The sequence below is a fragment of the Dipteris shenzhenensis genome, chromosome 6 (assembly GCF_047967505.1).
Source record: "Dipteris shenzhenensis isolate YYH24624 ecotype China chromosome 6, Dip_SZ_1.0, whole genome shotgun sequence".
Lineage (NCBI taxonomy): Eukaryota > Viridiplantae > Streptophyta > Polypodiopsida > Gleicheniales > Dipteridaceae > Dipteris > Dipteris shenzhenensis.
Window position 1 is genome coordinate 41,253,359 of NC_141601.1, and position 144,179 is coordinate 41,397,537.

Genomic DNA, 144,179 nt, shown 5'->3' on the forward strand with positions numbered 1-144,179 from the left:
CTTACCTGTCACTGAGAGGGAAACCTTACCAATGTCTTCTCAGATGGCATCTCGATGGCATGATGTGGACTTGTCTCTCCTGTGTGTTCTAGTGGATGAGTTTTACAGATGGGTTGTGGCACAGCTCCTCTTATGCATTCTTGTCAAGCTATTGGTAAGCCATGTTTTCATTTGATTTAGATAGTAGTATTTTGGCTAACATTGTTGAGCCAGTTGCAGCAGACCATTCTAGTGAATGGGTCAAGTCAGAGCATGATGGAGATGGGGATGAAGATATAGTGGAGCCTATCACAAATCCACTTGAAATGTTGTTATGATTGATTTTCATAATCTACTTCAATGCCTATATATTTTGGATGAATGTAAACTTTAATGGGTATCTTTGAAGCATAGAACTCAAATTTGTGCTACTTTTCTTCATTTTAATCAAATTTAAACATTGTATTAAAAAATTTGGACTTGTCTAAAGTCCAATTTCAAAACTAGACTAAAGAAAAGTCCAAAAATATTGAATGCACTCCTAATGTAGTTTTTAAAGCAAACTTTAAAAACCAAAGTTTAATCAAAATACCAACTACTTAATGAGATTACCAACTACTTGAACATTAATAGATTGACCAATTCTCTTGCAAAGGTGGCATACATATATACCATCTTGGTGTAGAAATACACCCTTAAGTATAAAGTCAAATTAATAAACAATGGATGTCACATTATAGATCCATAAGAGCCACACATGCTGAGAATTTGCCACTCAAAAATAAACTATACTAGAAATTCTAACATGATCTTCTCAACCCCACCAAGCTTGTTGCAGAGAATACAAAATAAGATTATCAACTATGTTATTACAAACCACACAGGCCACGACCGTAACAAAGGTTGAGATATAATGCCACACAAGACAATACGACACAAGTTGAGATATCCCACATAGGTCGAGACCACAAAGGTCGAGATATATTGCCACACACGCCGAAACCAAACAGGTCGAGATATAGTGCCACACAGGCCAAGACCACACGGGCCATGATGGACTACATAAAATAATATGCTTATCACATAGATGAGCTATGAATTTCTAAGGTGAATCTGCAACACCCGCAGTAGCTGATACAAGAATATCTATCAAGAGATGGTGACACACTCCTATATGATAGCATGTCACGAGCTCAACAACTCACTCTTCCACTAACTCCATGTCTGTATCCTCAATATAATTACAATGAAGGAAGAAATTCAAGCACTCAGAGATTGTTTGTTGATAATTTATTTGTGAGGCCCTTATTGTTTCTTCAGCTTTCACATCAAATCGCTCATACCGATGAGTGTTGCAATAACAAAGGTACACCTCGTGAACTATGACCAGTGGAGGCAAATTAATTCTAAAAGCTATACCCTATCAACTAATTGCAAGCTAGCTATACAATATTGGAAATGATTAGATACTCAAAAGATGTGTTATGCCACATGAAATCATGCCAATCATAAGAGAAGTTCATGAAGGCATATCAGGAAGACACTTTGCAGGGGAAGTAACAACAAGAAAAATCCTCTTAGTAGGATATTGGTGGCCAACCCTTTGGGCAAATACTTATGACTATGTCAAAGGCTTTGATGTATGCCAAAGAACAATCAAACCCCAACACAAGGATTTCAATCCCCGAACAACATTTACTACTTAGAAACCATTTGAAAAATAGGGGATTGATTTTGTGGGACCCATACATCTAGCTGCAAAGGGAACACAAGCACGCTACATCATTGTGGCCACTGACTACTTTACAAAGTGGGTTGAATCTAAAGTAGTTAGAAAAGCAGATGCCAAAAGCATAGCACCGTTCGGGATGCGTCAATTTTACGAGCAAAAACCTATGAGCAGGTTTATCCGAGCGTGTTTTTCAAGAGATTTTTAAAAATGTTTTTCTTTAGGAAACATGGTTTTTACACTTTTATTTTCACTAGAACTAGATCCCTTTATCATAAAAATATACAGACTAGTCACTCATTCATTTTTACACAACATAATTTTCTTATTTAGAGACATCCCTTTGTACCCCTGTTATTACCTTAAAAAAGTGTTGATTCCTTTAAGAAACATTCCTCATAATCACTCTCAATGTAATAATACTATGCATATATAATTACTTATTAACACATTTATATCATATGGCAATATCTTTTTAGTGTTTTTATAGCATATTTATGGACATGTTTCTAAAGAAGTTTAAATTACTATAAATAAGTATTAACTTAGGCTTATATATCACTCTCATAAAATACATGTAATATTTAATCCTATATATGAAAGATTTTCCAAAATATAACTCCATAGATGTGCTCAAATGGGGTGTTCCGATCAATTTGAGTGGTTGAATGACTATATTTGGACATTGGATATGAAAGTTATGTCACTTTTAAAAGTGCTGTCCAAGGTAGTTTCGCCAGCGAAACTACCTTGGGAGACTTGCTTCAAAGGGGTTTCGCTGGCGAAACTACCTGGATGGCTTGCTTCAATGAGTTTTTTTTGAAGAAACTCTTTCATGAAGATAGGTTGAGAGAGGGTTTTCAATGTCACCCCCTATTAAGTAAAAGTTGTAAGAAGGATCATAAGGGAATTTTCATAGAGAAGTCTACTCTACATGTGGGTTTCTTCAAAAGCCATCCCATTATGCTCTCACCATTCCTACAGATTCACCTAAAGATTTTTGTATAACATAGGCATTGCTATAATACTTTGCATATTTCTAAGTGAAACTATGTTTTCTTCTGATCGATTTTTGCCATATTTATGCATAGTTGGAAGCTTTTTTTTTCCTTCGCTCGGATGCTCGAAAGATTTCGCTCAGAAAATGCTCGTCCCCGCACCGTTCTTATATGAATATGATTACACAATTTGGATGCCCCATTGAAATTGTGTCAGATAGAGGCACTCATTTCTTCAATGAGGTAATCCAAGAACTTTTGTCCAACTTTATGGTTATCCACAAAAAAAGCACACCCTACTATCCCCAAGGCACTAGACAAGCTGAGTCCACCAACAAGGTACTATGCATTGTTTTCACCAAAATAGTGGAGCCCAAGAGATTTGACTGGTGGAAAAGCTTAATGCAGCCTTATGGGCTTATAGAACTACAATAAAGGTCAGTATAGGATTTACTCCTTTTTAAATTGGTGTACAGCCTTGAAGTAGTGGTCCCATTGGAATTTGTAATACCAAGTCTATGCATTGCAGTGCAAGAGAACATGGGTTCATACTAGGACTTGTGTGATGTTAGGGTGAAGATATTCTACTAAGATGGGGAAAAGGCCTACAAAACCATCGACAAAGTGACACCATGCCAAATCACCCAAACCTCAACCTCAACAGCCCTCCCCAATTAACCAACCTGATGAAGGATAGGATTCAAGACCACTAACCTAGAGGTCAACACTCAAACAACCACGACTAATGGTCTAGACAATGATAGTGATGAGAAAATAAATGCAACATGCCAAAGAGATATGCCACAAAACTCGAGAACCCTAGAGGCAGAGCAATCGATTGCCAATGTAGAATTCTTGATGTCCAAGCCAACAAATAGCTAACAACAGATGGAACAATATAGCTTGTATTGCCACAAGTCTCAACGTTTGCCATGTTAGCCGATGCATACAACTTCTTGCAGTCAAAGGGTCTACTAGGAAATCTTTTTAAGAAGCTACAATCCTTCTTACCAACACCTCCTATGACAAAATAAAATTTTCAATTCATAACATCATATAAAAGCAGAGAGTTAGAGAAGGATAAACTGTACAACACAATAATGTATAATGAAAAGCCCTTATAGATCTACCTCAATAGATTCACAATGCAGGAAGCTTTCTTATTCCTAGATTCAGCCATGATATGATTCTAGACCCCATGTGCAAAGAGGTAGCCAAGTTTTTGGCTGAAATTTTCAATCATTCAGGAATGAGAAAAAATTACATGTCAATAAAAACTCTTACACTCCTTGGCTAGGAAAAACTACAAGACTAGGCTCAATACATATCCTTGCTGCTGCTGCTAACCAATTATGTATCCACTACACATAGTGGCAAAAGCCATATTGCCTATCTATTGGCCATTATAATTGGGTTTCCAATACAACAAGAGGAAGCCTCTACACCCATCTCAACACAAGATATAGAAGACTTTGAAAAAATTATATTATCATCAGAATGGGAACTAGAGCCTCCATCTACTCTCAATGAGGATGACATGGATGGCTGACAATTTGAACAGATTCCAGAGAATGACATAGATGGACAACAATTCAAACAGATTCCAGACAATGATAACGTGGAACTCTACCAAAGAATCCTGCAAGTCAGTTTAGTATTGCTACCCAACAGAAGGACTCAAGGGAATAAATCCAATAGGATGCCATGCCACCCAATAACTTTACAAGTGAGCCAAATAGTATGTCTCTTCAGGAATCACAAGTCAACAATGTTGATGATTCCACGGATCTAGGGTCACAACCCCAAAATGTCTCTAATGACACCCTACAACAAACTAGTGTTCAGGAAAGAGATAAGAATTCCACATGCATGCATGGGAGTCGATTGTATGACCAATACAAGCAAGGAAATAGCACATTCCAGATCATACAACATCACAGTCAGCAATTAAAACAATGGTCATTATTTGCTACCATGGCATCAGATGAGCAAGAAAGAGAAATGGAAAGACAGATAATTTCATCAATCCAAACCAAGTTGCAAAGTGCCAAGACTAAAATTCATAAGCTCAAGGAAAGCATGGCAGAGCAAATGCAGCAATAGCTCCTTGTAAAAAATACTCTAGCAGAAAGTAGGAAGGATGCCTTACAATCCACGGTTTTTCTCCAAGAAAAACACCTACATGTATTTGATTCCTTGGGCAAAAAGGAAGAGGTCGCTTTATCCCTCTCCCAAGCACAAGTCTTTCATGATGATCTAAAAATAATAATGGTGCACTCAAACAAAAGCCTGCTACTTAAAGAGGATCAAATCCATGCCACAATAGACATAAACAATGAGTTGCCACATAGCCTCAAAGAAGGTAAGCATCAAATTCAAGCACTAAAGAAGGAATGCATAGACTCAAGGGAGACACTTGTGTGAATGCCAAAGTAGGACTGGATGATCAACAACAAGGGATAATCCAACTCTTTGTGCTTAATGATCAATTGGCAGGGCACCCAAAAGCATCTCAACAATTCAATAGTTGGGATTGCACATTCACGTAGTCACATGAATTTTCTTGTAATTACGTGTCATGATGATGTATTTCATGAAATCATAGGCACAATCACGCCTTTGTGCTATCAGGTGGCCTGAACTTGGAAACTAGACATATATTGGTAGTAGTATCAATACTACCAGCAGTAGTACTAATACTACCACCGGTAGTTTAACACAATACTACCAATGGTAGTATGCAGTATGCACAATACCGCCAGTAATATTATTACCGCTAGAAGTGGTAGTATTCGTGCCAGGAATCGTGTTGCTACTGGTGGTAGTTGACATACTACCATTGTTAGTACTACTATTACCAGTGGTAATAGACAAATTACTACCAATAATACTACCGGCCCAAGATATATGCCAACTATTGGGATCATTTTCACCAAAAGTGGATTGAGAAGAGTTTAAACTCCTCCTTTCTCCAAGTCTTGGCCGAGGGGCTTGGTCCAAGATGTGGTTCCTAGTCCCACGTCCTGAACATGATGAGGGGCTAGTTGGAACCACAACCTAGATCTAGGATTCCTTGGATCTCCACATAAAGGGGGGATGGTTTTGTCAAATTTTTTAAGTAAATCTTCAAACTTTTACATCAATGCATGATAATTCATTGCATTTCATGTAATTAAAAAAATAAAGAATGCATACGAGAGAGTTATTGTCAGATGCTTGCCTGCTCACTATTGTGTGGCAAATGCAACTCTTTGCTAGTCAAGCGATAAAGCTTTCTGCACACACAATAAGATATGGTCGCAAGCATGGACTCAATAATTGGCACTAATCAAAAAGTAAGGGAAGAGCTAAGTAACGGTGAGAGCAAGAGAGTGATGAGAAGGATTATAGATTCCTTTTTTGTATGGTGTGCAACATGGAGGAGAGTGAGATGGAATCAACCATTTCTAGTCTAGAGGGAGTCAGCACTATGAAGTGGAGGATTCTTGATGATGCTAAGAGCAGTTTGCAGTTTGAAGCTAGGTGCAATGGGAGACAAATGCCATGCTTTGGGCATAGTCTCTAAGAGCTAAGACAAGAAGGATGCAGTAGCTTATGGGTGAGCTACGTCCCTGGACATAGGTGAAGAGCAGCTAGCCTCTATACCCTCTCAACCATTGAATGTTAAAAGGGCATAACACATTGCTAGTAACATAGACAGAGTGTCACATCTGGCATATATCATAGAGAGGGGATACAAGTTGGCAAGAAAATAAGCTCAAGAACCTATGGCACTGTATTTAAAGTGCGGTTGGTAGGGGGTATAGGGTTTCCATATCACATGGGATATGCTGGAACAAAGTATAAGGGCAATATTGGGACACATACATGAGAAGCAAGGAGAGAACAACTCATGCATATTTTACACCAAGTCCTTGCACGTGTGATTGCAGCAACCTGAGAAGAGCCACTGTGGACCATCATGCCATACTTTCATGGTGTTTGCTTGTTGTAGTTCCTTCACATTCTTCCAATGGACTAGGGCAAGTTCACACGCTACTTCCACCATGTCCTAAGGGGAGGAGTGGATCTGATGGACACAGCAACAACCAAGGGAGTCCAAGCTACATTAGAGAAGAAAGATATTGCCCAAATCAATGTCTTTTGTGAGAATCTCCTCTATATCATCCATGCACTTGTGGATGGTTTAGCAAGGCTACTCGCTGGAAGGTGGATGCACACAAACCTACACCCAAGAAATATCTTATTGGATTTTTTTGGAAAATCTAGATGTCGAGTAGGCATCATAGACTAGGGGATGGCCATGGACTTCTCAAAGAGTCGAAAGGCATTCAAGCATCTGAAGAAGTAGTCTTTGGAGACAGATGCTGACTTTGTTGAGCGAGTTCACAGGAAAGAGGAAGAGAATTGGTGGAAAAAATGGCTTGCACTCGAGCTACAAGAAGTAGTGTTAAGAGGAAAATATACATGCCATGCAGATACATATCCATTGGGATGGATCATTGTTGAGATGATTCAATTTTTTGAAGACACTTGGGGTTATCTTGAGGATGATCAGAAAATGCCTCCTTCTCATGTCATTAATGCTATTAAGCATCATGCAAAAGAACAAATGATGCATCACTTTGCCGATCATAAAAAGCCACCTAAAGAGACCAATGATATCTTAAAGAGATTAGAATGTGAGGGAGAATTGGCTATGATGCCTGTGGAAGAGATGAGCCTTGACCTTACTCTTGCAACATAAGCCACATGTTTTGTCTTGTAATATTTTTGGACCCCATGTGTCAAACTTATTGTAATTAAATTCTTGTTCAAAAATAAAATTTAATTTGTACCATTCGATGTAAATAAATATTGCAACATGTACATTTTGTAAAATTAAAGTAATTTTGTTATAACTTATTATGCATAGCTTATGTGACAATTTGCATCAGATTCTTGCATGGGATATGTAACATCTTTGTCTTGCATCAAGCATATTGCATGTGACATTTGCAACTTGCATCCTACATCACACATTGGCGCCTCAAAATTATTGTACGCACACTTCATAAAGGGTATCTAGGTGGACTTATCATCTTATAAGGACAAGCGTACATGTGGTCATACTAAAGTGACAATCACCCAGTCATAATTGTCTAGGGCATTGGAGGATGCACGTGGACCACTGGAGCAACAAGTGGCATAGCTCTGTGAAGAGAATATAACCTGGTTCAAGCAAGTCCAACACCTAGAAACCAAAAAACTGCAAATCAATCTGGAGCTATAGAATGAGATTATAGCTGTACATGCCCATCTGAAGAGCTTGGAGGACCTCAACACACGATTGCAACAAGAGGCCCACAATGCATGTGCAACATTGATTAGAGATGCGAGCATAGAGGCATGGCTAGCTGTTTGTTGGCATCCATCTTCTCAATTATATGCCATGCAACCCCTTCCCTTTGAGATCCCAAACAATTGTTTGTGCCTAATATGCAATGTTTGTTTGCTAACTCAATTGGCTATTATGCTTTGCCTTGTGACCACAAATTTCATATTTATTGTCTAGTAGATTACTTGCCGACTAGATCTATTTGTCCACTTTGTAAAGCCCAACTATCAATGGCATTGTACATGGTGTTGGGCTTAGGATAGTTATATCTAGGACCATGACTTTCACCTCTTTACAATGTATACATTCTCTATGATGGAAATGCATGACTTTGTTTCAGGTTATATGTTCTTTCAAGTTCATATGGTTGCAATTATGAATGAGTAAAGTAACTAAATTTTATAGAATAAAGTAGGTTGTAATTCTAAATCAAAATGCACAACTAAATGGAAAATAGATTAGCATTTGCAATTAAAGTTTATTGAGCTAAATGGAAAATCAATTAGCATTTGCAATTAAAGTTTATTGAATTTACATGTGCATTCCATCCGAATTGGCAAACTCACAATCTGGAAACAATATGTAGGTTTCTATCTTGCATTAAAATGCTAAAACCTAAATGAAAAAACATTTTCTATTTGCCATTGAAATATAAATTTAAGACTAAAGAATAAAGTATTTTTTATAAAAATTGCCATAAAAGTTAAAGAACTGATCCAGTCATGGATAATTATATGCACTTTTATAGCAAGCTCTCTCTCTCTCTCTCTCTCTCTCTCTCTCTCTCTCTCTATATATATATATATATATATATATATAAACTTATCTCAAAAGTCATCCAAAAACAATGTTACCAAAGACAAGAAATATCACTTTGCGTATGCTTCTTCCGCATGTCATTGCATGGGATTCTATTGCATTTGATGGTGAGTGGTATGCCACTTTGCATGCTCTCGAGCAAATGAGATTAGTCAAGAGAATTACAATTGGAATTACCACCCAACGGCCTATTCGCTGGTGACACGAAAGAATTAAATCTTCAAATTCCAAACCCTAAACACAATACATTTACAATGCATGATAAGACAATACCATACTACCACCCATCGACAACATGTGATGAGACAATACCATAAAGAGAAAAAATTGTATCCCACCTTAAACCTATGACCTGCAATCAAAAAACAAGAACACATGTAGAATACAATGAGACATTCAAAACTCACTATCATCGTCAGTGCCATCATTGCCACAATTCACGAGTCACTATCCTCATCATGTTTGTCATCAATGTCCTCATCTTCGAACCCATGTGGAAGGCAAATGTTATTTCCTTCATCTTCATATGATTCATCCTCCTCATTGCTATCCTCCTTAGATATTGCACCATCAATCCCTTCCTCATCCTCTTCTTCGGGTTCTAGGATTTGCAATGATGGGACTACTTTAGGTTGGATAGCATCAGGTGGAATATTATAGGTCCATTTTGGAACTTTCTCGTCATATCCCACATCTCCTAATGTTTCCAGCATTTTATGATTGGCATAGATGTACACTAGATTCTCAACCCGATCCTCTAGAAGTATATTTCATAAAGTACTATGAATGTACTTGTAATGACTCCAGTTTCTTAGCCATGCCCGAGTTTATGCCCGAGTTTAAGCATGTCTGAGAAAGAGCCCTCATTGCAATCAAGCGTAGAAGCTCACACGTGCCACCATTCATCATCCACCATTTATAAGCAGATGTAGTTTTTGCCAATGCTTGAACATTGCTCAATGCAAACAACCCCTCCTTGCATCGACACTTGGATAACTCGTTACAACACTTTGCATAATAATGGTTTTGGGGATAATATTGTCACACGACCTTATGAAAGTCATGCATAACGATTGGGATCTCTCCAGGATTCATATTCCACCACTTGGGGTCTAAAAGGTACCCAACACTATGCAAGGGATTGTGAGATTGCTCCCATCAAGGCCTAAACAATTGCCACAATTCCTTTCATTTTGTAGCACTAAATGGTCTTCTCTCATTCTCTTGTCCTAGGTGTATATGGGGATTCCTCGCAATAAGAGCTTGCTCAATACTTCAAAGGTGCATCCATGCTTTTTGGATTGTTGGAGACTTTGAGTCCAAAGCCCTAAGTGCATATAATATAGGTTTCATAACATTAGCATCATTCTCAAACTATTCCATAATATTTCAAGTCATGCATTTTCTCCTTCGTTGCCCTATCGATCAGCTCTAACATCCATCATTCAAATGCATCACAATGAAATGTATCTATAAGAAAACTCCTATTCTTCACCAAGGATTACAAAGTATAGAAATACATAGCAAATCTTGTGGTTGTTGGCAATTGCAACATGGTAGAACCATCATGAGACATAAATATTGCTTTGAGACGTTGCTTCGATCGTATTAACTTCACGATGTCTCGAGCCTCACAAACAATCTCTTTGAACCATGGCAATTTTTTATACCAATTTTTCAATGCAAGATTTAAAGTATGCATACAACATATAGATGCATATAGATTGATAAACTCCCTTTGTAATATTCTACTCGCCTTTTTACAACTCTTGGCATTATCCATGACAACTTGCACATCCTTTTCAGGGCCTAACTCTCTTATAACCTTTGATAATATACTAGTTATATATGTCCCCAACTTCTTTACATGTGAGGAATCAATTGACGTGTGGAAGGCCTCCCCATGCAGTGATATAACCATCACATTTAATAAAGCATGGCATTTTATGCTTGTCCACATCTAGATGCTCTCGACTATTGTGAGTTGCCTGAAGTTAGGAGTAGCAGTTGCCAATCTAGCTTCATGAGCCATAGATGGAGATGTATCTTGCATGCTAGTATCCACAAAAAGGAGTTTTGGCATGGGAGCCTGTAACATTTGTACTTCCATCACTATGTGTGCTTACAGACTCTACTCCACTTATGCCTTGAATTTTCCCCTAATCTTCTTTGTATTTTTCTAGAAGATTGCAACTTCTCTGTCAAGGTGTGAGCTGCTACATAGCTCTAGGGGCCGTACGAATTCTCTTTTAGGCTTGTTTAGGACAATCACAATTTCAACTATCGAGCTAGTTTAGCCTAACGGTTTCAACTTCACATATTAGACAACAAAAAGTATATTGCTTCTCATTTCTAAATTTCACAATTAGATTTAATAATAATATATTGCTTTTCATTTCTAAATTTCACAATTAGATAATACGAATATATTGATTTTCATTTCTTTATTTCTGTTCAACCATAATTTTAATTAGTAAACTGAGCACCAGGTTAGTTTAGGACAATCACATTAAGTCCAAGCCATCTTGGTCTAGAAATTAAGTGGTATATAACCTGAATAGTAGTAAATTAAATTTAACTAATTTAAGCACTAAGAAACAAGGTAATTTCAACCACCATGCTAGTCAACAACTTATGTCTGTTCAATCAGGCTGGTTCACAAGACAATCAGGCTGGTTCAGGACAATCACATAACAAGTATTTGAGTTGAACCACCCACGGTTGCATGATTTCCTAACCACTAGACTGGTTTAGGAAAATAACAATATATTGCCTTTCTGTTTTGAAATATATTGATGTTAATTTATGTTCAACCATACTAGTATAGGACAATCATATAATTGGTGTTTGAGCTAAAACATCCATGGTTGCATGATGTTCCAACCATTAGGCTGGTTAGGACAATCATATAAAGTCCAAGCTAGCCTAGCTTAGAAATGAAACAAGTAAGCTATCCCAAATCTCAGTCACAAACAATCATTGGACTAGTTTAGGCAACCATTGACCTGCGTTGTATCAAGCATGTGTATGATGTGCTCATCAAACACCTTGCATCCCATTTGCTTTTTACAGATGTCCTTTCTATTTGGGGAAACTCTTGTATTTTTGTGCCAAAACATCGTCACTCTAGCAATGTCTTCCGCACTTAGATTGTCCCTCCTTTTCTTGCATTCTATTGAAGCCCTTCTCAAATCGGGATGATTGTGCATTGCTTCTACTCTATGTTCAACCACTAGAGCCACGTTGGTCCTTCTGATTGACATCATCTTTAACATTGTGCGCCCAAGACATTTTTCCTTTGTTTCAGGGGACACCAACATAGCTAATGTTGCCCTCTTTGTAGCTAGTTGATCTAAGCTGTGCACACCTTTAATTTTTTGTAGGCCATTTCTTAGGTTAGAAAGCATTGCCTCTTGGGCATGCATCTCCTGAGGTGTTAGTAAGGTTGTTACTCTATGAACTTTAGGGTGCACGTTAAAGATTATGAAGACTCAAGACTAGTATTCACTTGAATGGCTTGATGTTGCTGCCTCAAATGCTCCCACCAATCATGACACCACAACTCCTATTCTTTGCTCTAGTGGCAATGATCCAATGCATGCATCGGCAACTTCTTTCTGTTACTCCTCTACAAGGAGCCTTCTTTCTTCTTGTTTCTCCCTTCGTAAATGTTGCAAAAGTGTCTTTCGCTCCTATTTCGATATCGTGCCATTGCTTTCCTCGACTTGCAATCTGTTCCTTGTACCTTGACCAAGATTTTTAGCTTTCCTTTCTTGTAGCCTCTGTCTGCTGCAAGCCATGGTGAGATGCATGTTGTCATTGATGCCATGGCAATGATCAATCCAAAATAGACCCTCCAGAATCGAGAGAAGCTAGTTTGTGAGGCGAGCAAAGAATATTAAGACAACTTAACCAAAAGACGACAATATCAAACCAAAGTTTGCGCAAGGTCACATCGAGGTGTGTGTGGCTACAGGGCATTTACAGGGTGGGGGTAGGTTGCAAGTACTTAATATTCCAAGATTTGATGGGCGGGAGGTGTGAAATTTTGAAATTCATGAGAGTAGAAAATTTTCAACTGTAGGGTCTCCCCCCTCTGATGATAAACGTCAGCAGAATCGGATATCCCAGACAAGTGCAATGCGGCCTAAAATGCTTCAAAACACAAATAGGTCAAAGGGCATGCTATTGGGTTTGATGTTGTGTATTATGAAATGTAATGACCTTTGGCATGCTTATGAGCCATATAGCAACCGAGTGCATGGAAAAATAGTGTTTGATTTATTAAAAGATCTTTGCATATGCACAAATTGCACATTTTCAACTTCTTTCATTTTAGGGTAAATCTATATACATTGCAATATCAATAAGTATCAATGTTTTAACATCGCCATGCAGTAGTCCCAGTAGTTTGGAGTCCAAATTTTCAATCCGTTTTGGTTTTCAACAACAAATCAAAAAAAAGTTATGAAGCATGCCCTCAAATGGGTGGGCATCACTTTAGCACAACATTACCTGTTAACCCAAACCTAATGTCCTCATTTAGGTGTGTCCTTGGGATGAGGAGAAGCTCATGTAGTGGACTTTTGAAGGGTAGAGCTACCTTTGGAAAAATTCTTAATGTTTCCACTATTCTTGATAATACATGTAGCTTGGTGCAAAGCCATATCTGATTTGGGTTTGAATTGGATAAGTCCCATGACTGCATCCATTGGGATTCTATTAACGCTATACTAGTGCATTTTGGTTTTGGGTCCACGTTTGTTTGGATGGTCAAATCTTTATTTGGTAACAATTCTACGATTGTTTTGTCTTAATGGAGGTGTTGTTGGCAGTGGTGGAAGGCCAAGTGCAGGGAATGATGGAGGGCTCATATGCCATGGACAAATTTTTTTGTTTTGTTGTGGAAGACTTTTCATATATGGCTCCCTGTTCATGGGATACTATCCAAGTGGATGAATGTTAATCTGATTTATGCTCCCTGTCATAGATCTATGGAGCATGTCAACCATAGTTTATGGAAATACCATGTTGTGAAAGAGTCCTAGATTTGCCTTGGAAGGCTAGGTTTGATGGCTTTGCTTCTGCATTAATTGGAGATCGTCCTTGTCAGGGATGCAGAATAGTTCCCCTTGACTCTTTCTTGTGTTTGGACCTATTTAAGGGCATCCATGCTACTAGCTATTTGGACTACTAGGAACAAATAAGTATTTTATAAGAATGTAGGGTGGGGATTTAGAGCCCAAGAAATTATACTCGGGATGAAAGAGTTGCTGCTACTTGACTTGGGCACACATGGGCATGATTTTTGCTGAAAGATACTCCTTGGTGGGATATTGCATGTTCAAGGTCCAATCCTTTTTGCAAGTTCATATCCTACTATTTTTCAATGTGGGTTGCATGCAGTGTGCCCTTTTACTCATCCAAATTTTGTATCAAGGCCTTTTCTTTAGGGACTGGGCCTCCCCTTAATATGAGTCGTCAGTTTATTACTTTTTAAAAGATTGCTTAGCCCTATCATAGGACATCAAAAGGAGGAATCATATGAAACAAAACAAGTAAAATCATGTTATACAACTTATTGATCATGAAAATTATAGTAGCAATTATGCAATTACTTTTTTGGATCATAGATAGTTTAATCAACCATTTACATTTCAAATATGAGTCTTCTAACTTTGGAATGATGGAATAGTTTCAAGGTTGAAAATGTCTCTTCCCTTCACTAAGTAATCCTACTAAGATGCCATAAGATGTAGGATGCCAAATGTTTTCTATCTAGGGAAGCGTGTGTTTTATGGATTTGACAAACAAAGCATAGCCCTTTTATGCCCACACCTTTTGTGCTTATACTTAAGTATATCTAGATATAATAAAAAATATATAAAAATAAAGATTTACGTATGTCTAATATAGTCTAGTTATACTTATGTAAAACTAGATAGATTAGATATAGATATACATACGTATATCTAGATGTATTTGATATATCTAATATTAGTCTAGATATACTTATTACTTATGTATATCTAGATATAATAAATAAATAAATAATAAAATTTACAGATATCTAATATAGTCTAGCTAAAATAACATTTTATTCATGTTTGTTGAGCAAAGTAGCACCCTTTTCTAATACAAGTTTTAGCATGAAGGAGAGAGAAAAAGTTACAACAGTTGAGCTTGTAATCCAATGGCATAATTGTTAGGCTCTTGCTCCCTAGCCATTCTACAATGAGAAAATTGTGCATCCTATTATGTATATACATGAAGCTACATTATGTTACAATCTATTGTACTAGCCATCTCGCATTATTATAGTCCAAAAGACATGACATTTAACCTCAATCAAATGATGCCTTAGTTGTGTATTGCAGTTCCAACATTTGGCCTTGATTAGCTTGGTAATAAGAACAATACCCTATACTTTTACATGGGAGATTAGGTCTTAATGAACCTTGTGTCATGTATAATATTGATGGTTACGTTTCATCCTTCCTTTCCATGTCATCAACTAGTGCTATGAAAATGCCTTTGTAAAAGTCAAGAACCATTATATGAAGACAAAATACCCATTCCAATGCTTCAAAATCTCCTCAAAATAGTTTCTATGTTTGTCTAATTTGCAAAAGAATTGGAACAAGTTGGGAAAAGAACATTAATATAATTGGTATAGTCACTACAGTTGTAATGGTGGCTAAACAATATTCATACCATTGGAAGATTCTACAAGCCAGCTTAACACTATTCACATGACCATTGCACATGCACATGTTTGGCATACTCTTATAAAGGGATGAAAGAAGGAAACAAGGGGATAATAGTTTGTGTGGGACTTTAGAATCAAAGCAAAATATGTCAGTCAAAAATTACAAAGTGACGTATATATGATGGACATAAAAAGGCACACATGGAAGTAGCTAAAGACCTTCTTCTTGGTGTTCAAATATGCATGGAAGTGTAAAGATTTTATCTCCATCACATGTTTGGCACACTCTCATAAGGGGATGAAAGAAGGAAGGAAGAGTCTATGGAATTTAGAATCAAAGCAAAATGTGTGCGTCAAATATTTAAAAGAAGATATATATGATGGCCATAAAAAGACAAACATGGAAGTAGCTATAATAGCTTCTTGTTGGTGTCCAAATATGCATGGAAGTTTAAAGAATTTATCTCGATCATTCTTCATGGTAAAGGGAGTAAACTTGTGAGTGTGGTGGAACTAGAGGGAGGCAAAAGGAATTATGTATATAGTTTTGAACCCTAATGACATGGTGGAGAAATTATTTTATGGGTGGAACTAATTTTCCATGTTAAATATCATAATGTTTCATGAAAATGTAAACTCTATGTGATTTTCAACCCTCAAATGGTTCATAAAATGTTTTTTCCCACCAAACCATTGACCTCAAGAGGTTAGTGGCTCTAATGGGAAACATTTGGGAAAGAAAATGCAGGGCACCACATGGACCTTGCCCATTAGAGTTATCATTTCACACAAAACTACCATTATCTCATAAGTCCTCTAGGGCTGGGTTTTATCATGAAAATTAGCACGTGTGAGAACATTTGTCAATGTGTGAGCTTGTGTGTGTGTGTGTGTGTGTGTGTGTGCATACGAGCATGCATGTGCGTGAGTGCATCCATGTGTGTGTGTGTGTGTGTGAGAGAGAGAGAGAGAGAGAGAGAGAGAGAGAAAGGGTGGGAGGGATGGAGGGACGGGGGAGGGAGGGAGCCAGTGAGTGAGCGACATGCGACACACACACACACACAGAGAAGGGGGGGATGGAGGGAGGGAGAGAGAGAGAGAGAGAGGGCGAGGGAGAGAGGGAGAGCGAGAGGGAGGGAGAGGAGAGGACGATGGAGGGAGAGAGAGGGAGAGAGAGAGAGAGAGAGAGAGAGAGAGAGAGAGAGAGAGAGAGAGAGAGAGAGAGAGAGAGAGAGAGAGGGAGAGCGATAGGGAGAGGCAAAGGGAGAGGGAGGGAGCGAGAGGGAGAGGGAGAGGGGGAGGGGGAGATAGAGAGAGAGGAGGGAGAAGAGAGAGAGAGGGAGAGAGAGAGAGAGAGAGAGAGAGAGAGAGAGAGAGAGAGAGAGGGGGCGAGGGAGAGAGGGCGAGGGAGAGAGGGAGAGCGAGAGGGAGGGAGAGGGAGAGGAAGAGGGAGAGAAAGAGAGAGAGAGAGAGAGAGAGAGAGAGAGAGAGAGAGAGGGAGAGGGAGAGAGAGAGGGCAAGAGGGCGAGAGGGAGAGGGAGAGGGAGGGAGAGGGAGAGGGAGAGAGAGAGGGAGCGAGATGGAGAGAGAGAGAGAGAGAGAGAGAGAGAGAGAGAGAGAGAGGGTGCAAGGGAGAGGGAGAGGGGGATGGAGAGGGGGGGAGAGAGAGAGAGAGAGAGAGAGAGAGAGAGAGAGAGAGAGAGGGAGAGAGAGAGAGAGAGAGAAGAGGGAGGGAGGGAGGGAGGGATGGAGGGAGGGGGAGAGAGAGAGAGAGAGAGAGAGAGAGAGAGAGAGAGAGAGAGAGAGAGGATTTTTCTATATGCATGTGCACGTGCACACGTGTGTGTGTGTGTGTGTGTGTGTGTGTGTGAGGGAGGGAGGGAGAGAGAGAGAGAGAGAGAGAGAGAGAGAGAGAGAGAGAGGAGAGAGAGAGAGAGAGAGAGGATTTTTCTATATGCATGCGCATGTGTGCATGCGCGCGCGCGTGTGTGTGTGTGTGTTGGGAAGGGTGATTTCCCTTTGATATTTTTGGCATTGGTTCCTATACATATACATCATCCTTGTACAGCCTCTTGGCTACTCCTGACATGCAGTTATCATCTTCATTTTACATGCTTGATCCTTGGCACACATACATCCTCACATGACTTGGTTTTGACTGTTTAGCGTAAACCCCGGTGGCAGCTCTCACACACCGTTCTCATGGGTAGACACTCTCGCCGATACATGGGTAAGCCTCTTGCATAGAGCACCAGAGCACCTCTAGCATGGAGTTCTTCACATCACCAAGTTGATGATACACCAGTCTCATGACTCCAAACGAGATTCATGAGTGGAGAGAGAACCTTGTTTGACCATTCATTGCCACAAGATATGTACCAGTGTATGATGTTGACTCGAGCCTCATTGGTCTTAAGCGATTGGACGCAGATTCTCCACATGTTAGCATGGATCAGCCTACGATTTTTTATTATGCACACTTCTTGGTAAGCCTTCAGCACGAGGCACATTCAGCAGTAAGCCCTCAACACGAGGCATATTTGATGAAAAGTTGTAAGTACAAGGCAGTCTCATTTACATTTGATCCCAGTGATGTACAGCCATCACCACTCTCATGCATAGATCTGACTCTATCTATTGTCACATTAAATGCAGATATTGAGCAAGAGTTCACTTATGATTATGTAGTTATTCAACATTCACATCTTCTGCCGCATGCAGAGATTTATGCCACTGTGCATTCAGCTCCTTAGGTGATTCCATTCTAGCATCCATCATTGATGCTTTCAGCTCGATACGGAGCATGGCATCCCCTTGGATACAGTTTCCATGAGCATCACAGATAAGTCGATCAGTCTATAGGACATTCCAACATCGGCTCAGTCATGCCACATTGCACCACCATTGGATCCAGATCACCACCTCTTTCAATCAACAAATCATTTTTTAGCACAAGGATACCTATACATCAGTGTGTTCATGCCCTAGTGAAGTAGACATCATCAAGTTCAGCCATAGTGCAACCTGGGGAGAATCTATGTTTCGTATACTGTCTATACTTGATGCAGAGTAGTGGTTGAATCCACAATTTCATCCTAGTCCCTACATCAATATTCAACACCTCATATGCCTCAGGGACATATCATGTTTTCACAGTTGTATTTCAGGCTTCTAGGCCTTTATACTGTCTTCTCTTTCTCAACGAGCCTATGATAGATGCTACATCCCCCATGCTGATGGATGTTTAGCTATTCACACATCAGATGACCTTCAGCTCACAACAGTTGAGCATACAGGTTTGATAGGGTTGCTATACCTTGTCATATGTATGGGCCTCTTCATTAGCAGAGTAGCATATCATACCTGCACCTTCGGGCCCAAATTTTCAGCCCCTCGATCACTCTATCCGCATCGACTATGTGGTCTTCTTCGACCCCGCATCATTCGATAGAGATTACACTATTGCAGCATACATTCGACATTCTTGTCAGTTCTTTTGGGTTTTTGATAGCCTTGTATAGGCAAATGCTGCAGATAAGCAGTAAAATTAGAAGAAGAGGAAAGATCATCAACAAAGACATGAAGTGTTGGGAGTTTTTACAGTTCTTGAAAAGTAAAATAAAGCACTTTATCAAATACAACTACATAGCCAAATGGAAGGGGCTTCAATTCAAGGAGTGTATTCTCAAATTCCCTGATAATGTGATTGTCTCAGTTGTTGACTTCACAAAAAATTATACTTTCAAAAAGCAGAATGAGATGCAATCCATGCAATGGCATTCCATACATGATTTTGTGCATATAACTTACTACTTGTAAGGTAGGTAATTAAAACAGTTCACTTCTTCATTTCAGATTATAGGCAGCATGACACATTATTTGTACAACATTGTTTCATGTTACACGAGTCATGGTTGAAAGAACAAGGAGTTGCAGTATTGGGTTTGGTCTGATGGGGATGCCTCCCAGTTCAAGGCTTGCAGGCCCTTCTATTTTTTTGCTAGGTAATCAGCAAGAATGAGGGCTTAAAAGGCTACCAAACAGCTTGAGAAAGCTGTCAATGGCTGAGGGAATGGATTCCCAACCTGCTCTGATACCACTGTTGGGTGTTGGAAGCAGTGGAAGCTCAAAAATGGAAGCAAGAAGGAGAAAAACGAGATGCTGTAATAGATTGCTGCAAAACTAGTGTAGAGGCTCAAGGGAGACTCAACATAACAAAACCCTAGGGCTAAGTGCCCTAACTGGACTAAGTGTCCTAACTGACCTAGATGGTACATAAACTAATTGTACCAATAGCCCTAACTGACTATAACTAGGCCTACAAGGCACATACCAAGGTATAAGTGGCATCTATGGATGGCCCATGAGATGGCCTATAAGAGAGAGAGAGAGAGAGAGAGAGAGATAGAGAGAGAGAGAGGGTGCAAGGTGGGGAAATAGGGGGAGGATGTAGAGAGAGGTGAAGTTGGTGTAGAGAGAGGGTGGAATGTAAGAGAGAGGTGAGGGGGAGTGGAGAGAGAGGGTGGAATGTAAGAGAGAGGTGAGGGGGAGTGCAAAGAGAAGGGAGAATGTAAGAGAGGGGTGACATGGAGTGGAGAGAGGGGGTGGAATGTAAGAGAGAGAGGAGGGGGAGTGGAGAGAGAAGGGAGAATGTAAGAGGGACTGGAGAGAGAAGGTGGATATAAGAGAAATGTGAGGGGGAGTGGAGAGAGAGGGTTGAATGTATAAGAAAGGTAATGGGGTGGAGAGACAGAGAGAGAGAGAGAGAAAGAAATAAATATTAACGTCCACAGGAGACCTCATGGGCCTATGGGACAAAGTGCACAGAAAAGCAAACTCATACAAGCCTCAGTGGGCTAAAGCGAAGGGTACGCTAGGACCCTTGCACTAGTCTATGCTAACATAATCATAATCATACACATAGACAAAAAAAAAAGTCAACTACGATTGCAAAGTGGGCCATATCAATCAATCTATCCAGGCACTAGGATGAAACCGAAGCCTGGTACAATGATGGCTCTCTAGTGGGCTGTGAAGATGTCCTATATCTGAGTCTACCGAGCCATCTTGCACTATGGTGGGGGGCGCGGTCTCCTCGCTCTCTGGACTCTCTGGGCTATGTCTAGAGTGACCCCTCATCTCTGTTGATCTCCCCAGAGGAAAGCTGTGATAGGTCAGACCTCAATAGAGTGTACTCTGGGGGCTCCCTATCGCACATGTGGCCTCTGCGCCCCTCTCTCAGTGATGCTTTGCCGGCTGCTCATCCAAGCTACTCTCATATCGGCTAGCTCCTCTTCCTCCACGCCACTGTGCCCGAGGGCTGACTCAAATGTTTAGAAGTCTATGATGTGCCACCCTGTTACCCTCTGTGTCCTGTAGTGGTCTGACCATCCCCTACTACTCTTTGATCTGAAGTGTCTCCCTGTGTCGCCGCATCTCCATCAGATAAAGCCCGATATAGACCTAGTCATGGAAATGGATCAGTCGTTGTGATAAAGGACCGAAGCCACTCCCCTCTAGGTAGAGACAGTGGTAGCATACCTGAATCTCGTAGTAGGCTTGGCAAACACAAAGAAAATGCTCCTTTGTCTCAATTGCCCCCAGTGTACATAGCGTGCAGACCCGCTGCTCTCTAGGTATACCCATTGCTCTCCCTGTCTCAATCCTCAGCTGATGGGACGAAACTCGCATCTGACCAATGGCAATCCTCAGTGCATGAGAGACTCCTCTATCCTCAAGATACTGGGGTCCCTCCTCTATCCTTGAGATACTGGGGTCTAATAATGATTAAACATTACAAATGAGGTGTACATGTTCCAATTTTGCAAAAAAGGTCTACAAAGTGGCAAAAGTAGTGTCGAAGTTGAGATTGAGAATGGCAAATCTATCGAAGTAATGCACTACAAAATGGCAAAAGTGCCAATCTCCCAAAAAGGTCTACAAAGTGGCAAAAGTAGTGTTGAAGTTGAGAATGGCAAATCTGTCGAAGTAATGCGCTACAAAATGGCAAAAGTGCCAAACTCCAAAATGGCAAATTGAAGTAATGCGCTACAAAAGGGCAAAAGTTCCAAAATACTAAATGACTAAATGTTCTCTCCTACTATTTCTCCTCCTCATCCTCCTTGCCCTCCTCACTCTTGGTCTCTCTACATGTGATTGATCCCTCGCCCTCCTCTTGTGCGAGCCTAACTGCTTCTTCTTCAAATCTAGTCTCTAAGTCCGAATTTCTAGATGGGTCGAACGTGCCTCCCTAAAAATGAAACAAGCTAGAAAAACTAAGAATGTTGATTGTAAGACAACGGTGATAGTCAAATGATAACGATGAGGATTAAGATATACTCACATTATGCACCACCACAAGGTGCCAATTGATGATGTATCCCTCGCCCTCCTTCTCCTTAAACCAAGCATGGGCTCCAATCCTGAATGCCCTTCAGTAATCCTCATCGGTTGGAGGCCGCCTACCAATCACTAATTCCTATGGATCCAAATTCAAGGAGTTAGATATGAATGACAAAACATTTGAATGACTGAACATATTAGATATTCAGTAGAAGATAAATATATACTTACCACCCATGCCTCGTTGCCTAGTTTGCCACCCCTCCCAAGGTGCGAAGGATCTTTTCCACTCTTCAAAATAGCCCCTCCCCCTCTCCCAACTCCCCTTCTACGAGCAGCCCCTCTTCCCCCCTAAAAAACCCCTCCACAACCACCTGGTTCCCCTCCCTCTACTCTTGACTATCTCTCTTGTCTCCCTCTCCACAAGCAGCCCCCGTCCCTCTCCACAAGCAGCCCCTACCCCTCTCTTGACTTCATCTCCAAAAAAAGCCCCTCCCTCTCCCTCCTCCTCTACTCCATAGCAGCCCCTCCCCCTCAATACACTTCCTACACCCCCAAAAATGCCATAACATCCCCTCCACCTCCCTCTCCACTTCCTACTTCCCATAACACCCCCCCTTCCCCTTTCCCACCCCAAAGGAGCCCCCCCAACTCCCCCTCCACTCCAAAGCAGCCCCCCCTTCCAAAACTTGCCCCTGCCCCCCCTCTCCCTCACACGACCTACACTCAACTCCCCCCTCTCTCTCACTCAACTTCCCTCCACTCCCCCCCACTTCCCCTCCACTCTTTTCCCTCCTTACCCTCCCTCCCTTCACTCAACTGCCATCCCTCCCTCCCCACCCTCCCATCCTCCCCTCCCTTCCCTCGACTCCCACCCTCCCTCGCTTAATTACTCTCACTCCCCACCCCCCCACCCTTCCCTCGACTCCCACCCTCCTAACCCACATATAGGGTTCTCCTATTTCTTTGTACTAGAGTTCTTTTGGCTTTCACAACTAAGAAGAGGAAAATAGTTTTTAGCCTCCACCTTTGTGTGTATTCCCCCATTGTGTATGTGAGAAAGTCGCAAGTGAGTCTCCTTCCCTCTCTCCCATTATCTTCACAGATGGGAGGTTCCATGATTTCATTTCGCAATGTTTAGTTGAAAAGTTAGGGCTCGCAACCATCAAAACAAAATATAAATTCAAATCAGCTTTTCAAGGATCGAATTATAATTGTTTGCAAATGGTTAAGGATCTTAAGGTGACTTTAGGGCCATTAGTTGAGAGCCATGATTTCTTAGTCACTCCTTTGCATGAGCAAGATCTCATTCTAGGGATGCCCTGGCGCGTCGATCATAATGCCAAACCTTATTATCTTGAATGCACCATTACTCTGACTCAAGGCACCAAGACTATGACTCTAGAATGCGACAAGAATCTTCCCTCTTGGCCGATATTGTCACATACCCAGAGAAGACATATCTGTTTATGGTTCAATAAGATCGAAACTAGTCTTGAGACTAAGAAAACTAAGCAAGAGCCTTTGGATCCTTTTCTAGCTACCTATGACGACTACTTTATGGAAGACTTACCCCCTGGCCTACCTCAATCTAGACCTGAGGATCATAAGATTGACCTTATTTCAGGAAGCGCACCACCGTGTAAATCACCATATAGACACAATCCTACTGAGCAACAAGAGATTCAATTCCAAATAGAAGATTTTTTGGCTAGAGGCCTAACTTGACCTAGTAGCTCACCATTTGGGGCACCCGTTCTTCTTGTCAAGAAGAAAAATGGAACTTTTCGAATGTGCATCGATTATCGTGCCTTAAATAAAATCATAGTGAAAAATCGATACCCCATGCTAAGAGTTGATGATCTACTCGATAAGTTAAAAGGATCCACAATCTTTAGCAAGATTGATCTTAAGTCAGGATATCATCAAGTGAGAGTGATCGAGCCTGATATTTTCAAGACTGCTTTTAGGACCCAAACTGGTCACTATGAATTTCTTGTTATGCCTTTTGGATTGACCAATGCACTGCCACATTTAGTTAGATGATGAATTGTATCTTCCTACCCTATCAAGACTTTGTGGTAGTTTTCTTTGATGATATCATGATTTATAGCAAGAGTCAAGAGGAACATCAGAAACACTTGAATCTTGTTTTCTCTCTCTTACGTGAGAACCAACTGTATGCCAACCCGGAGAAAAGTTCTTTTTTCCAACCTAAAATTGAATATCTTGGACACATTTTTTCAGCTCAAGGCATTCGAGTAGATCCCAAGAAGGTAGAAGTGATAGTAAACTGGCCACAGCCTAAAGATATCCATGAGTTACGATCTTTTCTAGGTATGTGCAGTTTTTATTGTAGATTTGTTAGAAATTTTGCACACAAGGCACATCCATTGACCAAACTAATGCGTAAGACTTGTGCTTTCTCTTGGGGTGAGCAGCACACTTTAGCTTTTCAATGACTTAAGGGTGCAATGACGCACACACCAGTTTTGACCATGCCGGACTTTACGAGACCCTTCTTTGTCATGGTTTACTTATGCTAGTGGACAGGGTTTCGGGGCTATGCTCATGCAAGATAACCATCAAATTGCATTCGAGTCACGTAAATGAAAAGCAACAGAGCTAAACTATTCCATGTATGATGAAGAATTAGCCGCTGTGGTGCATGCCCTTAGACTCTGGAAACACTATCTTATGGGTTAGGAGTTACTCATTAAGACTGAACACTAGAGTGTTAGACATCTCCTTACTCAGTCGGTGATCTCGGATCAGCACATTAAATGGGCTGCCTTTATTGACAGCTTTAAACCGATGATCCAATATCAACCACGCAAAGACAATGTAGTTGCCGATCCACTGAGCCGTCGACCTAGCATAAATAATATCTCAATCATTGAGGGAGACCCTTTCAAGCCTATGAAGGCACACTATCCTACTGATCGAGACTTTTTAGAAATTTGGCATAAGATTAAGCAAGCTAATAGCACCCCTATGGCCTCGTATTCCATTCATAATGACTATCTATTCTATGAAAAGTGCTTGTGTGTCACTGCACCATTTCGATGCTTAGTACTAGAAGAGGTACATCAGCCACCCTACATGGGACATAGAGGCATCGATGCAACGTATCAAACTATAATTCAAGATTTTTCCTGGCCTAAGCTTAAAGTTGATGTTGCAACTTTTGTTGCACAATGTCTTATTTGTCAAAAAGTCAAGAGCTACAAGGACAAATATCAAGGTTTACTTATGCTTTTACCAATTCTTGATTGCCCATGAGAGTAGATTTCTATGGACTTTATTACTGGATTTCCTATAAGTAGCTTAGGTTTTGATATGATTTGGACTATCATTGATAGATTTAGCAAGCAGGCTTACTTTATTCCTTGTAAGAAGACCTTGACCATAGTTCAGGCTACTCATTTGTTCATCAAGCACATCTTTATACACCATGGCCTTCCAAAAGTAATCGTGTCAGACTGGGATAGTAAATTTTGTAGTAACTTTTGGACCACACTCTTTAACAATCTTGGTACAAAGATTTTTCCATTGCTTTTCATCCTGAGTCTAATGGCCAAACCGAGGTCACACAAAATACTATTTGTGACATGTTACGTGCTTACGTGTCTGGTCAGCAAGGCAAATGGGACAAATTTATACACATATTACAATTTGCCTACAACAACACTAAGCACTCTGTTACAGACAAATCTCCATTCCAAATTATCTATGGAAAGACCATTCCTACTCCATTGACCCGCCTTAAGCACCAAGTAGAGGCTGCTAATCAATTTATGAAGATTTCTCTAGCATTTTGGCTATTATAAAAAAGAATATCGAGCATGCTCAAGTTATGTATACTGCACGTGCAAACAAGGGTAGAAAGAAAGTTGTATTTGCTCAAGGTGACCTAGACATGTTACGTATTGAGAAGCGCACACTTAAGAGTATTGAGACACACCTTGTAGTTAAGTTTACCCCTAAATCCTATGGTCCCTTTAAAGTTGTGGAGTGCATTAATGACAATGCCTATCGGCTCAAATTACCATTTGATTGAAAAATTCATAATTCTTTTCATGTGCACCTCCTGAAACCTTTCCATGGAGACCCATCAATTCGACCTATTTTAAACAATGCCCCGTTGCTTCAAGGAGAGACCCAGCTCTTAGAGCCAGACCAGATCATTGATTAACAAATCACTCAAACGAGACGTGGAAACTCGTATCCTATTTATCTTCTTACATTTAAGAACCACCCCATTGAGGATGCTAAGTGGATGCTCGAGCGATATTTTTGCCACTACCCTAATTTATTGACTACTTTTTTGTCGTGCAATTGAGGGCAATTGCGATTTCAAGCAAGAGGGATGTTACGAGAATTGGAATTATCCCATTAATTTAATCCTTCAATATTTCGTTTAGTGAGATCCAGCATTTTTATTGCACAGCTGATGCATGTATGCTCGCTGTTCCGTAATGATGCATGTGTAGCATGTGTGCACCATCCGTACAATTTTATTCATGTGTAGCATTAGGTGCACCATGAGATGGTATGTGTCGCATGTGTGCACCATTCATCTGTGATTTATTGATTTCACGTTGCTATAATACTGAAAGGTTGATTGATTGTGGTGATTAATTCCAAGGTTATCTTATGCTTAAAATATTTATTACTATTGATCATGTGAATCCAGGGGAAGAGTAATTGATCGGGTGATGGCATCTGGCAAGCATGATCCGCCATATTTTGGGCATGTAGGCATAACTCCAGTGATGCGGGGATGAATAAGGCTTATGCCTAATTTTGTATTTCACAAAAGCTTATGTACATAATTGAATCTTGGAATATTAGTGGCTTGGCTAAGTGTATAAACTAAAGTTAGAAAAAGCCAGCTATTCTAGAAGGTGGATGGGCTTTTTGTAAAAGGGGTATGGAGGAAAGCACAAAGGCTTTTGTATGATTTTTGCTCAAAAGCTTTTTGGGGAATATAGATAAATGATAGTGGAAGTGAGAGAGGGAGAGCTACCTGTACACTAAGTGTATTGACAATGAACATAAAGATATACATGTGAACCTTTTAGGGTTAGGGTTAGGGTTTGCCCCTATGCCCTATGTGAATAGTGCAATTTACACTATCTTTAACACCCCCTCTTAAATTGCACTAGGTAAGTAGAGGGTGCATGTACAAGACCTTTTTGTGGATTTTGTTTGGTGCATATGCTAGCATCCAAAACTGAAAAGAAACCAAAGTAGTGTGTGCATATGTGAGCACAGTGACTACGAAGCAGAAGCATGTACAATGAGTACAACTTATGATCCTATACATATCGTGGATTTCCCCCTCTTAAGTTGTGGGTCATCCTTCGCCTTTGGAAATAAAACCCAGAAGATAGGCCGAAAGGAAGAGGAATGAAATATGGAGAAAGTCAAGTCCACCTGGATCAAAGACTGGTCAATCAAAAGATGACTGCATGAACGTCTGCATGTATGGCTACGTACTCAACATGTCAAAGCTGAACATGTCATGAGTCATCATGGACTATGCAGTTGCTCTGAAGAAGAGGCATCCAAATATGAGGCTAGTCAATGTAGCTATGGAGAAACAATCCGGTGGGTTGTGACATATGAGGTTGTCACCAACCCAAAAGAACTGACAACAATGTGTGAGGTATGCTGCAGTAGAAGTATAATCTCTATCGAATGATGCGGGGTCAAAGAAGATTGCATAGTCGATGTGGACAGAGTGATCCAGGGGCTGAAAATCTAGGGCCAAAGGTGCAGGTATGATACTCTGCTCTGCTGAATAAGAGGCCTGCACAAATGACAAGGTATAGGAACCTGTCCAACCTGTATGCTCAACTATCATGAGTTGGAGGTCGTCTACTGTGTGAATGGCTAAACATCCATCGGCATGGGATGTAGCATCTATCATAGGCTCATCGAGAAGGAGCTGACAGTGTAAAGGCCTAAAAGCCTGGAATAGAACAGAGAATTCATAAAATGTCCCAATGTATCTTGAGACTTGAAGATGTTGTAGAGAAACCAGTATAATCCCTCTGCCTTGTGGATGATCTCAGGTCCCAAGACTTCAAAGGCTTTCCTCTCAACTCGGGGAAACCTCTTCACAAGTGTTCTATGAAAGATTTCAAATTGCATATGCCTTGCTGGGGTAACCTGAAATTTTAGGATTCAAAGAGTTTACAAGGCGACACCCTCCTTTAAGTTGAATCTTATGCTCTAGAAGGTGGTGTCATTCAAGTTGCCAATCAGACAAAGACTTGAAAAATGGCATTCAAGGATCTCCCCTCTATGCCTGTAGTGCCGATCCAAAAAGGAAACCCACATGCATCTATTTTGGGACTGTGTGGAGGTGAAGAATATCGGGTGGAATATTTGCAAAGAGTTGGAATAATTGTTGTTTTTATAACACCATCGTGGAAGATGGCTCTATCGGGGGATAATGGTTACCTCAATGATCTTCTTTATTCAGTTTGGAAAACTGTGAGAGCTTTAGTCATATGGCATATTTGGAAGCTGAGGAACCAAACAGCTTTCATGAAAGCCAAGAGATCGAGGTCCCTCCATGAAGAAATTTTGCGCGATCTTACCGAAACTATCAATTTTCTGGCCAAGGCACGTGAGTCACATGCAACTTGCAGCCCTTGTGAGTCAATAAAGGTGTCTCTGTCATTTCTAACTTCCTGGTTTAAGAGGCTACTTATACTTTGTATTTTCATCCTTTTTGTGCCTAATATACATATATTTTCTTTTCCACACACAAAAAAGAAAACAATCTCATTTCCCCATTCTTTCAATAAGAACCTTTGCGACAAGAAAAGTCCCATTAATGTGCCTTTCCAATTCAAGAGTCATGGACACAATTTAATGGAATATGAACCCCAATTTAATTATAATTGATATGGACCCCAATTTCAATAGTCATGGACCCCACTTCAATTATAATTGATAGAATCCCAAGTTTTTATCTCAAAGACACTTTCCCTAATAAGAACCATGATTGTAAAATAGGGTGGTACGATCCTATTAACCAATAGTAAATTTGAGCTAATTTTTAGACTAAATTCCTAGATACTTTATTCCACTAAGCACTTTCATACAAAAGCCCATAAATACCACTAGAATAAGCTTAAGATTTTATAAAATCATGATTGTTACAAAAACATAAATTATCACCACAGTAGTTGAAGCCTATGATTCTACAACAACATGATTTTTTATAACATTTCAGATGCTTTCCATGGCTCTCAACAAATATGTATCCCACATTTGCCTTTAGAGATGAGCTAAATATAGTCAGGATCACGAGGCACTGCGCTATTGGTACTATCTGATGAAGCTTCCATGACCATAGGCTCCTTTCTTGGCCTCCTACCAAACATCTCACTCTCTTGAACTTCACATGGTACATCAATGGGGCCATCAATCTTCACAATTAGAGGAGAACCCTCTTCAACAATCTCAAAGTTTCTTAGAGCACTCTCCAAGACTCCCTTTATTTGTTTTTTGTTGTGCGATTGTGTGCATCGAGAATCCACAGTGAAGAATATGGAGCTTACATAGTTTGTCATAATAGATTAGGGAGCAATCATGCTTTTCCACAAACATTGGGCCCGTGCCATATCTATACCACGATTCTTGGAAGTCATCAAGATTCTACTTGTTGGCCAAGCATCCTTAATTTTTCAAATAAGTTTCCTTCTACGAGAAAGATCGAATTGAGCAACAAGGGCATCAACAAACATCCAATCATATATCCTCGAGTCCCAGACGCTATTGAAGGTACTAACCCCTTTCCTGTGACAAGCTTTTTGACCATTCACTGGTGGCTAAGCACAAGGGCAGGTCCATCCACAAAATACCAATCAAAAAGCCACAATGATCTAGCTAGAGGTCCATCACCATAAAGTGAACTCAGACCTATCCATTGACAACCATGTGTCTTATTTTTCATATTAACAACAGTATGGCAAAAAAGACATTTCCTTCTACGAGAAAGATTGAATTGAGCAACAACGGCATCAACAAACATCCAATCATATATCCTCGAGTCCCAAACGCTATTGAAGGTACTAACCCCTTTCCTGTGACAAGCTTTTTGACCATTCACTGGTGGCTAAGCACAAGGGCAGGTCCATCCACAAAATACCAATCAAAAAGCCACAATGATCCGGCTAGAGGTCCATCACCATAAAGTGAACTCAAACCTATCCATTGACAACCACTTGTCTTATTTTTCGTATTAACAACAATATGGCAAAAATTTTGATTGATGGATCTTAATAAGACATCAGATAGTAGAAAATTTTGCCATGGCTGAATTATGCCACAAGGTCCATTAGCACGAATAAAGTGTTAAGCAAGTATCAACTACAATTGGTCGCTTCCCATCTTCAGGATCCATTTAGAGTACAATGAGTCACACTTGAACTTCATGCTCTCAACACCAAGACCGCCACTTTGTTTGGGGGTAGTGACAAGTTCCCACGCAAAGGCATACCACTCATCTTTCCATAAGAAATCCCTCAACAGTTGATCCATTATTTAGAGAGCATTGGCTGTAAAGGGGAAAACAAAGACTACGTAAACCAGAAATGACAACATAATATGCTTGATCACAATTAATCTGCTAGTAAACGACACTTTCTTCCCTCTCCATTTGTTATATCTTCTCCTTAAATTTGACTAGAAACCAATCGAACTTGTTTTTAAGCGACACTCCAAGACCAATAGGGCATCCCAAATACCTTACAATCTGACCAGGCATAATCCAATGAAAGTAAAACTTAATACTCGAGCTAGGGAGAGAATCATGTGAGCAATGGAACTGTCATCTTAGAGGTATTGATCCTTGAGTCAAATACCATAGAAAAGTCCTCAAAAACATTCAAGAAATTATTGACATTCTCTTCAAAGCTAACAAGAGACTGGTATTGTTGTTAGCAAAGAAATGAGAACACAATTGAACCATCCAACAGAGATAAACCTTTGATATTTCCCATCCTCTAGTGATAGTCCAGCTGACATAGAAGAGGTTCAATGACCACTGCACATAGCAATGGAGCTAAGGGGCAACCTTGGCATATAGAATGCTTTAGGGCAAAGTCCTAGTACAAGTAGCCATTAATAGACACATTCGCATGAGCATTGGAAAAGAGCATCCTAGTCATTCGACAGGAGCCCTCCCCAAATCTGAGTGTCTACATGGTCAACTGAATAAACTCCCAACGAATCCTATTATAAGCTTTTCAAGATCAAGATTGACGAGATTAAAATTCTCATTGCGAGTCACCACATAGTCAGTTTCTAGTAGGACATTCAAAATGGTATCCTGTATAAATCTACCATGAATAAATCCATACCATCTCTTATGGATAATTTTGCCTAACAAGAACTTAATCCTATTAGCCACCATGGCTTTTGCCAAAACCTTGTAAACACAATTCAACATGGGCAGAGGTCTCCAATAGCTAGGGATTAGCATGTTTTCATTCTTTGGAATACAAATTTAATAATTCCAGTGTTTACATATTCTAGAAGCTCACCAACCCACATACATCCCAAATGTATTGGGTCCACAATAAATCCATCAATAGCTAGAACTTTTTCCTTCACCATGGAGAAAATTGTACATTCGATTTTTAACGATGAGAAAGTTCGTTGAAGAAGGAGAGCTTCATGAGGCGGAACAATCCTCTGAACATTGGCTAGGAATCCACTAATGTGACTCTTGAAATCAGATTTGTTCGTGCAATAATTGTTAGATGATTAGCAAAAAACTCAACAATGTTGGCATCGCTGAAGACCTACTTACTATCATTATCCATCACCATAGTAATGCATTCTTGTAATTTCTTCTCATGGATAGCTTTTCCTCAGGCCATTTAAGGCTCAACTAGACACGAGCTACAACCAACTTAATGTGCTCTTGGAGCTTCCCCACGTTACTCCCAACGTTGAAGTCCCAGCTGCCCAATGCCCAATTAGATTTGAAAATCTCAGCCCCATGAAAGCTTGCCTTTTGACAAAGTAGAATTTAATGAGGGTGACTGCAGGTGTTTGTAGGTTGTCACCCCCAATCACACACACATACACACACACACACACACACACACACACATATATATATATAGAGAGAGAGAGAGAGAGAGAGAGAGGGGGGGGGAGAGAGAAATAAACATATAATATATTCTTTTATAATAAATATTACATAATTAATACTATGTAATATATAATATAATATAATATTATATATATATATATTAAATACTATATAATATAAAGTATATTTTATATTTATACAAACATATATAAATATAAATAAATAAATCAATACACACACACACACACACACACACACACACACACACACACACTCACACACATACATACATACATATATTTATATTTATATCTATACATTATATTACACACACACACACATAGAGAGAGAGAGTATGTGTGTGTGTGTGTGTGTATGCTACACACACACACACACACACACACACACAGAGAAAGAGAGAGAGAGAATATTATATTTCGTATATATTATAACTGTTAGAAAACGTGGATCAAAGTGAGTGGGGGAGAGAGAGAGAGAGAGAGAGAGAGAGAGAGAGAGCTCAGGGTGGATGGAAAGGAACGAATAGCATGTTGAAAGGAGAGTATTTTCTTATTCAATGACGTTCAAGTACATGCCTTTTATAGGCAAAGTGAAACCATTCAGAGCTAACCCTTAAATCTCTCCCTAAATAAGTCAATCACACCAACCACTCACACTTACCTCATTGCTTAGGTCACTAACTCACATCACTCTTATTCCTATGCATCCACATGACTCTAGGCCATTGCCTTCACATGAGTTTTGATTCTCAACACCCCTCTTCAAACTCATGATGTACAAAGGAGTTTAGGCATGACTTGGCTTGGTTCATCCATGACTAATGCAGGGACTTGTCCACCTTGACATAGCTCAGAGGCTCATTGGCTTGTCTACTCAAGATAGGAGAGGCAATCTTTGTTTCACTATTTGAGGTGTGGAAAGCTTAGGAGACTTGGGCTCAAAGGTTTAGCCATAACCCATACAACTGAGCTTCTTTTTTTGGGAGTTGATTCCATCATGATTAGGCTATGCCTAGGAGACACATCTAGGAGGCATTAAGACAAACCAATACATTCATTTTTAGGAGGACTATCCATGGTAGAGAACCATTATTTGACACATAAACACCTCTAATATGTTTTGTAGATGTGGAGTTGATGCCCCCCCTTTGATGACAACAATCCTTTTAAGGCAGTGTTTCCATGCCACCATGATGTCGGTTCCACATATGGATAATATATGCGATGTAGGACATGTGGATTTGCTTGGTGAAGTCGATTGTGCCCACATCAATGTAGAAGTAGATCCTGATGCAGATATCCAGAACGTGAGTGGCCAAGAATTTGACCCAATAGTGTGCTTGAAGAAGCCTCCCAAAGAATATGAAGAAATGCCTTGGAATACCACAATATAGTGTATTTCATTCTCTTCAAATAACAACTAAAGAACTTTGGCATATTGGTAAGGCACTCGGGCTTTGGTAGAAGAGGTTACGGGATCCATACTCCATAGCGGCAACATCAATTATTTTGGCAATCAAAAATTTGAAGTGACATTGGAAAAATGATGGACTTGAAAACTCGCCAAAAAATGAAACTTTATACTCGAGTTTGCATCCGTGGGAGTAGAACCTGTGCCGCTTCGTTTGTAGTCAAGTCCTCTTATCAAGTCTCCAAGGTACACTTGTTGATACAGAAATCGACGTACGTAAATTCGACGACGCCACGCAGGGGAAGCGACGAACAAGCAACGATCAAAATGGAGATTACAGAGAAAGGTGCCTGCCAGAGAAGCCTAACCAACTCATGTACCTTCAAAGTGTGCAATCCAGAATCCCTTTCCACAGACAGCACTCCGATTTTAAGAATCAGCTTAGAAGACGATGGATCTACAGCAAGGGCGGCAACTTCTAGCAAGCAACAATGTTGTTGTAGTACAAGCGGGGCTGTGGCATGAATTGCAGCAACTTTAGATGGACAAAGATGTATAGAGGAAGCGGGTTTGTAGAGCAGGGATGTAGCTTCAGTCTTTAGTAGCAACATGGAAGACTGGAACAACAACCGTTAGATGCAACAATCTTTGGCAACACGGAAGAAGTCGGAAGCACAATAGCGGAACAATAGTTTTGAGTTGGGCAGTTGTGTTGAAGCTCAAGTAGCGCATTGTAGCTTACGGACATTGCGAGTAGAAGCAGCTTGTTCAAGAGGCGACCTTTGGTACATATACTGCAATTCACGGATAACTTCACGGCCTCTCCCGTAGCCTGGGAAAGTAGAGGATGAAGGCAGAAGATAGGGATGGAGAGGAAGGCTATGGGTGAGGGTAGGCTAGATGAGAGGATAGGTTTGGTGAGAGGGGAAGAGCCATTGGCTTTGATACCATGTTAGAAAACATGGATTAGAGTGAGTGGGGGAGAGAGAGAGAGAGAGAGAGAGAGAGAGAGAGAGAGCTCAGGGTGGATGGAAAGGAACGAACAGCATGTTGAAAGGAGAGTATTTTCTTAGTCAATGACGTTCAAGTACATGCCTTTTATAGGCAAAGTGAAACCATTCAGAGCTAACCCTTAAATCTCTCCCTAAATCAGTCAATCACACCAACCACTCACACTTACCTCATTGCTTAGGTCACTAACTCACATCACTCTTATTCCTATGCATACACGTGACTCTAGGCCATTGCCTTCACATGAGTTTGGATTCTCAACAATAACATTATATGTATATATATATATATATATATATAGATAGGTAGGTAGGTAGGTAGATAGAGAGAGAGAGAGAGAGAGAGAGAGAGAGAGAGAGAGAGAGAGCTTTTGTGTGTGTGTGTACATATATATATATATATATATATATATAATCCTTTTGTAAATGAGTGTGAAATACTTATTAACTAATTTTGATTTGAGAGAGAGAGAGCGAGAGCTTTTGTGTGTGTGTGTGTGTACACACACACACACACACACACACACACACACACACATAATCCTTTTGTAAATGAATGTGAAATACTTATTAGTTAATTTTGATTTTAGAGAGAGAGAGAGAGAGAGAGAGAGTAACGCACAAGATGGTGTTATTTTACATGTCTATGGGTGGAGAGAGAGAGAGAGAGAGAGAGAGAGAGAGAGATGCAAAATATTTTTCAACTAAAAGCAATGCTAAAGATCAAATTTGAAAATTTTGTAAAAACCATTCAAACACTAAGATTTGTAAATTCAACTTGAAATTTTATTCCTTGAACTTAAAGGAACGCAAGGATCCCAACCTTTAGATCGAGCTAACCCATCTCAGACGAGTCATGCTTCTCTTTCTCTTCAATCTCATGGTCCATCGCCCTTGCAAGTGGAGCAAAAATGTAATTAAAGATCGGCCCCTATGAGCCTTCCCTTTAGCCAACCTTGAGTGAGTTTTAGAAGAGCTTGATTTGTCCAGTAGTTTCTACATGGCTGCCACCTCGGATTTACGGCTACACGTCTCAGCGCCTCATGATCTGTTGATGCCAGCCTCCGTTGCTTTGGAAACGACTTGGTAAACTTGTTCACTTTTAAGATCAGCTGAAGGAATGATTGTATGAGTTTGAATGCTTGGCTTCCTGTTCTTCTCAACAGCCGCCTCCTTATGTTGCTATAGGCACAAGTAATTTCTTCTAGCATATCCACTTCACTGTTACCAAACCGATCTTTCGACATCGGTTGCCACCAAATCTCCTATTGTTGCATTTTTTGTCGAACAATCTCTGGCAAAGTGACCGCATGCCTTGCAAGAGAAATGACGTCGTTTGTGGCACAAGGACAATTTAAGAGAGAAAAGATGGGCCCAATGTGTTGGTGTCCAACATGTACATCTGGAGACACAAATGCTCATGAGGATGCATTTAATCCTTGACCATCAAGAGACCACTCACTCGAAATTTAAACCTCGACCATCGAGAGACCATCCAGTACAAATGCTCATGGAGTTGGTTGGTTCGTGCACACTCTCATGTGATCGAGTTGTCGGCTCAAGCCGATGAGAGTTGCAAGGAGCAAATAGATCAAGCAAATGCTCGTCGGAAGATAGCAATCTGTTAGCCAGGCCGCCTATTTGATGCTATTGGACTTACTTGCACATGGCTACCAGAGCTTGGTCGAAACTTAGCGAAATTATGGGCTCATGGAATCCGACAAGTAAGCAGTTCATTGTAGTGCGGGATGGGGCGAGCAGAAGCTATGTGATTGGATAATGGATGACTTGCTGGCTTGATTTGACTATGCATGAGGTTTGCACCGATTGCCACATGAGCCTTAGCCAGTCGGAAAAGCCTAGGAAATTTCCTTCATGTGCTGAGAGAGAGAGAATCGAGTTTGAGTGTGGCATGCCAAGTCTGCAGTGGGAAAGGAAGGCATTGCCACCGAAGCAAAGGTGCCACGTAGGCATTGCCACCTCTAGCAAGGCAGGGTGCCAAGGGCATTGCCACCTCAGCCAGGCAGGGTGCCAAGTCGTCTTCTTCTTCTTCTTCACCTTCGTCTTTGTGTTTGTCTATGGCGGACGAGCTTCTCTGCTATCCGCTGCCTCCATAGCTATGGCGCATAGATTCCTCCTTATCCTTCGCCCCCCCATCGGCCTTTGTCCCTTCATCTTCTTTGCCCCCTACCCTTTTGCCTTCCGCCACCTCCACACCTCCCCCTCTCGCCTCCTCTGCCAGCCTCGCAACTCATTGCCTTCCTTCTCCCCTCGCACCCGTCGAGGAACGGACCCCGGTGACTGGCGGTTCTCGCCCGAATGGTGGGGCACTCAGGGCCGTGGCTGGGGCCACAACGAGGGCACTACTGTGTTTCGTCATCCGTCCGACAAGGGCAATGGCCTGGTGGCCGTCACCGCTCATCCTGCGTCCAATTCAGTGAGTTCTTGGTCTCAAATGTTTGCACAACTTAGACTTTCTAATTTGTTATTAGACTGTGGAAGTTTTCTTGCGTATCGGAAAAAGGCTTCTGATGATCTAAGGATTTATGTTGGCAGTAGGGTGTAGAGGACTGGCCTGAAATTGAGAGAATCTTGGAGGAAAGGCATGCGAGATATGGCTGCCGCGTGGAAGTTTTGGGAAGCGAATGGCGGGTGCTTAGATTCAATAATGAGACCCGTCAAAGCGTCGCCAAAGTGCTTTTGGTCCAGGAACATGATGACGAAGAAGTGTTTCTACTACAAATACCGAACTGCTTAGCTTTTGAGTGTGAGTACTCTCGTTGGAATGAAACATTTGAGTAAATTGATTATTTTATCGTCTTTGTCGTTGTATATCAATACTGGGCTAACGCACAATTTTGTGTGAAACAGTAAAACGACGCATTTGCTTAATTGTAACATTTGTGGCAATGCGTTAAAAAATTTCGAATGCGCTAGTGTATACAAATCGTGACTTAATGGCTCTACAAAGCACTTGTGCTACAGTGTTATTCTACCGTATTATGCATGTCTTGTTTTCCCTGATGCCATTTGGTGATTATTGCAAGCCCATTCACGTAATATTCGCAACTATGTCCTCTCTAGTCATTGTGGCCATAGAGAGAGCCCACTGTTATTGTACTAATGCAGTAGTGATGCATCATGGATTGTGTGGGGCTCCTAAGGATGTGTCAACCCGGAGCAATCGAGACTCTTGAAACAATTGAAGAGTCGTTGTGGCACAATGGTCATGGAGCTTGGCAGTGGCTAACAAGATCACAGCCGTGACTGGATAGGTTGTAGGTGGCTTGGGTAGATGTGTGTGTCAATTTAGGGTGGTGGCTCTTGATGGGTGTTTGTATGCTCGGTTTTAGGACTATGAATTGTTAAGCATATCCATCATGGTTGAGGACACCTGCAAATGCAGACGGTTAGTGGCTAAGTTGAAAATAGAAAATTGATGACACGGCTCAACATACAGGCAGTGCATGATGACATGGATCAAGGGGACTAGTAGTCCAGGATTGAGGCCTCGACAATTCATGGTTATTTGGAACATAGGCGGATTACTCTGGGAACCTCCAACCATCTACTTTTTTAGTTCATCTTCTTTTGCTTTTGGTTTTTTTGATGCATACACCAGAGCCCTGCTTGATGCTACTAGCTTCCAATAATGTAAAGAATTAAATGGGACTTTGAAAGCTGCATAGATTAGGGTAGATGCCTGCTAGAGTTGGGGTGAAGTGAGGATGAGTATGGTTAGTTAGATGTGGGTTAGGTCTGAGGTATAATTAATTCTCTATTTTGATTTTAATGCTTTTAGGAAATTTCCTTTATGAGAACACTGGCATAGATTAGGGTAGATGCCTGCTAGAGTTGGGGTGAAATGAGGATGAGTATGGCTAGTTAGATGTGGGTTAGGTCTGAGGTATAATTAATTCTCTATTTTTTTTAATATGCTTTTAGGCATTTTCCTTTATCAGAACACTTGATAAGCCTATCTTAAGGCTAGAACTAAAATGAATTGGTTCTGTTGAAATACATTTCTGAGGTTCAGATATTAATAATATTAGTAAATCCAATTAATTTTAGCAATGTGAACTGCACGTGATAGAGCCATTGTTTACCTGATTGCAAATAATATATTTAGTATTACCTGCTGGTATTGTGATAATTCTTTCTATCTTAAATGGTGCGTTGCCCTATCAGCTAGATTTAGATTTAGATGCTCGTTGGGGAGAGACTAAAATGAAATTGTTTGGACTTTACAAGCAGTTGTAGCTTGAATGAAGAGATTTTGGACTACCTTTTGATTAGCCTTCTCCTTTAGTGCTAGCCTTCATCATGGCTGAGTCTGCCCTTCACCTCCGGAGTGCCGACAGAAACTCAGTATGAATACTTTGTATAAATGGATGCTCAAGTATGTGTGGGAGTGTGGATTTGTATGTGTGAGAGCATATTTTTATATTATGGTCTACACCCACTGTTGGGCGCTGATGACGTCAGTGGGGATGTCATAGTAGCTAGTCCCTGCTATGCATGATGGAGTTTATGGTTTTCAACCTTGTGAGTGACTATCATGAGATTGAAACTGCACTATGTTGTGTTTTTAGAGGATGAGTTTGGGACTGTTCCTGGATTCATCTAGGTATATATATTTAGTATTACCTTAGGTGAAATAACCCACCTAGAGTTATAGCTTTGTTGAACTTACTAGGATTGTTGAGAGTGTCCTAAAGGTATGATTTTCTTCTTAAGTCCACATGTTGCTCCTAAAAGAGTCCTAAGTGATAAGAAAAACCTAATTCAACAGATGTTTCTGTTAGAGGTCATCTCCTGATGTCACTGTAGAGAGAGAGGGCCTTGCTTGTGGATGTGCCCGCCCCCCGTGAGTATAGGTGTTCACCCTGTGTTGGTCCGTATTCATGCCATAGTGGCTGGCCATGTGGAGGCTGTTTAGGTCCTCCGTGAGGCCTGATGTGCTGCCACGTGGCAGCCCCTTTGAGGCGCCTAGGGAGTCAGCTCCTTTGTGAGCAGGTCTGCTGGAGGGCAGAGGGCTGTGCGGATGCAGTCGGCTCCTGAGCCTGGGTGGCCGGCTGGCAGGCCCATGCCTTAGGGCCTTGTACAGCCCTTTATAGGCTGCTGATGGGTTGGCCATGCAGGCCTGTTGGGTCGGCCACCTAGCAGGCTGGTCGGCCAGCCTGCCCTACCCGACTAGGGAGGGGCTGGGGGCTATATATAGGCCCCCCCTCAGCCCTCTTTGCAGCATTGTGTGGAGCAGAAGATTATCTCTTGTAGGGCCTGGCAGAGGAGGTTAGTGGAGCAGTTCATCCACTCCCTTGTGCTCCCTTCCACTTGGTTGTTGAGCTGTGTGTTCCGAGCTCTCGAGCAGCCCTTTGTTTCCGTGGTTTTCCCCCAGTTGTAGCGGGGTTTTCTCCAGAGATCACTTGCAGTTCTCCTGTGACTCTCTCTCCTTTCTCTCCTTCTCAGTGTGTGTGTGTGTGTGTGTGAGGCGTGCTCTCTCTCTCTCTCTCTCTCTCTCTCTCTCTCTCTCTCTCTCTCTCTCCTCTGTTCATTTCCGTTGCACTTCTCACATTGTATCAGAGCCACGGTTGGCTTGAGACCCGAGGAGTAGAGGGAGTGTTGAGCCAACACACAGAGAGGAGGATTAGGGTGCTGTCCGGAGGTGTCTTGCAGGAGGAGGTGTTTTGAGGATTGGACTGTTCGGGTGACCAGCAAAGGGGTGACTTTGAAGGGTGTTTTCAGATCAGAGAGGTGGTGTTTCCAAGGGACGGAAAGCGAGGTGTGAAGGTACATTGGGCTGTCAGCCCCTTCATCCTCTTCTTTCGCCTTCTTCTTTCTTCAACCCTCAGTTCCCTTCTATCCGATCCATCTTCTCTTTCAGCTCATCATCCTCTTCACTCCGACATGGCGACTTTGTCTGAGATGGCAGAGAACAAGACTAGAATTCTAGTGTTGCCCATGTTCCCAGTTGACCCGTAGGTGGATGGGCTCAATTATGGCATTTGGTGGGCAGTGATGGAATTTGTGTTACAGTCATAGGACATGGCAGATTTTGTCTTGATAGGTGTTGCCCGACCAAATCTTCTGGCTTGGAAGGAGGCCGAGACTCTGTCCTAGCTGTGGGACCGTAACTGTACTCCTTAGGTGATTAATTATGTGAAGCACTATATGGGAGCATTTGGTGTCCATGTATAACTGAACCTCTCCCATGAAGAGGGTTTCATTGGAGGTCCAGATCAGGTTGTTGGATCCCAAGAAGTCTTCATCGATGCGGGACCACATCAACAAATTACAGGAACTTCAGTAGGAGATCCTCCTTGCGGGAAGCAGATTTCATCAGAGGGCCATAACTCTCCTATCCCAGTTATCCTCTCAGTATGGGGCCTTCTATTCATCCCTGATCACTAGTGGTAGGGTGAATGAGTTGACCTGGGAGGAATTGGTTCCCATGGTGCTTGATCAGGAGGAGCGCTTCGTCGATCGTACCTATGACAGTCTGCCTGAGGCTTTGACAGCTGATAAAAAAGGAAGAAAGTAGTTGAAAGCTGAGGAACGAGAAGATAAAAAGGAAGAAAGCAGTTGACAGCTGAGGAACAAGAAGCTCTCAAGGCATCCCGTACGTGTGACCGATGTGGCCAGAAAGGTCATTTTTGGCGTTAGTGTCCCCAAAGGAACGCATAGGGGTCCAGTAACAAGGTAGCGAATAGTGTGACTGTCACGACCACAGTTACTCCAGCCTTTTAGTAGCACTTGGCAGGAGCTGCCAATAGGCTTTCTGAAGGCTTTCAGGCGGACCTCGAGCCAAGAGGAGTTGTTACCGCTGAATCATGTGGCAGTATGCTACTAGTTTGTCTTTTGTTTGGACATTATGACCTGGCAGATCCAGAGGGGGTCTCCTAGTGTTTTGCTGCAGCTATTGTCTGATGCTGCTGGAGATCCGGAGGGGTTAGTAGATTGCCAGTGCGGGAACCCAGACACCATTGATTAATCCTTGTGAGCTGTTATATGCCCGTTGCCATTTGGAGCATTGAAGTTCATTGATTTGGCGATAGTATACCAGTTTGGACTTGAGAGGGGGCTATCTAGCTCTACGATACAGGTGCCCATGTAGGCTTGCACTGGAGGCAGTATCAGTTGGATTATTGTACCAGGATCCTCTGTTGGAGTCATGTACCAGTACCAGTACCAGCAGTTGGATTGTTGTACCAGATGACCTAGTGTACCATTACCAGAGTAGAAGAGTGTACCTATCACCTGTGGCCTGGGAGCAACAGTTCCATGTTGGGGTAAAGGCTCTATGGCCACCCAAGTACAGTTAGTACACTTAGTACTTTATTTGTTAAGTACACTAAGTACACCGTACTTAGTGTTGTAACCTTATCCTTTCATATAAAAGCTTCACTGTGTGCTAGGGGAGGTACACACATACATTTTATCCCCACACTTCTTGTGTCTTATCCTGCTTGTGTGTGTGGGTGTGCTCCCTTTCTCTCCCTTCCACAACTGGTATCAGAGCCTATTCGTGGGTGTGCCCAAACGTGGGTCTTACCAGCAGCCAAGGAGCACCAACAGCCATCGCTAGGCAGCACAAACAGCCATCGCTAGGCAGCGGCGACAGTAGCGACAGCTTGCAAGAAAGCGCCCGTACTAGCCTCGATAGCTGCTTCCTCGTCGATAGTTGCTCCTACTCTCCTCGCCCGTACCAGCCTCGACAGCTGCTCCTGCTCTCCTCGCCATTGTGTTAAGCAGCGCTAGCAGCCTTCAAGGCCGCGGCACCAGCCAGGGCCAAGGCCACCAGCCACCGACGCCGGCCAGCGGCCAGCGGCCACCAGCGACGCCAGCGTCGCCACGAGCGCCATAGGCGCCAGCAGCGGCGCTACCAGCGCCCCAGGCGGCGCCAGCAAATTCGCCATAAGCGAAACAAGTGGCCACAGGTGCAGGTCCTTGCCATCGCCATCGCCGGAGAGCTCGGAGATGTTCACGATCATATAGCAGCCTGCTTCACCCGTTTTTTTGGTTCCTTCTATTGTCAGTGAGGTAGATCTGCAGATCTATGTCTCCTATGTGAGAGAAATTCTCATTTCTGAATTGTGGAATCAAAGGGCTTTTGTAGCCACAGCCAAGCATTGGCTTATACACTCACTTATTTGCGTATATCCTCTTGATTGGAGTTGATTTGTGCAAGGATTTGATGCATTTTATGACTTACGGGACAGTGGCAGATGCATATGAATTGGGGCTTTTGACATTGTTATGCATATCAGTGTTGGGGGGAAACACCTAGATGCTTTATGTGATCAGTGGAGCTTTGGGAAAGCTGTGTATGCACTAAAATCTTCAAAATTGGCTTCTAGTCAAGGGGCTTTTGCCTCATTCTGCTGTACTGTACTACAGAGCCTCAATTAATGCATTAAGTATTGCTTTTCTGGATCTGCAGCCGGCAGGAAACAGACAGTATTTACTGTTAAGTGGGAGAAAATTGCAGGAATTAACTCTTGAGCACAACTACAAGTGCATCTGTGCACTTAGTTTGCAGGGAGTCAGGCACCCAAGTGTGGGTTATATTTCTTGCTGATTGTAATGGCTTCATCCTCGGAATCTTCTCTTCTCAATATTAAAAAGTTGCAGGGTGCTGCTAACTACCCAATGTGGGAAAAGATGGTCCTGAATGTGCTAATTCTCAGGCAGTTTCATGCTCCTATTATACACAAAGGTGTGAAGCCCACTGGCACATCTGATGATGCTTGGGCACTAGCTGATCTGTCAGCAAAGTCCATAATTGAATTGTCACTCCATGAGAGTGTTGTTTGGAATGTGGATGGTGAAAAAACAGCCTGGGGTGTGTGGAAAAAGCTACAGGACACATATGAGCAGCAGAGTGTAGCCACAAAGATATATTGGCTGCGCAAGTTCTTCAATCTGAAGATGAAGGAAGGGACCTCCATGGACGCACATCTCAATGAGTTTAATTCAATTGTCACTCAACTTGCAAATCAAAAATATGTGGTGGATGAGGAAACCAAGGGTATGGCACTCTTGATTTCTCTTCGTGAAAGTTGGGATACATTCACCGCAGCTGTAACAAATGCAAACACTTTCATAAGTTTTTCAGATATCACAGGGCTGATTTTGCAAGAAGAGCAGAAGCTGAAAGCTCAAGATGCAGTAAAGCCTAACAATGCCTTAAATGCAAGGGGGAGAAGTCAGCAAAGAGGCAAATCTCAGGAAAGGGGAAAAGGGAGGAGCAAGTCCCGCTCCAACAAAGATGTTGAGTGCTACTACTGTGGCAAAAAGGGACATACTAAAAAGCAGTGCTTTAAACTGAAAAATGATAAGAGAGACAAAGCCAAAAACACTGATGCGTCAGATGCAAAAGCAATTGTACCAGTATGCAATGGCAAGAGCAGTGTGAAGATTGAAGAGCTTCATTCTACACACGGTTATGACAGTGAGGGAGAGGTTCTATTTCTCTCTACTTTGGATGCTCATTCTCTCCATGCAGGAGATCTTGCAGACATGCACTCTTGGATCATTGACTCAGGTGCCTCATTCCATGTTACACCTTACAAAGAATTGTTTGTAAGATATGCAGCAGGTAGTAATGGAGTCGTTTTTCTAGGGGATAATCATGCATGCAGTATTGTTGGTATTGGAGATGTCAGGCTTGTATTTGCTGATGGTACTCAGCTTATGCTTCACAATGTTAGGCATGTACCCGAAGTCAAGAAAAATCTGATTTCTACTGGCATGTTGGATGACGAAGGTTTTGTGACCAGCTTTGGTCATGGTTTCTGGAAGGTCACCAAAGGTGCCCTGGTTGTTGCCAGAGGCTCTAAGGTTGACACAATGTATACTCTTCATGCTAAAGTATGTAATCATGCTGATATTCATGCCACCGAGCTGCCGAATATTTCTATGTGGCATAGCCAGATGGGACATATGAGCATAAGTGGAATGGAGCAATTGGCTCGCCTTGGCTACTTACCGTCTCTTAAATTTTCTGATTTAAAGTTTTGTGAGCACTGCATATATGGTAGACAGTTACAGTGTCCTCATAAAAGGAGATTAGGACATAAAGATGCTCAACTTGAGCTTGTGCATACAAATGTGTGTGAGATGCCTAGTCCTTCACTTGGAGGTGCACGGTACTTTGTCACATTTATAGATGATTCCACAAGGAAGGTGTGGTTGTATCCTCTTCGATTAAAGAGTGATGTCTTTCCAGCAGTGTTCCCGAAATGGCTTGCTATGGTTGAGAACCAAACAGGCAGAACATTGAAGGCTTTGCGGTCAGATAACGGTGGGGAGTATATGTCTAATGCATTCAATGCATTTTGTGATGCTAGAGGTATTAAAAGAGAACTCACTGCTCCTTACAGTCTAGCGCAAAATGGCAGTGCAGAGCATATGAATAGAACCATACAGGAAAAGTCTCGCTCTATGATGTCACATGCTGCTTTACCTCATGGATTTTGGGCTGAAGCTGTAAAAACAGCAGTACACCTCATCAATAGGTCACCAAATAAAAGACTAGATGGCAGAGTGCCAGAGGAGCTTTGGACAGGAAAACCTCCTTGCTATAAGCACTTGAGAGAAAATCGCAGCAAGCTTGATCCTAAGTCTCTTAAATGCATTTTTCTTGGATATGGTGACAGTGGTGAGATGGGTTACCGCCTATGGGATCCTGTGAATAAGAAGCTAATACGCAGCAATGATGTCTTATTTGATGAGTCATGTATGTTTAAGGCAGCAGATAAGCCTTCTGATGCTTCAGAGGTTGACATTGATGACTCGGGACATCCTGTACAATTCAGGCAGGCTGCAAATCAGCCACAACAGCAGCGTAATCAGCCAATGCATGATGCTGCAGCAGGTCCAAATGGACAGCACACAGTGGCGGAAGATGTCCTACGGGACATGCCACCTTTGGAAGACCTCCCAGGCATAATTCTGCAGCCTGATCTACTAGAACAGCAACCTGTTTTAGGTGAGCAGCAAGTTGGACAGCAAGACAAATGGGTCCGAAGGTCCACTACACAAATGAAACCGCCAGACAGATTTGTTCCAGGAGCAGATTTTATTATGCTTACAGATTGTGGAGAACCTTCCTGTTACAAGGAAGCCGTGCAAATGCATGATAAAAGGCTATGGGAAAAGTCTGAAATGGACAGTCTCCATAAAAATGGTACTTGGGAATTGGTGCAGTTGCCTAAGGGCATGAAAGTACTGCCATGCAAGTGGGTGTATAGATTGAAAGTCACACTTGGAGCTAAGCCAAGGTATAAAGCCAGGTTGGTTGCCAAGAGCTTTAAGCAGGAGTATGGTGTTGATTTTGATGAGATCTTTTCTCCAGTGGTTAAGATGACCACACTCAGGATTGTACTTGCTTTGGTTGCATGTGAGAATTTGGAATTATGCCAAATGGATGTAAAGACAGCCTTTCTTCACGGTGATCTTCATGAGGAGATCTTCATGCAGCAGCCAGAAGGATTTGCAGTCAAGGGCAAGGAGTCACTTGTATGCAAGCTTAAAAAGAGCCTTTACGGGCTGAAACAGGCACCAAGGGAATGGTATAAGAAATTTGATACCTTCATGAAGTCTCAAGGTTTCAGGAGAAGTGATGACGATCACTGCTTATATAACCAAAGGGCTGCCAATGGCAGCTTAATCATTCTCATTTTATATGTGGATGACATGCTTATTGCTGGTAGAGCTCGTAAGGAGCTTGATGACCTTAAGAAAAGATTGCATGAGGCCTTTGATATGAAGGACCTTGGTGATGCAAATCACATACTGGGAATGCGGATACGGAGAGACAGGGGACAGCATTTGTTGTATTTGTCTCAGACCGAATATATTGGCAAAGTACTGCACAGGTTTCATATGGAGGGGGGGAAAACCCTTAGTTCTCCATTGCCTCCGTATGTGAAACTCAGTGCAATGGACAGCCCACACTCAGATGCTGATAGGGCTGAAATGGCCAAGATTCCGTATGCTTCAGCTTGTGGCAGTCTCATGTATGCCATGGTTGCTACCAGACCTGATATTGCGTTTGCAGTGGGAGTGGTTAGCAGGTATATGGCAAATCTAGGCAAGAAGCATTGGAATGCAGTGAAAGGTATCATGAGATACCTGAAGGGCACACAGGAGTTGTGCATATGCTTTGGCAAGCGAGATGCAAAGGTGCATGGTTATGTGGATTCAGATTTTGCTGGTCATCCCGATAACTGGAAGTCTACTACCGGTTATGTTTATACATTCACTGGAGGTGCAGTGTCATGGATGTCAAGGATGCAGCAGTGCATAGCCTTGTCTACTACGGAAGCTGAATATATTGCAGCCACATAGGCATGCAAAGAGGCCTTATGGTTATCTCGGCTAGTGGGAGATTTGAGCATTACAGGTGATATTCCATTGTTGCATTGTGACAGTCAGAGTGCTATTCAGTTGGCACACAATCCTGTCTTTCATGCAAAGACAAAGCACATTGATGTGAAGTATCACTTCATCAGGGAGGTGATAGATGATAAGCTGATTCAGCTTGTCAAGATTCACACAGATGATAATCCAGCAGATCTGTTGACAAAAGGCTTGCCTGCAGAGCGGTTTGCACATTGCCGACAGTTGATGGGTATAGGTTGAGCCTCATTTATTTTTACTTGAGGGCATATTGCCTTTAAGTGGGAGGTTGTTGGGGTAAAGGCTCTATGGCCACCCAAGTACAGTTAGTACACTTAGTACTTTATTTGTTAAGTACACTAAGTACACCGTACTTAGTGTTGTAACCTTATCCTTTCATATAAAAGCTTCACTGTGTGCTAGGGGAGGTACACACATACATTTTATCCCCACACTTCTTGTGTCTTATCCTGCTTGTGTGTGTGGGTGTGCTCCCTTTCTCTCCCTTCCACATTCCAGGTTTCCAGTGATCGTGCTGAGGCAGTTCATGCCTTGAGGGGGGCTTTTTTGATAGTACCTGTGGCGGTGTTCCGTGGTGGAGCATCACATGATGGATTCCTTCAGTTGTTTCAGCAGCACACCCAGCTCCCTGACGTCTCTGTTCCATCCAGGATCTGAGAGGGGGTGCTAGAGGTCATCTCCTGATGTGACTGTAGAGAGAGAGGGCCTTGCTTGTGGGTGTGCCCGCCCGGTGAGAGCCTAACGTAGATAGCGAGGGCCTGTGCTGTAGGTGTGCCCGCCCCCTGTGAGGATAGGTGTTCACCCTGTGTTGGCCCGTATTCATGTCATAATGGATGGCCATGTGGAGGCTGTTCAGGTCCTCCTTGAGGCCTGATGTGCTGCTGTGTGGCAGCCCCTTTGAGGCACCTAGGTAGTCGGCTCCCTTGTGAGTAGGTTGGCATGAGGGCAGAGGCTGTGCAGATCCCAGTGGAGGGCTAGGAGCAGTCGCGGCTCCTGAGCCTGGGTGGCCGGCTGGCAGCCCATGCCTTAGGGCCTTGTACAGCCCTTTATAGGCTGCTGATGGGTCGGCCATGGAAGCCTGTTGGGTCGGCCACCTAGCAGGCTGGTCGGCCAGCCTGCCCTACCCGACTAGGAGGGGTTGGGGGGCTATATATAGGCCTCCCCTCAGCCCTTTTTGCAGCATTGTGTGGAGCAGAAGATCATCTCTTGTAGAGCAGAAGATCATCTCTTGTAGGGCCTAGCAGAGGAGCAGAGCCAGCCCTGTTGTGCACTTGTGGACGTAGTCAAAATGAAATGCGTTTCATTGGTTTCGAAACGTTTCGAACTTGCAACACGTTTCGAAACGTTTCATTACTAATAAAACGTGGAGTACCTATACCTGAACTAACCTAAATCAAAGATATTAATATTTCAGTAACTTCAGTTAAACTTTACTTAGTGTTTCAGTAAACTTCAGTTAAAAGTTTTGAAATTTAAACTTTGTAATCTAATTCTAGTGTCTAAATTACTAATTTTTAAAGTTCAAAGCTCACACTCTCATTTAAGTTATCTCTAGTCCTCTGTAACAACTAGCTAGTAACAACTTACAGACTAGAGTACTTTCAAAATCATTGGGCATTATAGGCATAGTATGAAGGCATTTTGTGATTTTTAAGCTTCGTTTGAATAGTTTCAGCATATTATATGTATGTAGGGCATAAAATTTGCATTTATTAAGACCCAAATAATTGTTGAAATGCCCCCTATTTTTTTGAAACGTTTCACGTTTCTAAGTATTGAAACGTTTCTTTGAACTATGGTTGTGGAGCAGGGTAGTGGAGCAGTTCATCCACTCCCTCGTGCTCCCTTCCACTTGGTTGTTGAGGTGTGTGTTTCGAGCTTTCAAGCAGCTCATGGTTTTCCCCCACTTGTAACGGGGTTTTCTTGAGAGATCACTTGCGTTCTCCTATGCCTCTCCCTCCTTTATCTCCTTCTCAGTGTGTGTGTGTGAGGCGTGCTATCTCTCTCTCTCTTCCGTTCATTTCCGCTGCACTTCACAGTTTCCTTCATCTATGATTGTTGATCAAGTTTAAGAGAGAGTGTAGTGGGAGATAGGTTATCCTCACTCTCTCTCCTACTCAATACTAACTGCAACTGCAAGATGATGCTCTCAATACACAAAGTGATGCTGTGGACATGAGTAAGAGAATTAGAGGGAGAGAATGGAGTGAACCTCCAAAGAGGAAATAGATACAATTGAATAATGAATGCCCAATGGGCTGAATACAACTATATGAAGGGGCTGAAACCCTCACTGCAAAACTGGAAAGATTAGACTACCTAGAGGAGGTGAAGCCTCACTAAATCCCTGAAGAGGGTGAGGCTACCCTACTGGTCTGCTGTGGGGAGGCCTTGTTGTTGCTATTCTGGGGGCTGAAGTGCCCAAGGGATGAAGAATGAAGGCCAAAGGCTTGCCCTTTTATACGCTGTTAGGTTAGCCTGGTCAACACTGACCGTTGACCCTGAAGTGCCCAAGGGATGAAGAATGAGGGCTAAAGGCTGCCCTTTAATACGCTGTTAGGTTAGCCTGGTCAACACCGACTGTTGACCTTGGTCGGCGGTTGGTCAACGCTGCTGCTCTGCTGTAATAGCAATACCCACTTGGCATCCGATGTCACGAGAACGTGAAATTATCGAACTTTTGATTTGTGACTCCCGTAATTTGTGCATGACTGTCTTGAGCCTCTAGGGCGCGAGGGTCCGGCCATGGGGCAGGACTTACGGAATTAAAACTCCCTAGTGGGCCCTTGGGAATTTTGAATGTGTGCCTAATTACTAGGCAATTAATTCCTAGGGCCAAAGTGTGCAACAGGGGGGTCAAAAGAGTGGTGCAATTAAAAATTGCTAATTTTAGCACAGGATTCCAAAAAGAGTAGAGAGCCCTGTTTTTGGGTGCAGAAGCCCAAAATCAGTTGCGAGGGAGCCAGATCATCAGTTGCGAGCTGCTAGAGCCTGCCAGGTGCTGCCAGAGCCAAATTGCCATCTGTCAGGAGCATCCAGAGCGTGCCAGGGGAAATCGCCATCAGCTAGGGCCAGTTCCAGTGCATCCAAAGCCTGCCAGGAGATTGCGATTTCTATCAGGGTGTCTATTACAGATTGCGATCTGATTTTCAGGCCTTGCAGGCTGTTCCAGGTCTTGCGGGCTGTTCCAGGTGGCTGCGACCTGTTCTAGGGTGCTTCCAGGTGATTGTGACCTGTCTAGGATGCTGTTGGAGATTGCGATTTGCTTTCCAGGCTGTCTAGGCTGTGCAGGGAACTTGCAATTTGATTCTGAGGAGCTTTTGGGTGTTGCTGCTGATTTTGGTAGCTTTCCAGGCGTGGGTGTTCTCTTTTAAGCTGCTATTGGGGCTGTGCCAAAGAAGAATCAGCTTTCCTCTGCAGGATCTAGGGATTTCCAGCCCAGGTGACCTCTCTTCTATGGATACTAGGTTTTTGCGTGCTTTTTCCGTTTCCTGATTGGTTGCTGGCTAGTTTGGGTTTCTTTCCTCGCGAAGAAAGGTTGATTTATGCTGCTGGGCGGTTGGCCAGAGAGGCTATAGATTGAGGCAACCTGTTTGGAAGTGGTTTGTTGATTGATTGCACCATAGTGGGATGCCAATTCACCATTTGGAGTTGAGCAGGGAATTACAAGATGGGCTGAACGGGGAGTCCACGGGCATTGGTTTGCCTGTGGTGCAGCTTCCCAGAGACCTTTGTAATCAGCCGCTTGGCTTCAAATGAATGTTAAATAAATACTGCAAGGGGCGCCAATGTTTGGGGCCAATCGGTGTCCTTGTATCTGAGCAAGAGCGCTCTAGCTCCCTTGTGATTTAATCTGTGGTGCATAATTATTTGTCAATTTATTGTATATGCTATAATTAAGTGGATCCTACCACCCTTTACATTGTTAAGGCTGGTTTCATCTGAGGTATCTCTCTGTCTGGCACCGCGGTATCCAGCGGAAGCCAAAGTGACTCCCCCACTCTTGAATCTCCTGTGTCTCCTCAGAGCCAATGGATTTGTGTCCAGTTGATCCGCGCACCTGAGGCCTCAAAGTAGATAGCCAAGGCTCCCCTGACTCTCTCCAAGCTTGCTGTGGTGCCCTCTACGTACAAGGATGTGTCATCTGTAAAGTCAGAGTCTAGCAGCTCCTCCTCCTGTCTGATTGGGAGTCTCAACCCTGTGAGGCCTGCCACCTGCGATCTCAAGTAGTAGCCCATAGCCTTCGCCACAAACAAGAAGAGAAAGGGAGCGAGGGGACAGCCGTGATGGATTGAGCGAGAGAGGAAAGGCCTCGCCTGTGTTTCCACTGACAAGCATGTGATTAGAGCTCCCCGTATAAAGCGCAGAAACGCCTCTAATCCATCTGTCAAAAAAACCCAACCTCTGCATAGTACCCTCCAGGAAAGACCACTCCACCGTGTTGAATCCAAGAGAAAGACTGTCAAAGGCTGTGACTCCTTCTTGGCCTAATCCACTGCCTCCCAGAACGTGAAAATGTTGTCAGGATGCTGCGCTCCTGAAGAAACCCGGTCCACGTGTCATGATGATATCGGTGAGATGAGGCTGTAACTGCAACCTCAAGCCCTTGTCGAGGATCTCATACGCGGTGTCAAGCAAGGTGATCGGTCTCCTCTAACTACCTCATCCCAATGTTAGTCCAAGCTGGAGGCATGTGCGATGCTCAGCTGGTTTTCAACAAGTTGGTTGATCGGAATGTGCACTCTTGGACTTCACTCATCTTGGGTTTTGTTGAATGTGGGGAATCACAGCATGCCCTCAAACTCTACTAGAAAATGCAAGAGGATTATGTACTTCCTAGGTCCTCCCCAAACTCCAGGTTGTTGAAGTCTCCTCCAATGATCCAGGAGTCAACATCTGGAAGATACTCTGTCAGCCTCCACCAAAAGGCCGGACGGTGCTGTTTGCACGCTAGGGCATACACGTTCAGGATCCCAATCCTGAACTCTCCCATCGTGACTCCCATCCAAACTGCCCGTCCTGAGTTAAGTTTGCCCTGATCATAGACCTTTGGGGCCACCGTTTGTGAGATCGAGATGCAGACCCCTCTGCTCTGTCCTATGGCAAGGGACCATACCTTCGGGTCTCTCCCCAGAAGGAGATGGTGTCGCCGTCTGATGTATGATGCTGAGAACATATGCTCTTGTATCAAAAGGATGTCCATTGCCCGTCCTACCATTGCCTCTGCAACTCTTGGCGAAGGCTCAGGTACTGTGGCTGACTACGAGCACGGTCGTGAAGCCCGTGCACGTTCCAACACACTATGGTCCAGCTCATGAGGACGAGGAAGAAGAAAACAAGGCTCTCCTGTGAGTGGGTGCCTGTTCTAGAAAAAGTGCCTTTTGTGACTTTGTTGGCGTTTGGAGGGTGAGTAGTCCATGTCCATACGTTGGCGTATTAGGGTGGACACCGGCTCAATGCCAATCTTCCGTGCCCACTTCATCATGAAGGAGACTTCCACCTTGAACAAATCAGCACACTTCTAGAGTGGCCAGTAGTACTGATCAATCTTTGCCTCAGGCGGCAATCGGATAGCCCCTACGGCCGAACCACACATCGGCTTCTCCTGCGTGAAGCTCAACTGAAAATTCACTTAAGCACCATGGGCATGCCAAAGGTCCAGTCCCTGCTGCCCCATCCACTCGTCCATCATGTGTGGAATTTGATCCCCTAACATAGCATCAAATACCACCGGGGACCACTTCTCCAACCTTGTGGAGGCGAACTAGAATCTCCAAACTGGGTGTGTCTGTGAGCTCACTATGCTGATCGACCCCTTTCCGGGACTGCAAGATCACAAGCGTTACCTCCAGGGGTAGAGGGTAAGAGGCCGGAATCTCTAGGTAGTTCCAGGGCCCCAATCTCCAAAAGTCCCACGGTAGAGGATGCCCAAGCTGAAGTTTGGGAGCTGCTGACCGGGAGGATGAGCCCCCTTCTCTCTAGATCCCCCCTTGAATGGAGGGAGGGGACGGGATGCTGTGACAAGTGCATCATGGGGATGCCCACAAGGGACTAGGATTAATATAAGAACTAGAATGCATGCATTAGCTAACCTTTAATGGGTTAAAGTGTGTTGGATATTGGTAGGACATTGGAGTTTTAAGGAAAAAGCATAAAAAGCAGCTCCCACAAGAGAAAAGCAGATTTAATTTTGGAGAAAGCACACGGCAAGGGAGTGAGCATCCTAAAAGAGGGCCCACAAGGCTAAAAGTAAGGAAATCACCTATTTGGATAAGATGTTGCTTTCTAGGGAAAGCCGGCCTATTTTGGCTAAAAGAAGGCCCCAGCTTTTTGGGAAAGCCTAGCTTTTGGGCAGCATGACAAGTTTATAAATTAGAGAGCAATCTTGCTCTTTGTATGGATGAGAATCCAAGTTGCATTGGCTTCATGCTCCTTTGCAAAAGAGTTTTCTATTGTAATAAAGACCCTTTTGGGGGGGGGGGGGCAGCCATTACTTTTGGTCCCTATCGTGGCACCCTGTTCTCTCTCTCCCTCTATAGCGATTCACGTTCCAGCTCCATCGTTGAGTTCTTCTTGCTGTACTGAGTTTCCAGCTAGTATTCGATTTTGTTTTTGAAGTGCTATGTTCTTAGATTTGCTGCGAATTCAATATTACAAGACATCGAGGGGACACACAGATCACTCTGGGGGACCTACCGTCATTGTTTAGACTCGAGATACGTCCCACGGTAGTCACGGTGGCTCTGGTCTTGCGTTGAGCCTCGTCCAAGAGACTGAGACGCACGGCACCCCTTGACAGGGGCCAGCGTCCCATCACCGGCTATGCATCAACCAGGGCGACATGACATACGGAGGATTTCGCTTCGCTCCAGTCTTTTTCTTTTCATTGTTACATCCAGATGTATTCGATTATGTATGATCAGACTTAGGATTCAGCACGGGTAATGATGCTCGTTTCAGTAGCTCCACCCTTACTATGATTTGTATCAGGTTTTCTTTCAGTCTCATAGACCCATCGGTCTTCCGAAGACTCTAATAAATTTTCTTTCTTTCTCATATCAGAGTGGCAGAGCAGAAGCATGGTGGGCCCATAACCCACAGGTTCAAGGATGATTAACACTGAAACCTTTTTCGAACCCGGTGCTTTCTATCAATTCAAACAACGGATTTTGCAGAGGCATTTGAATGAGATGATTGCGAGTTGCCAAACACATATACTTGAACTTAAGAGTTTGCAATTAAGCTGGAATTAAGACTTATACAGCTTAAACACAATATGACATCATTGGAGGATGCAATATGATTGAGGGGCCAAGACGGGGCCCCCCCCTTATCCAGGCTCACTTTATTCTTGAAAATGGAGATACAAGACCAAGGTGCAATGCACCTTCCAAACTGATGAACTCAGTGAAAACCTAGGACCTAGATACAAGACTCAAGAGCATATGTACAAGGTAGATAACAAAAAGGAGGACTCCAAGCTCAGGTTTCAGCTCTTGGCTTGCCCAATCCACAAGGAAGAAGCCTGCAACAATCACCACTTACATCCAACATTAGAGACAAGCACTAGTTTCTAGAAGATAGTAGAAACAACATGAAATAGTGCTGTGAATGAGATAAACTTGACAATACAGGCTCCCTTCGTGACTTGACCCTTTTGTAGATGAAATCCTTGATGCCTCTGAAGCTACCTTGGGTGAGGAGAGTGTGGAAATGGGGCTGGAATGAGAACAGCTTAGAAAAACAGCCTGTAGGCTAGAGAGAGAAAGCTTTTATGGAGTGATAGCTGTAGAGAGAGAGTGCCAATGCTGATCCCAAGGGAGGAGATGTAAGAGAGGAGTTGCTGCTGTTCCAGAGGTGCACAGAAAGGCAGATTTCTGCAAGGGAAATGGGCTGGAACAGTAGAGAGAGAAATTCTGCAGTAGAGAGAGAAAGACTGCAGCAGGAGAGAGAAAGGGGCTGTGGCTGCTCCAGGCTAGGTGAAGGAGAGAGGATGCTGCTGCTGTTCCAGAAGAGCTGAGAGGGGGCAGATTTCTGGAGAGGAGGGGCTGGAACTGTAGAGAGAGAATGTGCTGTTGTAGAGAGAGAAAGTGCTGCTGAGGTGAGAGAATGGCCTGGGGAGAAGCTGGCTGCACCCAAGGAGCTGGAGAGGTTCTGCTGCATCATTTAAAAGGAGGGAGAAGAAAAGTGACGAAATTTTCATGTGTGGAATGAAGGGGAGAGGCCTTCTTTTATAGGCTCAGCCCCCCTCCTAGGCCTAGAGTGGAAGGTGGACACTTGTCCCAGATTTTTGGTGGGCTGCAGTCCCAAAGAGGACAGCCCACAACCTGCCCCAAATCTACCAGATTTGGGGCCAAACACTTGGCCTACATGCCCTGCCACTTGCCATGCATGTTGCCACATGTGTGGGACAGGTGGACTGACCTGCCAGCTCAGATTCCATGTGGCAGTCTGCCACGTGTCAGCTGCCACGTCACTCCCAAAAACCCTAAAATTTCAAAGTTGTCAGAATTTAATTTTGATCGCACCCACGGGTTCCTAACAGCTTAGACTATCTATTGACGTACTCTAAGGTCATAATTGAGCTCATTTGTTTGTCGTCTTATCTTGTATCTCCATTACTCTTGGCATGCTGCCAGGCCCACACCCAAAGCTCAGGGAACATTCTCTTGAATGGTTCCTAGGTCGGTATGCAATCTGTGCATTTGATTGGTCCCATGTTTGGGTACTCAGGTGGGGTGTGGTTTCTAGATGTCTCTCTCAAAGAGAGGCCATCACTCTTATGGGTCACTAATGCCCATAACCCCAAGCAAGGGGGTCCACCCTCAAATGCTAGACCTAGTCCCCATTGTCCGTAACTGAACAGAAGGAAAACATTTCATTTCTTAATAAGCATACGATTGAAAAACAAAAAGAAATAGTACCAAGCAAGTGGATACATGTTGAAGCAGGATGACATTCCCTCCGTCTTTCATTCGGTTGTCAGCAACTGAAATGCTTCCTCATAAGCATCCAGGATTTCAGGACACTCCTGAAATGTAGCTCTGTCCACCCATTGGGCATCGGTGGATGGGAGCCCTCTGAACTTCAAAAGGTACATTTTGCGAGTCGTGCCTCGACGTCCCGTAGTGAAGTTATGCAAAATAATTTGCTCTGGGATCAACAAGATCTCAGTATCCTCTACTTCAGGTGCATCGTCCAGTGTGGGCTCTTGAGGTGGTTCCCCAATGAAGGGTTTCACCAAGCTTACGTGGAAGACATTGTGGATCTTCCAATGCTCTGGAAGTCTCAATCGGACCGAGACATCATTTATTACCTGCAACACCTGAAAAGGACCATAATATTGAAAGGATAGCTTGAAGTAGATGCGCTTTTTGCCCACTTTGGTTTTTAACCGGGCTTTCTCAAATTTCAATAAGACCCATTGGCCTTCTTTCACTGCAAACGCCCTCCGTCTTTTATTTGCAGCTGCTCTTTGTTTCTCCTGTGCCTTTTGAATGGCTGCTCGAACCGTGGCATAATCAGAGTCATAATCCTCCACGAATTGATCAGCGGCAAAGATTTTCTCTTTTGTTTGCATGAGTGGAGTTGGTAAAGATCTACCATATACAATTTCGAAAGGAGCTTTTCCAGTGGAGGAATGAATTGTGTTGTTATAAGCAAACTCCACAAGAGGAAGGAATTTCTCCCAAAAGGTTTGCTGGTCATGCACATAAAATTTCAGCAAATCCAAGAGTGTACTATTCGTAACTTCAGTTTGGCCATCCGTTTGAGGATGAAAAGCTGAGGAGAAACTTAGAAGAGTTCCAAGGTTCTCAAACAAAGCCTGCCAGAAGTTACTAGTGAACTTTGAGTCTCTATCTGATACTATAGACTTGGGCATGCCGTGGTGTCTAAAGATGTGTCTGATAAATAAATGGGCAGCTTCAGGTGCCTTGAGATTCTTTCTGCAAGGAATGAAGTGGGCTTGCTTGCTGAATCGATCTACTATCACCCAAATCATGTCATGATTTTGATTAGTCCTGGGAATTCCTGTAATGAAGTCCATGGTGATGTGTTCCCATGGTCTCTCAGGAATGGGTAGGGGCTGAAGTAAACCCTTGGGTTTTCCTCTCTCATACTTAGCTTTTTGACATGCGAGACAAGCTGAAATGTAGGCAGCAGTGTCCTTTTTCATGTTAGGCCAGTAGAAAAATTTATCCATGGCTGAAAAGGTGGCCACAATACCCCTATGACCAGCATAGGGTGGGTTATGGCTTTCCTCCATCACTTTAGATCTAAGCTGCTTTGTGATACATAGTTTGTTCTCCATGAATAAACAGCCATCCCTGATGTGGTAGGCATGATGGGTGCCTCCATCTTTCAAATGTGCCCATGGCTGAGCAAAATCAGCATCTCCCTCATAGAATTCTTTGAGGGCTGTTAGCTCATCATGATAGGGAACTGAAATATGGTGAAGCCGTGGTCTACGAGAAAGGGCATCAGCCACTACATTCTCTTTTCCAGGAGTATATTGTATCTGTAAATGAAATGATTGCAGAAAGGTAGACCATTTCATATGTCTCTCTCTGATCAGAGGTTGAGTTAGAAAATATTTAAGACTTTCATGATCAGTTTTTACAAGAAAATCTATCCCTAAAAGATAATGTTTCCAAAGTTTGAGAGCATGAATTACAGCTAAGAGTTCTTTTTCATAGATATCATAATGAATTTCAGCATCTCTTAGCCGTCGGCTTTCAAAGGCCACAGCATGACCATCCTGGGTAAGAGAAACCCCAAGGCAATCGCCACTGGCATCAGCTGCTACTAGGAATGGTTTCCTTAAGTCAGGAATGATAAGTACAGGAGCTGTAGTCAGGGCATGCTTTAGAGCATTAAAAGAGTCCTTTTCTTTTTGGGTCCATCTGAACTTCAGATTTTTCTTAGTGAGATCATGTAGAGGGGCTGCAAGTTCAGCAAAATGCCAAATAAACCTTCGGTAATATGAGCATAGGCCTAGAAAAGACCTTACCTCATGGGCATTCTTCAAGTCAGGCCACTCTACAATTGTCTGTATCTTGGCTGGGTCCATACGGACACCTTCTCGTGAGATAATGTGACCAAGATAGTGAATCTCAGGAAGAAAGAACTCACTTTTCTTCTCATTGATGTAAAGAGCATTTTCAGCTAAGATTTGAAATACAATCTTTAGATGTTCCTTATGCTCTTCCTCATTCTTGCTGAAAATGAGGATGTCATCAAAGAAGACGGCAGTGAACTGTCTATAGTTCCTGAACAACCGTTCCATCAGTCGATTGAACGTGGCTGGGGCATTAGTAAGGCCAAATGGCATTACCATATATTCATACAGCCCAAATGTGGTTCGGAAGGCTGTTTTATGAATGTCCTCAGGTACAACTGGTACCTGATGGTAGCCACTCTTAAGATCTATGCGGCTGAAAATTTCAAATCCTCCTAAACGATCAAAGATATCGTCTATACGAGGAATTGGGAAACGATTCTTAACCGTCTGTTTGTTTAAGGCTCTATAGTCTATGCACATCAGTCTATGCACATCCTGAAGGTTTTATCCTTCTTTTGGACTAGTAAGACAGGAGAGCAAAAAGAAGAACTACTGGGTTGGATCAATCCCTTGTCCAAGAGTTCTTGGACTTGCTTGAAGATTTCATCTTGTTGAGATTGACTAACTCTATATGGGGGTCTATTTGGAGGTGAAGACCCTGGAACTATGTCAATTTTGTGATCCTCTGGTCTCTCAGGAGGGAGGTGACTAGGAAGTTCCTGAGAGAAGCAACTAGAGAATTCCTGAAGGAAATCTAATCTTTCTTTTGTGAGAGGATCTGACTTCTCTTCACTTGGTTGCGTATCGCGTACAAACACTAGAAAAGAACATACTCCTTTCTTAAGCAAATTGGGAGATCGTGCATGACTTACCATAGGAATGGTGTTTCCTGAAACTCCTGCTGTAATGCTCACATCTCTACCCTTATGTTGGAGGGTTAGAATATTCTTCACATAATCGATTCGGGGGTTGACTTGCTTATGCCAGGGCATGCCGAGAATTACATCTGATCCTTGAAGTGGTGCCACCATGAAGGGTAGATGATCCAAGTACCCCTGGATGTGTACCCGAAGCTTGCCGATGATGGGGTACACCTTCTCTTCTTGGTTCTTGAAGGCTGCAGTTGCCTCCAAGGCTTCTCCTTTATCCTCTGGGGCTATCCCGAGGTTCTGTGCCATCTCATGAGAAATAAAGTTGTGAGTAGCTCCACTATCGAACAAAAACAAAGCGGATTGATCCTTTACCTGACCCCATGTTTTCAACAAACTATGGGTGTCGTTTACAGCTCCCTTTTCTGGAGGTGCTTCCACCTTGTTGACTACCAAAACTGGTTTTTTGAGGGCTGCTTCTTTGTTGCTGTTGTTTTTGGCAGCTTGAGGGCATTCGTAGAAGTTGTGGCCTCGATCGCCACACTTGAAACACCGCCCTTCGGAGTAATACTTTTGCTTCTGTTGTGGAGACAATGAGCTGAAAGTGCGGGCTGCTTTCTTCGAAGGAGGCTGGCTGGCTGACTTTTGCTCTTTTGGTGCGTCCTTTGCTGTCTCCTTACCCTTTTGTTCCTTGGAAGAGGTTCCCTGGGACTTCCGCTTGTTGTTGTTGCCATTCCGCTTGTTGGAGAAAGATTGTTTCTTCTCCACCTTCAAGGCGATGTTGATGGTGTCTTCGAGAGAAGTAGGAGTGGCAATGTCCACCTCATGCTGAACGATATACCGTAGGCCAGCAAAGAACTTCCTTTGCTGCTCTTTTTTATCCTTCCTACTGAATGCTTGAACTTTTAACAAAGTATCCCAAAAACGATCAACATACTCACTGACTTTCTCTTCTTGGCGTTGGCGGAGGATGTCCCACTGCACCATTGTATCTCTCTTAAACTCCTTAGGCAGGAAGTGCCTCATCAAGTTCTTCTTGAAGTGCTTCCAGGTGTGGGCTTGCTGTCCAGTGTTGACCATAGCTGCCCACCAGAGTGAAGCACGGTCTTGCATGTGCAGGACGGCAAACCGGATCTTCGCCCTGTCTTCGTACTCGTCCCCCTCAAAGAAATACTCGAGGTCTCGGATCCAGGCCAGCAAGACCTCGGGCTTGTCCTCTCCCTTGTACTTGGTAAACTTGAAGAGCTTATCTCCAAGAGGTACCTTATGCTTTGCATACCTTCGTCTCCGTGGACGTCTCGAAGGAGATGGACTCCGATGACGCCGTCTACCTCGAGGAGGGGAAGAAGAGGATGATCTTCCCTCCTTGTTGGAGTTGGTGTTGTCCGCACGGCCTCTTCCTTGGGATTGGGGCCCTATGTCATGAGTTCCTGCTTGGCTGCTTTCCAGCACTTGAACCTGTTGAGCAATGTTTGCCAAGAGAGCACTCAACTCATGCAGGTTAGGAGGAGGGTCAGGTCCATTGGCTGCCATGATGACAAGATAACTCAATGAAGGAGAGACTCAACAAGAGAAAGCACAGAGTACAGGACCACTGCCTAAGCTCTGATACCAATGTAAACTACTCGGTGCTTTCTATCAATTCAAACAACGGATTTTGCAAAGGCATTTGAATGAGATGATTGCGAGTTGCCAAACACATATACTTGAACTTAAGAGTTTGCAATTAAGCTGGAATTAAGACTTATACAGCTTAAACACAATATGACATCATTGGAGGATGCAATATGATTGAGGGGCCAAGACGGGGCCCCCCCCTTATCCAGGCTCACTTTATTCTTGAAAATGGAGATACAAGACCAAGGTGCAATGCACCTTCCAAACTGATGAACTCAGTGAAAACCTAGGACCTAGATACAAGACTCAAGAGCATATGTACAAGGTAGATAACAAAAAGGAGGACTCCAAGCTCAGGTTTCAGCTCTTGGCTTGCCCAATCCACAAGGAAGAAGCCTGCAACAATCACCACTTACATCCAACATTAGAGACAAGCACTAGTTTCTAGAAGATAGTAGAAACAACATGAAATAGTGCTGTGAATGAGATAAACTCGACAATACAGGCTCCCTTCGTGACTTGACCCTTTTGTAGATGAAATCCTTGATGCCTCTGAAGCTACCTTGGGTGAGGAGAGTGTGGAAATGGGGCTGGAATGAGAACAGCTTAGAAAAACAGCCTGTAGGCTAGAGAGAGAAAGCTTTTATGGAGTGATAGCTGTAGAGAGAGAGTGCCAATGCTGATCCCAAGGGAGGAGATGTAAGAGAGGAGTTGCTGCTGTTCCAGAGGTGCACAGAAAGGCAGATTTCTGCAAGGGAAATGGGCTGGAACAGTAGAGAGAGAAATTCTGCAGTAGAGAGAGAAAGACTGCAGCAGGAGAGAGAAAGGGGCTGTGGCTGCTCTAGGCTAGGTGAAGGAGAGAGGATGCTGCTGCTGTTCCAGAAGAGCTGAGAGGGGGCAGATTTCTGGAGAGGAGGGGCTGGAACTGTAGAGAGAGAATGTGCTGTTGTAGAGAGAGAAGGTGCTGCTGAGGTGAGAGAATGGCCTGGGGAGAAGCTGGCTGCACCCAAGGAGCTGGAGAGGTTCTGCTGCATCATCTAAAAGGAGGGAGAAGAAAAGTGACGAAATTTTCATGTGTGGAATGAAGGGGAGAGGCCTTCTTTTATAGGCTCAGCCCCCCTCCTAGGCCTAGAGTGGAAGGTGGACACTTGTCCCAGATTTTTGGTGGGCTGCAGTCCCAAAGAGGACAGCCCACAACCTGCCCCAAATCTACCAGATTTGGGGCCAAACACTTGGCCTACATGCCCTACCACTTGCCATGCATGTTGCCACATGTGTGGGACAGGTGGACTGACCTGCCAGCTCAGATTCCATGTGGCAGTCTGCCACGTGTCAGCTGCCACGTCACTCCCAAAAACCCTAAAATTTCAAAGTTGTCAGAATTTAATTTTGATCGCACCCACGGGTTCCTAACAGCTTAGACTATCTATTGACGTACTCTAAGGTCATAATTGAGCTCATTTGTTTGTCGTCTTATCTTGTATCTCCATTACTCTTGGCATGCTGCCAGGCCCACACCCAAAGCTCAGGGAACATTCTCTTGAATGGTTCCTAGGTCGGTATGCAATCTGTGCATTTGATTGGTCCCATGTTTGGGTACTCAGGTGGGGTGTGGTTTCTAGATGTCCCTCTCAAAGAGAGGCCATCACTCTTATGGGTCACTAATGCCCATAACCCCAAGCAAGGGGGTCCACCCTCAAATGCTAGACCTAGTCCCCATTGTCCGTAACTGAACAGAAGGAAAACATTTCATTTCTTAATAAGCATACGATTGAAAAACAAAAAGAAATAGTACCAAGCAAGTGGATACATGTTGAAGCAGGATGACATGTCTTGTGTGTCGTGTTGCGGTCGTCGGGTCAGGGTCTCTGTCACGTCTGCGGCTAGAGACTGGACGATCAATGTCACTCGATGGGAAGAACTCTATGATCCTACTCTGAGAGGTATTTGATGATGTGGCCAAAAGCCCCGTCGACTCTCTGTGTCGGACCCCCTCGTGAATGAAGGCCGTGAGGCATCTCTGATCTGGGTAGGCGAGGAATTTGGAAAGGAGCCTGGAGCCGTCTCTGAAGAGACAGTGGTAGCGACCTCGGATCTCGTAGTACACTGGGCACCTGAAAATAAAATGCTCCTCTGACTCAACCTCCTGACAGTCGCACAATATGCATAAGCGATGCTCCCTAGGGATCCCCTCTGCTCTGCCGCTCTCTATGCAGAGGCGGTGTGATGATACTCGAAACTGTCCAATGGAGATCCGTAGTGAGTGAGGCATATGAAGCTGAGTGTACCCCGGTGGTGTGATGAATCCCTCCTCCGAAATACGAAGACGGTAATCTCTGTAGAAACTCAGCTTCACTGGAAGCTCCCTCGGCTCCAACCAGGTCCTAAAGGTGTGTAGCTGCAGGAGATTCTCTCGAATGACCTGGTTGGTGTGTGGCCCGATCGGTATGGTGGGTGGGAGTACCGGAGGGGCATCTAAACTGTACTGAAAAGGAGGTATCCTATCGATGTGAAACCCTAGTCTCACAAACCATCTGTGAGTCCGTGCATACCAGCATCGCTCGTCTCCCTCTGTTGCCAACCTCATGGAGGAATCGAGAGCCAACCATGGCAACCTCTGTCTCCCTAATGTGCAGTCCCCATATGATCTAACCCGGTGTAGATATGTGATGGTCTGAAAGGCTGCATCTAGCTGGAGTGGAGAATCACCAAACTCGGCTTGAATGATGTGATGTGGTACAAACGGTTTCCCCCGGATCATCCGTGAGAGCATGAGGTTCTGCAGGCGCTCCACGTGTGTCCACTCTATCTCTGACATGTCATGTCTCCAATAAGGGCTGCCATACATACAGTTGGTCGGACCAAGGAGTCAAAGAGAAGAGCCTTGGTTCGAGGGTCTTGGAAGTGGGAGTGGAAGCATTGTCTCTCTAGCCGAGCCAGTGAGGCGTATCCCCTACTCAGTCTGGCTTGCATTGTTGGTCTCATCGTGAAGATGGGGCCGGAGAAGATGACCCCCAAGTAAGTGTATGAGGATACGATCTCAACTAGTGACCCACCGAAAGTGAACTGCTTCTGTTGTATGTTTGCTCGAGAGGTGTTAAAGATCATGACCTTGGTCTTGCCAAGGTTGACCTCCAAATCATGGGATAAACAAAAGCCTGCAATGCATCTAGGTGTCGTTGGAGCCCCTTAGGTGTGGACGACAAGAGTGCCACGTCATCTGCATAAAGAAGAATCTTGATGATGATCCCGGCAAGCGAGCAACCGGTCCCTCCGAACACCCCCATGAAAGTCTCAAGCTCATCGATGTAGAGGCCAAATAGGGTTGGTGATAAGGGACAACCCTGTTTGATCCCTATGGTACTCAAGATCTCATCTGTCCAACCTGCGCTGTCCGAACTCGGCGTGAGACTCTCTCATAAAGTGCCATGACTGCCCAGATGATCTCTTGATCAAATCCCAGTGTCTATAGGCGTGTGATGAGACGAGCTCGAGGTACTGTGTCAAAGGCTTTGCGGAAATCCACAAAGCAGCAACATACCCTCTCCTTCCATGATTTGGCCTCCTCTGAGTGTGAGTATGTGATCCATAGTCCCATGGTCTCACCTGAAACCGGCTTGACCCTCTGCTCTAAGCCCTCTCATCTCTGCGAACAGGCTGACCGACGCATCCAATACAGCTGCATAGATCTTGGACACCACATGTGCAATCATGATAGTCCTGTAGTTACTTGGGTCCATGGGATCCCCTACCTTGTGGATGGGGGTGATGGTGTTGAGTGTCCAAGTGCGGGGGAAGCCAAGGCAAACACCACTTTCCTTGGTGGCGATGCAAGGAATTATCACAAGGAGGGCTCCTTGATTAAGGAGGTTGCATCTTGTGGTTCCTCCACCAGTACAGGCCGTCAGCAAGGAGAAAAAGCAGCGTGCAAAGAAAGTGATTGAAGCTGTGCTCGCGGATCTTACGTGGCTGAATTACTTGCCTGCAGGAAGTCCAGCCAGTCCACAGCTGAAAAAGCCATATTTCAATCTTGCAGGTAGGGCGCATCTATTAGTCAAGGGGGAGGACAGGTTTAATGCTGGTTGCACAGCAGCCCGCTTGCCTAAGTTATTGAGAGAACTCAGCAACAAAAGGCTTGATGTAGCAGCCCAGCGTGGATCGACTTTCTTATTTTCTTTGTTACTGTGGGACGAATACACACATCCAGATGATCAGTACATTGTTTTTTTTTCTGAGGTATATGCAGCCGGGACCAAAGATACGTTTAGAAAGGACAGCCACATCCTTGTCTGATTTCTTTGGGAACGGCAACCCATATTCTTTCCTGCTCTTGAATATGGCTTCTTCTTCTCAAAGTCAAGGTGATTCCCGGTGTTCTCATGATCGGGAAACTCGCCATGAGAGAACCATGGAGTGTAGAAGATTCAAAGATGAAGACTCTTATCAAGATTTGTTGGCTCAGCTGGCTAAAGCAAGGGAGGATCCTCTGTTTCGAAGACTTGAGAATGCTTCAGGAAGAGCAGATTTAGAAAGGCACCTTGCCTCTTCTATTCCAGTATAATCAAGCGGGAGGCGTACCTTGAGACTTGTTATATCTCTGTCGGAGGAACCAGTCCAGAAGCGTCAAAGAATATAGGAGAAGGAAAAGAATCGTGTAGTTTTCTTGATTGTTTCTGGAATATGGAATGTGTGTGTGTGTGAATAGGATTCAACCATGGTGTAATGAAGGTGGGAAAAAGAAGGATTTTAAGGGGGGAAATAGATGGGAGAATAGTAGGGGAAATGTGGGAACTGTGGGGGACTATATAAGTCAACCCAAAAGGATTGTAAGGGACTTTTTGATGTGACATCTAATCCTATCTACTCTCCCTCCTGCTACCTGCTGCCTACGCTCACACTCTCTCTCTCTCCCTCTCTCTATTCCCTCAGCCTTCTCTCTCTTCCTTTCTCCTTCCCCTTCTCCTCTCTTCTCCTCCCTTCCTTTTGCTATTCTCTCCCCATCTCCAAATCTGCCCCTTCCCCCTTCTCTACATTGGTATCAGAGCTCCGATCTCTGGCACCTTCGCTTCCCCTTCAACCCCTTATCTACATTGTTGGATGCCAGCATCACCAAGGGCTTCAGAATCATCAAGCTGTGGCAGGAGAGAGCATTTGCAAAGCCACTCTACAACTGGGTCTCTTGAAAACAACATCAAAATACACATTTTCGTGAGCTCAAAAAAAGGGCTTCTTGTTCCCAAGATAGTACGTGACTGCCAGACAAATCGATTGTGAGCAGCCCGTCTGTTCAAGAGCTGCGCTATAAGGGTGTACCCAACGGTCTCGATCTGCAGCCCATCCTTGCTTAGGCCCTCAGTTCATCAGCCGCCATAACCTGCCATGCACGGGTTTACCCAATGATCTCGATCTGCAGCCCATCCGTCGCTCAAGCCCTTAGCCCGTCAGCCGCCATAGCCTGCATCTCTGGCGTTGTTGCCCATCCGTCGCTCAGGCCCTCAGCCCGTCAGCCGCCAAAGCCCATCACCATCCTGGCGTCGTGCCTGCAACCCGTCACCATCTTGGCGCCCACGTCGCGCTCGTGCCGTTGACGTCTCCTTTCGTCGGCGCTGCGTTGCTGGAGACCTTAGCAGTTGCTAAGGTTCAGCTAGTTGGGGTTTAGGTTGGGTTGGTTAGCTACTTGGGTTTGGTTGGTTAGGTTAGTTTAGGTCTGGTTAGGTCTAGTTAGGTTAGTGATTGGATAAGGTTGGGTTTAGTCAGTTTGGTTTAGTTGAGACTACCCTAGGTGTCTTAGTTGTCCTAAGCTCCAAAAAAAAAAAAAAGCCCTCTTTGGCACATTTTTGCCAATGGCGAGCATGCCTGGATTGGGTGTTGGGTTTCAGGGCAGTTGGGAGAGGGGCCAGTCCTCTTCTCAACCTTTTTCTATGCCACCCACCCACCGAGATGTTTATGGCAGGCAGACTCAGCAGGGATTGCATGCTTCGATGACACCTCCTGTTAATACATTCAGTCAGACTCAGCCTGCGTATCAGGGAGGTAATGCTTTCAGTTAGACGCACTTTATGCATCAGGGGAGTGGTTCTCCTAACCAGCATGATGTTGGAAGTGGGCAGCATGCAAACATGGATGATATGCTTTCAGATGCCTTACGTTCATATAGGGCTTTGCCTGAGGATGTTCGTAATGAGATGCCCTTTTCACAGTATGTGAGCTTCAAGCGTGAGTATGCTGGTAGTCACTACAGGAATAACGCAGCCAAAGATGTGAAAGATAAAATCTCTGTGCATAAGTTTAAGGGTGACACTCGCACTCCCAATGAGTTGGAGGAGTGGCTCACGAAGCTTGAAGATTATTTCCGCTTCTACCCTAAGAATAATGAGGAGAGGATCATTTTTGCTGGCATGCATTTACAGGATTATGCACATACATGGTGGCGTTACATGCGAGAGTCACCTCAGAAGCCTACCACCTGGAAACAGTTCAAGGAGCTTATGGTCACGACCTTTGCCTCGGCCTTGATCCTTGAACAGTACCTTGCTGAATTCTATGCACTGTCACAAACAGGTACGGTCCAGGAGTACTTGCAGCGTTTTTGGAGACTTTCTTTGTTTGTACAGGATATTTCTGAGAAAGGGAAGTTGCTGCGTTTTATACAAGGCTTAGATCCCTCTCTAGCTGCTGATGTGAGAGCTCACAATCCTCTAACCATTGAGCGAGCAGCCCAGCTTGCTGAGGTGTTTGAGCCAAAATATGCTGGCAAGTACAAGCATGTGTCACATAGCTTCTATGGTACTGCTTATGATGCTGACAGGAAGACAAATTCTGCTGATTGGATTGATAAGAAACCAGCAGCTGCTTCCTTCCCACGATATCCAACGGTTTCTGGAAGTAAGATGCCATATGCAAAGCCATACAGGCCCATGGATGCAAAGACAGGTGTCAAACCCAGCGCTGGTTTTGGCAAATCAGAAGTTAAACAACATTCTAGAGCCATAATGGACAGTAGGAAGAAGGCAAATTTATGCTTTAGGTGTGGAGAGAAATGGACACCTGAGCACCGAGATGTGTGCAAAATGAAGAATGTCAGCTCAGCCAAACTCAGCATGATAATTGAATTATCTGATGATGATGAAGTGGCTGATGTAGCAGACCCCCATGATGTCTCTCATGAGGAATTGACAGGAGTTCATGATGTAGATGAGTCTCCTGACACAGATGCCACAAAGGGGACTGTTTTTCCTTTTGATCCGGGTGGGGCTATTGAGCAAACCACTCATGTGATGCATGAGATTGATATTCAGCCTACATGTAGCAGGAAAGGCCGTAAGCCAACACTCTCTGTGTTGGAGCATCAACCTACAATGCCTTTTCCTGTCAGGGGTGATGCTAATGGTAATGTTCCTGTGGATGATGACCAGATTTATTGGGATGCCCAGTCTACACTGTATACCATCTCACTACATGCCTTGATGGGTGCCAAAAGTGCTGACACAATCAGGTTGAAGGGAATGATTAATGGCAGATCTGTCCATGTATTGGTAGACAGTGGTAGCACTCACAGTTTCATTAATTGTAGAACATTGCAAAGATTGGGATTAGTTGCTACAGAGATAGACCATGGTCTGAAAGTGGAGATCGCGAATGGACAGCACATGATCAGCAGACATTGTTGCCAGGATGACAGGATCAAGTTTTCTGATCATTATGAGTTTGCAGGTGATCTTTTGGCATTGGATATGGGACCCATAGATGCTGTCCTGGGTTGTGATTGGCTGAAATCCCTGGGGAAAATCAGTATAGATTTGAATGCTTTATCTCTTGAGTTTTGCCACAAGGGTAGAACTGTTACATTGCAGGGCATTGTGAATCAGAAATTGCAGGTCATTTCAGCAAGGCAGCTAGCTAGGGAGCTCAAGAACGAAAGTGCCATTTATGCATTGAATGTCTCTGTACCTCAGGAGTATTCCCCATGTGGATAATTGTGAAATGCAGAAATTGCTCTTAGAATTTGGGGATGTGTTTGCTGATATGCCATCTCAGTTGCCCCCAAAAAGAGATGTTGATCATGCCATAGTCCTGGAACATGGTAGTAAACCAATAAACAAGGCCCCGTACCGACTCTCTAAGGTTGAACGGGAAGAAGTGGCAACACAGGTGCGAGATTTGCTTGAGAAAAACTTCATTGCTCATAGCACCTCGCCATTTGCATCTCCAGTACTCCTGGTGAAAAAGCTTTCTCTTTTCCTTCTTCCCCAAAAAAAAATCTGTGCCTCCTGTACCTGCTGTACCTGCGCAAGGTACGTGCTGTACCCTGTACCTGCGAGGGCACAAATCCCAAAAAAAATTTCTGACCTGTACCTCCCTGACGCAGCGTCCGTACGGTACGGCTGCCTGTACGACGTCCGTACGGTCGGTACGGATGGCCGTACCTGACCGTACGAAGGGCTGCACGCAGCCTGTGTTGCGCGCTGGTCGCGCTGGCTGCGCGCGGTCGATGTTGTGCGGTGCGCGAACTGGCTGCGCTCGCGCAGCTAGCAGCAGCTAGCTGCTGCTGCAGCTAAGGCTGCGTGAGCAGCCGCTCCTGCACTGGCCGCTTGCCCTGCAAGCTTGCGCTGCCCCGATCTGCTCGCGCTGCTGCCCTGCTAGCCGCTGAGGGCACTAGGCCCGAGGGGAGAGGAAGGGGTAGAGGGATAGACCTGAAAGAGGGGGAGAGGTAGAAGCTCTGATACCAGTTGAGAGGGAAAGGTAGAGGGAGTGGAACGATGAAGACAGAGAGAGAGAGGGGGAGACACAAAAGTGTGGGTGTGAAGTGTTGAGCCACACCACAAACTCATAGGTTTTATTAGGATTAGGCTTTCACCCTATGACTGTTAAGACAGTCATAGGTGTCATAACTCTAACAAAAGGGTGGCAATGTGCCTTTACCCCAACACATAATACCTGTGGGCAAGCTTTGTGTTGGTATTACCTTTTAGCGAGGAATATCGATTCTTATGGAGACGTAAATGCACATAATCCCCTTCTTCAAAAGATAAGTACCTCCTTTGTTCATCCGCATACTTCTTCTGCTTGGCTTGGGCATCCTGCATATTCCTCTTAGCCAACTGCAGAAGGGCATTCATACTCTCCAAATCATTCCTTGCTTGCTGATTTTTCACAGCCAAGTCTACAACCCTGGAAGGCATTCCCACTTTGCATCCATACATAGCCTCGAATGGACTCATGCCAATAGAGAGGTGTTTGGTGCTGTTGTAGCAAAATTCAGCCAATGCTAACCATTTGTCCCAAGACTTCTGCGTGTCATGACAGTAATGCCTTAGATACTCCTCCAACCACTTGTTCACCCTCTCTGATTGTCCATCCGTCTGTGGATGATAAGCAGTACTAGGCGCAAGGGAAGTACCAACTGCAGTGAATAACTCCTGCCAAAAGTGACCCATAAATTTAGCATCCCTGTCACTGACAATCTCCTGAGGAAAACCATGGTGCTTGAACACATACTCAATGAATTGCAGGGCAACCTGTGAAGCGGAGTACCGAGTCCTAGTCGGTATGAAATGGGCCTGCTTACCCTCCCTGAGAGTTGGGACACTTTCAAGACCACCCTGTCTAACTCAAATGTCACTCTTATGTATGCTGATGTGGAGAGCTCTCTCCTTATGGAGGAGATGAGCAGGAAGAATAATATGGGCAGCAAGTCTTCCAATGCTTTGCAGGTACAGGAAAGAGGTAGGACTCAGCAGAAGGGGAGATCTGTTGGAAAGTCCAAATCCCGCAGTCAGTCCTGTGGCAAAAAGGATATTGAATGCTTTTACTGTGGCAAGAAGGGACATGTGAAGTCTAAGTGCTTCAAGTTTATACGGGATCAGAAAGCCAAGAAGGCTGAGACAAAGGATGCATGCAGTGGAAGCAAAAGCAAAGGCAAAGGCAAGGCCAAGGCAGATGACTTGGATGCAGTGAATGTTGCAGCAGAGGACAGTGAAAGTGACAGACATGATGTTTTATGCTCTTCTGCTGTAATTGCACATACATTGGTTATTGATGGTCATGACATGCACACCTGGCTCTTGGATTCAGGTGCTTCTTTTCATGTTACTCCTCATAGGGAGTGGTTTACTTCCTACACAGGTACTCATGGAGTTGTTCACCTTGGGAACAACTATGCATGTCAGATTGCAGGAATTGGCAGTATACAGATAGTATTCCCTGATGGACGCACATTTATGCTTGATGGTGTTCGTCATGTGCCGCAAATCAAGAAAAATCTGATTAGCACTGGCTTGTTGGATGACAGTGGTTACCACACCACATTTGGGGATTCCAAATGGGTGATTACTGATGGCCAGGTTGTAGTGGCTGAGGGTTATAAGAGTGATACCTTGTACCCTCTTTATGTTTCCAGTGTAGGTAATCATGTTGTTGCCATAGCCGAGCTGCCAAAGGTCTCATTGTGGCATAGCCGGTTGGGACACATGTCCGTTAAAGGAATGCAAGAACTGTCACGTTTGGGTTATCTGCCGTCTCTTTCATTTTCAGATTTGCCTACTTGTGATCATTGCATATTTGGCAAGCATTCTATGACTCCTCATAAGAGGAGAACTCCCCAAAATAGAGCACCGCTTGATCTAGTGCACACTGATTTGTGTGAGATGCCACAGCTATCACTAGGGGGTGCAAAGTATTTCATTACTTTTATTGATGATGCCACACGCAAAGTGTGGGTCTATTTCTTGAAGCATAAAAGCGATGCCTTAGATGCTTTCAAGAAGTTTGTCGCTCAGGTTGAGAATCGGACAGGTCGCAGGCTGAAATGCCTCAGATCCGATAATGGGAGTGAGTATGTGTCACATGCTTTTGTACAGTTTTGCGAAGCTAAGGGCATTAAACAGGAACTCACAGCCCCTCATAATGCATCTCAAAATGGTGTGAGTGAGCGGATGAATCGAACTATTCAGGAGAAGGTTCGATGTATGTTGTCTTATGCTGCATTGCCCCATGGCTTTTGGGCAGAAGCCGTGCAAACAGTAGTTCACATAATTAACAGGTCGCCGAACAAGGCTTTGGAGTTGAAAGTGCCAGAAGAGGTGTGGTCTGGCAAGCCACCTTCATATAAGCACTTACGTGTGTTTGGCTGCGAGTGCTTTGCTCATGTACACAAAGAACTGCGCACCAAACTGGAGCCAAAGTCTTTCAGATGCATCTTCATGGGTTATGGTGACGAAGGTGAAATGGGGTACAGGTTATGGGATCCCGTCAAACGGAAGATTATACGCAGCAATGATGTCATCTTTAAAGAGGATAGTGTACACAAAGAACCCGTGCAACCTGTGGAATACAGGAGGGTTGTTTATGATGATGTCGGATAGCAAAGAATGCCCATTAATATGCAGCAGCAGGCTGCTGTAGATAACCCTGTTCAAGAGGGTATACGGGCTGAAAATCAGCCAGACAATTTTGCCAATGATGCACCACTGGATATGCCAGCAAATGGGGCTGTAGAACAGCCAAATATGGTGGTACAGCCACCCGTCATGCATGACGAACAGGCTAGACAGCAGCCTAATCCGGAACATTTTGTTAGGAGGAGCACCCGTGTACAACGGCCTTCTGACAGGTTTGTTCCAGGAGCCAATAATGTGGCTGATTTTATCATGCTGACAGATTGTGGTGAGCCTTCCAGCTTCAAGGAAGCTATGGGAAGAACAGAGAAAAGGAAGTGGGAGAAAGCCATGCAGTCAGAAATGGACTCCCTACTTCAAAATGATACATGGGACTTGGTGCAGCTACCTGCAGGCAGAAAGGTTTTGCCATGCAAGTGGGTTTACAAAGTCAAAGTGGATTCAAATGCTTTACCGAGGTATAAGGCCAGATTGGTTGCCAAGGGATTTAAGCAGGAGAAGGGCATTGACTTTGATGAGATCTTTTCCCCTGTCGTCAAGATGACTACTTTGAGAGCAGTGTTAGCTCTTGTTGCTCATGAGGACATGGATTTATGTCAGATGGATGTGAAGACTGCTTTTCTTCACGGAGATCTCCATGATGAGATCTACATGAGTCGGCCAGAGGGATATGCTGTTAAAGGGAAAGAGCAGCTTGTGTGTAAGCTCAAGAGGAGCTTGTATGGACTCAAGCAGGCGCCAAGAGAATGGTACAAGAAGTTTGATGCCTTCATGCAGTCCCAAGGGTATCATAGGTGTGAGACCGATCACTGCTTGTACTCACTGCTTGTACACCAAACGGTCAAAGTATGGCAGTTTGATGCTACTCATTCTATATGTGGATGACATGCTGATTGCCAGCAAATCTCAGCAGGAGATTAGTGCTTTGAAGAAACAACTGCATAAGTCTTTTGATATGAAAGACTTGGGTGATGCAAACCATATTCTTGGCATGCGGATTATTCGTGACAGGTCCAAGGGACTTTTGTTTCTGTCACAGAAGGAGTACATTGACAAAGTACTGCGGAGGTTTAAAATGGAGGGGGGGAAGTCTATTAGTACCCCGTTGCCTCCACATTTAAAACTCAGCAGTAAGGACAGCCCCAGATCAGATGATGATAAGGCTGAAATGGCCAAGGTTCCGTATGCATATGCAGTTGGTTCTTTGATGTATGCCATGGTTGCCACTCGTCCGGATATTGCTTTTGCGGTGGGAGTCATCAGCAGGTATATGGCAAATCCAGGCAAGCGGCACTGGGAAGCAGTGAAAGGCGTCTTGAGGTATCTCAAGGGTACCAAAGACTTGTGCATATGCTATGGTAGGCAGGATGCATTGGTGCATGGTTTTACAGATTCAGACTATGCAGGGAATGCAGATAACCGGAAGTCTACTACCGGTTATATTTTCACATTTGTAGGAGGTGCTATATCATGGGTGTCTCGGTTGCAGAAATGCATCGCACTGTCAACCACTGAAGCTGAATATGTTGCAGCCACTGAGGCTTGCAAGGAAGCAATATGGCTTACTCGGCTGGTGGGAGATTTGGGCATTACAGGAGATATGCCAGTTTTGCATTGTGATAGTCAGAGTGCTATCATGTTGGCAAAGAATCCGGTCTTTCATCAAAAGACCAAGCACATAGATGTGAAATATCATTTCATCAGGGGTACTGGAAGACAAGCGACTTGAGCTTGTGAAGGTGCATACTGATGATAATCCTGCAGATTTGCTCACTAAGAGCTTGCCTACAGAGCGGTTTGCACATTGCCGCCACATCATGGGATTAGGATGAGACCATTCTTATTTTATGGTCTTGTATATAGTAACTGTATATTGCTGTAATTTTTATTCTTTTCTCCCCTTTAGGCACATTGGCCTTTAGGTGGGAGGTTGTTGGGGTAAAGGCACATTGCCACCCTTTTGTTAGAGTTATGACACCTATGACTATCTTAAGACAGTCATAGGGTGAAAGCCTAATCCTAATAAAACCTATGAGTTTGTGGTGTGGCTCAACACTTCACACCCACACTTTTGTGTCTCCCCCTCTCTCTCTCTGTCTTCATCGTTCCACTCCCTCTACCTTTCCCTCTCATTATGGCCCCTACAAAATCATCCGCAAAGTTGGGCAGGTAGCATATCAGTTGGAACTACCCAGTACCTCCAAGATCCATAATGTTTTCCATGTATCCTTGCTGAAACCACATGTCGGACAGCATGTCCAGGTTCTTTCTGAGCTGCCTCCTATGGATGAAGAGGGCCACATAATCTATGTGCCGGAGCAAATCAAGGGCTTCAGAGATCATGTACTCAGGAACAAAGCCTACACAGAATACCTCATCAAATGGAAAGGTTTAACGGAAGATGAGAATTCTTGGCAACCTGAGAGCATTGTGCAGGACTACCCCTATCTCCTACAGAGCTGATCAGTTTCTGTTGTATCCTTCTCATCCAGGGCAACCTCTTGGAAATTTTGAGGGCAAAATTCTTTGGGAAGGGATGGCTGTAATGAAGGTGGGAAAAAGGAGGATTTTAAGGGGGAAATAGATGGGAGAATAGTAGGGGAAATGTGGGAACTGTGGGGGACTATATAAGTCAACCCAAAAGGATTGTAAGGGACTTTTTGATGTAACATCTAATCCTATCTACTCTCCCTCCTGCTACCTGCTGCCTACGCTCACACTCTCTCTCTCTCCCTCTCTCTATTCCCTCAGCCTTCTCTCTCTTCCTTTCTCCTTCCCCTTCTCCTCTCTTCTCCTCCCTTCCTTTTGCTATTCTCTCCCCATCTCCAAATCTGCCCCTTCCCCCTTCTCTACACATGGCTTGCAGAGTTTTAGACAAGGGGAACAAGTACCTTTGAGATGAGTTTTAGACAAGGGGAACAAGTACCTTTGAGATTCAAGGTCAGACCCCACGTGAGGTAATATGTTCTAAGGTAGTCCAATTGACAACCATGAATATGGTTTATTCCATGATAGAACAATTATATGTTTCGAGTTACCCTCATTTCAGTGGATTTCAGTTATGATATTCAGTTACGTTGTTTTCTTATTGAACATGATATGCTCAAGTATTAGCTCTTTATATGACAGTATTTTATATGGTCATCATTGGCAAAGTTTTTTTCAGGATTTAATAATTCTACATTTTCCTTTATTGGGACTTGTTTTTAGAATTTCCATAAATTTTTTATGGTCTCTCATGAATTAACTCGATTGGTTGACACGTACAATCATGTTCGATGCGTGCCGTTCAATATTAGTGCGGTACTAAACGAACTAAAAAAGCTTAGGCGTACGTCCGATGGTACATTCGATACCAAAAAAAAAAGACACAGATTTTAGAGTTATGGACATAGGTACTTGTACAAGATTTAAAACTTGTACAAACATGTTATATAGGTGCTTGATGGAGGAGAGAGATGGAGATGCTTGATGCAGCTTGAGCCTTGTCACTTGTTGGAGATTGAGAGGGGAGAGTTGAGAGGTAGATGCTTATTGTGAGATCATAGTGAGGAGAGAGGGGGTTTATATGGAACCTTGCCATTTGGGAGGCCCAAAATCAGTTTGGTAGAACCACCACCAATAACAAAACCAGCCATCCAAAAAGGAAAAAAGAAAAAAAGAACATAAAAGTTTTTGTTTACCTCTTTTTTCTTCTCTTTCATTTTCTCTTTTATTTTCTTTGTAGATTTTTGATCTTTAGAACAACAAAAATTCTAAATTTGTGTGATTGGACTTATTCTAGTCTTACAAAGGTATATATAACTTAACGTACGGATCGAACGGGACAGTACGGAACGTACGTGACGTTCTGTACGCCGAAGGAGGGCAATCATGGGCTTGAGTGACACAGCTTTATGAGTTATCAGTTAGTAACATACTCTTTTGGATGGAGGATTTTCGAGAGCAATTGAAATTAAGAACAGAAAGTTTACACCTACAAGGCACGGTAAGCACTTGGCAGGGACACCATCTTGTGGAAAAGAGAGCACTCAAGCAGTGAATGCAATTTAGTTTGTTCTTCAAAGAACAGTCCTTTCCAAAGCAATTCCAAGGTGAGGTTCACACTACTTTGAAGAGTATCAGTATGGAGTTTCTTTGCAAATCACTCAATTCAAGAAGACTTGAGGGGGGAGCCTGATATGCTCAAGTATTGGTTATATGTCAATGGTTAATATATTCATCATTGGCCAAGTGTTTCTGTGATTCTATGACTCCCTTTATCTGGGACTAGGTATTTGAAGATGGATTTAGAGCTTTTATGATCGTTCATACGGCTGATATGGACAAGCAGAAAGGACTTCCAGCTAAAGAAGTTGAGGGGAAACATAGAATCCTCAGAAGAGACAAGTAGTTTTATTCCAGAATCATTCCATAAGGAAGATGGTAAGGAAGATGTTAAGGCAAAAGTAGAGTATGCAAGCACTGATGGATTTGCACCACGGTCATAATTGCAAGAGGCAGGGCTTGTGTAAGCCAAAGAAGAAGCAATCACCTCCACAAGAGAAAAAAACGACGTGTATTTGCCAAGAAAAAGAAGGGCATGGATTTGCCAAGAAAGAATAGAATGTGTGCCACAGAGAAGAAAAAGCTCAAAGACTAGGTTACCAGCAAGTAGTTTTGTCAAGCTTAAGAACTACTTGGCACTAGATGCCAAGTAGGTGGATGAAGAGTTTTCCTCAGAGTATCTATAAGAACCTTTTCAGTTGAGGACAACTGATTAGAAGTTGAGGGGATGTCGTGAAATTGTACTTCTTCCAAGAAATAAAGAGAAATCTTTTATTTTGGACTCCTGTCAAAGAAAATTGACTTAGGTCAACTAGAGCAAGCTTGATTTTCCTTTTTTTTTCATTGGTTAATGTGCATTGTGTGGATCCCCACAAGGGACTAGGATTAGTCCAAGAAAGCAAGGAAATTGCATATTTGGATAAGAAAGCTATTGCTTTTCAGGAAAAGCCGGCCTATTTTGGCTAAAAGTAGGTGCAAACTTTTTGGGGAAAGCCTAGCTTTTTGGCTGCGTGCCAAGTTTATAAATTAGAGAGAAACCTTGCTCTTGGTATGGATGAAAATCCCTGTTGTATCAGCCTTATGCTCCTCTGTAAAAGAGTTTTCTATTGCAACAAGGACCTCGGGGAAGGCAGCCCTTATTTTAGGTCAGTGTGTCGTTTTGCACACTCTCCCTCTATTGTGATTCATGTTCCAGCTCCATCATTGAGATCTTCTTGCTGTATTGAGTTTCCAGCTAGTATTCAAAGTTTTTGACTTTAGAACAGCAAAAATCTAAATTTGTACGATTGAATATATTCTAGTCTTACAAAGGTATACAGTATTCAAGGTTGTTTTTGAAGTGCTAAGTGATTAGACTTGTTGTGAATTCAATATTGAAGCCGTGTTTTAGTTAGAGAAACGTTTCACTCGCTAGGGCCCTTGCATAATGCTATGCTAAGACGCTTAAAACTCAAAGATTCCAAAACTCAAAACTATACTCAAAATATAAGCGAGTGGGAACATTGGCTTTCCAACTTGAACTACCAAAAAAACATCAAAGTACATCCTATTTTTCACCAAATGCCATGGTGGCTCTCTGATGAGATGTGAAGATATCTTGTATGTGTACTTTTCTAGTGGTCTCTCATTTTGTGCGTGTGTGTGTGAAGTGGGGTGGATCTCTGTGATATGTGTATCAAGTGAGCCAAATCAAGAGTGACACCTCAGCTTGAGCGATTCCTCTGAGTAGGGCTAGTATTCACTGTGTGTGCTTTGGTTAACCTCTGCATCATCCATGGTCTCTATGTCTTTGGCTCCATTGCTCTGCGCCGTCTCTTCCTACTGATCCCTACTGTTTTCACGACGGCTATCTCGTCCTCCACTACTACTCCACTATGTCCCGCAGCTGATTCCTATGCATAGAAATGTGTGACATTACGGGTGTACAGTCAAATCTTGTATTCTGATTCTTGCAATAGGGTCTCTCTATGTTGCCGCATGTCCATTAGCTAGAGTCCAATGTAGACCTAGTCATGAAAGTGGATCAATCGAGAGAGTGGCCCAAAACCGTGCCCATCCTGAAAGAGATGCCGGTACCATCCTCGAATCTCATAGTAGATTGGGCAAGTACATAGGAAATGATTCTCTGTCTCCACCTCCGCCAATGATTGATATACATATGTAAGAGAGAGAGAGAGAGAGAGAGAGAGAGAGAGAGAGAGAGAGAGAGAGAGAAGGGGGGGTCCCCTATGGTCCCTATGGGAGGTTGCATGGATCACCAAATTACAACTGATATGATTTATGGCTGTCCTTTTTGTCTTGTTCTCCAAATTTTCCTCTAAAGACATTCTTCTTGGCCCTTTTTACATCTCTTGTAACGGTGTTAGTGTGATGATACCTTAGTGAAGTTGTTACAACCTCAGGAGGTGAGCCATCATATGCAAAACCTAGGGCTATAAGTCAGCATACATGTGCTAAGTCTTGCCCCCTTGGGTTGAACACCAAATAGTATTATGGAAGTACTAAAAGGGAAGTCCCCAACCAGTGCCTAAAAGACGTCAGCCTATATAACTCGTCCTCTCTTATTTATTTATTTTTCCAAAGAAAGGAACCTTCTATTAATGCTTGAAAGATTTCATACAAGACAACAGCCCCGAAGGTGCTGAGTATGAAAAAACCGGAAAAGGCTAAAAGAAAAACCGGCTTGTTCCAGAGAAGCCCAGCTCACTGCCTATGGGATCTCTGGAACTGGGGCTAACAGCCAAGTGGGGGGACTATACAGCTAGTGAATCCCTCGCGGAGTGAAGATGTAGAAAACACCTGCAGGCCAAGCCTTGCAGAAACGAGCACGCCTCTCAATAGTCGCCCTAGAGCCTGGAGTCCCGCGATCCCAGGTGGACTGTAGAGTGTAAATGATATCTTGCCAGATGGCAACCAAGGTAGCCAAGGGTGGAACCGGCTGCTCTCCCATCACAAGACTGCACCGAGCCACCCAAATGTTCCAAGCTGTGATGCTGGCTACCACCTCCCAAATACTGTCCTCCCTAGGAGGAGGAGGAGCTAGGGTGTCAGGGGGGACTGCCTCGTGGAGTGCAATCCTCTGAATGCGATCCTGTATCTGGTAGGCTGGGGAGATCTCATCAATCTGAAACGCGTGTCCTCCCTTTGTCAACCAAGCCACCATCCCCTAGGTGTAATCTCTGTGTATACTCTGCATGTGTGTCATGATCCTAAGGGCTCTCATCCAGATCCTCGCTGCGCTACGACAGCTCCATAGGCAGTGCGGGATAGTCTCTAGGACACCATCTGAGCAGCAGTGGCACTGCCCGTCCACTCGCATATGCTCCAACCACCGATCGATGGGCATGCCTTCGTGGGTTGCCAGCCAGAAGAAGTATGAAATCTTCCTCAGCCGCAAGCTGGACCACAACCGCGTCCAAAACCTAGAGCGAACATCCCGGGGCATTCTTTGGGTCACCTAGTGTCTTTCCCTCGAGGGAGTCCACCTCGATGAGTCCATTTGAAGTCTCCTGCCAATCCGTGTGGTGTAGGAAGAGAAAGGCACCTCATCTATCGTCTCAGCTAGGCCCAGAGAAGGGTGCTAGGAGTCCTGCTGAACTCTGGCTCTCTCCATGGGTCTGTGCCACTGATCATGAAAATGAACTACTCCTAGGTACTACGCTTTGCTGCTGGCATCTCAGAGAACGAGGCGCCGCCCTGCTTGTCTTTCCCAAACTCCAGGTTGTTGAAGTCCCCTCCAACAATCCAGGAGTCAACATCCGGAAGACACTCTGATAGCCTCCTCCAAAAGGCCGGGCGATGTTGTCTACACGCTGGGGCATACACGTTTAGGATTCCAATCCTAGACTCTCGTCTGAACTCCCATCCAAACTATCCGTCCTAGAATGAGGTCGCCCTGATTGTAGACCTCTGGAGCCAAGGTCTGTGAGATTGAGATGCAGACCCCTCCTCTCCGTCCTACTGCGGGAGACCACTCCTCTGGACCTCTCCCTAGAAGAAGGTGATGGCATCGTCTGATGTCTGCTGCTGAAAACATGTGCTCACGAATCATAAGGATGTCTAGTGCTCACCCTACCACTGCCCTCTGTAACTCCTGCCGGAGCATGAGGTACTGTGGCTGGCTATGAACACGGTCGTGGAGCCCGTGTACGTTCCAACTCACTATGGTCCAGCTTATGAGGACGGGGGAGTCGGGAACAAGGCTCTCCTGTGGGTGGGTGCCTGTCCTAGAAAGACCGACTTGTGTGATTTTGACAGGGGTTTGGAGGACTAGTCAGTGTCTGTGCGGCGTCGTACTAGCGTGGATACCGGCTCAATACCGATCTTCCGTGCCCACTTCATCATGAAGGAGGCTTCCACCCCGAACAAATCCGCACACGTTTGGAGGGGCCAGAAGTGTGCCTGGTCCACCTTTGCCTCCATCGGCAATTTGATAACTCCCGTCGCTAAACCACACACCGGCTCCTCGCGCGTGAAGCTCAGGTGAAAGTTCACCTCCGCGCCATGGGCGTACCAAAGATCTAGTCCCTGTGGTCCCATCCACTCGTCCATCATGAGCATAAGCTAATTATCCAAAATAGCATCAAATACCTCCTGGGACCACTTCTCCAACCCTGTGGTGGCAAATGGAAATCTCCAAACAGGGTGTGTCTGAGATCCCACTACACTGATCAAACCCCCCTTGCGGGGCTGAAGGACCATGAGCGTGATCTCCAATGGTAGAGGGTATGAGTCCGGAATCTCCAGATAATTCCAGGGTCCTAACCTCTAGAAGTCCCACGGTAAGGGACGCCTAGGCTGGAGGTTGGGAGCTGTTGGCTGGGAGGATGAGCCTCGTCTCTTAGGATCCCTCTTTGAGCGGACCTGCTGCTGCGATGAGGAGGTAGAAGGGGGCGTTGTCGTTCCCTTGCCTGATGGCAGGGGTGTCGAAGCGGAAGAAGTTGCTACTGAAGCGGAGAGTGGAGTGGCAGGAGAGGGAGAGGTCGAGACGCGGGGGACAGAGGGGGTGGGTGGTGAGAGTGACCATCGAAACGAGGGGGGAGGGGGCAGGGGGAACCCTGGAGGGGGAGGGGGAAGTGAAGAGGAAGAGGAGGAGGGGGAGGGGGAGGAGGAGGAGGAGGGAAAAGGGCGACCTCAGGTCCCCCCTATTGATCAGGCTCGTCGGGTCTTTGGATCGGCTCCTCCACGGCCTTCGTCGGGCTAGCGATTGCGGCTTCCGCCATCACTGCATCTAGAGCTCCTGGGGCTCTCTTTTGCTGCAAGGGTGGGTGCGGAGGCTAGACTTCCGAAGATGGAGGATCGGCTGGATGGGTAGAGGCTCCCGCTTCTGGGGGGGGCTCCTGCTGTTCCTCTTTCGAGGCCTCTCGGTCAACCTTGTTCCTCTCCCTGCGGTTGGCCCTCTGTTTGCAGCGTTTGTGGGCGTGCTTGCTTGTTTTCTTTTTCTTTTTAACCTGTGTCCGATTCCCTTCAGAGGGGGTAACCCATGGGGTCTGAGACTTATGCTGCTCCTGCCTGAGAGGGTGCTGAACTCGGGCATGTTGACTTTGCCTACTCTGTGGAGGAGGGGGAGGATGTGGAAGGGAGAGTGTGAGAGCACACACACACACACACCAGCAGGATAAGCAACAAGAAGTGTGGGGATAAAAGGTATGTGTGTACCTCCCCTAGCACACAGTGAAGCTTTTATATGAAAGGATAAGGTTACAACACTAAGTACGGTGTACTTAGTGTACTTAACAAATAAAGTACTAAGTGTACTTAACTGTACTTGGGTGGCCATAGAGCCTTTACCCCAACAACCTCCCACTTAAAGGCAATATGCCCTCAAGTAAAAATAAATGAGGCTCAACCTATACCCATCAACTGTCGGCAATGTGCAAACCGCTCTGCAGGCAAGCCTTTTGTCAACAGATCTGCTGGATTATCATCTGTGTGAATCTTGACAAGCTGAATCAGCTTATCATTTATCACTTCCCTGATGAAGTGATACTTCACATCAATGTGCTTTGTCTTTGCATGAAAGACAGGATTGTGTGCCAACTGAATAGCACTCTGACTGTCACAATGCAACAATGGAATATCACCTGTAATGCCCAAATCTCCCACTCGTCGTCCTCAGCTGCAGCTCGTTTTTTTTTCTTTCGACATTGCCCAAACGTGGGTCTTAGCAACAGCGAGCAGCAGCAGGCAGGACCAGCCAAGCAGCCCAGCAGGAAACAGCAGCAGCAGCCAGGCCGGCCAGCCAGCAGGCGACGCCGCCCAGCCAGGCGACGCCAGGTCGCCCAGCCAGGCGCGCCACACAGGCGATGCCCCAGCAGGAGCGGCGCTTGGTCGCCCAGCAGTAGGGGAAGCCAATCAGGCCACCAGCGTCGCTCACAGGCGACGCCAGCAGCAACGGCGTCTTCGTCTTCGCCAGCACCCGCCATCTTTTGCTCGCAGAAGCGCGAGAAATCCTTCAGGAGCACGCTGCGACACGCAGCCTCTAAGCTCCGACAGCGACAGCCCTCTTTTCTTCATTTTTCTGGTACGCTTTGTCCTTTTCGCACCCGTGTACTTGCAGGTACAGGTGCAGTCCTTTTGAGCTCATTGTGAGCACAGTTGGTCAGATGCAAGTGTAGTACGTGTTTATGCCTACTGTGTGAGGAAATCCTCAACATTTGTTTTCAAAATCAAGGGGCTTTTGTAGCCAGTGCCAAGAATTGGCCTGTACACGCACGCATTGCGTTTATACTCCCGATTGGAGTTTGATTCTTGCAGATTTCGTATGCATTTGTGACCTACGGGGAGTGGAAGATGCATTGAGTACCACATTGCAGATTTGAGCACTGAATGTGCTAGTCAGATTGTGGCTTTTGTAAGGTGGATGCATATCAGTACTGGGGGAAGCAAGAAAATGCCTAACAGTTGTCAGTGAAGCAGTTATGCACTCTAAATTCTGAGTTTTTTTTTTTGCCTCCAGTCAAGGGGCTTTTGCCCAATTTCTGTTCTAAACTGTTGTATACAGTTTTAGAAGTGTCTGGAAGCTTGAAATTGACATTTTTTGAACAGTCAAACAGTCAAATACTGATTCTGTACTTTCTGGTACAGTCGGGGAACTGTGTCAACAGCTTTGACTGAATTCAGTCACGGTACAGAGGTACAGAGTGCAAAGAACACTGCTTTTTTTCACTGTGTATGCAGGGCAGAGGCTTCTGTAAATTCAGAATCTTGCTGGTTGTACAACGGTGCATTAAATGATGCAAACAGAGTTGCTGGTCGGAAACTGCAGCAAGCAGTAAACAGTGATAAATCTCTGTTTAAGTGGGAGATACAGTGCAAGTGCAGTTCCTGTTTGTTCCGCTGCAGGAATTGGATCTTTGAGCACAGTTCAAGTGCAAGTGTGCACTTGGTTTGCAGGGAGTCAGGCACCCAAGTGTGGGTTATATTTCTTGCTGATTGTAATGGCTTCATTCTCGGAATCTTCTCTTCTCAATATTAAAAAGTTACAGGGTGCTGCTAACTACCCAATGTGGAAAAAGATGGTCCTGAATGTTCTAATTCTCAGGGAGTTTCATGCTCCTATTATACACAAAGGTGTGAAGCCCACTGGCACATCTGATGATGCTTGGGCACTAGCTGATCTGTCAGCAAAGTCCATAATTGAATTGTCACTCCATGAGAGTGTTGTTTGGAATGTGGATGGTGAGAAAACAGCCTGGGGTGTGTGGAAAAAGCTACAGGACACATATGAGCAGCAGAGTGTAGCTACAAAGATATATTGGCTGCGCAAGTTCTTCAATCTGAAGATGAAGGAAGGGACCTCCATGGATGCACATCTCAATGAGTTTAATTCAATTGTCACTCAACTTGCAAATCAAAAATATGTGGTGGATGAGGAAACCAAGGGTATGGCACTCTTGATTTCTCTTCGTGAAAGTTGGGATACATTCACCACAGCTGTAACAAATGCAAACACTTTCATAAGTTTTTCAGATATCACAGGGTTGATTTTGCAAGAAGAGCAGAAGCTGAAAGCTCAAGATGCAGTAAAGCCTAACAATGCCTTAAATGCAAGGGGGAGAAGTCAGCAAAGAGGCAAATCTCAGGAAAGGGGAAAAGGGAGGAGCAAGTCCCGCTCCAACAAAGATGTTGAGTGCTACTACTGTGGCAAAAAGGGACATACTAAAAAGCAGTGCTTTAAACTGAAAAATGATAAGAGAGACAAAGCCAAAAATACTGATGCGTCAGATGCAAAAGCAATTGTACCAGTAAGCAATGGCAGGAGCAGTGTGAAGATTGAAGAGCTTCATTCTACACACGGTTATGACAGTGAGGGAGAGGTTCTATTTCTCTCTACTTTGGATGCTCATTCTCTCCATGCAGGAGATCTTGCAGACATGCACTCTTGGATCATTGACTCAGGTGCCTCATTCCATGTTACACCTTACAAAGAATTGTTTGTAAGATATGCAGCAGGCAGTAATGGAGTCGTTTTTCTAGGGGATAATCATGCATGCAGTATTGTTGGTATTGGAGATGTCAGGCTTGTATTTGCTGATGGTACTCAGCTTATGCTTCACAATGTTAGGCATGTACCCGAAGTCAAGAAAAATCTGATTTCTACTGGCATGTTGGATGATGAAGGTTTTGTGACCAGCTTTGGTCATGGTTTCTGGAAGGTCACCAAAGGTGCCTTGGTTGTTGCCAGAGGCTCTAAGGTTGACACAATGTATACTCTTCATGCTAAAGTATGTAATCATACTGATATTCATGCCACCGAGCTGCCGAATATTTCTATGTGGCATAGCCGGATGGGACATATGAGCATAAGTGGAATGGAGCAATTGGCTCGCCTTGGCTACTTACCGTCTCTTAAATTTTTTGATTTAAAGTTTTGTGAGCACTGCATATATGGTAGACAGTTACAGTGTCCTCATAAAAGGAGATTAGGACATAAAGATGCTCAACTTGAGCTTGTGCATACAGATGTGTGTGAGATGCCTAGTCCTTCACTTGGAGGTGCACGGTACTTTGTCACATTTATAGATGATTCCACAAGGAAGGTGTGGTTGTATCCTCTTCGATTGAAGAGTGATGTCTTTCCAGTGTTCCAGAAATGGCTTGCTATGGTTGAGAACCAAACAGGCAGAACACTAAAGGCTTTGCGGTCAGATAACGGTGGGGAGTATATGTCTAATGCATTCAATGCATTTTGTGATGCTAGAGGTATTAAAAGAGAACTCACTGCTCCCTACAGTCCAGCGCAAAATGGCACTGCAGAGCGTATGAATAGAACCATACAGGAAAAGTCTCGCTCTATGATGTCACATGCTGCTTTACCTCATGGATTTTGGGCTGAAGCTGTAAAAACAGCAGTACACCTGATCAATAGGTCACCAAATAAAAGACTAGATGGCAGAGTGCCAGAGGAGCTTTGGACAGGAAAACCTCCTTCCTATAAGCACTTGAGGGTCTTTGGCTGCACTGCGTACGTGCATATACGCAGAGAAAATCGCAGCAAGCTTGATCCTAAGTCTCTTAAATGCATTTTTCTTGGATATGGTGACAGTGGTGAGATGGGTTACCGCCTATGGGATCCTGTGAATAAGAAGCTAATACGCAGTAATGATGTCTTATTTGATGAGTCATGTATGTTTAAGGCAGCAGATAAGCCTTCTGATGCTTCAGAGGTTGATATTGATGACTCGGGACATCCTGTACAGTTCAGGCAGGCTGCAAATCAGCCACAACAGCAGCGTAATCAGCCAATGCATGATGCTGCAGCAGGTCCAAATGGACAGCCCGCAGTGGCGGAAGATGTACTACGGGACATGCCACCTTTGGAAGACCTCCCAGGCATAATTCTGCAGCCTGATCTACTAGAACAGCAACCTGTTTTAGGTGAGCAGCAAGTTGGACAGCAAGACCAATGGGTCAGAAGGTCCACTAGACAAATGAAACCGCCAGACAGATTTGTTCCAGGAGCAGATTTTATTATGCTTACAGATTGTGGAGAACCTTCCTGTTACAAGGAAGCCGTGCAAATGCATGATAAAAGGCTATGGGAACTAGCCATGAAGTCTGAAATGGACAGTCTTCATAAAAATGGTACTTGGGAATTGGTGCAGTTGCCTAAGGGCATGAAGGTACTGCCATGCAAGTGGGTGTATAGATTGAAAGTCACACTTGGAGCTAAGCCAAGGTATAAAGCCAGGTTGGTTGCCAAGGGCTTTAAGCAGGAGTATGGTGTTGATTTTGATGAGATCTTTTCTCCAGTGGTTAAGATGACTACACTCAGGATTGTACTTGCTTTGGTTGCATGTGAGAATTTGGAATTATGCCAAATGGATGTGAAGACAGCCTTTCTTCACGGTGATCTTCATGAGGAGATCTACATGCAGCAGCCAGAAGGATTTGCAGTCAAGGGCAAGGAGTCACTTGTATGCAAGCTTAAAAAGAGCCAAGGGAATGGTATAAGAAATTTGATACTTTCATGAAGTCCCAAGGTTTCAGGAGAAGTGATGACGATCACTGCTTATATACCAAAAGGGCTGCAAATGGCAGCTTAATCATTCTCATTTTATATGTGGATGACATGCTTATTGCTGGTACAGCTCGTAAGGAGCTTGATGACCTTAAGAAAAGACTGCATGAGGCCTTTGATATGAAGGACCTTGGTGATGCAAATCACATACTGGGAATGCGGATACGGAGAGATAGGGGACATCGTTTGTTGTATCTGTCTCAGACCGAATATATTGGCAAAGTATTGCACAGGTTTCATATGGAAGGCGTGTACTTAGTGTACTTAACAAATAAAGTACTAAGTGTACTTAACTGTACTTGGGTGGCCATAGAGCCTTTACCCCAACAGAGGAGGCAAGTGAGGGAGGCCACGGGGGCAATCTTTGGCAAGGTGGCCCATTTGTCTGCATCAAAGACACTGGCCTGGTAACCCGGAGATCTCCACCCTCTAGCGAAGTGTGCCCCCTTCCAGGGTCTCGAGAAGGATCAACTCTGGGAGGGACTCCAGGCTCTCCACCACCAGTTTGATCCTGGGGACTCCATCATCTGCTAGAACGGAGGCGGTCGTCTCTGGCGGGGACTCTAGCACCGTGCCAAATGCCCGGCCAATGGAAGGGAGGATGGCTCGATACTCCTTGGGGAGCCCTGGGAAACGGAGTTTAACCAGAAACCGTGGAACATTGTGTGTCGTATCCATGTCCTCCACTGGGAACCCATGATACCAAGGAAAGAGGTAGACAAGGTGCGGGCCAAGGAGTATGGGGCTCTGCTCCACAAGTGTCGAGGTGGTGTCAGGGGAGCTCAGCTAGATGAGGAAAACGCCTCGTCCATAGATGGTGACCTCCTAAATGTGGTCACCCTCTGATGTCAAGCTCGGATGGATCCACTCTCGCACCTGTCTCCGTGTAGGTGTGAGGCCCACAATTCTGCCCACAAGCGCCTTGTCCTGGAGGGACTGAACTGCTTGTCGTACCTGTTGCTTGTTAGTTGGGGAAAGAAGAACCTGAACGCCTGTGGGAGTCGAGGGTGCTGCCATAGAGCCCCTTTGGCCAGACCAAAGTTTCACCGTAACAAACACGAATGCTCCCGCTGCAGGGAGGCAAATGAAAAGAAAGAACGATGAGGTGAGGCGAGGCGGAAAGGCGGAGGAGAGAGGATGGGAGGGCGGCAGGGAAAGTAGAGGGGAGAAGAGGAAGGAGGGAGAGGAGGAGGAGGGAGGGCGGGAGAGGCGGGAGAAGAGGAGGAGGAGGAGGGGGGTGCACTGACGGGAGGAGGGCAGAAGGATGGGAGGAAGTGCGGGGTGGCAAGGAGGGGGAGTGGGAGGCAAGGAGGCGGAAGGAGGGGTGGAGCGGGGGAGAAGGTAGGGCGGGGGGCGGAGCAAGGGGTGGCGGCGCGGGGGAGAAGGTAGGGCGGGGGAGAAGGCAGGGCGGGGGAGCAGCAAGGGGAGGAGGTGCGAGGCGGGGGCAAGGCGGGGAGCGGAGGTGGAGCAGGGAGGGCAGGGCAGAGCGGAGAGGGAGGAGGGGCGAGGGCGAGGGAGAGGCAGGGAGGAGGGGGCAGCGGGTGGAGCAGACAGGAGCCGTGGGCAGCAGGGGGGAGCTCACCGAGCAGCTCCTCCATGACAGTCACCATTCTCCACTCACAAGAATGTCTCGTCCTCTCTTATGAGGATAACTACATACAATGATTCATGAACATCTGCACCAGTGTTCCAATAACAATTGGAAAGAGGAGAGTGTAAACATCAATTGCAACGAAGTCATATAACACACTCATGCACACATGCACATGCGCGCGCATGCACACATTCTGCACAATGTAGCTATCTCTTCACTTTTGGACAACATAGACAGCCAACCAACCATAGATTCCAAATCCTACCTCTCCATACACTCAAATCACATCCCCACATAGTGCTCCTCCCCTCCCCCACACAGACATACCAACTAAAGGGTTTTTTTCTCAAAATTGTTGGTACGATGACAAGAGCAAAACAAAAGGTAATGTTTGCATTCCAAGACCAAACAAGGGAACCTAGACAAGGAACTGAGAAAAAGAGTACCGATGTTAAGTTTGATGCAAGAAACGATAGTTCCTTGTGCAACATGGGCAGGAGGTTAGGAAGGCCTACTCTGACACTTTGCACGACGTCCCCAACAAGCCAATACCTGACTGGACACCCCTTGCTCACTAGCTCCACACTTTTTACCACAGCCAGATTGAAAGAAGCCATCAAGAAATTGTTGAGCAACAAGGCTTTAAGGATCATGAGGCTTCAAGCATGAAGGCTTTAAGGATCATGAAGGCCTTCAGGATACCTCCTTAGCCATGGTTGGAGGATGCATTTTGGTCAGTCTGAGCACTATTACTTGCCTCTGTTTTGGCAGCTTTTTCACTCCCCCTTGCAGGGGCTTGCTCAGCGTTATCCATTGACCTTGAAGTTTGTTTATTTGCAGACTTCTTGAGGGACCTGTTACTAGCTTTTCTTACTGGTTATGCTGTCAGCAGAAATTTTTTAGTTTTAGCTAGAGGACTTTGGAAAGATTATATGAGTGGTTGAACTTGTGAGTGAATATGAAGGATCTTTTTTCTTTTGAATAGGTCTTCATATCGAGATTTTGATATACTTTAGACCCATATGCAAATTTTGACAAAAGGCATTTGTGGGGGCAGATTTGAAGAGCATGGTTTCTATTGGTTTGACAAGTGTGAGCTGTGCTGGTTTGGATTTGGAACGCGTTGCACACGGCAAAAAACGAATGCGGGCACTGTGTGTTGGATTGGGTGGTGGCAGCCTTCCTCTTTTTCTTGTCAGCAAGATGCAAGGTTTTTTCCTGTCCATGTGCCCAATAATGTTGAATTTTGGGTTCTTTAAAAAGGCTGGCAGCAGTGTTATTTTATTTGTTTTTGTGTATAAAATATTTCCATGCATTGTGCATCCCCATGTGTTTCCAGGCTGTTTTGTGGAAGTGGTTGAGATTGATAGAACAGTTATCTCAGCAGCCACAGACTTTATGGGATTCCCAGGATGCAGCTTTGGAACCTCACGGCAGTCTTGTAAAAAATCAATCAATTGGATGGCCACTACCTCCCATGGTCATTCTTATCCACAGGAAGAATTAGGGAGTCCTGTAGACCCTCAGCTCAGAACCGTTGGGCGTAAGGGCACTAGGAGTTTGTTGTGGAGTGGTATCCAGGAACGAATCTCTGGTTTTGAGGCAGATGGGGCATCATATGTTTATAAGCTCTTTCAGAAAACGACAAAAGACTCAAGGACGTCTTCACCTTTTTATGATTTGGTGTTTGTTGATGCATATGATGGGAATGATGTTGTTCCTCACTGCTTTTGGAGTAAAGGTGGACCTTTCCTAACTGCACTAAGTCACCTGCTGCATCCTAATCATGGGACTGTTGTGGTATGCAAACCTTTATTTACACCAAAATAGGACATCAAGATGCTGCTATTTTATAATGAAACAAAGCTTAAGGCTTTACATTCTCTTATATACCATTTTTAATCTAAGACATGATTGCCAAAATTATCATTGGAATCATAATTGAATTTTGTCACGTGGAGGAGGCAGTGAGTGATTATGTTGGAACAGTTTGTAATAAAGATAATAGCCAACTTATTGTGTTGAAGCCTCAGTTGTCTGGATGTGCTCTAAAAAGGTGAACCTACACACGGACATGCCACCACCTTCTTTGCTGGAGAGAGTGACGGGTGATTTCGGTCCTGGTTTTGATCCTCGCCTTCCTGGTGGAAGGCAGGTGCAGGAAATTTCTCGCATTTACAGGTACCCATACTGCGATTTTGATTCATAAGTTGCAATGTTTTTGGCATGCCCATGATGTAAATCACCATTGTAACAACTCTTGCGACTTTTACACACAAGCGAGCGTGAATGCTCATGCCCACTACCTCTTGGTTTATTGGCGGCTGGAATTATGTAGTGGGGCAATCAGAGAGATCACAGGAATGATTGATTGATTGAGAGAGAGAGAGAGAGAGAGAGAGAGAGAGAGAGAGAGAGAGCTCCTATAACAATGCTAAGTAAATTAACATATGCGAGAAAAATAGCTTTAAATGATTTCGCCAAAAAGGAAAGAATATGTGGAAAATCACACTAACGGAGTTCCTAGTGCTAGCTTAAACACTACCCTCTAGTGAGGTAGTGCTAACAATAAATTTGGAAGGGTTCTCTTTGGCTTTGTGTGTTAGCTTGCATTGTTGAGGTCTGGTTAGGTAACGCATGGTCTGATGAGAAGTTGGCTGATTCCTTGCAGGGATGAACTGCTGCAGTATCCAGCTGCTAATAATGGCGGGGTTTATTCCAGTCAATTTTTTGGTAGTTCTCAGGCTATGGGACATGCTGGAGTTGCATTTACTATGGCAGTTCCTCATCAACAGAATATCTCTTTAGTGGTTTCTCGAGGAATTGATGGGGAAAACCTTTCCATTATGGACTCTTTGAAAGAAAAGGCATGCGTTATGGAGGCTATGCTCAACATCCCATTTAATATGTCCAAAAGAATTTCAAGAGGTTTCACCATTGTTAAATAAATTGAAATCTTTGGTTTTCCAATGTACCCTCTACTCTCTTTCAGGAGTCTTTGCTGATATGGTCTTGTAACATGGCGTATTTGCTGTAAAATATTTTCCCCCCCTAAATGTTCCCATTACGAGGAGTGCAGGCTGGGACTGGTTTGTTTGGACATGTTTTTTCCCTGTTTGCCTTAGATCAACCCTTATCTTAATCCTCTTTATGCATCTGCAGATGTAGCATTCCTCGTCTCCTTGTTTGTGAGACATTTCTGCATGTTGCCATTTCCCCTGTAACTGTGTACGATAATAGGTTAGAAGTAGGTTTGTGAGATGGTTAAAGGAGGACGTATGTGCCCCCTCCAGGCGCCCTCTAACTCATGCCAATAATTGCAGAACAATGTACTTCGTCAATTAAATTGCTGGTTTCGCATTATAAACATAACATATAGATAGGATTCATATGCCTTTTTATATAGAAAGCTGTACAAAAATGTAGGAGTACATTGATTTCATGTATTTTGCAATCCGAAAAAGCTATATGCCCTCCAACTCTTCATCTTGCTTAAACATGATCGAATCTGTTAAGTAACTGTCAAATTTCATACGGATCTAGCCCTAATGTCCAAAGTAGTTCTTAGCAATTAACAATCATGAGGCAGGCTAACTCACCTGCCAACCACCCCTGAGCACCTCAGCTTCTGTCCATAGGCCTGTGCCAAAGAACTTGGCGCCCCATTCCATCGAGTCTCATCCACAAGGGACTCACAGCAATACATCTTTTGCATCTGCCATGTAGGTAGAAGAGTCTTGGCTTACCAAGCTTGACCATCCATTTGAGGAGCACGCAGTTAATATATAGCCCTAGCCACTCTTATATAGAAGAGCATCCCACCATAAATACCATACCCAGCTGGATATAGCTGACTGGTCCCCCCGTTATTATGCATGGTTCTTAGCCCCCACATAAGCCTGCCAATCTTAATCCCAGAGCGTCCTAACCTTGTTGGATTAAGTCCATGAGTTCAGAGATTAGCATTCTAGGTACATAGCATGCCTCCCCTCTTCAAACATTTACTCCCAACAGTATCTAGAGAAGTTCTTCTGTAAATTGGCAGGATTCCTAAGCTGAGTCTTCCTCTATTGTTCTGAACTCTGGAATTATCGTATTCTTGAGGTCTTTTTCTAAACCCAATTACCCTTTTGAATTCATGTGGAATATAAGGATGATCTTCACCTTCCACAAGTTCCTTGGGAGAAACAATGTTACAGACAAGATCAGCTTTTACATGTGGAGGCAATTCCAAATTATGTGCTACTTCATCAATCTTTTTAAAGATTAGAGATGGCCCATGGTACTTAGGCGATGATTTCTTTACCAATGTTCTCAATGTCTATGAATCTTTAGGTATTCGTGCAAGTATACTAACATTCCTTTAAAAAACTCCCTTGGTGACCACTGCTTAATAGTATTCTATCCTAAGCACTCTTGATAAATTCTCATGTAGTCACCAATCTCTCTTGCATATCTAGCAAGAAATATGTTATGTATCATGTTGAATATCTTTCAATCCAATCGTCACTCGAGACAGGGTTCGTATTTGTACATAAGCATAAATTGATTGTATCCAATAGCCGTATGTTTAGCACTATTGTAGGCAAACTTCACCATCGGATTATATCATTGGCCTCTTGTTGTAAACATATGCGTGAAGCATATCTTCCATCAGGTCGGGAGTGATTAGAGGAACTCATGCTCAATGTTTTGTAAACACTTTTGCTAGAAGTGCCTAAAGAACTTTGGATCTCCATTACTAACTATGTCACAAGGCAAGCAGCACAACCTAAATAACTGCTCAGCAAGTTGATGAGCTAATTCAATAGCTTTTACGGTTGTCTTCATAGGTAAGAACCTTGACAGCTTGTCTAGATAGCATTGTGTCTTCTGCTATTTCAGTAGAACTAATGCGGTTCAAAGCATCATTCACTCGATTCAAGCTACCCTTCCGATACTTTGTCCATGTTAAAGTTTTGTATCAACTCAACCCATCAAGCCTCTCTTCCCTTGAACTCAAGTTTATCACATATCCATTTCAATATAATAAAACTTAGATCCATACAAGGTATGTCTTCAAGTCTTCAACATATGTATCAATGCATACAATTCCCTTTCTTAAGTGTGTCATCGAACCTAAGTATCATCTAGGTCAGCCCTAATCTCAGTAGAACTAATGCGGCTCAAAGCATCAACCACTCAATTCAAGCTACCCTTTCGATACTTCAGAAGTTCTGTATCAACTCAACCCATTGTGCATTTCTCCCCCTCAACTCAGGTTTATCACATATGTATTTTATGGACTCAATATCACAAACGTAGATCCATACAAAGTATGTCTTCAAGTCTTCAATGCATATATCATTGCATACAATAAGTGTGTCACCGAATCTGAGTATCATCTAGCTTTTTCCTCTCAAAAGCTACAAGTTGGCCATCTTGGAATAATGTTGCACCTATCATATAATCGCTAGCATTAAGCTCAACCATGAATGGCTTGCTAGGATTTGATAGAGCTAACACAACTTGATAGTCTAAAAAGCATTATCAATCTCTTTATTCCATATTATAGGACTATTGGGCTTATGTCCATGTTCTTTGAGGAGATTCATGAAAGGAACGAATAACTTTGAATTTTTCTTTACAGACTTCTTTAAGACGTTATTAAATCCTAGGAAAGCTCATAGGTGCTTGATTGTCTTAGGAATTGGCCAATTCAATTTGTGATCATAATTAATAGTCGTCATCTTGGGAAATCTTATGTTCAAGGTCCAGGTGTTCCTTTCGAAAAAAGGCACAGTTAATATCCCTTCCATATAGTTTCTTTTTTCTCAGTATCTCCAAAGACGATTCATAATTACTCGACATGTTGATTGAGGTTCTACTGTACACAAGAATATGGTCTGTACAGAATATGGTCTAAGAATACCTCTATCCACTATACATCAAAGATTCTTTCCCATATTCTTCACTCAATAACATCAACACAATATCATGAAAGTCGAGAGTGTCAAAATTTACCCTCAATATCATCACTCACCAACTCGGCATAGCGTGACGGCAGGCTCAACAATATTGACTTTGCATCATCGTCGACCTTCAACCCCAAAGCCTATAATTGAGTCTTTAATGACTGCATGTGATTCAAATGCATGCCCAAGAACTCAATTTGTCCCTTATATAGGCCGAAGAATTCGTGCTTTAGTACAAGCTTAGAATTCTTCACCTCGATCCGAACAGTGTCTCCAACAAATTCCATTTTGTGCAGTCGTTTTTATATATATCTACATGATGGAAGTAATCGAATTCTAAAGCACATCCCAGCATCCTTAGAGCTTTCTCATTCTTCAATTTGCAGGCTTTTTTTTGACCCATACGGAACTCCCCAGCAGCCCTTTCTCCATGAGAAACAAATGAACAGACAACTGCCACAAAGTAAAGTTCCTACCATTAATGACTCTACCACAATGGGTTTGTCAACTTTCGACTAGTTTTTCATCCCACACCTCAAGACAAACCTCACTTCAAGACCTTATGGTAGCTCCTAGACTTCTAATTAGAAATTGGTTCTCTGATATAATGCTAGGTATTTTAGAGATAAATACAACGTTTTCAATTACTTCTCTCTCTCTCTCTCTCTCTCTCTCTCTCTTTTGACTAGTTTTTCATCCCACACCTCAAGATAAACCTCACTTCAAGACCTTATGGTAGCTCCTAGACTTCCAATTAGAACTTGGTTCTCTGATATAATGTTAGGTATTTTAGAGATAAATACAACGTTTTCAATTACTTCTCTCTCTCTCTCTCTCTCTCTCTCTCTCTCTCTCTCTCTCTCTCTCTCTCTCTCTCGCTCTCTCTCCTTCTGTCCCTCCCTCCCTCTCTCTCTCTCCCCCCCCCCCCCCCCCCCTCTCTCTCTCTCTCTCTCTCTCTCTCTCTCTCTCTCTCCATCCCTCCCTCCCTCCCTCCCCCCCCCAGCCCCCACCCCCCCCTCTCTCTCTCCCTCTCTCTCTCTCTAAACACCATAAGATAGAATTGCTCATAAATAATTTCCACGACACGCTATAAGCTCAAAAAGCTTATATTAATCAACTGACAGAATAGACTCTATAAGACTCGAGTTGACCAACTAATAGTATAGCTTGATTGAGCTCGTAGTTCTCTCTCTCTCTCTCTCTCTCTCTCCCCTCCCCCCTCTCTCTCCCCCCCCCTCCCTCGCTCCCTCCCTCCCCTCTCTCCCTCCCTCCCTCCCTCCCCTACCCCCCACCCCCCCCCTCTCTTTCTCTCTAAACACCATAAGATAGAACTGCTCATAAATAATTTCCATGACACGCTATAAGCTCAAAAGACTTATATTAATCAACTGACAGAATAGATTCTATAAGACTCGAGTTAACCAACTAATAGTACAGCTTGATTGAGCTTGTAGAGATGTACAAAAAACTAAGACTAAGATGAAACTACAATGCTATCAACTGTTAGCTAATGATGCTACAAGAACTTCATAGCTCGACACAAATAGTTGACACTTGTGAGAACCAACAGTGAAGATAATCAAACCACTGCACATAGGGAAGAGGAACCCAATCACTGCCATGAATCCCTATATCTTGAAGGCACTTGATTTTGCTTAGTCAACCATGTTGCGAAGGCGTTTACCATGTCTCATGCATGTGAAACAAACTATCATGTGAGTGTCCATGGCTAGCCCCTAAAGAACCATAGAAACCAAAATACCCTTAGGTCACACAAGATGATGCCCCAATGAAGATTAACCCTACACTAGGAAAAAATTCAACATGTGGTTTCCCTTCTTGAAGCCATGCATATTTTTTAATTAGCCTCTTCCTTTGCTTACCCTAAACTTTCTTAGTTTTAGCTTGTGAACACATTTTAAGATACTTTTTAGCTCATGGACACTTTTCAAACTTTGACTTTTGATTTCCCTTTTTGAAGCCATGCATGTTTCTTTGTTAGCCACCTCCTTTTTTAGACCTAAATTTCCTCAATTCTTACTGAACACTTTTTAAGACTATTTCTTGAAGTTTAATTGAATAAATTACTCTTACTAGACATCTCATAGTTGGTGAGAAGGGCCCCTTTAATTCTCATCTAACACTCTCGCCATTATTGAGACTAAATGACTTCGATGGGAGCTGTCAAAACCAAAACATAGAAATCCTCAAAGGAGTACCAAATCAAATAGCATTATAACAATACCATTTGACATGAATTGTGAAGCATACTTACAATGTATTTAGTCAACTGGTAAATATTTTTGCTTCATAAATTGCCTAAAACTAGTTCTTGATTTGAGCCTTGAAATAATGTCTAAAAATGTGTCATTTGAATGTTTTTTAAAACTTGGTCTTTATATGTGTGAAACTTGGGCTTTTATTAAGTCTAGCTTGGGTCTAATTTGGGTGATTTTTGTTGCTTCAAAGCAAGGGAAAAAGTGAGTCTTTATGGGCTTAAGGAGTTAGGACATGATTTTGTGTGGCATTGACCTAGGAAGTACTAACCTAGACTTGGTTGGATTTAACTAACCCAAGAAAGAACTAACCATGGTTAAGATGACCCAAGGATAAAATTTAGCCTTGATGACGTGGCATATGATGTCGCACATTGACGTGGCATGATGATGTGGTAGATAATGTTATCTACCACATGTCAGCTTTGTGTGGCGAGGCTTCTCCTACCACACATAAGATAGATGGCTTTAGCAAAAACTTATGTTTTCTAAAACAAAAATATACTTACAAAAGGGGGTTTTTGAATTGGGGTATGAAAAATAAAATAAAATCATTAGAAAAGGGGCCATGTCAAAGACTTAGGATATACAGGTAATATAGCACCCATTTGTGCTTACAAACCTTTCACAAAGACTCAAAAATCTTCAGAGAGCACCAAAAACTAGTTGGCAACATAGCCAAACTGTTAGTCGTTGCTTTATAGGGATAAAGCAGTGACTCAGTTAGGTCATTGCTTTATAATGCAGCATTTGACACATGGACTGCCAGTTGGCCACCCACCTCACCTAATACCACATGGTAGTTAATGAACTCACAACTGTACTTCAAAGGTCAACCCCTGCCTTAAGGCTAATGCAACGACTTGCAATCTTCTAATTTACCGATGACTGCTATATTTAACCTATTTCTTTACTAGTCATTGCTTTACTCACCCATCATGTTATTTAGTCACTACTTTAAGAGTCGCTGCTATATTGTTAATGTAGTGAGATTATTACTGCGATATTGCTAATGCAGTGATTCCCTAAGTCATTGCTTTAGGGCTAACAGAGTGACTGGGCAACCACGTGGAGTAGGTGACACATGCACCTGAGAGTTGGAGGGTGATAGGTGTTGAACCTGACTGGGCAACCACGTGGATCAGGGGACACATGCACCTAAGATCTGGAGGGTGATAGGTGTTGAACTTGAACCAGAGGATAGCACTTCAAACATCATCCTAACCGGTCCACTGTATGACACCGCACTATCAGTTCCATCTAGGATCTCAACCTTAAGTTCATACTCGATATATAGTCCCACACACACACAATCCTTGAGCTTGGAGGACGCCATCAGCTTCAAAGCTGAAATGGGGTAAAAGCTGAACCCACATACTCGATCCTCTGTGTAACTCCAGCTCCATAAGACCCTAATCCCCCACCCCTTCCACTATAGCCTCGCGTTTGAGAGAGTCATTCTCCAATCGCATGGGATAGTTTGGCTTGTCTAGCCAATCCCTTTGCCAAGAAAACTAGAGTGGAAAAAGGGCTGTAAGACCCCCCACCAACATCTGTATTAGGTAATGCTCAAAGCAATGCCATAGCCATCTCAGCTGGGGAACCTACAAGGTCGCGTGTCCAGTTCTATGAGGGTGAACCATCATTCACAAGAACGTCTGAGCCCTGGGTACCCAAGTTCTAGCCACCAAGCCCCAATGGGTAGGGGAATAATCAAATGTACTTTGGGGAGAGCACCTTACCACATCCAATGGTCCCTCATTCGAATCTGTACACCACTTGGAACGGAGCTTTAGAAGATACTCCTTTCCCCACGGCCCCTTCTTACATGCCTGTGCCTAATGTAAATGTACCTATGCCAAGGCCCATACTAGTGAGGCTAGTAGACCCGAGCCCACCATTCATGCTAGTCCTAGATCCTACGAGGCTAGGACTAGCAAACCCAATTCCTATCCGACTGACAAACCTTTATAATCTACCCCAAGGTCCACCCAACTAAGGGACAATGCTAGCCCCTCAAGTACCTCCACCTGCACCGTAGACCGTGTTCACAGATGAGACAATGAGGATCCTAGTGCAAGTAGTAGGAATGGGGGACATGCCCCAAGTTGGTCATAGGAAGAGACATCAATGCTTTACAGAGCCATCAAGTCATGATCTCTAAGCTAATCACTAAAGTTTTATGAGAAGGAGATCCCATCTCCAAATCTGTACACCACTTGGAAAGGAGATGACTTGGATAAAGTGAATGCATTTAAGCTTATCCTTAATGGAAAGGTAGGCCAATGGTATGGAGCCTTAGGAGTTGAGGAAAAGATCAATTGGGAAACATTGAGGAAGGATTTTATAGTGGGATTCACTCCCATGAATCCAAAATGGAGAGTTATACGAGGTAAAGAAAAAGGTACATGAAACCCTAAGGCAATACATTGTTAGGATTAAACACCTAAATTCTCGCTTTGTGAACTGCGTGAGAGGATGAGCGAGAGTGGATTTTGCCTTGATTCCTCATTGGATTAAGGGATGCCAAGTTACATGACCACTTGTTTACCCTGAGTCCCACATCCTTCAAGTTGTGCATCAAGACCACCATGCTCCTGGACAATAATATGAAGGATAAAGCACAACCAAAAAAATCACCTATTGCTCCTTCTGTAGTATCTCATACTGGCAAGACAATTAGCACTATTGAAGCCAAGGATGCCACCCAAGGAGTTAAGGGCACAAACATAGACAAGGTAGCCATGGATCTATTAAATTGAGTGGCTCAACAAATCAAGGGTGGTATGGGCAGGGAAGGACCAAGTAATTTGCACTTGCTTCCAAGGCAAGACAACGTGTGGTGTGGACTATGTATGGGAAACCACCCTACAAATGACTACCCTTCCCTATGAGCAAGGCTGTGTTGAGAGTTGTGGTGCCATGAGCACATAATTAGAGGCTAAGCTATGTGCTAAGGAAAGAATCAAAGTAGCCACCCTAGCATGTGGACTACATGATGTGGAGATGTGGATTGAGGATATCCACAAAGAGAGATGTGGATTAGAGGATCCCACATGGTTTGACTATTCTAAAGGCTCTCTCTATATAAGAAGCCTAACATGTATTGTTGATCACACATATTGCAATAGATTGTGTGTTTCATACTTTCTATCTCTCTCCCCATGGTTTTCAGTACTTGGTTTGATCCTCCAGGATCTTTATGCTCATTCAGTGGTAGATTAGGCTAGTATGATCCTCACTTTAACATGGTATTAGAGCTCCAGGTGCTCCCAATCCTTCATGAGTGTCAAGCCCTCCTTTTGTGAGGCACCTTCATCACATCGTCTACTCTCATCATAGAGATCTTCTCCATCTTCAATGTGGTTCTGAAAGCTTGTGATTCTTATATATGGAGAAAAAGTTATTTTGCTTCTAGTCATTCTCCCTTTTTCAGTTTTTTCTATTGAGTGCTCACTGAGAGTTTGAAATTGCTGGTTCTGTAAGGTTTTCCATCAATAGGAAGCAACTGTGTGAGAGCTATGCTATAGAGGTCAATGGGTTCACTTGTGAGGCTTTGCTACATCCCATGCAACTCTATCTACAACGAGCTACACAGAGACCTACAATGACTCTTGGTAGCTCTACAAGCTCTCTCTCCTAGATCCAAGCACATGTAGTAGCCCCAAACCTTCAATGGCCTTCGATGACCCTCAAGGCAAGCCAGTCTCTATGCAATGACCTCTGAGCTCCATCGCCATCCGCTCCTATGATGAAACGAGCCAGCCAACCGAGCTTCTACGCTTGGAGCACCTCAAAGCCTTAGCCCAAAGCTTCCTCGACGCTCCAGCAATGCTTCTTTGTATCCAACAACCACCAATCATCGTCCTGTGCTCAGCCCATGCTACTACAACAAACGCCCTACGCTTCATCAATGCTAAGCCTCTTCTACAACGACCTCTACAGGATCTTCACACCTTCGCTAATGCATCTCTGTCATGAAGAATTTTCATCAACCTCATTACTGCAGATCTCCTTCCATTCATTCTTGCCTAAGGTCTAACCTTAGGACACGTGGTAGCTATTAGTGGAGACACGTGATAGGATAAGTTTTAACTACAGTTAAGATTAGCCTTACCTTTATCAATGGTTAAGTTAACTCACTACACTAAACCATGGTTAGATTTAGGTGCAGGATTGGTTAATTGCCACATCGCCAAGTGCCACATAAGCACATAGCCCCTACCAAGCACAGTTTGGAGTTTTGCATGTGAATGCCTCCTGTGCCACATCATCATGCCTCTTCTTTCTTTGTAAAACTTTGACAAGCCATAACTCTCAATCTAGAAAGAATTTGCATGCACTGCAAAAAGGAAAAATAACCATTTTTTCAAGCTCTATATGCCTGTCAGCTCAAATTTTTTGTATGCAATTAGACACTGCCATATTTGAAAGTATCTTCAATTGGTAAGACCTTTACAATGGCAATACGCACCCCAACTATTGAGAAGTTCACCGGGGAAGGATTTCACGCCTGGTCTACAAAAATGAGGTATCTCCTGATGCATCAAAAGCTTTGGAAGACTGTAAAAGAAGACATACCCACTGCACAAAATGATGCTTGGAAGGAAAAAGATGAAGCAACACTATCACCACTTGGGTCCAAACATAATTCATCATATAGACTCCAAGGATAACCAAGAAATCCATCTTAAGATTGAATTCTATAGTATGCACATGGGCTTCAATGAATCTATGGCACAATTTGTCTCAACAAAATCAAAAGCATTATGACCCAACTAGAAGGCATAAATGCAAAAGTAGGGGAAAAAGATGCACTTGCAATTCTCCTTAAAAGCATGTCTACAGAGTACAGTGCACTGACATCCGCTTTGAAGAATTTGCCAGATCCAAAGTTTTAGGAATGTGTATCCTCTCTTCTTGAAAAAGAAAGAGAGTTAAAGGCATCAACATCGACATTGACATTAACATCAACACGCAACAACTATAATGAAGAACAAGCGCTATTCAGTAAAACATCAATGAAGTGCTACCATTGCGAAAAGATGGGTTACTCTATCAAAGTGACTGCAGACTAAAGAACAAACCAAAGTGTCACCATTGCAAGAAGCTAGGACACAAGGAAGAAGATTGCAGATTGAAGAATCCACAAGTCAACTACGTGGAGTCATCATCAAGCCATGAGCAGTATGACAAGAATAACATGTATTGAGAAACAATATCCTCGCCACCTTCAGCCCATATGTTTGTAAATCAAACCTGACCGCCTGAGAATAGCCATGTAACCAACTAGGGGAAGATTTGATCTTGTAACTCACATCTAACCACCTTTCAGTTGCCAAAGGATCATGGCACCAAGGGGAGGTGTTGAAAGTTGTGGTGCCATGAGCACATAATTAGAGGCTAAGGTATGTGCTAAGGAAAGAATCAAAGTAGCCACCCTAGGGGACTACATGATGTGGAGATGTGGATTGAGGATATCCATAAAGAGAGATGTGGATCAGGGGATCCCACATGGTTTGACTATTCTAAAGCTCTCTCTATATAAGAAGCCTATCATGTATTGTTGATCACACATATTGCAATAGATTGAGTGTTTCATACTTTCTATCTCTCTTGCCATGGTTTTCCATATTGGGTTTCCATGATCTTTATGCTCATTGAGTGGTAGATTAGGCTAGTATGATCCTCACTTTAATAGGCTGGTGCTTTATTGTGCCCATTGTGTTAGATGGGGAAACCGCAAGACTTTACAGTGTAGATACCCCAAATCAGTGCCCCTGCCCATGTACCTGCAAAGGCACTATTGTCTCTACCCACACCACTAAATCAATACAACCAGGGCCACCTAGCCATACAAGGAGCCCCCCCAGCCAACCAAGGGCCACTATGGGTTCAAAACTTACCATTACCACCATCAGTTCTAGGTCCACAACCCTCACCACCATGAATTACTTCTATAAACTTGGTGATCATTGAAGAGCCATCGAATGAGTGGGAGGACCTTGACTATGTTCTACTAGCACCTGACCACATTTCTTATGAAAGTACTATGTATTAAGAAAACTAGATAAGTCACAATGTCATGTAGGATGAGCAATATATTCTAGTGTATCAGATGGCTCTTGCAGCGCGCAACGAGCTAGGACATGAACACCATGAATCGCAAACTGGCTATCCAATGCTACACTTTCCAAGGTCCGCACCACGCAAGTGAGTGTCCATACAAGGTAGTTGCCAATCAAACCATTGCCTATTATAAATTCTAGGGACTTCACTTTCTTAAAGAGTGCCCATATAAGGATGACTAACCCGCATCCGAAACAACAATAACCAATCTGAACACCCCCTTATGCTTCGGTTGTGGGTTGCACCATATTTATAAAGATTGTCCCATGAGGAGAGCTCCTAGATCAACTCCTACCCTAAAGCCAGCATGACCCTACTGAGTATTGAGAGAGGCCAAGTGTCCTCAGTGTCATTGAATGTGATCACAAGGGCCCAAGCTAAGGCCATGATTAAGGAGCTCCACAAACAGGCTAATAGGGAAAAATCAACCGTGTCTCAGTCTAGGGGAAGGGTCACGCAAGTGCAGCAAGGTAGGAAAAGGCTCAGATTAGGTCATCATCTAGAGCGATTTAGATGAGGGGACTGCAACGGTCTCCACCTCAACATCATGAGGACTTGCATGATCAATTTTAAACCCCACTATACCATGGTCTAAGGAGAGGGTAGGACAGGTGAAGCACAGTCACATAGACCGGGTATAAGCCAAGTGGATCAAAATGAATACCCTAATCCAACCATGGAGAAGCAACACCTAGTAGAGGCACAACGGTTAGTTCAAGAATATCATGAAAGATTTGAGTAGCAGATCAGGACTAACAAAGGCATGGACACCATCAATCCCAACCATCAGACCCCAAAAAGTTCCCTAGATCCTTTGCCTACTCTAGATAAGGTGGATGAGATAGTCGCAAATAACACCTCATCAAGAAAGTATCTCCTATGTCATAAGATGTTTGATGAAGACCCTACTTGGAAATAGGCTATAGATGAGGACCTTGCATCCTTTTATGGGTTTGAAGAACCACATTTTGAAGGTCGAGAATCGATTAGCGCACCTCGAGATGTTGCTGAACTTGTTTCCTTCTTGTCCACAAAGGTAATAATGCCCATAGTAGCCCTATTAAGAGGAAACCTAGTCCTTTGGAGGGACCTCTCTAATTGGATGAATGGACAGATGGTTGTTCAGAAGAGTAGCTACCAAGGTAGTTTAAGCCCTGCTCAAAGAGCAAAATTGCTAAAGATACCAGTCAGCAAGTTGGGTCAATACTTCGAGAGTGTTGACACGAATGCTATGATTTTGATATTCTACCGAAATAAGAAGGCCATGGAAATATTTGATGGTAAAGCGGGCATTAGCATTATCACAAGCAGTGCTGGGTGAGATGGGGAAAGTCTAAAATGGAGAGCACCAACCTAATTCTAAAACTACTTGATGGTGCTATAGCTCAACCAATGGGAGTCCTAAAGGACATAATGATCAAGACCTTTGGCCTCACCTATCGGGGCTGGTGGTTTGTGGTGATGGACTTCCACAAGTAGTCGGATGGCTATGATGTCATCCTAGGAAGACCCTTTATGTGTGCCCATCATACTCATATTGGTCGCCTTGCTCCGCCAACCTATTGGCCTATTCGGATGGCCAATCTTTATGTCCTTTAGGACTCCCATTGGTTGAGCTATAGCACCATCAGGTAGTTTTAGAATTAGGTTGGTGCTCTCCATTTTAGACTTTCCCCATCTCACCCAGCACTACTTGTGATAATGCTAATGCCCGCTTTACCACGCAAGTGAGTGTCCATACAAGGTAGTTGCCAATCAAACCATTGCCTATTATAAATTCTAGGGACTTCACTTTCTTAAAGAGTCCCATATAAGGATGACTAACCCACATCCGAAACAACAGTAACCAATTTGAACACCCCCTTATGCTTCGGTTCTGGGTTGCACCATCTTTATAAAAATTGTCCCATGAGGAGAGCTCCTAGATCAGCTCCTACCCTAAAGCCAGCATGACCCTACTGAGTATTGAGAGAGGCCAAGTGTCCTCAGTGTCATTGAATGTGATCACGAGGGCCCAAGCTAAGGCCATGATTAAGGAGCTCCACAAACAGGCTAATAGGGAAAAATCAACCGTGTCTCAGTCTAGGGGAAGGGTCACACAAGTGCAGTAAGGTAGGAAAAGGCTCAGATTAGGTCATCATCTAGAGCGATTTAGATGAGGGGACTGCAACGGTCTCCACCTCAACATCATGAGGACCTGCATGATCAATTTTAAACCCCACTATACCATGGTCTAAGGAGAGGGTAAGACAGGTGAAGCACAGTCCCAACCATCAGACCCCAAAAAGTTCCCTAGATGAGGACCTTGCATCGTTTTATGGGTTTGAAGAACCACATTCTGAAGGTCGAGAATCAATTGGTGCACCTCAAGATGTTGCTGAACTTGTTGCCTTCTTGTCCACAAAGGTAATAATGCCCATAGTAGCCCTATTAAGAGGAAACCCAGTCCTTTGGAGGGACCTCTCTAATTGGATGAATGGACAGATGGTTGTTCAGAAGAGTAGCTACCAAGGTAGTTTAAGCCCCGCTCAAAGAGCGAAATTGCTAAAGATACCAGTCAACAAGTTGGGTCAATACTTCGAGAGTGTTGACACGAATGCTATGATTTTGATATTCTACCAAAATAATAAGGCCATGGAAATATTCGATGGTAAAGTGGGCATTAGCATTATCACAAGCAGTGCTGGGTGAGATGGGGAAAGTCTAAAATGGAGAGCACCAACCTAATTCTGAAACTACCTGATGGTGCTATAGCTCAACCAATGGGAGTCCTAAAGGACATAAAGATTGGCCATCCGAATAGGCCAAAAGGTTGGCGGAGCAAGGCGACCAATATGAGTATGATGGGCCCAGCAAGGTCAAGGAGGTGGACCTTGCTAAGGAAGGTGAATACCCTAAACCAGTCTACATATTCGATGATCCAACCTTTGAGCAAGAACAGGCCTTGCTCGCTTTGATGCATGAGTTTAAGACTATTTTTCTTGGAAATATACAAATATGAAGGGTGTGCCACCCAAAGCTGTACATCATACCATCCCTATGATGAATGAAATCAAACTAATGTGGTATCAACCCTATTCGATGAACCAAAAGTATGTGATGATGGTCCGAGAAGAGATACAGAAGAAGGTTGATGTAGGGTTCATTTATGAGATTAAGCATACAAACTGGTTGTCCCCCATTGTCATAGTGCTGAAAAAGAATGGCAAGGTTAGAGTGTGCATCGATCTCAAGAAAGTAAACGTTTTGACTCATAAGGATCATTACCCGCTACCCTTCACAAAGCACATCTTGGAAAGAGTCGCATGCAAAGAGGCTTACAGCTTCTTAGATGGGTTGTCAAGATACAATTAGGTGTCTATAGCACCATAAGATTAGCATAAAAATGCATTCGCCATGTAATGGGGAGTCTATGCCTCAAAAGTAATGATCTTCATACTTACTAGTGCTCCCACGACATTCCAAAGGTTGATGTTAATGGCCTTCAAAGAATACCTCAAACATTTTTTAGAGGTTTTTCTAGATGACTTGTGTGTCCATTCCAAAATGGGAGGATGATCTCAAGTATTTGAGACTTGTATTTGAGAGATGTCATCTCTACCGAATCTCCCTCAACCCCTTGAAGGCTAGTTTTGGGTGAAACATGGGGTTATACTCGGGCACGTAGTGTCCAAGAATGGAATTCCCACAGAATTTAACATGATCAAACTTATCCTGGAACTACCTCCACCCACAAATGCAAAAGGTGTACATAGATTCACCAGGCATATAGGCTATTACCATAGATTTATTTACAATTACAATGAGATTGCCCACCCTTTATACAAATTGCTGATCATATTCCATAGACAGAAGAATGCCAATTATCCTATGAGACCCTTAAATTAGTCTTGACATTAGCCCCGATTTTGTGAGCACCCAATTGAGACTTAATCTTTCAATAGGGTGCATATTGGTGCATAGTCAACAAACCATGCATGACTGGTCACATCACGTGGTGGATGCTCATCCTCCTAGAATTTGATATCATATCAGTGGTCAGGAAGGGACGCACACACTTCATGGTTAATCATATGTCCCAAATTCCCAATGGAGAGCCCATTGATATGAGTGGAAGATGATCTTCCAGATGCCCCATCATTTTTGATTAGCTTCGGAGTGGGCATAGGAAATCAAACACTTCTTAGAAAATGGATTTCCTCAAGAGACACTCAACAAAGTTAGAGCTAGAAAATTGATCAAGGATGCATCCTATATCAATTAATAGCCAGGCAGATTTAGCAGATGGGAAAGGACTCATTATGCATCGATGTGTCTAGGAAGATGAATTTGTGGAAGTTTTAGAGGAAGCAAATTTAGGTATTGCTGGGGGCCACTTTGCGGGAGATTTTATGGCCCGCAAGCTGCATTATGGTGGCTGATGCTCTTCACCAATGGACTAGGGGATATATTTTGTAGATCCAATTAGTCCATCCACTAAAGGGACTCAAGCCCATTACATCATAATGGACATGGACTATTTCACCAAGTGACCAAAGGCCAGAGCCACAAGAAAAGTGAATGCAAGAGCAACCGCTAAGTTCCTATATGAAAATGTAATATCTCACTTCGGCCTTCCACTTGAGATTGTGAGTGACTGAGGGATGCACTTTCTAAATGACATGATTTGAATACTGATGAGGGAGCTCCTCATTGTGCATTGGAATCCACCCCTAAGCAAATGGCCAGGCCAAAATCTTGAATAAGTTTTTACACTGCAATATGATGTGCACGGTTGACGCTAGTCGCAATGACTGGGAGCACAAACTCACGCGGCAGCACTATGGGCATACCAAACAGCCTATAAGGTTCCTACAAACTACACACCCTTTAGCCTAGCATTTGGGTAGAGGTAGTTATGCCAATGGAGTTTATTGTGCCAAGCCTTAGAGTCATGGTTAGGGATTGGATATCCGACAAGGAAAATCCCTGAGAGATTACTCGAGCTTGAAAAGCTTGATGAAACAAGATTGAGGTGACCTATGACATAAAATTGGAGACGCTATGTCATAAAAAATGGTTTGATCGTAACCTATGAGACGAGGACCTAAAGGAAGGTGATCTCGTGCTTTTATATAGTGTAAGGAACACCACTGTGAAAGTTGAATAGGTACCCTATGATATTAAAGATTGCCTTTTGTATTAGTAGCTATGAGAGGAAGAAACAATTAACCTAAGTCATCCATGCATCAAAAATTTAACATTCAAGAGAAGCCAGAAGGGTTTGGATTCATCCGTCTTACCACCTCTACTCACCTCATATCTCTACCTCTCCTATTGCTACCTCTATGTGTGTGTGTGTGTGTGTGTAGATTAAAAAGTCCCATCAATAATTGAGCCATACAATTAATTCCATCAATTGGATTAAAAGTAAAAAAAAGGAGAAACGTATAAGAAAAAAATATTTGAGACATTTAAGTTGAAAAATGCAACAACTAGAGTTTGCAAAACCTTCCATCAAAAATTAAATTTTTAAATAAAATTGAGTTTGACAAACACAATATTGAAAAATGATGTTGAATCCTCAGCAGTCCAAGTTCTGAGGTTAGGGTCCACTTACTTGTTGCCACCATCCAAACAAACTAGGTCTTAGAATAACATAGTTACGTTTGGGTAGACAGGTAATGCCTATTTTCCCCAGCTTGTTGTCGCTTTACCAAGGAATATAGATAACCATATGGATTCTTAGATAACTTAAAAAACATTTAAGTCACTAGTGGAGTAAGGAGCAAATGAGAGCATGGGTTGAGGAGGGATTAGTGGAGGTATGGGAGGATTAGTGTGCTTGGTGTGTGGGGTGGTTAAAAAAGAGTGTAAAGGGGAGATTTCATGGGGCCATAAAAGAATAATTCATTGTTGGGGAAGTATACGTGTGTGTGTGTGTGTGTGTAAAGAAATAAGTGTATGTGTGGTTGAGATACATTTACTAATCAAAATTAGTGTGTGCATGTTTGTGTCGTTACCTCTCTCTCTCTCTCCTGTCTCTATTAATCAAGCTAATGAAACATCAATCAAGGATCAAGCTTAATCCACTTGTGTCCTCTCTCATGAATGCCATTGCAGATGCAATAGGCACACGGAGCCCTCATGGGAATTTAATTTACAAAAATAGGGATGAGGTACAAATGATTTGAGCTCATAATTGTCAACAGATGATGAGATCTGATTTTCTAAAGTTGGAGAGCTGAAATATTGTGGCATGCATCCATATCAAATTGTAGATATCACACATCAAGGGTTATGCAGTATTGTGACCCTGGACGGGGCACCGAGATGGATGGCTATATTAATGGCCGTAAGCTTAAATGCTACTATGGCTTGTTAACACTACAATCATTACAAGCGAGAACAAGAACCTAAAAACAAAGTTGCTCAAACGAAGCAATAAGTGTTAGAAGAGATTCATTGTCAAGTCCTCCACCCCGTAAGGGTTCAGCTATCTCCACGAGGCTCCACATGTTCACTCATACTCCATTCACGAAGTCACTCACCCACCAACACACAGTTAGGGTCACATTGTAATCCTTTCAAATTCTTTCACCGTTGCATCATCCTCACCACTTAACATGCACTAGCACACACTTAGGTGAATGAGCAGTCATTCACGTAGTCAAATTCCTCATAAGGACCCACAAAATTGAGTCGCTACTATAAGGATAATGTAGTCAGACTAATAATGCGATGATTGACTTAGTTGTTGCTATATGGCTAATGAAACAACTCCTCACCCATTGCACTAGAAATAACGTCAATAACTACTATATTAATGTCAATTGCCTATTGCTTTACTAATAACGCCACCATCTCTAATGCAGCAACATGCTATCTAATGCCAATGCCTACTTTACCAACGCCAACCACTGCTATAGTAGCGCGTACCTGTGGCTTTATTAATATTGAGTCATTGCTATATTTCATTGCTAATGCCTATATGTTGCCGCTTTATTAATGTCAGTCTTGCTGCACTAATGCTAAAGCTGACTCGCTACTTTACTAAGTCCCCTATATAAACAACCAGCCTCATTATGTAGGACATTACTTGTCCTCGTACAAAAACTCTACAAAAATTTCTCCTTTTTTTTTCAAGAAAATTACTTCATTATGTATGAAAGAAAACTGCGAGAGCAAGCTCAAATGTGTGAGTACATCATGCAATGCATGAGGAAAAAATGCAAAATTTTCTTTCAAGTTTCCACATCCCTCAAATGCTCTTGGAATCCCTCCCACTCCCCATTACTCTACATAGCACCACCTTCTCGCACTCCATCAACATCCACAACCTCTTCTTTGTAGAAGAGCTCACCAATGAAGCTTTATTTGCCATCCACCACTCTGCTACACCCTCTTCTTCATGTACCATCTCCATTCCACTAGTTGACCAAATGGAGTGGGAATGGTTGATCAGTAGGCTACCCACGAGCTCAATCCTTAGCTCAACATTCAACCACTCCATGCTCCGCAAGCACTGCATCCTAGATACCATCGCCATCCAAAACTTCTCAGAGCATGTAGTCCAAGTCACCTAGTTCTCACCTCTCAAACAAGATTGGCTCGAGAAACTCCAGTGGGTGGTGATCCATTCTCAATTCAAATGCAAGGCAACGGTTTACCAGCTATACTATCACAACACTGCATCCTACCAGGCCCTCTAGGACCTAGACGTGGTACCTTACCTCCGATTAGTTGTGGATTGCAGTTTAGTCTGCCAACAGATTTCCCTGCCACCTCAATGTTCACCACTAGGCAGTGGAATTCATTGACCATTACAATTAGGCAACATGCACCACTAGTTGGATACATGTAGACAGGGAGTATCACTTGTTGGTAAACTGAAAGGAAAGCATGGAATGAACACAAATTGGGAATTCTTGCTTATGGAAAGAAGAAAGTTTAGGTCCTTAAGTAGACACCTCTTACATGATCATTGACATCACTGATGACCTCTGAGCTCCACAATCATCTCCTCGATCTGCTCCTAGATTCTCTCAATCATCCTATGTGGCTTCTACCACCACCTAATAGTGCTTATGGGCACCTAACTGTGCCTCTAGCACACACACATAGAAACCAAGGTGTGCTTGGGGCATACACCTTGAGATATCCCATCATACCCCCCCTCAAGGGAATGCCTCAGGCTATGTCAAGGATACATCTAGTCTCATAGTTTCTCATGCCATCTCATGGTGGTCAAGGATAAATCTATGGCTAGATTCTCATGCTAGCAAGGGGTTCCCATGGGAGTGAAGTAAACAAAAAGGGATACAAAAGACCTTCCAATGGTTATCTCCCCTGCATGTACTTGCACACAATGTCTGCAGGAGGTACCATGGAGCAAAAACACATACACATGGCCTACATCATATGGTGACCAGAGGTGTTTACAAAACACACGATAGTTTATTTCATTCATTTTGGAGGACTATCCAGGCTGAGTACCTTGACTCAATAAAAGAGAGATCTGGAGCATACATGGAAATGATTCAAAAAGCATAATCTTCATAGGATGCCTCATCTTGTGGAGGCACATCAACTGAAAGTAGATTGGCAGTTTCTGACTTTGAAGTTGCTTCCTTTTTGGCTCTACAAAACTTTTCATGATGATTGTTTTTGCCACAGTGTTTGCATGGATTGATCTTGAAGCAGTCTCTTGAGAGGTGATTAGTCTTCCCACAATGATTGCAAGATGAAAACTTGCCCTTCTGGATTTTTATAGCATAGGCTATGTCATTGCCTTTCTGGAGTTCCATGTGCCTTTCTTCTTCTTGACGAGCAGAGATAAGACCTTCAAGCTTAGGATTAGGAAGATTTTTCAAAGTGGTAACAACATGATCATAATATTCAGGCATACTCTTGAGCAACACTGCCATTGCATCATCTGTAGTGATAGGAGAGTTGATAGAAGCAAGTTGAGTCATGAGACTACACATGTAATTGACATGGGTAGCCAAAGGAGTGCCATTAACCATCTTCAATTCAAAGAAAGCAATCTTAAGTGACAATTTTGAGATGTGAGAGCTAGCACCAAAAATAATATCAAGCTTCTGCCAGGCTTCAAAAGGAGACTCCAAATCAGAGATGTGATGAATATAGTCATCTCCTAAGGTAAGAGCAATGATGCCATAGGCTTTCTCCTCTCTAGCAGGATCTCTTACCAGGCGTGTCGGAGTTGAGGATTCTCCAGCATTGGAGGCTGTTGAAGAAGAAGTTGAAGCTGGTTTGACAAGCCCCCAGAGGTTTTCCCTCATCAATGCAAAGTTAGCCTTCATCTGCCATGTGTGAAAGTTGAACTTATCCATATTCAAGATGGTAGCCATGAGAGGGTCTAACCCAGAATGGGTAGTGTCTACTCTCTTACAAGGCTAGAAAGAGTTGAAGAGCTTCAAATACAAGCATTTAGAGTAGCAAAGGCTTGCAACCAAAATCCATACTACAAATCAATGATGTTTTCACTTGCATGCTTCATAGAAGTGACTAAATGAAAGTATTCCAAGCAAATCCAGGTATAGCAACTTAAAAGAAAGTTGTAGCCATAGTTGTACTGATGCTTTTCAAAACTTTAAAAACTCAGAAATGCTAAAGTAGCATCTAATGTAGCATCACACTCACAACCTTGTCAAAACTGTCCAAAACAAAGGCCTGAATGTGGAGGGCTTGTATCTCACTCTTCAAAGCAAAGAAAAGAGGGTTTTTTGAAGCAAAATAAAGCTCATATACCAGAGAAGATCTAGCACAGAGGTTGGGTGAAATGGCATGCGATATTGCCTGGGGGAGTTGCTGCAGGCTGAACCTATGTTTTGACATTTTCTCCTTCGTTAATGAACGAAATGGGCTGCAAAGTCACTCAAAATGTTGAGGTTTCCCATCTACTCCTAAGAGGGCTCAAGCAATGGTGCAGCAGGAAGGGAGTATTTTGCAACAGAAGAATGATGAAAAAATGCGCGCTGTTTGGAGAATGGCAGCTAGTCGAGGGGTATCTCCAGCAGGAAGGTCTTGGAGAATGGTAGAGAACTGAGGGAGAACAAGCTTTAGCAAGATTTGGGAAGAAAGGGGAGAAATCGTGAAGAAGAAGAAGAAGAAGATGGAGAAGAAGAAGATGATGTGGCACAAGTGGGCTCAAGGAGGATCAAAGTGCTCTGATACCATGTTGGTAAACTGAAAGGAAAGCATGGAGTGAACACAAACTGAGAATTATTGCTTATGGAAAGAAGAAAGGTGAGGTCCTTAAGTAGACACCTCTTACATGATCATTGACATCACTGATGACCTTTGACTCCACAATCATCTCCTCAATTTGCTCCTAGATTCTCTCAATCATCCTATGTGGCTTCTACCACCACCTAACAGTGCTTATGGGCACCTAACTGTGCCTCTAGCACACACACATAGAAACCAAGGTGTGCCTGGGGCATACACCTTGAGATATCCCATCATCACTACTACTAATTCACAATAGAAATGGTTCAATGAGCATTCAATCTTCTAGCACACTCCAAACCATTTGCCAAGCTGTGGGCCATGGAGAAGAGGTTGGTAGCAATGGTCGACTATAACTCTAAAGTGCATAGGGGTGGCATCCCCATCAACCTCATCAAGGATGCAACACTAGCTTGAGCGGCATGCATCATCACCTTGCTAGTGCAGATCTAGCTTACAAAGCATCACAATGTGGTGCTAGGAGCTACAAACCCAAAAACACAAACTGGGCATATTTCTTCTACCAAGAAATCATCGACATCTGCACTGAAAAGCTCGGCCGATGTTCTTGATGCCCATCATACATCACCTGTTTGACGACCCTATTTCACAAGGTTATGGTGATGCAAAAAGAGACATTGGTCTAGCCCCCTCCACCAAGTCCACACCGACAAAGCCCTGGCCTAAAAGAAGAAGAGAAGAGTAAAGCTGAATCAAGAGGTCACACGATGAAGAGGCTGCATGAAGACTCCCAGATGAATTGGAAGCCGAAGACAAAGGGAATAGTTCCAAGAAACAACACCAGGACCTTCTCTAATAGCAATAAGAAATCAAATGGCTCTAGGCAGAGGAAGAAAAAAAGAAGACAGCAGATAATGATGAAAGTCTCTTCTACCACGAGCATCAGTTAAAGAGGCCCATTGGCTAGGGGGAAGAAGTCACTGACCTTAACACAAGAGCCACAAGAGCCCAACCCCCCTCGACAGCCAACAACTACCTTGGGCGAGGAGCCTCCCCCATTCCTCCTCAATGTATATCAGCAGGCCATGGAGTTTTGCACCTCCAATACCTATGCTTCTAGTGAGGGGTACCGAAAACTCTTGATGGACGATAGCCAAGCCAGGCAGAAATAGGTGGCCTTTATGGAATCCATCACAACATTGACAGTCGCCGCTAAGAACATTCTTCAATGGCAACAGGAAATCATCATGCAACACAACTTGATGGCATTGTAGACCAACCAAACACTCCAACATACAGAAGAAGCCCTCCAAAAAGAGAAAGTAGATGCCTAGTAATAGAGTCTAATGGGTTCCAGGCAATTGAAATCAACAAGAAGATAGACTAGGAGCTGCATCGGACTCAAGAAGCCCTAGCTATAGAACGCTACCAAACTGACACCCTCCAGGCAGACTTCAAGGCTTTACCGAGATAGGCATGGATCAATAGCTACATGCCCAAGTAACAAAGGAAAAAATTGCCTTGGAGCTTCAAGTGCAATAGTAAGCCACACTAATTGATCAACTGCATGCAGCGTGAATAGCAAATCCTTACACTGCCGACAGATCTGCATGCAACTCGGGCATCAACCCCTCCACAACAAGAACCAAGTCTTATCCCATGAGAGGTTGTTGGAAGCGTCAGCCTAGGCCTCCACCCTTTTCTTTACCTCATGCACTATCCATGACACATTCCACTACTTTTTGCACACCATAGCCACTATCATTCTTCCCACTACATACTTTTTGACAACACCTGCATACTACATGAGCTCAATGCGGTTTTTTGACACACTACCACCCAAGCCCATCCAATCATTGCCATGGCATATTTTCATGAGGGTATCGTCTTGGACATTGATATGGACATCCTGACAGACTTTTACCACCCATTTTATATAATTTCATGGCGTGGGCTAGAGTGTTACAAGACTCCATAGACTTCACCATGGCTATGCCTCTTCTAGAGCTTATCAAGCCATCATCCTTAGAAGACCAACCTTTCAATCCTGAAATCCTCCACAGAAGTCTTCAATGGATGCAAGGGTATGGTAGGAATGATGCCGAGTATATATTCCATCACCTGTTTAGGGCAACTAGTGAAAGATACCCCCCTATTAGCATTATACTACTGTTCAGGGCTACTAGTGAAAGATACCCCCCTATTAGCATTATACTACTGTTCAGGGCTACTAGTGAAAGATACCCCCCTATCGGCATTATAGTACTGTATAATAAAATACTCTAAGCCCTTTAGAATATGATTCAAACTAGCATAAATCAATTGATGATTCACATGTGACTGACCCAATAAATGTACAGTCCGATATTATGGATGTGGCTTGGAACCTTTTTAATTCCTTCCCACCACAACCACTGCCCTCACATAATAACGTAGCACCTGGCATAGGTCCCAGCTCTCCTATCATAGGCGCCCACACAAGCACAAGCCCCACATCACAGCACGGCCATACAATAGTAGCACCTCTCGAATAGGAGGGACTAGAAGACATGTGTACTACTCATTGGTACAAAATACTCAAGCCCATTCTCTTCTTAGACGTGGAGGGGCCATATGAAGAAGAAGGTCAAGCAGAGGTTGACCAACACTTGCACAAAGAAGAAGACCAATAGCCACAAGACACTACTCCCAACCATGACACATGGTATGATGCTATCATTCAAAATGGTCGAGGACGTGGCAGATGTCAACAGATGGAAAGGCAAGTTGCATAGCTTCCACCTCACCCACAAAGACATCATGGAGGTGCAAGCTCTCACCAAACTCATCCACCAACACAGCTTCCAAAAGTGGCGCCGCAAGAATGATCGGCATACACAGAGCATATACATCAAACCATACTACAACCAAGTACCCCACATAGACGTCGATAGGATGCCAATGCAGGTCTACAACTATAGTAACAGATTTCATTTTTGAATCACTCAACATTTTGGCAAACCTATGACTACGCAAGACTAGAACGGAGGATCGACCCTACTTACATGCCACTGTGTTGAGGATGGAGCTGGCTTGATTTTGAAAAGATGCGAGTAGCAGATCCCAATATAGCATACAACTTTCCCCGATTTGACTTTCCAAAAGTTGACTCTTCCTTAGCCTTGGCTGCTAAAATGGAGGAGTTTAATAGTATTGTCGCGTCAGTCCCTTATCCTCCATTGGTAGCTACAATGCAGTTGTTGATCCTTTTGCTACAGGACTGATCTACACTCGCCCCGCCGATCGAAGAGCATCATCAGCAGCTCTGTACTAGAATAGTTTTCAACTTGAATGAAGGTCCCTTATTCCCTCAAGTAATGTGTAAATCCATGTAGAAACAATGAGACACAAGTGTGTTTGTTTATTCATAGAGTAGTTACATAAATAGGCAACTGCCTCCATGTAGGTAGATCCCAGATCCACAATCATCTCCTTGATTATCTCAATCAATCACCTCCTATGATCACTCACTCATCACACCAACCTGACACACCTAACTAGAACCTTCTAGCACACCTCCACTCACACACTTCTTGCATAGGACTCCAATCCCATAGGCACACATACACACACATCAATTTGCCCCTTCATTCCCCCTCACAAATTGATGACCTCATCCCTTAGTAGTAGTACATGGGATGCTTTATGGCTTGCCCACTATCGTCCACTGAGCCATGAGCATGGTTCTCCAAGTAGAAGATATGAATCCGACTCAGACACCTGGCTCAGACACAGGACTTGCGTTGGGTCAGGAATAATAAAGGAGATCTACATAGGTACTAGAAGTAGACGAGCAGTAGACTAGATATTGTCTCTGAGCTAAGCTAGTCCTACCCCACCATCTAGATGTTGGACACCTAATCCTACACCTTTGTTAAAAACTAGGACTCAAAGTCCTACACCAGTACTAGGATGTGGGCACATGCGTCATCAACAACTGTGTCCAACACTGTCACCACTTCTTGTTGCCTGAATGCGAGTACCCAGGCCACCACCTAATGAAAGACGTTTCTACAAGCATGATTGGATGAACTATGACTACAAGCTATGTGAACATACCAAGTAATCCAAAGGTGGAGGAAGGATTGGCACAATTGACACGTTGTTAGAAAAATTTAAAGAAAAGCATGCTGGCAATACTGTACAATGCAAAAAGAGGGAAAGTTGATGACCAATTTTAAATTTGGTTGGAATGGTCCATACAACTTGATTGAGGTGCATGATAATGGTACAGTTGAATTGGCTAGCTTTGAAGGGCACGTAACTCTCGAATTAAAATTTAACGAAAGCTGAGTTAAACCATACAAAAGTGCAACAATAAGTTTGGTAATAGTAATCAGATCAAAGGGGCTTGGTAGGATGCCATGTGGCACCAAACGTCTTAAACTCACCATAATAACACTAATCACAAGACCAACGTGTTTATTTTGGTAGAGGTGCCATGTGGAACACTGGATTTGATGACACATCATCCTCAATGAGCTGTTGCTTCATGCAGAAACTCAAATTGCTCCCTGTTCTTCATCACTTTACCTTGCTCTCCCTTCCCTAGCTTCCCTTGCATATTTCTTCTTGATGTCATCCCTATTCTGACATCAACCATGGATTTTTCCACTTCTAGGAGATAGGAAAGAGTTTCCAAATACAAAAAATTATCCCTGTAGTTACAAACACATTTTTTCAAGATGTAGAATCGTGATTGATGGAATTGCAAAAACTTTTGGTTGATGAGATTGATATTTTCCAAGTGGTTACTGGTTGTTGCTGACATCAAACAAAATTGAAGGTCGAGCAAATTGCTAACCAAACATATTTGTTTCCAAGTAATTTGACTAATGTCATTGAAGGAGGAAGGGATCTAACCAATACACTAGTGACCATTACACATCTTGAAACTGAGCACCTGGTGCCAAAACCAACCCAACAACTCAATCTAGGGATGCAAGAAAAACTTGCAATGGTGGTGGTAAGCACCAATCTCTCTTTTGAGCAACCTAAATTTTTAAAGAAATGTTCACCAAGTATAAGGATGTTTTGCCCTGAAACTATACTGACCTTCAGGGCATTCTTTATGAGTTGTGTCAACATAGAATACCTCTGGTGTCGGATGCTAAACCAATATGGCAACAAAGGTACAGGAGGATTCCAAATTATGGTAAGCAGGTAACAGTTGAGTTAGATCAACTTCTTCGTGCTAGGTCCATTTATGCTATTGAATGCAATGATTGGTTATTTTCCATTGTGGCAGTGCCAAAGAAAAATGGTAAATTTGAGTATGCGTGGATTATCAAAAGCTAAATGCACAAACTATTCCTAACCCGTTTCCAATACCTTTAATAGATGTAATTTTGGATCAAGTTGCAAGACATGAGATGTAATCATTTATGGATGGTTATAGTGGCTACAATCAAATTATTGTAGCTCCAGAAGATCAATCTAAAAATGCCTTTATTATAGAATGGGGTGCTTATGCAATCCAAGTGATGCCTTTTGGTTTGAGAAATGCACCATCAACTTTTCAAAAATTAATTGAATTCATGGCCATCTATTTGGATGATTTTTGTGTATATTCTACATACACTGATCATCTTGACTTCCTTGAAAAAGTCTTTCAGAGATATAGGCAAGCTAGTATTTCCCTAAATCTTGCCAAGAGTGTATTTTGTGTCCGAGGTGGTATCTTTCTCGGGCATGCCATTTCATAAGATGGTATACACATCGAGCTAGGTAAAATTCAAGCTATTCAACAAATGCTAGAGCCTAAGAATCTAACTCAATTGCATTCTTTTATGGGTCTCATCAATTTTTACAAGAGTTTTATCAAAAGGATTTTGCCAAGATTGTAGCTCCATTGTATAAATTAATTAAAAAGGATGCCAAGTTTGAGTGGACTACTCCATTATCTATGGTCTTTCAAGACTTGACAAGATGAGCTACAGCTACAACCATTTTGAGGCAACCTAGATGGGATGTCATTTTCTATGTGCATGTTGATGCTTTTGGATATGCATTAGGCATTATATTGGCTCAACTAGAAGGCCAGTTGGTTAATCTAGTTTATGATGCCAATTGGCTATTGACTCCCATTGATTCTAACTATAGCACCATGGAGCAAGAAGCTTTGGGCATGATTTTCAGTGTGCAAAAATTAAGGCATTATTTACTTGGCAATCCTTTTGTTTTCTAAGTTGATCACTAGGCCTTTCTTTATTTGATCAACAAGACTTTCATTCAAGAACGCCTCATGCATTAGATGCTTCTTTTACAAAAGTTTAATTATAAGATTATTCATAAGCCTAGAAGGACTCATGTAGGAGTTGACTGTTTGTCTAGGCTACCTACCCCAAAAGACATTCAAGGAGTTGTTACTGAACTTCCAAATGCTAAACTCTTTGTAGTTGATTACTATGAGCATCAATATGTTGAGTTGATGAATTATTTATCTAATGGCACACTTCTTGACAATATGCCATAGGTCAAGCACATGAAATTAGCCTTGAAGGCTTGTAAATTTACTTTAATTGGAGGATATCTCTACCATCAGTGTGCAAATGGTGTTCTCCCCATCGATGGAATCTACCACATGAGTGAGCTATAGTTTTGCAAGAAGCTCACTCAAGTTCATATGGTGTACATTTCTAGAGAAGACCACCAAAAAAGTACAAGTAGGTTTATGGTGGGAAACCTTGTTTAAAGATGCACAAACTTAGTGTATTCAGTGTGATATGTGCCAATGTACTAGATGTTGGTTGCCAAAATAGTCTATGCCATTCCAACCTACTCATCCTTGGGAAGCATTCCAAACACGGGGATTAGATTTTTTTGTTCCTTCAAGCCTGCTAGGTATACACATAATAAATATATTTTGGTTGCTACTATGGATTATGCTACTAAGTAGGCAAAATCTAAAGCACTCCATGATAACTTAGCTCAGAGCACTGCCAAGTTTGTCTTTGAGAATATCATTTGTAGATATGGATGCCCCATACAACTTGTCAGTGAGATCAAGGCTCACATTTTTTGAATAAATTTATGCAGTTGGTGAAGGATGAATTCAAGATTATGCATACAATTTCAACATCTTATTATGGTTGTGGTAATGGTGAAGCTGAATCAACCAACAAGACACTCAAGTTAATCCTTACAAAGACTGTGAAGTGTCATAAGAGTGATTGGTATGCTAAGCTTCATGTTACGCTTTAGGCTTACCAAACTACCTATAAGCTCACTACTAATCTAACACCTTTTAGTATGGCTTTGGATTAGAAGCTATAGTCTTCTTGGAATTTATTGTTCCTAGTCTCTGATTGGCAACATAACATCACTTAGATGAATTTGAGGCAATCAAGGGATGGTTACAATAGCTAAGCCACTTGGATGACCTATGCCTTCAAGCTGCTTGGTCACAGCAATTAACTCAGTGCTGAAGGAAAGCATGGCATGATAGGCATATTGTACCTAAACACTTGGAAATAGGTATGCTTGTATTAGTGTATAATGCCAAACTAGGATCCCTTAAAACAAATTTCAAATGGAACGGTATAGCTTGAGTATTTACATAGGAATGTATTCCTTGAGTTGTATAATTGGAACAAAGTAAAGACTTATGGAGTAGCAGGTTCCTCTATTGCACAAGGTTTAAGTCCCACTCAAAGCACATTTCAATCGGTTGACAATACCTTGATTATGCTGTGTGTGGTAGATAGTTTGCCAATAACCTACTTAGTGATAGTAGAAGGGATGCACTACATGTAGCCACGTGGCAATTTGAATGTTATGTAGACATTAATTTTGGCTAATCATATCCAAGAAGGGGGTGTTCTACTAAATCATGCAGTCATTCAAGTGACAAGACATCCATTTTTAGCTAATTGGTGTCTACATTTAACTCTGGCTTTTCATCATCTTCATCACGTGATCTTACTCTCCCTTACCGTCTACTTGTCTTCATCTTCAATTCCAATTACTCTCTTATCACTTCCGTTGCCACTTCTATCTATGCATCCTATATAGTGCTGGTGATCATGGAGATACAGAAGGATAAATATGTGTGGTTGGTGCCAAGTGGGAGGGGGAAACTATGAAATCATATACCCATGTCACAAAATCTGGGGAGCCCAACATGTAGTCCACTATGCTACTGCCCCCTCCAAGTGGAAAGCAGGTAAGCCCTTTTGATAACGGCCATATGTGGAGGCCATTATATATAATCAAGTTGTGTATAACTCCCATGTCAAGTAAGTTTCTCCCATATCCTGTCACATGCGCATCATCTAAAGATCTTGCTATCCTGAGATCAGCTGGGTCCATTTTTTGTACTTTGACAAGGTTCATCTCAAAGTCTAGCAACCCCACCTATTTGTCCCTTGTGCATGTGTTGAAGTCACCCAAGATAAGGACTTCTCCCTATCTAGAGAACTCCATGCTGTCATCATAAATAATCTCGTATGGACTGTGGCCCTCTGTAGTGACTTCACACACATAGGATGATGTGTTTGGGGGAAAATAGCACACCGTAATGAAAATCAATCGTGCATCAGGTGGCTAAATCCGAATCCACATGTGCTGTGCATGCTCCTCCTTCTACATAATGGATATGCCTGGCCTTATATGTGATCTGAAGAGGACAACCATGCCCCCATAACCTTTTGTCCCTATAGCTCTCCTCATCTCCTTTCGATAAACTGATTCCTAGGTGTACCCTGCCATAGTGGGAAATCCTCTTTCTGAGCTCTCATGTGTTTGGTATAGAAAATAATATCTCTATCTATGTATATTTCTAAGAAACCTCCTAGACCAAACCAGAGAGTACCGTTACAATTCCAAACAACCCCCATGCTCAATCTATCTCGTGTCTCTATCTTAGAGGCCCAACACCATCATGCACTATGTGTAGCTCTTCCTCCTCTTTCTGTCCTCTTCCAAATGATTACTTTACGATCTTGATATATTGACATTTTCCCTTCTACCTTGCAACAAGCACATGAGTCTTTTTCTGTCTTTTGGGATCTTGTTGTTGTAAGAGCATGAGTTCATCATCTAAGTATATCTTAGTCCCCTTCAAGGCTACCCTCCTACTTATGAAGGTGGTCCTATCCACTAGTGTTTGGAATTTTACTATCATAGGTCTCATTGGTGCATCATCCTTTCCCATTCTCCAAGTTGCCTCAAAGGTGAGATTGAGCCCCATCTTAGTGTTCAATGCTTTGGTATCTACCATCGGAGTGTCTCCAACTACTAGGCCTCTAATGAGGATGTTTAGAGCTTTACTATTTCTTCTCTTCTCTTCTTCAAAGGCATGTGAAGTAAAGTATTTCTTTGGTTGGAGTTGTTGTTCCCTTACTGACCACCTCCTTCCATTCCTGCATTTCAGCCTTTCCTTTATCTAATTGGTTGGAGAACTCATCATGTTTCCCTTGTATTGGCAAGAGATAAAAGAGAGGGAATGAAGGGAAAAGAGAGGGAAAGATGTGGAAAGAGAGGAGAAAAAGAGAGGGGATGAAGGGAAAAACAAAGAAAATGAGAGGGCAAGAGATAAAAGAGAGGAAATTAAGGGAAAAGAAAGGGGAAAAGATAGGGGATGAAGGGGAAAGAGAGCAAAAAAATGCAAAGAGGAGGCAGAAAAGAGAGGAGAAAAGGGAGGTAGAGAGAGAGGGGATGAAGGAAAAAGAGAGAAAAAGAAAAGGGAAAAGATAGCAAATGAGAGGGGAAGGGATAAAGAGAGGGAGAGTGAGCGAAAGGAGAGAAAATTAGGAAGGTAATGCGAAAAAGAGAGGAAAAGTTGTGAAAAGAAAGAGGAAAAAAGAGGGAATGAAGGGAAAAGAAAGGGAGATGAAGGGGAAAAAAGAGGAAAAATGAGAGAAAGGGAGGGAGAGGAAAGGGAAATCCTATGCCCATCTCATTTGCTCACAGTTAAGGCATTACAAATGGTCAATATAAAACATAGCATGAACAAAAACAAGAGAAGAGGAGTTTCTTACTTGGAGCTTGGATTGCTAAGAAAAAATAAGAGATCAGGATTCCTTGTGGGTGCCTACAAAAGGGGAAAAAAACACCATTTTTCATAAGAACTAGTGAGAAGAAAAGGAGAAAGTAAAGGAGCAAAGCAAAAGAGAAAACAAATCAAGACAAAGGAAAAAAGAAAAGCAAGGCAAGGGAGTAAAGCAAAGGAAAAAGTAAAGAAAAAGAGAAACAACAAAGCAAGAGGTATTCTTGTTCTTGTTTCAAATTGAAAGATGGACATAATGTTTCTAAGAAATCTTGTTTTTGCTTTTTGAATGCTAAAAACTAGAGGGAACCATGTTTAGAGGCTTATCAAAGACAAAAAAAACAAAATCTAACACTGATAATACAAAGTGGGATGAAAGAAAAACTTATCTTGAAAGAAATTAGAGAAGAAGCATGGTGATGGAGAGAAAACAAGACAGAGAGGGAGCTTGATGGAGAGGGAGCTTGGGGTAGTCTAAGCAAGGAGGATGGAGGGGTGCACAGGAGAGGTGACACAAAGATAGAGAAGAACTATGAAAATAACATTTTTTAAAGAATGAGGCACCAAAATGTGGGTCAGGACTCAGGTTATTTTTGGGTTCCCAGACCATTGGTATTTTTGTTGGTATTTTTGTCAAAAATTTGAAATCTATAGTGTAACATGCTAGTATATCTGCTGGTATTTTTGTCAATAAATAGTGACAAATATACTGATGAAACAAGATTGTTTTATCATAGTTACTCTAATTTTTGCTATTTGTGGGTTTTGATTTTAATATTTGGCATGGTTTTGAATGTGAGAAGATGGATAGGATGAGTGGAACCTCATTGGATGAAGGGCCAATGCCTGGGAGCTTGGAGTGGCTTTACCAGAGGTTGCATTGTCCTTGCACATGTTGCCATTGACAAAATTGACATCGGCATCGGATTGTCATGTGCCACGTGCAAGTGTATGTAGAATTTCCATGAGAGGCTTTCCAAATTTTAGATGTTACATATGCTAAATCATCGGTAAGTCTATGGTGTCTAAGTCATGATTGCATGCATATTGCACACATGTAAGATTATTTATATAGGATGAGGAGGACAAGAGGGGACTTGCATATCCCATGATGGTACCCGACTGGCCATGTACTCAAGCAGATTCAAGAGTGCTTCAAGGAGTGCGGAAGAGAGACATGGAGCATGCTTGGAGTCTGAGGATATTATTGTGCAAGATTATGATAGTGTCCTTGATGTGTGAGATGATGATGTGATGAGGGTATGATCTACATGATGGGTGCAATTTTTAGAGGCACGGCATCACATGTCCATGTGATGTCCAAGTTTGAGACCATCATGCAAGGGTTGCAATCAACACCCTTGCACAATGGTGCTCGGACATCAAAACTAAGGGCTTTCCTATCAATCCTAAATTTGCAAGTAATGTATGGTTGGTTAGACATGAGTCTCTTGGACCTATTGAGGGATTGCATTTATATATCGTTGATGTTTTGACCTTATTTCAATAATCATTGGTATCATGTTCTTAATGTTCGTTGCATATGGAAATTGCAATAGGTCACTCCAAAAGATGTTGCCTAACCCAAATACCTTGCCTACATCAAGGGATGAAGCGAAAAGGATGTTGACAAGTGTTGGGATGGATTATAACATGATCCATGCTTGTCTTAATGATTGTATTCTCTTTTGTCATGAGCATGAAGATTTGGTTAACTATCCAGATTGTGGGGCATAGCATTATAGGCAGGACTTGCAAGGTGATACCATCCCAATAAAGGTCTTGAGATGCTTCCCAATCATCTTCTTTTTTTTTTTGGGCAAAATAAAAGTTTGTTGTATTATTTTTTAGAAAATATATACAATGAAGAACTAGTCATTCATAATAAAAAATTCCCTTATACAAGGCTTGCTAGTTGGAAAAAAGACCAGAGAAAACGAGAGAAATATCCCCTCAATGTAGGACAATAGCAGAGAGAGAAGCCTCTTTGACAGGAAAGACATAAGGTAGCATATGGTGTTGTAGGTCTTGATGCATGGCCTCACAATGAGAGTAAATACCTGGTGATGCTCTTGGACTTCTGAGTTAAGTTGGTAGATCTCTTCATTATAGTTATGAATGTCTTGATCAAGAAGGAACTTAGCCTAAGAAAAAAGAAGCAGTAGTTAGATAGCATAACTATAAAACCAAAAGGAAAACAACATTTTTGCATCATTGATCTCGTTGTTAAGTTGGAAGGCATTTCTGGAAATTGAAATATGCCAGAGTGCATGTGCTCTAATCTAGGTCCGAGTGGCATAAGGAGTCTTCAAAGCATCTCCCAAAAGAATGGCCTTCCAATTTATGGGTTCCCCTAGTTGTATCTAGACGAACTTCCAGACTCTTCTTGCAGTGGGGCATGAGACAAAGAGATGGAAAACATCCTCTTGCTTGTCTAGAAACTTCTTGCAGGTTCCATCACCCTTGCCTATCCTAAAGCTTATGTCCTTTGTCCACACTCCTTTATGCATAATGAACCAGAGCAGTGTGGACATATTTTCAGGGATCCTCTTATCCCACAACAGTCCAAATCTGATGCCTCATTTGAAAGAGTTGTCAAAAAGTCTCCATCTATGACTCAAGGTTGGGTAGAGCCTATGTTATTTGCTGGTGTAGGGATAGGCAGGAGATGAGAGGCCACTATCCAACCCAATTCTCTGTCAACATTTAAAACTCTATCCCCTTTTCAAACAATGTCTCCCTCCCAGAGTTTAAGCCTGCCCAAGATCAAAGATTGCTCTTGATTAGAAAGTCTAAATTCTCTCCTGATTGTTTGCCAATCTTTCCACCTAAAATTTTGTCTGTCCCAAAGCTGGTCCCAAGTATAAAGTCCTTTCTTAAAGAGAATCCAAGCCATTTTCATCTCATCATCTTGAAATTGGTTGTTTTAAAAATGGTAGAGACCCAAATAGAGTCAAGTCCCATAAAAGAGCCTTTCCCAAAGAAGATAAGACGTGCTTTGATCTTCTCAAATACATACCACAATGATTTCTAGAGTTGACTCCCCTTAGTTGTGCATGGCTAAAAATGGTTGGAAAGCATAGGATAATTTCTCCATTGGGGGGCTCTAACTAGCCTAACAATCTTGAAATTCATGATTAACAAATGAGCCTAGACTCTATCTGGATTGTTGATTACTTTAAGAATCCAAGAGGTCGCTAGCTTGTAGGAGGATTGTTGGATATGATCACTCTAGCACCCCTTCACTCTTGGGTCTTGTGCAAAAAACCATCTGACTTTAGACATTCTTCTCTTAGTGTCATTGCCCCCCCATAAGAAAGACCTACAAAGTTTGATAAATTTCTCCAGTCCTAAGAGAGAGGGGCACTAAAAAGAGAGGTAAAAGATAGAAATAGGATAAATACAGTGGTTTAGAACTACCCTTATCCTATCCCAACTAGGTTAGCTGGAAACCCCTCCATTTGTTAAGATTCTCCTTAGATCTTTTTAGGAACCACTCCAACCTGGGTTTCATAGTGACTTTGAAACCCAAGGGGATACCCAGTAATTTGAAGATTTGTCCCTAAAGAATCTGTTTACAACCTTTTGCCTTAAGTTGCTCTTGGTTTTTGCCTGAGAGAACAACATATCTTATCTTCAAATGGTTGGAAATTTGGGCCAGAAGCATTGCAAAAGATGTCCATGCATTTTAAGGCATTATCTACAAATTTAGGATCATTTCCAATTGTGAGATTAGTGTTATCTACAAACTGCTAAGCAACCAATCGCTTTCTAGAAAGGTAATGTTCCCAGTCATCACAAGAATACAATATATGTTCATGTGCAAGTCCATTGCAGAGTTGATGACATGGCATGCTACATATCACTCCACTAATGATACTTTTTGGATTCCTTTGAATTGTGTTGCTTGGAAGCACATAGATAACATGTGGCCAGACCTTTTTATGCACATAGGTCTTCAAACAAGTGGGTACCATGCTTGCCTATTTGTGGTGATTGTTTGATGCATGACACTCCAAACATCTAAGGAAGGCAATTTATGAAGGTCACACATGATACCTTCTGCTTGACCATCCTATGCACAAAGGTCAACTTGGTCATAAAACTGTTAGATATCAATGCTCCACTCTCGTGTAACTACGCAAGAACCAGCTAACTCTACTTGTAAGCCCCCCATATGAGGAGAAGGGATTTGAGTAGCTCGGTTATCCGGTAGGTCCTGGTTTGGACACCAGATGGGGGCCATGTGTGGCCTGATGGCTGGATGGCTTCCGATACAGTTGGCACACCACCAACTAGGCTACATGCAAGTGCGGGAAGGCATCCCTTGATTGACCGCACTAAGGGTAGATGGAGCATTTCTCGAGGCAGCCTACTCTCGGGTTGCGGGGCCCGTTTGGAGCCTCAGATGATTCCGGACGGCACCAGTTCTATCATATAGTCGGTGGCCTATTTCAGGACCGACCCCCAGTCGACCATTTTGGGTGGACTGGGTCAGCCACCTAATTGAGCCTAACAGACTACGACTGGTGGCTATATAAGAGCAAGCCCGTGAAGCCCATTTCATCACTGGCTACAACAACCTTGATTCCTTAGCATTCAGTCTCCGTCTTCTACTATTTCCAGCATGCCATCGAAGCTTCTTTCACAGGAGCACACGGTTGGGAGGCAGTGCCATCTATTGTATCAATTCTACAGTAATCAAAATTTTGATTCTCCATACTATCTTGTTTTCTCTCTTGCATACGAGATTTTGTTATCTGTTGAGCACAGATGTTGTATTATTTTCTTACATGGTATCAGAGCTTGGACTCTAGCAAGAAGATTTGGTAGTGTGTTTCTATTTGCGAGCAGATTGTGAGAGATGGCCCAGCCCACAAGACTGTGAATCCCATCGTTCGGCAAAAGCAAAAAGTTGGATGGCTCTAACTATCCTCTCTAGAAGTTCAAGATGAAGACCATCCTAAGCGCATATGAGCTTTGGGACACTGCTACTAGGGTGGACGTGAGGCCGGTTCCGAGACTGAATCCAGCCAATGCAAGACAACAGATAGTACCAACTGCGGATGAGATTCTTGCATGGACAAGAAGAAATGCAGATGCGCTATGTTCTATTGTCTGCAGTGTTAGTGATTCTGTCATGGCGTTAATTCAACATGTCACCACAGTGGAGGAGGCATGGATGGTCTTGAAAAATCAGTATGAGACCACGAATCAGAAGCGAATTCAAAATTTGGAGACTCAACTCGCGAACAAGAAGTTGTTTGAGTCTGAAGCAACACAGAAGTTCATCACCAGGGTGAAGAATCTGCGCGATTAGATGACTGCGATTGGCATCACCATCACCAGCAAGAATCTAGCACGAAGGTGCATACGGATTCTCCCACCAAAGTACGATGGTCTTATTACGACGCTGAATACGTAGAATAGAAATCTGCCCCTCAACTTTGAGGATTTCAGCGCAATGCTTTTGGAGGAGGAGATGCATCAAAAGACTAGGACTGGAGAAGATTCGGCTTTCTGGACCGGATCAAAGAAAGGTAAGGGTAAGGACTCTGGTAACCCATCTTCTTCTGATGATAAAAAGAGAAAGAAGAAGATCAAGTGCTTCTATTGCAACAAGGTAGGGCACAAGCAGAATGAATGCCGCAAGAAGATTGCAGATGAGAAGAACGGAGTGAAGAAAGAGTCCAGCAACAGCACGCAAACAGTACCAATAGAGCTGTTCGTCGCAATTGAGGAGATTTTCATGGAGGTAGTTCATGTACCTGCAGATGAACTTTGGATCATTGACAGTGGTGCATCGCGCCACATGACCAATCGGAAGGATTGGTATACCTCTCTACAAGTGGTAGGGAATGACATCATGGTAGCAGTCGGCAATGATGCAAAATGTCCAGCAAAAGGAAAAGGTACGATTGCTCTCAAGTCATATGGAGTTGTAAAACAGTTGTCCGATGTTCTTTATGTGCCAGATATCAAGAGGAAGTTGTTGTCTATTTTTGCGATCACGGATCGGGACCTCAAAGTTCAATTCGATAAGAATGGTGCACAAATCCTGGATCTTCAAGGAAAGGTCATTGGTAAAGGTACATAGTGCAACAACATTTACAAACTCTCAGCTTTCAGTGCTCGAGCGGATGTGAAGAGAACACTAAGCTGTGGCATGAGAGGTTTGGTCATCTAAACCTTAGTTCTTTGAAGGAGATGCATAAAAGAGGAATGATTGTAGACCTACCAGAAATTTCAGATCTGCTCAATGTATGTGAAGCTTGCATGATGGGCAAGCAGCATCGACAGCCCTTTCCTAAAGAGGCCAGCAGAGCAAAGGCTCCTCTAGAGCTCATTCACACAGACCTCTACAGAAAGATGGATACGGAAGCTTTGGGTGGTTCCTTCTACTTCATGACATTGATCGACGACTACAGTAGAAGGATATGGATATACTTCCTGAAGATGAAAGACGAGGCTTTCAGTAGGTTCAAGGAATGGCATGTAATGGTCGAGAAAGAATCAGGGAGGAAGGTGAAGAAGCTGAGATTAGATAGAGGAGAGTTCACATCGACTGAATTCGAAAGTTACTGCAAAAGTCACGGAATCAAGAGGCAGAAACCCCTGCCACATACATCACAGCAAAATGGAGTAGCAGAACACAAGATGCACATCATCTGCCAAATGAGTCGGAGTATGATGAAAGGGAAAGATTTTCCAAAGACTTTCTGGGCTGAAGCATGTAACACTGCAGATTACATCCTCAATCGTAGCTACACGAAGGCTGTGAGCGGGATGACTCCATTACAAGCCTTTTCTGGTAAGAAACCTTCAGCTGCACATTTCAGAGTTTTTGGATGTGACTGTTTTGTGCATGTGATCCTACCAGGACCAAATGGGAACCAAAGAGCCGGAAGTGTATTTTCTTGGGCTACAGTGAAGAGGTGAAGGGTTACCGTCTCTATAACCCTATTACCAAGAAGGTAATTGTAAGTCACGATGTGGTCTTCTTAGAACAACCGCATCAATTAGAGGAGGATGCTTCAACCAGGACCAGGATATCCATCCAATACCGCCACCAACAGCAGACCGAACACCCCCAATGGTGCTTGGGAGGATTCAAGACAAAGAAGATGAAGAAGAGCCTGGAGAACCACAACAGCAACAGCCATTCCCGAAGTGGGTAAAGTAGCTTTTGGACAGCAGAGAACCTCCAGCCATTGAGGAGGAACCATTCGAACACCACCGGTCCAAGAGATTAGAGGAGCAAAGAAGGGCACAGGAGCACTTGGTTAACTATGCTTAAATGACAGAAGTGATCCGTGCTGATGAACCCAAGTGTCTTGAAGAGGCACAAGGCGATGATAGGTGGATGGAGGCTATACAGTCGGAGTATGGCTCCATAATGAAGGACAACACTTGGGACCTTGTGGATCGACCACCAAAGCGCAAGATAATCAGAACCAAGTGGGTATACAAGATCAAGTACAAGTCCGACGGCACGTTGGATAAGTACAAGGCTCGGCTCATGGCAAAAGGATTTGCACAGGTACATGGTTTTGATTATCAAGATACTTTTACTCCCACAGCTCGATTACCACAATTCATATTGTTTTGGCTTTACCTGCCCAGGGAAGTTGGCCCATGTTTTAGATGGATGTGAAATCCGCCTTTCTGAATGGAGATCTCAAGGAGGTATATGTAGAACAACCACCAGGTTTTGAGATCCCCGGTTATGAAGGTAAAGTTTGCAAAGAAGGCACTTTACGGGTTGAAACAGGCCCCACGAGCATGGTACCGGCAAATTGATGCCTACTTTCTACAAAACGGGTTCAGGAGGAGCCCATTTGATGCAAATTTGTATAACTTCAGAGAAGGAGGCAGGTGTATGATCGTGGTCCTTTATGTGGACGACCTTGTCATAATAGGGAACCATGAAGAGAAGATCTCGCAAACGAAGCATTTGCTAGGAAGAGAGTTTGAAATGACAGACCTTGGACTGATGTATTTCTATTTGGGGATTGAAGTTTGGCAGGAGCCAAAATAGATCTTCATTTCACAGCTGAAATATGTTGGAGAGATACTGAAAGCATTTGGAATGGCTGAGTGCAAAACAGTTGGTACCCCTATGGTGGTTGACGCGAAACTCTCAAACGAGGATTCATCACCACTAGTGGATGAAGCAAAGTACAAAAGACTTGTGGGCAGCTTGATCTACCTGTGCAACGCATAGCCGGACATTAGTTTTGCGACTGGTGTACTAAGCAGGTTTTCCAATAAGCCTCGGGAGAACCATTGGAGGGCAGGGATGCAGGTGCTGAAATACATCAAAGGCACACTTGATCATGGCATCACCTATACCAAGGGCAACATCTTGACCAGATTCTGTGACTTGGATTGGGCAAGAGACGTGGATAGCTAGAGATCAGTGATAGGGTACTATTTCTCACTTGGATCTAGAGTTGTGTCATGGGTCAGGAAGAAGCAATCCACAGTTGCTCTTTCTTCTACTGAGGCCGAGTACAAATCTGCATGCTTTGCTTCTTGCGAGGCAGTGTGGTTGAGGAGGATTTCAGGGGACATGGGTGCAGGGCAGAACAAGCCTACGCAGTTATCATGTGACAATCAGAGTTGCATGGCGATTGCAAAGAACCTGATGTTCCACACTCGCACAAAACACATTGAGATTCAATATCACTTTGTACACGAGCTGATCATGGATGGAGAGGTCGACTTGGTGTACTGTCCAACTACAGAGAATGCTGCGGACATCTTCACGAAGGCGCTTGGAAGAGACATGCTCGAGAGGCATCTTCATCGACTTGGCATTGGGTCGAAAAAGTAAGTTCACTTGCGGATGGACATTGAGGGGGGGTGTTAGATATCAATGCTCCACTCTCATGTAACTACATGGGAACTAGCTAACTCTACTTGTAACCCCCCCATATGAGGAGAAGGCATTTGGGTAGCTCGGTGATCTGGTAGGTCCTGGTTTGGACACCAGATGGGGGCCATGTGTGGCCTAATGGTTGGACAGCTTCAGATAGAGTTGGCACACCGCCAACTAGGCTACATGCAAGTGCGGGAAGGCATCCCTTGACTGACCGCACTAAGGGTAGACGGAGCATTTCTTGAGGCAGCAGGCCACTCTCGAGTTACGAGGCCCATTTGGAGCCTCAGATGATCTCGGATGGCCGTGGGCCGAACAGACACTATAGGTTAGTTGCTCTATTTTGTGCATCGGTTCTATCGTATGGTCGGTGGCCTATTTCAAGACGGACCTCTAGTCGACCGTTTTGGGTGGACTGGGTCGGCCACCCAATTGAGCCTAACCGACTACGATTGGTGGCTATATAAGAGCAAGCCCGTGAAGCCCATTTCATCACTGACTACAGCAACCTTGATTCCTTAGCATGCAACCTCTGTCTTCTACTGTTTCCAGCACGCCATCGAAGCTTCTTTCACAGGAGCGCACGGTTGGGAGGCAGCGCCATCTATTGTATCAATTCTACAGTAATCAAATTTTTGATTCTCCATACTATCTTGTTTTCTCTCTTGCGTACAAGATCCTGTTATCTGTTGAGCACAGACGTTGTATTATTTTCTTACAAAAACAACCTTCTATGATTGCAAGTGATTGGCACAATGATTGGATAGCAAATGGAGAGGATCATCCACTAGGTATGAAGAGGAATTTGATATTTCATGAGCTTCCTTATTTGGGTTAGTAACAGATAAATAATCTCTTAGATCCTATAAATATCTTCAAGAATGTGGAAGGTTCTATTTGGGCACATTTTGTTGGGTCTTTCCCACGGCTTTGGTGAAGAGTAGGGTATTCTCAATATGCAAGGTTCCAAGGCTTTTTGTCACCTATAGATATATTGGTGTTGTCATTTGTAGTATAAGTGTAGCTTAGGACATCGCGTCATATTCCGATGAGAGACTTAGGCTTAAGTGTGGTAAGCAAACGTAGTGCATGCATGTGAGAAAGGAATGTGCATCATCATGATTGGGGTAATGAAGGTTTTCACCTTCATTGGGGGTTGAAGAGTTTATGAGTAGTTTAAGGGTTAGAGGGAGGTTCAGGGTTAAGAAAGAGGTTCCAAGGTTTTGAAGGACGTTCCAGGGTTTAGAAGAGGTTTAGGGTTCAAAAGGAGGATCCAAGGTTTACGGTAGAGTACATGGTGGAGAACTCGTCTCCCTCGTAGATCATGGAGGTCAATGGTTGAGGGACTAAGGGTTTAAAGGGAGCATAGGAGTGGGAGAGGAAGACAATATAAGAGCACGGGAAAGGAGGAGAGGTTGGAGAAGGGAGGAGGAGAGGGAGGAGAAGGAAGGAGGAGGAGGGAGGAGAAGGGAGGAGGAGGAGGGAGGAGAAGGGAGGAGGAGTTAGGAGGAGGAGAGGGAGAGGAGGGGTTGCAAGGTTGGACGAGAGAGGAGGAGTTGCAAGGTTAGGACATGCTTTTGGATGTGGAGTGCAAGGAAGCATGGACACTTGGATACAATTGCTTGGAATACCAAAGTAGAGCTCAAGACAATGCCCCAAAGAGCGTGGGCTTCATTCCATTATGGGGTATCTATACAAGTTGGAGAGCTTCTCTCTCTGCATGTAGGAATTGTAAGATATTCTCTCTCTATGTGTTGAACTTGCATCTAGAAGTTGCATGTAGGAGTTGCAAGTTGCATGTTGCATGTAGGAACTGCATGTAGGACTTGCATGTAGAACATGCATGTAGGAGTTGCATGTAGAACTTGCATGTAGAACATGCATGTAGGAGTCGCATGTATAACCTGCATGTAGGAATCACATGTAGAACTTGCATGTAGAACATACATGTTGGATTCCTAAGAGAGATTATTCCTAGCCTTATGCAAGTACAAGCAGAGCTTTGCTGGTACTCTACACACACATTTTGTGCTACCTAAGTCCATGTTGGCATAGAGACAACACATTTGGTTGGTGAGAAACACACAAGGGTAGCACGAGAAGACTTTCATGGAAATGGATAGGATACCTGAGTTGTGCATGGTAACAAATTAGTTCTCCCAAAAGTACCATGGACATTTTTCAAGAGAGAGGAGGCAACGGTCAAGAAGGAGATTCCCTCTTTTCAAACACCAAAAGGACACATGCATTTCTTGAAAGGAGCATTTACGAAGGAAAATAGCATAGTGGCCTCAAGTCCCATGATTTGCACAAGTTCTTACATGTATGCTACCATCTTTCAAATTGATATAGATACATACATATACATATACATACATATATATATATATAAGGTGCACTTTCTTGTACACATAGTAGAGGAGGTCGCCATTATAGGAATAGTTCATAGTAGTTGGATGTCTTTCCTCGAACATTTTATGTAAACTTTGAAGGGATTTGTAAGGCAAAAACAAGATCTGAGGGAAGCATGGTAGAGGGCTGGCTTGTGCAAGAGTCATCAGTATATATCTTACATCCATGGATCCTAATATGACACATGCTCGGCATATAATAAGGATGATGATAGTATCATCGCTGAGGTTGCTCAAGGAAAAGGGATTGAAAGAAAGATTGGTGAAAAACTTCTCCCTTCTCCCTCAATAAGTTTTGTATCCTCAATAGCAAAGACATGCAAAAGTGGATTTAGATTTATGAAGAGGCAAAAAAAAGAGGAGAAAATGCAAGCAAGAGATTTGAAGCCTTGGATAAGTGAACATAACCATATCCACAAGACCTTGCTCTTCTCCCAAAAGACATGTCACATGATTGTATACAACAAGTTCTTCATAAAGCTGAAGGTGATGGAGAGATAGTAATGGAGTGAGAGTGGGAGTTTGCACAAGGATGTGATCTACATGTAAGGTTCTTACTTTTTTATTAGGTTTAAGTTAATCATGACCACAATCGCTATAAAATGCAACCTCATTGTTTTAATTGTCTTTTTTGGTAGTACAAAAATTATAGTGCATTGTGGTCAAATGGATGACATTTTCATGTGGAATGCATCGATTTAAAAAAAGCCACACTTGATTGTGGAGGTCATGGTTAACTGCATACAACATAGCCAAGCAAGTGCATTTGATACCAATCTCCTTTTCTCACAGTTAGATTATTGTGGGAAAATATGCAAAATCTATGAAGTTGGTTTTAGATTATTTAGTATTTTTATTCTTGATGTAAAATGTTTTAGAACTTTCTACAATTAGGCAGGACAATAGTGCTTTTTTTCCATAGACTCCACCAAACTCTGGACATGAAAGTCATACTGTTGTTTCCTAAACAATGTGAACAAGTATGTACGTCTTTGTTTTAAACAATCAAAACATGCATATGTTCATACTTACGTATAAATCAATATGAATAATGGCATTTTAATCTTGAACATAGGTGGTCTTTCATTTGGATCGTTTTGATCTAGGATGGTGATATGTGGTCAAATTTGCTTCTCGAAGTAAAGCAACTTTCAAACGTAGGGATGCAGATACGCAGAGGATAGTCCTATTAACTAATTATTCTAATGCGTGTAAGCAAAATATAAGCAACATGAAATCATTATCACATGGAATGAAACGTGAAGTATAGGAAGAATGATTGACACTTATTCCATTACTATCTCCTTAGCTCTACTAAGCTTGTTGGAGCTTCATCACAACACATGCACTCGGCTACAACCATACATAGACTAAGGCCCCGAGCCATGGAATATAAAAGAGACTATCGTAGAAGATGCCATGATAATCATGATCGGAGTCCAAGGCATAATATGAGCACCAACTTTAGAGATGACTACTCCAACAACAACCCGTGATCACAGAAAAGGCCACAGCCTCTAAACGAGCTCTCCAAGTACTCCATGCAGCCCGCCATGCATGCTCGATGTGGAGTATCTCTACCAACCTACCTTGTCTCCACCATGCACTCAACCCAACCTTGAGTTTTCCTAGTTCACCAACACACCCCCCAAACTAAAGAGAGGGTTGTACATAAACTGCTAGAAGAAGAGTGCTTCTCTGACATAGCAAGTAGAGAGCACTAGCTAAACTTTCAAAGCATTTCTTCCACAAAGCAAGAAAAAGAAACCAGATTTTCTTCTCATAGCAAGAGAAGATCTATATGAAGAAGATTGTCATGGAAAAACTAACAGTCTATGTTCTTTTGAACAAGTCACTTTCGATATTATTTGCATGAAAACAAAAACTAATCTATTGGTTGATCACATGCAAAACTGTGAACTCAAAATGCCCACCCTTCATCATCGGTAGTGTCTGCCATCATGTAGAGCTCAGTAGCCTCCTCGACTATGTGTGCATTCTCCTTGTTCGTCTGAGTCATCTCATCATGCTTCTTAAAGCAGTATTCTTCCTTATGTCCCTATTTACCATAGTAGGTGCACTTTTGATTGCCTTTCTTATCTGTTGTCATAGCTGCCTGACTTGTGTACACATGCTCTTCACCAATAGTTGATGCCATTTTTCATTCTTTATCCAAGAGTGTGGTGGTCATTTTAGCTAGACTAACTTCACTTGTATTATTCACCCTCAGAATTTTGACGATATTGTCATAGGTAGAAGGAAGGCTTGAGAGAAATATGGCCTTCATATCATCATCCTCCACTCCTACACTCAGATCTGTCAATTGTCGAACAATTGAGCACATACAATTTAGATGTTCTCCCATCGTTTGGTCATCACACATCTTGAGGATGAATAGTTGTTGCTTGAGCAGGATCTTAGAGTTTCTAAGCCTAGAACCAAATAGAGTCTCAATTGTCATCCGATTCTTGCATGCTATCATGCTAAAGTCCAAATGGTGACTAAACTTTCCACCAAGTGTTTGCCCTAGAATACCAAGAGTTTTTTCATTCCTCTCCTCCCATTGATCCACCAATTTGGGGGAGTCGTGTGCCTTTTTCCTGGTTGTTTTCTTCTCTACACCTAAGGCAATTGACAAAAAAACCTCCTCCATTAGATATAGATGAAGTGTGAGCTTCCAGATAGGAAAATTCATTCCATTGTAGGATATTAACTTGACAGTATGCTCTGATTTGCTTTCCATTTTGTCAACCTAGGCTTTAATACCATTGATAGTCCTATTAACTAATTATTCTACTGCATGTAAGCAAACTATAAGCAACATGAAACCATTATCACATGGAATGAAATATGAAGTAGATGAAGAGTGATCGTCACTTATTCCATTACAAGATTAAACTTGATGTTGAACATTGAGTTCTTGCTTGTATGCATTTTCAAACATTATGCAATAGAAAAATAAAGTGGCCTTCATAAAGATTTACCTTCAATTCAAAAGGCTGAGTGCCTTGGAAAACTATATGTTCATCTTCTATATCCCATGAAGATTAGAGCATGGACAATCTAGGGTTGAGGGATTCCCAAGGGATTCTACAAATTAAAATTTCTCTCTTTTGTAGTGCTTCTTTACTGCACTTTTCCATAGCCAATATGCGGGGCTCTTCTCTAGTGATCATCTAAGCTCTAGATGTGCCTTTGGGGATGTGTCTAGTGCAAAAATGCTCAACCTTATGGTAGGAATAGCATGTGTGAAGGGACTTTAAAGTATGCAAAACATGAGTTAACCTTCAACTTGATGCTTTGCATCAAGTTGAAGGATGAAGTTAGTGCTTTGATATTTTCTCTCCTTGCCTTCTATGCTTTTGAGAATGTGCAGTTCGCTTTTTCATGCAACTCCTTTTTTTAGATGCCATCACGTAGTGCTTCATGGACCATCACATCATGGAAGAAGTTGGGGGTACAAAAGATCGGCTTTTGTATAAATGTGCAAGAAAATCAAATCACATGAAAGGAAAGCCGATCAAAGTTTCTTATGTATAAAGTTGTAGATGCCAAGAAGTTAAATGGGATTAAGAAACATAGAATGCAAGAAAGCTGGTTGATGAAAAGAGAAGTTGATATTGTACTAGTACTGCATCTGTTGGGAGCACAGGCTCGCTAGTAAGATCAACATGTTGTTATGTGAGGAGGAATATACAAATTGATGCCCCTTGCCACCATCTTGAGACATTGAGAGCTGAGGCTGATGGGGCTGGGGGTTACAAGCTTCTTGTTGCAATCCACCCAATGCAACCATCATTTGTTCAAAGCTTTGTAAACTTGGAGCGATGTGAAAATCTATGGATAATAGTTATTGCCTGTGTGATGCGGCACCCGTGATAGATAAATTGTGTTGAAAACTGCCTTTACAATGACAAAGCGTGGAGGTAAGTCAAAGCAACAGCCTTGGAATGATCATTGGAAGGACGTAGCACTCATCCATGATACCTTGATGCATGCAGAGGTTGGAAATGGATCAAGATGTGGGTTCTGAGGCTTGGAATGAAAGGTGAATATGGATTCTAGAAGGATGCAACACTGGCTTAAGATGAGATGCCTTGCAATAGAGCCCTTTTTCACAAAGGAAGTTGTGCAGAAAGAACTGAGTTTCATAGGAAACGGAGACCGATCTTGCAATTTAAGACATACATTTAGCAATTGAAGGTGCTTTGATGAAGGATTTGTGAAACAAGATCTGCAAAGGCCATCAAGATCTCGATCTCCCAACTTGGCCAATGGAGCCGAGGATCTCCTCATGACATCATCTCCATTTCTTAAGTCCACTTGTGGAGGCTGAGCACCTCCCCAACATTCACAAGCACTTTGCTACCAATTCCTTGTGTATGTGTGACTTTCAAGGCATAGGTTTTGTACTTAGGTACTTGGGTGCTCCAGTAAGGTGAAGTTCTTGCCCAGACATATCTTTGTCTAGAATTCCATCCCTTGTAGTAGGCTAGATTAAGACAATAATATGTACATTGCAAGAGCACTCAAGGTTCCATCCCTTATCTCTTTTAGGCATTGCCATGATGGTATAGCTACTAAAACGCAATATTGAGGAGCTAGTAAGTGATTAGGAGGGTTAAAGAAAGTTGTATCAAGGAGGTTCTAGGAAAAGGTGTGATGGGGGCGGCCAGACATAAATTGCATTTGATTTCTACAACTCATGACAAAGGAGATATTTTGCAAGCATTTGATGGTACCCATGTTGGTTCCACACAAGAGCTTGCAGCTGGAAGGATACATCATACTAGCATGGAATAGGGTACTATTAGTAAATACATGTGGGATAGCCAACAACCCCAGGTACTGGGAGGAGGCTGATAAGATTTGTCCATGAAGAGGTTCATGAGGAGAGCACCCACATATTCGAGGGTGATTTCAGGCTTCTTCCATTCCGCATCGGTGAGAAAAGCTGCTTCATTGGGTTTACTAGATGGCATTGATTATAGGCAAGCTTATGTAGGATTTTGAGCTTTTTCCACCCCTATGACAAGACTCCCTCTTCTTAAATCAGTAGTTCATATAGGCATGCTTCCTTATCCATCACTCTAGCCACCTTGCTTGGTGTGCCATGGCTCATTGACTCGAGCTTCTAAATAAGCAAGGTGCTCGACAAGAGTGGGTTCATGGATGCAGAAGAATAGGTCATTGTTAAACTTGATGCACACATGATTGAATCCAATCCTTTCAATCAAATAAAGCAATTATTGCAAGAGCCTCTTGGAATTGAAGAATGTGTCCACATGTACACATTTTGGCAGTGTCCAAGCTTGTCTCCTTTTGAATGGTAATCCATGAATCTACCCTCTCTCTCTCTCTCTCTCTCTCTCTCTCTTTCATATTGTTCTCTTGCTATCATCTCACCTTCTTCATTTCCCTAGTGTTTTCCCCTAGTGTAGGACTACTTTTGGTCGGTTGACCTCATGCTTTTATGCCTTCATCCAAAGCTTGGCCCATGAGTTCTTGCCTTACATCACTAGCCCAGAGTAGTACAACATATTAAACATAGGAATAAGTCAATTAGGCAGTTTCCTCAAGGTTAATTGAAAATGTCTCTTTCTATTGAATGCTGATAAGACCCAAAAATAGTGATTTTTAATACTAGATTTCTCACATCCAAGAGTGATATGTTTTAGTGGCTAGTCTTTGAGTCTCTTTTGTTAATTTGTATGCTCTTTTTTTTAATAAAATTGAAAAAAAATGTGAAAATAAGTTTTTTTTAACAATGTTGATTTTTAGCACATTTTGAAAAATAACCCATTTTTTCAATGTTTTCAAGGGAATCTTTAAGGAGAAACCGTTCACAATTACACAAACAATTTGCAATAGTGTCTATTGGATTGTCTGATAATCTATGTTCTTTTAGATCTTTCCTTGAAAGTAAGAATTGCATGATCCCCTTCTTGACCAAGCTCAAATTCTAACTTTGCACATCTAAAGCCTGGTAAAGTTTTACTGATTGTTTCATGGGTCTCTTCCCAAGAGTCTTCTACTAAATTCTAGTTGTCAAGTAGCCCTCCAATTCGGAGCTTCTTTGAGTTGAGCTACCTTTTATCTTGATCTTTTACTTCTATAATAATCATGTGAACACATGGATATCTAAGGAGCTCTTCACTTCTCCTTTGAAATTCTCTTGAATCTCTCTTTTAAGCTTTTTATATAGCTCTTCTACCTGATTATAGATTTACTTGTCATCCAAAATTGGCTAGGAAGTTCACTTCTTTTAGAAGCTTTTACTACTACTTCTTATTCCTTAGATCTACACCTCATCTCATTGTTCTCCTCCTTAAGAAGGAGAATCTATTGGTGGAGGATAAGAAGGGCTCAATTCCACCTAGTGCTAGGTAGAAGTGATGCTGTTGTAGCATAGGAGGATTGTTTCTCTTTTTTCTTGTCACTCATTGCATAACCAAAAAGTTACAGCCTACAAGGACCCCCTAGCTTGCAATGCAGATGGCACTCAAACCATGTAGAATCAGACTTTGACTTAGAAGAAAAAAATGCAATAATAATCAAGAAACAACTTTGCTTTTTACTTTAAAGTGATCCAAGAAAATATTGAAAAGCTATGCTCATTTCTTTCACTGTGAAAAAACCAATCTAGAGCAAGAGAAGAGTAAGACTTTGGGTAGAGGTGAATGACAGCTAAAGAGGAACTCATAGGGCTCGTTTTGAATAGCATTAGCCTATTGAAGCCTTCAAAGTGAAATCTAATCCCTTAAGCTAGGAATGGAGTGCAACTCAGCTAGGAGTGGGAGCAAGGCAAAAGAGGAGGAGGAGGAGGAGCCCTTGGGCAAGACTAAATTAGAGACTTAGACATATTGAAAGGATGAATATCCATGCTATATGATTCTATTTCCTCGTTCCTTATATCAGTGGTGTCCCATTAGTCAATTCCTAATGTGATTCTTGACTAATTGCCACATTTATTACCACCAATAGCCTTACCTTTAAATACATAATGTATGCCCCCAATGTCATGAAAAATGCAAATGCCATTTGTATTAGTTGAGACATGGAACTGCATGATTAAAGTAAAAGGGGGGGGGGGGGGGGGGGATAAAGTTGGGAAGAAAGGCAAGCATGGGGTAGGCTGATTAATTTAATGAGGGAGGGGAGAGTGTCTCTTTAATGGCATTGCACAACACAATACCCATGTGTCATTCGAGGGGCTCGTCTCCACTAAATATGGGAATTTCATAAATATGTAAAGATCTTCTTGGTTGTAAGTGTTAAAGAAGAATGGTTGATATAGTAGTAATACTCTTGTGCATGAATTGGGAGATTGTGGGTTTTAAATCCCAACACCCTCTTTTAAAAATGTAACCCACCTTCCTCACCCTACCATGTGCCATCTAAAAGGATAGGCTAATTGGCAAGCCTTCCTACTCACAGAAGGGAGAACCAAGAGAGAGCCACAATGTCCACCTACTATGCAAATTCCATTTGTATTAGTTGGGTTGTATGGCCATGGCCACAAAATAGGAATGTACCTCCTTGAATGTACAATTTGCCTATATTTTTGAATGGACAATTCTTGTTATGATTGGAGGTGCATGTTTCTGCACATTTAAAGTGCTGAGTGTTTAGGGCATTCCATTTAAATATCTATAATTGTCTCTATTCTGAATCCTCTTACATTGTCTTCATGACTAGCCATTATTGCCTCCTTCATGTTGCTTGACAAAATGCCTCTCTTTGATACTTGAAGGATGCATAGTAGGGTTCCCATAAGCTCTACACGATAGAATGGGCATTAAATAAATATAGACTAGCCCTTTTGAGTGATGAGCTCATCTTATTGGATAAGGAGACCACAATGGTGTGTGCCCTTCATAAGAGTAGAGGACGGAGCAAAATACTACGATGCTAAATTTGCTTGTTGACAAGGAACCTCCTCTCTTCTTATGCTGCTAACATGTAAATTTCTGTAGCGTTGGTTGAACAGTCCCTATCTTCATGGAGTGATGCAGGGGCGTGTTGCGTGAGTATGCATTAAATTGAAATGTATTGCAGCTCGTATTGTACATATCGCGGGGATAGCTCAGTTGGGAGAGCGTCAGACTGAAGATCTGAAGGTCGCGTGTTCGATCCACGCTCACCGCAATTCCTCCTTTTGGAAGGAGGAGTGTATGAATTTTGCATGGAGATTATGGCAGGTAGTCCACTTTGTATCCTTAAGTCGTCGACTATTTGCCTTCTTCTCAAATCTTTGTCGCATAATTCATTGTGGCTCTGTGATTAGGTTCTGTTAAAGCACGGATGTTTTTAGTTTTGTGTGGTAGGCAACCTGGGCGTCGAAATATCATTATGAGCGTTGAATCGTAATATACAGCACTATCTGGTCCTTTGGGTGCGCTGGTTATTTGAAAAAGCTTGAAGCACGTGAAGAGGCTTGCTCGCCTGTTTGTATGATAGACCTTGCAACGCCCACGTCCCATTAATCGATGGTGAGCCATAACGTGATAGAGGGTTGAAGATTTGAGGTTATATGTATTATCGATTCCACATGCATAGGCACATGAGTACGTGGCCTAGTTTTCAGCAAAGAAGGGAACAAACAGAGAGTTTAAAGCGATGAACAAGCTCCTGCCTTCCTTCTTTGTGCCACTTCTGTAGCTCAATGAACTCATCCTTTGTTTGAGAAGTTTTTGCAAGTCAGACAACATGTGTTGTTTTGGCTCTGGGCGAACCACTCATCCTGCAAAGGGCATGCTGCTTCCAACAACAAAACGCCAAAAATTATGGGGTTCCAATTTTGAGTGTTCGTGTAATGTACCATCTACCTTGATTTATCGCATTTCCACAAGGGAAGCACTATCAGGTCACCATGACTACAGCCTCCTCCACAAGTAGAGGGGTAAAAGCGTACTTTTTGCTCAACAACAATGTGGAAATTTTCTGCCTCTATTTCTTGGGGATCATTAAAATGTAAACCTTGGGAAGAAGAAGCAGCCTTGATGATTGCTAAAGATGGTGAAGCTACAAACAGTGGATGATGAACAATCAATGCATATGCACGAGCTGAGAATTCTAGAGTTTGAGAAGAAAATACGTCATACACTTGATGACCATCTAGAAATGCAATTGGTACATACTCTGTTTCTTTCCACAGCACACAATCCAACAATACTCCTTGACCAGGAACCGCCGATGTAGGTTCACCACTACCATCACCGCCACCAACCCAATCGTGACATTGAGCTCAAAAGGCTTGATCATGATTAGTGCATATGGCATAGACACTCTAGTGTTCATGCCCAAGTGGCTTACCATGCCCAAGGGATGTAGGAACAAGAACTTCCTCCGAGGTTTGAACTTTAGCATCTAGAATATCCTTAAAAACCTCTACTATTTGGTGCTCTAACGAAACTTTCGCACAGGTGGATGGGGCACACGACAAAAAATCTTGTGTTTCTAGAATATTCAACACATTTGTGCTCTAATGAAACTTCAACATAGGTGGGCACACATCATGAACACTTGTCCCATGCAATTGACAATTGTGATGAAGGTTTACATTGGAAAAGCCTAAAAGTACCTCCCATTCATTATGCAGCACACCCCACATCCCCTCTTTTATGAAAAAAGACTAACACAACATTGGGATGCATAATCATATGCAATTGTGTGGTGGTTATTCTAAAAGTGCTAAGGCGTTCAAATTGAACATCTTGAAGAAATGGGAATTTCTTGATATAAGTACAAAGCCACAATAAGAGCAAGCAAGCCATATAACATCACCTATGGGATTATAACAATTTGAAATTTGAACTATAGAGAAGTGTTAAGCATCAAATTTTTAACGTAGATACACTTAAAAATGTATTTGAAACCTCAACTTCAAACTTGAAATCGTAAAGGAGAACCAATTTAATTGAGAAACTCGGAAGACTATGATTATAATGTGGCTAAGACTTGCTAGAGAATGCAAAGGGCTAGTAAAAAGTAAGCACTTTTGTGAAACCACCACATTTATAGAGTATACAATCATGACCATAACAAAAGAACACATTGGTAGACTAGAGAACTATAAAACCAAAAGAGCTATAGCTCATGAGAGAGTCCGTGTGTAGTCTAGATGGTGAGTGTCGTGGGGATCTTGGAAGAAGGTCATTGAAGCCTCTACTCTCGAACAACTCCTTATGGGAGCTTTGTATGCGCAAGTCTCATGCTTGTATAACCCAAGCATCTACCGGATTGTGTGCGAGTGATTCC

General features: G+C 43.1%; 1 protein-coding gene and 1 non-coding gene across 3 annotated transcripts; both read left to right on the forward strand.

Moving 5' to 3' along the window:
- The first annotated feature begins 36,605 nt into the window (after positions 1–36,605).
- Positions 36,606–91,134, forward strand: LOC147901180 (S-adenosyl-L-methionine-dependent methyltransferases superfamily protein). 2 transcript variants are annotated; one of them, XM_087376201.1, is made up of 6 exons: positions 36,606–36,954; positions 37,077–37,284; positions 89,105–89,257; positions 89,387–89,847; positions 90,104–90,228; positions 90,701–91,134. In XM_087376201.1, exons 1-6 carry the CDS (start codon positions 36,637–36,639, stop codon positions 90,993–90,995), a joined length of 1,560 nt encoding a protein of 519 aa, XP_087232327.1. In that variant the 5' UTR covers positions 36,606–36,636; the 3' UTR covers positions 90,996–91,134. The 2 variants fall into 2 exon arrangements, with proteins under 2 accessions (XP_087232327.1, XP_087232328.1); XM_087376202.1 differs by having other exon boundaries at positions 90,719–91,131.
- A 50,860-nt stretch (positions 91,135–141,994) lies between these two features.
- On the forward strand, positions 141,995–142,067 carry TRNAF-GAA (transfer RNA phenylalanine (anticodon GAA)). The gene has a single exon. It is a non-coding gene; the product is annotated as a tRNA-Phe (tRNA).
- The last annotated feature ends 2,112 nt before the right edge of the window (positions 142,068–144,179 follow it).

Bases quoted from the DNA above. Each gene is read 5' to 3' on its own strand.
- LOC147901180 (XM_087376201.1), top strand. From the start codon at position 36,637: ATGGCGCATAGATTCCTCCTTATCCTTCGCCCCCCCATCGGCCTTTGT. The intron at 89,258-89,386 runs GTTTTTTCCTGT...ATGTGTTTCCAG, and splicing joins TCTTGTCAGCAAGATGCAAG to GCTGTTTTGTGGAAGTGGTT. The intron at 90,229-90,700 runs GTACCCATACTG...TCTGATGAGAAG, and splicing joins GAAATTTCTCGCATTTACAG to TTGGCTGATTCCTTGCAGGG.